The 121896-nt window shown below is 60.0% G+C and overlaps 1 protein-coding gene, 1 long non-coding RNA gene and 1 other non-coding gene across 9 annotated transcripts; 2 read left to right on the forward strand and 1 right to left on the reverse strand.

The window, feature by feature from the left end:
• Positions 1–9529: 9529 nt before the first annotated feature.
• Positions 9530–28811, forward strand: WDR5 (WD repeat domain 5). 7 transcript variants are annotated; one of them, XM_048223322.2, is made up of 16 exons: positions 9548–9628; positions 12237–12415; positions 12510–12697; positions 13347–13455; positions 13798–13871; positions 14249–14338; positions 14542–14631; positions 14818–14901; positions 18560–18615; positions 22016–22062; positions 24367–24442; positions 25171–25204; positions 25542–25616; positions 26117–26204; positions 26901–27095; positions 27185–28811. In XM_048223322.2, exons 3-16 carry the CDS (start codon positions 12617–12619, stop codon positions 27283–27285), a joined length of 1200 nt encoding a protein of 399 aa, XP_048079279.1. In that variant the 5' UTR covers positions 9548–9628; positions 12237–12415; positions 12510–12616; the 3' UTR covers positions 27286–28811. The 7 variants fall into 7 exon arrangements, with proteins under 7 accessions (XP_026370089.1, XP_026370092.1, XP_048079279.1 ...); XM_057313822.1 differs by lacking the exon at positions 9548–9628 and adding an exon at positions 10362–10449; XM_026514304.4 differs by lacking the exon at positions 12237–12415 and having other exon boundaries at positions 9530–9628.
• Positions 28812–30981: 2170 nt separating this feature from the next.
• On the reverse strand, positions 30982–31107 carry LOC113266650 (U6atac minor spliceosomal RNA). The gene has a single exon (XR_003320453.1). It is a non-coding gene; the product is annotated as a U6atac minor spliceosomal RNA (small nuclear RNA).
• An 8279-nt stretch (positions 31108–39386) lies between these two features.
• On the forward strand, positions 39387–119400 carry LOC130544060 (uncharacterized). Its single transcript, XR_008960006.1, has 3 exons — positions 39387–39631; positions 46928–47082; positions 119171–119400. It is a non-coding gene; the product is annotated as an uncharacterized LOC130544060 (long non-coding RNA).
• Positions 119401–121896: the final 2496 nt, after the last annotated feature.

A 121896-nucleotide genomic window follows, 5' to 3' on the forward strand; every position in this document is an offset into this window, starting at 1 on the left:
TAAAATTAGCAACACTAGTAACAGCAGGTGTTATGATGATGCAGAGAAAGGTAAACCCTCTTACACTGTCGGTGGGAATGCAAGCTGGTGCAGCCACTCTGGAAAACAGTATGGAGGGTCCTCAAAAAGTTAAAAATCGAGCTACCCTATGACCCAGCAATTGCACTACTAGGTATTTACCCAAAGGGTACAAAAATACAAAAAGGGATCCAAAGGGACACGTGCACCTCAATGTTCGTAGCAGCATTATCAGCAATAGCCAAGTTATGGAGAGAACCCAAGTGTCCACGGGCTGATGAATGGATAAAGAAGATGTGGGGTGTATATGTGCGTGCGTGTGTGTGCGTGTGTGTGTGCGTGCGTATATGCACACATACACACGCGCACACAATGGAATATTATGCAGCCATTAAAAGGAGGGAAATCTTGCCATTTGCGACGACATGGATGGAGCTGGAGTGTATTATGCTAAGTGCAATAAGTCAGTCAGAGAAAGACAAATACCATATCATTTCACTCATACAGAATTTAGGAAACAAAGCAGATGAACGTATGGGAAGGGAAAAAAGAGAGAGAGAGAAACAAACCATAAGAGAAACTGAGGAAAGAAAGAGAAAAGACACTGAGGGTTGATGGAGGGAGGTGGGTGGGGGAGGGGCTAGATGGGGGATGGGGATAAAGGAGGGCCCTTGTGATGAGCACTGGGTGTTGTATGTAGGCGATGAATCACTGAATTCTAGTCCTGCAAACAATATAACACTATACGTTAACCAAGTAGAATTTAAATAAAAAATTGGAAGAAAAAAATAAAATGCTATAACGTCTGTCAAAAAAAAATAAATGTAAACGGCTTCCCTATAGTCAGTAATAAAAGGCTTTACACTTACATGTTGGTTAAGAGGGTAGATATCATGTTAAGTGTTCTTTACACAATAAAATAAGACACGAATGGCCTAAACACACCAAAGAAAAAAGATAAATTGTCAAAATGGATTAAAATCCATGACCCAACAAGAGGCTGTCTATAACGAGCTTCAAATACGAGAGAGGTGGATTAAAAATCAAAGGGTAGAAACGGACACATAAATACCAGTCAAGGAGTCCAGAGCGCGGCCGGGTTGGTGTCACAGCAGATTCCAGAGCTAGGAAAACCAGCAGGGACAAAGAGGGACATGACATGGAGATGGAAGTGTCAACTCACCCCGAAGACATAACAATCCTAGATGTCTGCGCACCCAACGACAGACTTTTAAAGTACACGACGCAGAAGTTGCTGGGCCTTAACCCGTGCCTCACCCCTAATGCAAACGCTGACTCAGATCCGAATATATGATGCAAAACTTTGACTCTTTTGGAAGAAAATCTTGTGACCACAGATTGGGCAGAATGTTAGCTACGATGCTGTAGGGACATGGAACGGGCCGGTGACGGGGGAGGGGGGGAAGGGGAGGGTCTGACTGCCAAGGGGCAGCGGGAGGGATCTGGGGGTTTGGAAGGCGATAGTCCCGAAGCTGGTGCTGGTGACCCGTCTATTCTTGTGCACGACTCACACAACTGTGTAGAGCCCCCCCCCCTTCAATTTTATGACGTACTTCAAAAGGAATAAGAGAAGAGAAAGATTTGTGAACTGTACCTTCTGAGTGCTTACTAGGTTCCAGGCCTTGCACTGAGTGTCCCACATTATTGGTGTAAGCACCCTTAAAACACCAGACGAGTTGGTCTGACCATTCCCATTTTACAGATGAGAAAACTGAGCTGTAGGGAGGCGCCTGGGTGTGTCTGACTCCAGAACTCAGGCTTTTAGCCACTGCGCAGCTCAGAGCCTTGTAACCCTCCACCACCATGCTCGTGCCGTGGTTTCTAGTGTTGAGAGCTGGCTGTGGGCAGCAGGACTCACTTCACAGGGACTGAGATGTCTGTGGCCTCACCAGGGGCACTTGTGGACTCTGACACCCAACAGACCATCCGGGGCCAAACCCGGAGTGCAGGAGGAAGGAGAGACGTGCATCCCCGGACAGCCAGAGCCCTCTGGATGCTGGCCCGGACCAGCTGCTTCCCAGCCCCACTAGGCTACCACAGGCTCCCCCCACCCGCAGGGCAGAGAGGAGGGGAGTACTGACCAAAGCGGGCCTCCCGCAGCCTTGCCACTGGGCTGGGGATCTGGGAGCGCTGGAGAGAAGGAGGCTGAATGGAGTGGCAGGGGAGAGCCAGGCCGGCCAGCCTTAGAAGGAGCAGAAGCTAGGGGTGCAGGGGAGACCCCAGGCCTGGCTGAGGTCTCTGCCAATGGGTGAGACAGCAGGATGGAATCTCCAAGTGTCCCAGTCACATCAGGACTAGACACGGGACCCTACAGGTGGCCAGTTAGAATTGCAGCCCAGAGGCCCATGGGATTCTGCTGTGCCCCGAAATCTGAGACGCCCTTCGCCCAGTGAGGAGTCTGGCAGCCAAGGGCTCCAGTGGCCGCTTCGTGAGGGCATCCTCTGCACATCCTAGCTTCCCGCCACTCCTTCTCCCACCAGAGTCGGTCTGGGCCACGGGAGGACTGGATTCTGAGAGCCCCGGGCTACACAGACAGCAGACTCCTTGCTTAGGACCGGCTAAGGCTGCCCGATCCCCCAGGAGTAGGCCCACCTCCTTCCCCCAGCATTTCCTAAGGAGGGTTGGACTAAATGCCTCAGGCTCGTGGTGCCTTTGCCATCACACACAGCCCTAGCAGGCAGGTCTGTCCCCACGCCACCACCATTTTTCAGGGGAGGAAGCAGAGCCCACAGCGCCTGGGCCGCTCTGAGAGACCCAGCCAGTCTTGAGTACCGCAGTATGAGTCCGGAGCCCTGCTCTTGACCCCGTTTCTTCCGCTGCCCCAGAAGGTTGGTTTCCTTCGTCCCTGGGCAGTCACGACCTTCGGCAAGTTTGGCGCGATCCCCCACTGTGGGGTGCCGGGGGCTCGACCGCCTGCCCACTCTGCTGTCTCCAGGCCTCAGGGTACAGGGGGCTCTGAGCACCTCCGCCTCCCTGGTCGGCCTCTCTTGCTGCTGGCTGGTTGGGCTCCACTCCCGCCTCCAGGCCCAGCCTCCTGTTCCTCCAGCCTCCTCCCATTCGCTTCCCCCACACCATTGGCCTTTGTTTCTGTGGCTTGTTCGCTTCGGGAGCATTTCCGGTGCCTCTGGTCAAGCACCATCTGGGAAGGCCTCCTTGACTTTCCATCAACCCACCTGCCCGCTCTAGAAGCCAATTCTAGAACCTGGCACCATGCTCTGTGACCATTGGTGCATGGGTGTGGCTCCCCCAGACAGAGAGCTCCCCCAGGGTGGGGAGCACGTGGGGCCAGCTTCAGATCCATAGCTCCTGGCAGCCCCGGGCACAGAGGTTCTGTCCGGGGGTGCCGGTGGTGGAGTGAGGGCCGGGTAACGGGCTTGACAGGAGATAAGAGTATTTGCAAAGGCTTAGCTGAACCCAGCGCCCTTCTCCTTTTGTGGAAATGAACAAGACCCAGACTTAATTTCTCTAGTCACAAAAGCGGGGCATGGGTTGGACGGATAGGGGTGACATACAAGCGAAGTTGAAAGACGGTCCCCGCAGTCCCTTCCCCTGGGCGCCCGGTGACGGTTGACGCGCCCTCCAGAGCCTCTGCTCCCAGAGAGTCTTCCTTTCTCCGCACACAGAACGGTTTCACAGAAAGTGCAGCGCTCTGTGCGCGTTCTTCCATCACTTGCTTCTTCGCTCTCAAAATGCCACACTGCCCCTCCACGGCACAGCCCCCCCAGCCACCTGATCCGTTTGGGGGCTGCAGAATGTTCCAGCAGCAGATGGAGCACGGCCGACTCGCCTCTTGCCCCAGAGACAGACATTCGTGGTGCCCCCAGTGACTTCGTCCTTATAAATAATGTTGCCGCGAACGCCCTCGCAGCCTTGAGCGCCCGCAGCGGTTTCCGAGGGCAAGCTCCCCAGGAGGAATGGCCGCAGGGGCCGTAGGTTCGAAACGGGCCCGGAGGTCGGTCTCTCATTTCGGTTTTAGGGACCGCTATTTCTATTCTTTAAATGCCCCCTCCACCCTCGTAGTCCCTCCCCCGTTGGTCCCCGCCAGCTTTAACATGAGACCCCGCGATGGATAGGGCATCTAAGTCTGGGCCTGGAACTATCCAGAGCCATCCCTACTCTGCCTCCTCTGGCCCAGACAACCAAACGGCCCCAATGCCAAGCCTGCCCTCACTTCCCAAAGTAGAAGCACAGAGGGCAGCACCTGGCCCAGCTGCCCTGAGAGCCGTCTGAGAGCTCCGGGCTCTGGCAGTGAGGCCAGGCCTCCAATTCCGTCCCCCAAGGTGGGGCTCACACAGGAAGACAGCTGCATTAGCCCAGGCCTCCGGGCAGAGAAGACTGGTCTTCATTCCCTGCTGACACTCAGCCCTTAGCTTGGGAGAGGAGGGGGTGTCTATTTAAAGACCCTGGAGAGAAGGGGAGGGCAGAAAGAAGGGCCACCACCGAGGCTCCTTGGGGCAGCCAGGGATGGCGGGAGCCCGCTGCAGCTGGCAGGGAGAGCAGCTGGGCACAGCCCTCGGACTTTGGCCCCTGGTGTTTCCTGGTGTCAGCTTTTCTATTTTAGGCAACTGGCTCCTCCATTAGGGTATTCACGGCCAGCCTGGGAACCCAGAAAGGAGAGCGCTGGGTCCCTGGCTCCCGGGAGCCCTTCCTCACCCTGTGGGCTTCCAGGCCCAGGGGAGGGCTGTACCCCAATGTTCCTGCCTCGTGACCCAGTCGGGGCTCCTGGATCTTATCCCACAGAAATGTTCACAGTCACGAAGCCCCGGAGACAGCCCAAACGTGCCTCCAGGGTTCTCCGAGGCCAGGAGAACAGACTGGAAAGTGCTCATCAGTACTCATGGGGCAAGGAGCCACAGCCAGAAAGCTGCCAGGATTATGGGCATTCCGGGGAAGCAGCAGTCACCCAGGGAAAGGGCCCTGGGGGCCTGGTACAGGGGTACAGGGGTGGATTCTGGGGCCCGAAGAGCAGGGTCAAGCCCCAGCTCTGTCATTTCCTTGCTGGGTGGCCCAGGGCAAGGCAGGACGCCCTCCAAACCTTCATTTTCCTCATCTGTAAAAATCAGAGTAGCTTAGGAGCACTTTTGGGAATGCACAAGACCATGTTTGGAGTCCTCTGGCAAGAGAACGGCACATAGTAGGCACTCAGGAAGAACAGCTTGGGGGAGCGGCGGGGGGGGGGGTTAATAACTTGGACAAATGGAAACAGTTGGATGTGACAGGGCCACACAGGTGGAACTCTGGCAGCCACACTGACATTCCGGAGAAAGGACCCGGTTTATACCACCCCCTCCATCTACAGCCTCTTAAAACAACCCATGTTTCAGACCCTTGATTTCCATCAGGCCTGTCACGGGAGCTGAATCCTCCCCCTCGCTGGTCAGGACCCCTCTCTAACCAGGGGGATTAGCCCCGCCGAGGTGGGGAGGGGATTTGCAGACCGGAACAGGTGGGGCCTGGCATTGGAAGTCTGAGCCGCATTCCAGGGATTCCTGCTAGGCGACCCGCCCAGCCTGGCCTGGGGGCCGGACTGGTGCTCTGCACCCAGCACCACCTGGAGGGGGCCCTCCCGGGGAGACCTCCTGGCCCAGAGTAGGGTGGAAGCTGAGGGCAGACAGATTGAGTTGTGGGGGCTTTGAAGCAACGGGAGGTTAGACTTAAATCCAACGGGAAGTGAAAGCGAATATTCCAGGATTCATTCCTTAGAGGGTCTTTATTGGGTACCTACCGTTTGCCCCTCCCAGCAGGCACTGCGGCCCTAAAGGGTTGTCCCTGCTCCCATGAGCCCATAGTGAAGGCGGTGGGTGAGTGATTGGACCCTGAGGAGGGCCCAGGGCCGCAGTGCGGGCAGGGAAGGGGAGGGACAGGGTATGGGGGCAGTCTAGGGCTGAGCCTGGTGTCCTTGCAGAAGAAGACAGTGCCAGTGACTGGGGGCCTGCCAGGAATGGGGGCTTTCATTTCTAAAATGGGACGGCCAGGCAAACTGGGCTCTCCGTCCCCCTTGGGAGGGCGGCACCAGGAGGCGAGGTGATGCGGGGTAATGAGGCTGAAGTGCTTAGTAGTCTTCCAGGAGGGATGAGGGAGTGAGGGGAAGGGGCATGGGGGAGGTGCATGCTGGGCAAAGGCCGAAGGAGGAGGGAATTTGACATTAGGACGCAGTCTGACCTGCTCTCTCCGTACCTGGGAAACAGACTGGGGAGGGAGAGGATGGGAGCACAGCCAGGACGAGAAATGGTTTTCTGGATCCTGGGGTTGGGAGTGGCCATTCGGACTCAGGGTAGCTGAAGTCCCATTGGGACCCAGGGGATGCTGGGCAAAACACCTGTCCTGATGGACCACGGGCAGGGGCAGGGACAGCAGAGCCCACGGAGGGGAAACGGGGAAGGAGGGGAAACGGGGACGTAAGCCTCCCAAACCGGCTGCCCTGGCATAGTTACCGGGGGAAGAGGAATGAACACAAACCCCACCGACCTGGGCTGGCGGGAGCCTTGGCGACCCTGGGGAGTGTCAGCAGCACCCTGGAATGGTGGCCCAGCAGAGGTGGGCCCTCTAGTCTGGAAAGCTAGTGAACAGCTCCTGGAAGTCCTGGGCATCCCCTTGTCCCTCGCCTTCCACAACCCTCCCTCATTGACTGCCATCGGAATCCAAAGCTCTGGGCTTGGCCATTAAAGGACCAGTGCTTCCATCCCCTCCCACCAGGGAGCACACAGGGTTCTTGCCACCTCCCGCCAAGCCCTCCTGAGTTTGGCAGTGCACCATCCCTGCTGAAATCTTTATCACTGGTGACTAAATAGAGTTTTCCAAAAGCTTTGAGTCCTCTAAGAAAGTGATGTCGAGAGGTTCAGCTCCGCCTCCGTCCTCGACCCTTGCGGACCTGACTGCTGCCGTTGACACAGCTTGCTCTCCCTTCTTTTAAGACCCTCAGCCCATCCGTCTCACTCATTCACCCATCCATCCACCCACCCATCGTTTATCCATGTGTCCATCCAGCCTTCACCTGTCCATCCACCCACCACTGAGCGTGCATCATGAGTGTGGCGGTTGGGGGTGCCTGCTCTGCCTGGAGCCCGTACTGACTTCCATGCTTGTGCCTTCCTGAGGCTACTTGGGCAGCTTCTCAACCTCTCAGACTCAGCTCCCTCACTGGGAAAAGGAATAAAGGCACCCCTTCACAGGCTTGCTGTGAAGGTGCAGGAGAGAACACGACACAAACTTAGCAGAGAATGGAGCCCGCAGGTGTCCCTCCTTCTCCTCCCCTCTTCCGGTGCCACCTGCCATGAGTGCGGTGGCATGCCTGGTGCAGGGACCTGGGCGAGTGGGGCGGGTGCCCAGACAGGTCCAAACTCTCTGCTTGATGAGACAGCCTTGAGAAACGTTTGTCTTTATAAAAGCCGTTCATGGAAACAGGTTCACTTACCAATTAGCTCCCGTTGGCCAAAGCACAGTTAATGTTCTGGAAAAAACAAATCTCCAAAATGTTCTCCCCTTCTCTGCAGCTTTTATCCTCTCTTCCATTACTACCTGTGATTGTTCTGAGCCCGACCACATTTCGGAATGGATATAAAAGGATTTAAAACTTCGCCAATCGGGGCGCCTGGGTAGCGCAGTCGTTAAAGCGTCTGCCTTCGGCTCAGGGCGTGATCCTGGCGTACCGGGATCGAGTCCCACATCAGGCTCCTCCGCTAGGAGCCTGCTTCTTCCTCTCCCACTCCCCCTGCTGTGTTCCCTCTCTCACTGGCTGTCTCTCTGTCACATAAATAAATAAAATCTTAAAAAAAAAAAAAAAAAAAAAAAATAAAACTTCGCCAATAAAGCAAATCACCTGCTTTTGCTAAATTGCTTTACCTGCTGTGTTATTTGGTTGTAGTATTTTAGCTATGACTGCAAGGATGGGTTGCAAGAGCACTTAACAGGATTTCCTCATTTTCCCTGGAAGGCTCTGTCTCCTGGGGGGAGGGGAAGCAAGACCAATTTACATGGGAACCAGCTTTGAGTTCTGAGTTCTGGGGTATGGAACCTTAGCCAGCTCTGCCCGGAAGGTTGGAGGTATTTCTGATTTGGGGATGGAATCTGGGGTGCACAGATTGGGGTGTTGCTAGGCGGTGGGGGGGGGTGTCTGGTAAACTCCGCCAACAGATGTTGGATTTGGACATGATAGCAATGGGAAGCTGGCTCTGAGTCTTAGGTCAGGTGTGACAGAGCACAGAGTTGAGGGGTTCAGTTCTGACGGCGCTTCAGAAAGGTTTGGAAAAAGCCATTTGGAAGACAAAACCCAGAACAAGGATGGAGAGAAATGGATGGCTGAGGCAGCCAAGAGGTGATGGAGGGGTGTCCCTGATGGGCTCAGATTCTGGCCCAGGTGGAGGGAGATGTCCTTCTTCCCAAGGTGACTAGGCTCCCAGGGACACAGATCCACACAGAGCTGTGCCAGGGCCAGACAGATTTTGGGCTTCTGCATCCTGCCTGTCTCAGCTCCTGTGTCTGTGACAACCACACACCTTGTTCCCTTGGCATTTCCATTTCAAATGCTGTCCTTTTGTTTGCACGGGTTCCTGTGCCATTTGGTGTTTCCATCTTTAATTGGGAAACGAGACTGCAGGCTATGCTGCTTGGGTTGGGGCCACGGAGCTGGGGAGACCAAGACCACTTCCAAGACTGTGTAAGACCCACACGCGCAGCGGGAGTGGGGCAGAGGACGAGAATGCACAGGACTTGGGGGGCAGAACACGGGCGCCAGGTTCTCCGTTTGCCCGAGCCCTCCCCTTCCTCATCTGTAACTGGCGGTGACATACTGTCTGGGACCCCACCTTGCAGACAGCAGAGCAGCCTGCACGCGGTCACTGCAAGTACGGACTGTCCCTGACCAGGGCTCTCTGCGGGTGGACAGCCGGCCATGCGGGAGGGCTGGGGGGCCGGGAGGCGGAGTGCGGGGGCCGGTACCCCCAACCCTGAGGGCTCAGGGTCCTCCCGCTCGGGAGGGGGGTGGGATGGGTCCCTCTCAGCCGAGGTGCCAGGCATGCGTGGAGAGACCAGCCCGCGCTGGCTGCTGTGCACGCGTTGGCTGCCGCCGTCAGCTGCGTGCGCCAGGGAGAAGGGGGGCCGCGGTACCGGAGTGAGGGTCCCACGAGAAACGTCAGGGACCTGCCGCCCCTTGACTCCCAAGGGCGAGCCCTGCTGCTTCCTGGGGGCGCCGCTGCAGGCCGAGTTAAGGAGGTGAACTTTCGAGGGGCACGCTGGCACTTTCCTGGAGGTATCATCATACTTCCGTTTTTAGAAAGTACACGAGAAGGACCTACACCCGCCAACTGTGAGGTTACCTCTTTGCAGAGGAAAGCGCTCTCGGCGAGCCGTCTCTTTAAGGCGTTGGGCTTGCCCGAGGCATTCTGCACCTCGCCGCTCCCCGTAGTGACCCTCCGAGAGGACGGCTTTGTGCACTCGCCCCGCCCCGCCGCCGCCCCGCCCCTCGCGCACGCGCACGCGCACGCGCACTGCCGGCGCCCCCCCGCGCCGCCTCGTCCAGCTCGGCCCGGCTCCCGCCCAGGCGGCGGCGACGCGACGCCCTGAGCGCCCGCCCCGCCGCCGCGGCCGGCAGGTAAGCGGGGCCGCCAGCACGGGGACCGCACTTGGGGTGCGGGAAGGGGCCGACGCCGGCTGTCCCTCAGGGCCGCCCAGCCGCCGCACGTGTTCCGGCGGGCCAGGCCCAGGTCCCGGCCCAGACCCGCCGGGGCCCTCCCTGTGCAGGCGCCCCGCGCCCCCACCGCCTCCCTTCCGGGTGCCAGCTCTGCGCCCCTTGTCCGCGCCCAGCCCCCGGCGGCGGTCCCCTCCCCGTACTCGGGTCCCGGCCCCCCTCCCCAAACGCACCCCCACGACCGTCCAGCGGGTCCCGGGGACCCCCAGCGCCCACCCGTGCGGCCACTCCCCAGTTTCCCCTCCCCCAGCGGCCAGGTGACAAGCCCTTAGCCTGGGAACTGTGACTTATTTCAGCAGCCAGCGCGCGTCTCCCCTTGCTCTCCGCTGCTCCTCCAAAGAAAGACCCCAGACCCACCGACTGGTGCCTGGTTGTGGCGCGCAGACCCGTCTACTCTCCTCTTCTGCAGAAACGCCCCCTACCCCAACCTGCTGCTCGCCCTCAGCCCAGGCAGCCAGGCCCCCTCTCTCCCCTGAGAAGCCGGGCTGCCCAGGTGCGGGTCGCCCTCACGCAGCGAGAGACCTCGGCTCCTTCCAGAGCGCCTCCCACCACCTCCAGTCTAGTGTGCCAGAGCCATTTTGGGTGATGGCAGAGACGTTCCCTGCCAGCCTTCTCATGCCGGTTTCTACCCACCCAGGTCCGTTTACCAAGCCCTTCAGACACACTGGCAGGTGCTGTGCCAGACGCTGCCTCTGAGGTTGGCCCGGCCCCTAGAAGGCAGATAGGTAAACTAGGACGGAAGCCGGTTGCAGAACAGGTGGGGAGAGCGGCATTCCCGCCGCTCTTTTGGTCTGGCCACCTGCGAGTCATCAGGTTACCTCACCTGTGGGCCCACTCCCTGGGGTGGAGTCCAGGAATCTACACTTTACAAGCAGTGCAGGGGAGCACTCAGGCTTGGGAGGCTCAGCCCTGGGTGGTCAGGCTCACCTGGGTGGAAGAGCTGGGAGTGTTGAGAGGGAGCGCGTAGCATGTGCTCTGGAGGCCTTCCCCGCAGCACGGTTGCCTTCACCTTCTTGGACTTCTTGAGAAGCTAGTACCTCCCTGGCTGCCCAGTTGCTTCCCCAAATGCAAGGCTTTCCCCCCCTCTTAAGTGGAAACCAGGGGCGTTGAGTCAAGAAATTGTCTTCTTTGCGGTCCCCCTGATTTTTTGGGTGTTAATGTTTTGCTAGCCCGAGGGATTGGCGGATTGGGTTTGAGCTGGGAGGGGTTTGACGCCTTTTCTGTGAGATTGTTGTCGTCCCTGGTCCTCACCTGAGGGCAGGTAGTTCGCCAGGAGTCACACCCCACCTCCTGGTGGGTCTCAATTTTTATGTTAAAAGGAGCTGGGCTCCCAGAGCTGCCCTGTTTACCCCAGAGGAAGCCTGTTCTGTTCCCACTGCTGTTTCTCCCCCACACCTCTCTTGGCTCATGCCGATAACCTTCTTCAGATGCTAGGTTTTGTGAAACAGCCTTTCCAGCTGTCTTCCTTAGCTCCCCCCCCACCTCACTTGTCCAACCCACCTGGGGGATGGCAGCACTTGGGTTAATTGGCATGGCCAGGTTGCGCTAAATTTAATCACCAAGCAGCTAGCGTTTACTGAGCACCAGCTTTGCGCCAGCACTTTTGTCCCTGGGCACGATTATGCGCCCCTCCCCTCCCCCGCCCTGGTACTTGGGCTTTGGGTGCAGCAGGATCCATCCTTGGGTGGGAGTCCTTGCTCCAGGTAGCCAGCAGGGGCCACATCTGCTCTGCACGGCTGTGTTGTATTGTAATTTCTCTCCCCTCCTCTTGGAGAAAGAGTTTGAGATGTGTTCTTTTTTTGATGGCTTCCATTTTGCCTTGGTGTGAAAAGGAGTCGTGCAAGCTTTCAGTTTTAAGCGCCAAGCTAGAATTTACACTGTAAACTCGTTAGATGAACGGTGGTGCACGCTTCTGGAAATTGGATGGCCAGTGATGTCTGCGAGGATGCCCTGGTGGCTCCCCCCATTTCAGAGTCACCCGGTGTGCTTCTAGGAGACACATCCAGGTTCTGGAATCCTGTGCTACAGCAACCGAGTCGCTCGCAGTACAGTCTGGGTAGCTCCCATTGTCACGCTGAATCCTCACTGAGCTGCAGTCTCTCCCCTCCTGCAGCGTGAGCTTGCTTGCAGCCGATCTGTGTATGCTTCAGGCTTCTTCAGGCTTCGGCAGCAGGCAGCAGGCAGGGCTGGCCCTGGTTCGCGCTTCCCGACTGTGTCTTGTCGCCTCACCAGGGGCAGAGCACCTTCGGAGCTGCCAGGGCTCTGGAGGCAGCCTTGTGTCTGCACCCGGCCACAGGGAAGCCCCCGGGAGGCACGGACCACTGGGGATCTGCTCTTGTGTATTTTCAAACATGGCAGTTAAGCCCTGTTGCATCACTTGTGAGGATTTGGACGAGTTCCCAAATTTCTACACCCTGAAGCTCGGTCTCTGTAATTTGGGTTGGGTTTTTTTTTTTTTTTTCTCTTAACGTTTCAAGGGCTCTTTGAAGAAAATTGCATTTTGTTTGCCTAGACCGTGCTGCATTCCCACTGACAAGGATAACAGCAGGGAGCACCCTTGAAGGTGGGGCCTTGGATTACGTTGACAAAAGGGGCCGGGGCGGGCTGTCTCAGCATCTGAAGAGTGTTAGTGCTGAGTTAGGTCCACACATAGGACAAGTTCCTCATTTGGAACAGTGTGTCTGCAGCAAGGTGGGCAAAGGTTTTTCATCCTTTTTTCTGGGAATTAACTTTTTTTTTTTCCTGGGAATTAACTTTTAAAATACGGTTTGTTTATTGGCTTCAGTCCCCACTATAGGTTTCGTTTAGCAGACGGCTCTTTGCACTGGGAGTCTTCGCTCGGAGCAGTGATCTCCTCTGCCTGCGTCTCCCTGCCCGGTGGGCTTTAGAGCCATGGCAACGGAGGAGAAGAAGCCAGAGACGGAGGCCGCCAGAGCACAGCCCACCCCTTCCTCCTCAGCCACGCAGAGCAAGGCACGCACGTCCCTGAGGGCTCTGGGGGAACCGCCAGGGGCGCCTGGGCCGAGCACTCCTCCGAGATGCTTCTTCCTCAGACGTGGCGTTTTTATTCATGGACCACATACCCAGTCAGTGCTTGTTTACCGTGCGGAGGATGCTCAGACCTGTCCTCTGGGGAAGGGGCCTTATCCACAACATAGATCCCTGGTGCTGATCGTAAGATTCTCTGCAGTCCCAGAAAGCCTCTCATGAAGCCCCCTCCCTGGTTCCACACTTCTGGGGCCCATGCAGGTGTGCCAACCCCTTCGGTGGACACCAGGCAGCACACTCGGGCCTTTGAGCAGGGCTGCGGCCCTCAGGTTGTGCTCACCAGCCGTGGGGTCGCGGCCACGTCACATGGTGCTTCCGGCCGCATTGGGGGTGGGGTGGGGCCCTGCGAGGCCTCTGTGTTGAGCTGGCCTGGTGCAGCTGGGGCCCTGAGGAGGGGCCTGCAGGAGAAGCAGGGCTGTGGAGGGAAATAGCCCAGGTTGAAACCCGTCCAGTTTGAAAGGTGACTTCCAGAGGGTCTAGAAGGCACTTGGAATGTGGATTTGGAGCTCAGAAGGTGGGTCTGAGCTTGAAACCAGCACAGTGCTTTTGGTGACTGGTGCTGTCTCTTCAACAGCCTACCCCTGTTAAACCAAACTACGCTCTGAAATTCACCCTGGCTGGCCACACGAAAGCCGTGTCCTCCGTGAAATTCAGCCCGAATGGGGAGTGGCTGGCAAGTTCGTGTACGTATCACCGGGGCCTCAGCTCTTGCCAGAGGCCGTGTGAGCTGCACCAGAAGCCCAGGACAATGGGAGGGCTTGCTTTCTAATGTTGCTGCTGGGGCATTGCGGCAGGCCATGTGCCCCTCGCCCTGGCTGGGGCCCTTTGTCACTCTGGAAGTGACGGGCCTGGGGGAGAGGGGAAGGGTGCGTGCGGCAAGTGCCCGAGTGCTGGCTGTTCCCTGGGCATGGAGCGTGTTCACGTGGGTTCCCGGGGGATTCACACTGTTCCCACAGCTCTTGTGGGAAGCCTAGATTTTGCACTCGGGATGGCTGAAGCACACCAGTTCCTTGGTTTTCTTTCAGCTGCTGATAAGCTCATTAAAATTTGGGGAGCGTATGACGGAAAATTTGAGAAAACGATATCTGGCCACAAGCTGGTAGGTGTGAGCCCTGCATGCTGAGGTCGATGGTGGGCCGCTGTAGCTCCACCGGTCCAAGGGGGTGGGGCCCATCCCCAGGGCTCGTCAGGTTAAGATCCAAGGTACCCCCCGCCGCCCCGAGTTTTTCGATAGTTCTTTGCCTCTTGTTTTTTAAGCAAATACTTCTGACCTTCCCAGACAAGTTTCTGCCTGACTTTAGGAGAACATGCTTCTCCTTTGGGGACCGTGTGGTGTCCGTCTGTGTCGTCAGGAGTAGCTAGCGGGTTTGGATAGCGGAGCGATGTGCTTCTTGATCTTTAGATGGGTGTTCTGACCTTTGCTGGTAACTGTATTTTGTCCCGTCAAGGTGGTGACCGTGTGTTTTTGCTCCCCAGGGGATATCAGATGTGGCCTGGTCGTCAGATTCCAACCTCCTTGTTTCCGCCTCAGATGATAAAACCCTAAAGATCTGGGACGTGAGCTCGGTAAGCTGCTCTGGGCCCCCCTCCTGGCAGAGTCTGTGTGCGTAGACAAGGGGAGACTCCGCCGCGTGGGAGTCTAAGGGCAGTCTGGGGACCAGCTGGTCACGGGCGGCCCCGCTTGGTAGGAGATGTGTTGTCAGGCTGCTGTGGGCTCGGTGTTGAAATAACTGTTGGGAGTAACTTAGTCTCACGATACTTGGTTTTAGGGAAAGTGTCTGAAAACCCTGAAGGGGCACAGTAACTACGTCTTTTGCTGTAACTTCAACCCCCAGTCCAACCTCATCGTCTCGGGCTCTGTAAGTATGATGCCTCTGGGTGGCGGGGCGAGTGGTTCTTTGTAGCTGGGGCTTGGGGAGTTGAGCCGTGAGTCTTCTCTGCCGTGCCGGGGGACAAGGGGTAGTGGTGGCAGGTCTTGGGTTCCAGAGGACCGGTTATCTCCCCTCTCCCTACGGAACGGCCTTAACCTCTTCTTTTATCTTCAGTTTGACGAAAGCGTGAGGATATGGGACGTGAAAACAGGGAAGTGCCTCAAGACCCTGCCTGCACACTCGGACCCGGTCTCAGCTGTGAGTCCCACTGAACTCTGGACGCCGCGCAGCAGGACGGGGTGATGGCCAGGGAGGGGGCACTGGGGACCCCGCGGGGGGTCTTCCTGTCCTGGGTCCATGAAAGGACAGGTGGGCGAGGGGCTGGGTGTGGCGTCCCCCGAACCGAATCCTGTGGGACCGGTAGGGTGGCCAGGCCTGGAAGAGGGCTGTGCACTGGGAAGCGTGGCCCCGGAGAAGTGAGTTTGGAGTGGAGCGGCTTTGATCCTCGGGTGGTGGTGGAGGAGGTCGGGATGACCCACTGGGAGGGCGAGAGCCAGTGGGGAGTGGAGCCCCACGAGCACCCTCAGTGTGTGCTCCGTGTCCTGCCTTGTGCACACGCCAGCAGTGTGCAAGACGAGTGTGCGTGGTTAACGCGTCCATTGTATCACAAACCTCTCCGCTTGAAAGTGGCCAAGAGATTCCTTTGTCAGCAGAGAGCCTGGACTTGTTTCTTAGCCAAGTTTGCCTTTTTTTGGAAAGGGGAAGGAATCGTGTAAACAGTGTGCTTATTTTTACTGAGCAGATGGTCCTTTTCACTTTCTGAAATCGTGTAGGTGAGTGATTTTAAGCATTTTCAGCTTTGGAAGGGCGTTTTCACCCAGCCGAGACCATTTGCAGAGCCCGGATATGAAGAGGACACGTATAGTGCGCTGGTTGCAGTGGCCTCGAGGGGCCCTTGCCGCCCAGAGTCCCCGCCAGCGCCTGGGGCTCTGAGGAGGGCGGCGTGCTGTGGAGGCGGGGCCTGGCCCCACCGCGCTCTGGCCTCTGCCCTGGACTCCCAGTCGGAGGAGAGCAGGGCAGCGAATGTGGGAAGGCCCCGGGAAGCGAGCTGAGGGAAGGCTGGGAGTCGCAGGAGTGCGAGTTTGGGCGGGGGGGGCTGCTGCGGGTGGGACTCAGCCTGAGCAGTTGCAGGGTTTGTAAAGTTTTTGTTTCCCGTGGAAGTGACATGTACTCGTTTTAAGAAGGGCAGACAGATGTAGCGAGGAGAAAGACTCTCCTGGGCCCGCACCCTCCAGGACCGCTGCTGGTAGCTGGCCTCCCCTCGGAGCCGTTGGGGTGTTTAAATACGTGTCTTCCCCCGGGCCGTATCTCTCCATGCGAGTGGTGGGAGTGCGGCGTGGCTGCTGTTGTGCTGCTGTGCGTCCCGTGGGAGGGTTTGTCGGGCGTTGCTTGTAACTCGCACGTCACAGCCAGGGGTGTAGTGAGCACCTTCGTTGGACAGCTTTACCCCCCGCGTGACCGTTTCCGCGGGTGAACTTGAGGAGGTCATCATCGTGTGTAGGAGGCACGCGGCTTTCCAGCCCATCTGTCTGGGAGCTTCGAGCCTCACAACACGCCCTCCACTGGTGCCCTGTCCCCGCCCTTCCTCCCACCTGAGTCTGGCCCCCACATTCTCCTGCCGGGGTTCCTCTTGCGTTAGCTTCCTCGCTGAAAGGGCCCTCCTGTCTGTCTCATCCTGCAGCCCTTGCTGCAGCCACTTGGCCTGCGGATTTTCCTTGTACTGCCCGTTTCCTGCTTCGCTGCTTTTACATGAGCTCATCTGTCTGCCAGGTGTCCTCCCCTCCCCCGCCGCTCTGCAGAGAGCTTGGAGTGACTGTCATCTGAGCGCGGACTTGGCATCCCCCTTAGGGTCTGACTTGTTGTCTTACTCGTGTCTTCGTAGTGCTTACATTTACTCTGGGGATGTACAGGGCAGCCGTGTTGTTTCGCACCTGCGCGTTGGTGGGAAGGAGAGGCCAAGCTGCATCGGCCAGCGGGGAGGTCCACATGTGGTTGGGAGCAAGGCAAAGCACGGTTGGCACGGTAGCCCGTGGGGCCCCATGTCAGCTCGTTAGTGTCTCGTGCCATGGGCTGCGATAGACTATTTTGCAAATCCTAAGAAAGGGAAGAACGAGGTTGGACAGATGGCAGCGCATTAGAAAGACCGTTACCTTGAGGGGCTGACGAGCGGGTGGTCACGGTTAAGTAGCTGGCCTGCGAGCCCGTCCTGCCAAAACCACCGGTAGGCATAGAAGGACAACAGAAGAGCCCGTCGAGCGTCTTGTGGAGAGCTTGTGGGGCCCAGCGGTCCGGCACCGAGGCTGCCAGCCGTGCGCCGCGGGGCAGCCCCTTTAGTGCTGGGAGCCCGGATCCAGATGCCGTGAGCGCGAGGTGCACTGTGTGCGCTCGGCCTTCGACAGGCAGTGCGACGGAAGGGGGAGTGAGGCGTGTCGCGGGTGCCTTCAGCACCAGTCACGTGTTGGGGCAATACCGTAGAGACTCTGGGTTCAGTAAAGCCAAGTTCATCCCACCTGTTACCTTCCTGCCACAGCTACTAGAGAGTGTAAAATCGTCCTTGCGGCTGGCGGGGCCCCGAGAGTCTAGACCCCGGCTTCTCCATGTCTCGCAGCCCCACGTCGCCCGCGTCCACTGAGAATGTGGCAGTGGTGCGACTCGGGGGCCTGGCGCTCAGTGCAGCGAGCTCGCAGGTGCTCCCGGGTGCGTGACTCGGCCCCTGCGGATGTCCAGCAGTGTTGGAGACAGCCTGGCTGTCGTGGCCACGTGCTGCTGGCATCTGGTCGGTCGGGCAGGGTGCGGCCCTGCGGGCAGCCCCACGGCCGGGGGGTCCGGCCTTTGGGGTGGTGGCGCCGGAGTGGAGGCCCACTGACCAACAGGCAGCCCCGGCCCCACCCCCACCCCCGGTGCCGCTCGGTCTCACGTGGAAAACGTGTCACGGGTCGTAGGGAGCAAGACGGCTTCAGAAAGGTGCTAGTTGTTACAAAAAGGCTTATCCTGGATAAAGTCTGCCCAGGACTCAGAAATGATAGAAGTTGGCGATGGACTCATCTGCCACCGTGGCTCCTTTACTCCCACTGGGATTCCACTGGGAAAGCAGGAAAGAAACACAAAGATGGTTTAGTTGGGAGGCTGGGGCTCGTCGGGCTGTGGAGGTGTGCGTGGCCACGGGGGCTGAGGGGGCAGGGCATTCGGGTGACAGAGGTGCAGGGAGCAGAGGCCGGTTGCGCCCTGGGGACCGGCACATGGGGAATCACCCCCGACCTGAGGTGCGGGGTTCAGAGCGGCCTGGGTGCCTGAGATTCCCAGTCCTTGTGGCGGGCTGGGGGCCGTGCCCGAGCGCGTTCTTCCAGTGGTTACCCATCAAGTGAGTTTTTCTCTCCCGGTTTTTCTCTGTTCAATGTGAGGCCAGGGGAGGTGGTTTTCAGCCGGGTCCTGGTCAGGCTGCCTCGACAGCAGCGGCCGACGCACGCACGCGGGCATGCCCTGCTCCCCAGGCCCGGCCTCTTCTTGCTCAGGCTTGGTCGCGTTTGTTTCTTTTCAAGGATACATCTTACAGTAAGCGATTCAGCTTCTCAGGATGTGTCCGGGGTTGGTTTTCCTTCTGAGTTCAGTCATCCATCGTGAAACAAGGCCTGTTGCTCGAGACACCTGGTAAAACTCACTTTATTTGTGTCACTTGAGTGTCTCTCAGCGTCGGCAGGAAATCCGTCGAATTTGAAGCGCGTTACTTCCTCAGTGCTCAGCAAGACGGCGAGCGTTTAGGGAGGGCACTCGCGAGTAGGGGGGCCACTCAGATAGGACGCAGTCTGTGTTGACCACTTGGAAGTAAGTGTCTTTTTTCCGTTCACTTCGTTCTCAGGTTCATTTTAACCGGGACGGATCCTTGATAGTGTCAAGTAGCTACGACGGTCTCTGGTAAGTGGAGAAATTGACTGCATTTGCTCAGCACATGTTATTTAAGGGCAGTATTCTGGCCTCTGGGGGCCAGCGGTGAGAATGGGGCAGGTGGAAGTCTGTCCCCGCGAGGGGCTTCTGCTGTCGTGGGCTGCGGCGGACAGACTGACGCAGGGCCGGAGGGAGAGCTGCTGGTACGGGGAGGCGCTCCTGCTCCAGACTCCGCTCCTTGGCGCTGGAGTGTGCCCTTGACCAGCTCGTGGGCGTGGGGGGCGCGTGGGCTCAGGACCAGCCTCACGTCCCGTGGAGGATGTGGCGTGGAAATCCCAGGACGGAGGAGGTGAGGAGGAAGGGGGGACGTGGTTTCACGTGGAACGTTGTTTAGCCTGAACGAATAATGCTTGTACAGCTCAGAGTTTGTAACCTGAGTGTTGAGGATTCTGTCAGAGGCATGAGAGAAAATGTAGAAGTAAATGTCAGTCTGAGTCGGCAGATGCCCTGATGGGGGCACGCGGGCATGGAGCACCAGGCTGGGCCTGCAGGGTGCAGGGGACAGCCTCCTGCCCGTCCTGCATGGTCGCTGGGAGGAGGTCAGTAGGCAGTGGCCGCTGGCTGCATGATGACCCGTGAAGAGCTTTCCAATTACAAGGGAGAATGAAAGCATGGCTAGAAATTAGTCTATATTTAGCAAAAAGGAAACAAGAAAGAGGAAATGGGGTAACAAATCATCCAGTAAAAATGCCATGGAAGGAGGAAACGCGCCATGCTGGGCGTCCCGGTGGCCACTGGACCCCCTCGCTGCAGGCTGTCAGGTTGCACGAGAAACCTTTCTGACTCTTGTTTTCAAGAAACGGTTAAAACAGGGATGGTAAAGGTTTGACACTGAAGGGTGGGTGCACGGCGTCAGGCATAAAGCACAGAGCAGCGTCAATGTCACTGGTACTTACGGATGGAGTGTCCCCCCGAGGAGAGAGAGAAAGAGCGAGCCGTGCGTGGCCGGACAGGACCTAGGGCCGCAAGGACCGTGAGGCAGGACGCATGGCTTCTAGACGTCCGCAGGAGAGCGTCCGGGGCCTGCTGGACCTGAGCGACACCGCGGCTGTGGGTTTGCTGCGTCTGCAGCGTATGCGGTGTCCCGCAAGCCCAGAACAGTCTCGGGGTTGCCCGTGGGTGGGCTCTGAAAGCTTTCTAGAGAGGAGGGAGAAGTAAAGGAAAAATTAAAAATCTGTGTCTTACTGAGGCCGGCCTGGTAGGAGGAGCAGCCCCAGTACGGAGCCAGGGGGGATAAGCAGGGTGCAGGCATGCCACGCTCGGGGGGGGGGGGCGCATGCGGGGAGCTCCCGGTTGCTCAGTTGGCCAAGGAAGGTCTTCCCATGGTTGGGGGCCTGTGAGCTCCCGCTGGAGCTGGGCTGGATCCCAGACTTGCAAGGCAGGGAAGCTGTTCCGGCCACGGAACAAGGTGGGGGCCCCTGATCTGAAGCACCGATGGGGCCAGCGTGACCCTTCTCCCCAAGCTCCGTAGGGAGTCTGGGAAGAAAGCCATGGAGGATGCTTCGCTCGGGAATCGCGATGTCAGAATTCCAAGGGAACGTTCGCAAGCTGAGTCCAGCAGTGCCTTGAAAAATAGTAGTTCCCGACCACGTGGGTTTCTCGAACAGTGAAGGGGTTGTAACAGCGTGATCAACTTCAGGAAGTGTGTAGTCTGACGAATTGTGTCAACAAAGGCAGACCTCCCCGATGGGTCACTAGTAGAGGCCAGGCAGGCACCTGCAAGGACCCGGCAGCCACGCCCAGTGGAGACTAGCGAAGGAGACTGTTCACTAGAAGCTTTGTGACATTGATAACATGCAGTAACGCTAAATCCGTTTCTAGTTAAATCAGGAGCAAACCAGGCCTGTCTGCCCCTTATTCATGATGTTCGGAGCCGCTTGTTAATGGGATAGAGCTTTCTCTCTTCGTGGAGGGTCTGTTTCTCGAATTAGGAGCCAGGCACATGGCACTTGACCAGCGCCAACTCCAGCCTCACAGCGGCCCTGTCCCTGGCCTCCCCGTCCCCACTCGGAAGGAGGGGAGCAGAGGCAGGCTGAACACTTGCCGGTTGTCCGCCCCGCGTGCGTGGGTGGGTGGGTGGCAGCCAGGATCTGTGCCACACTGTGGGCTCCGGTGCCCAGGCTCGGAACCGCTGGGCCCTGCCGCTGTCAAGCCGTGACCGAGTGGGAGGGGGAGGGTTTGGAAACAGCCTTCCTTGGTACTGGCGTTAGCAGTTCACAGATGTTCAGGAGCGGCGGCAGAGATGTGAGGGAACTTAGGGTACGTCTAAGGGAAGAGGAGGACCGTGTGTAGAAGATGACAAAGTGTAACTAAGGGGACAGGAAGCAGCGAGCTGGGGGATGGGGACGGGGTGTGTGCACGTCCCCTGGTGTGGACCCGTGCCCCTGGCCTGGCAGACTGGGCAGTTCCACGGAGAGCCCCCCCATGGCCTTTCTGCAGCGAGAGGAAGTGGACTCAGGACCTGCAGGGAATGTAGTTGAGCTGGTGCCGGGAGGGCGAAGAGAACCTGGGGTGGGGGGCGGGCTGCTGGCTGGACAGCGACCCCAATGCTCGGTCACTGTAGCACCCAGCCCTGACGTGTGCCTGCCACAGGACGCGACACAGCACCCGCTGCCGGGGGGGCGTCCCTCCCAGAAGAGGGGCCTGATGGGGCCGGTCATGGGTGCAAGCTGGCCGCCCCCGCCCCTGTCGGTCAGGGAGTTAGCAGCACGGAAGCGTCCCTGCAGCCAGTGATGTCCCAGGCCAGGGTGTCCCCCCGGCGGGGGTTGGGAAGGTGGGAGAGGACGTTAGGAAAGTGAAGTGTTAACCCTGTGAGCCAGTGCCCCCGCTGCTGGGCATCCGTGCCTCCGAGGGATAGGCGCTAACGCACGCACGTCTGCTGCTGAAGATGTGTTTGCGTGGACGGGAGTCACAGACACGCTGGGACTGGCCCGTCCGTTCTGGGGCAGCAGCTCCTTGAATACGTTCTCTTGCTCCTGAACTGGAGGGACGTCCAGAAAATCCCATACGATACTCTAATTCTGTGGGAAGAAAGTCCCGAGCAGCCGCAGGCTTGGAATGTTTGTGCCAGAAAACAGGTTGGACTCCTGGTGCCCTCCTCTGTGGCCTCTGTTCCCCTCGTGACCGTGCCTCCCGTGGCAGAGCAAGTGACAACATGTGGGGCAGCGTGAGCGTGGCGTGTGTGCGGTGCCCGTTCTGGCCCCAGGCGTGAGGGGAGTCGCGGAAGCACGATGAAGTGGAACAGTGTGGATAATTGAAGTACGACTTAGTGTGCATTAGTCTCAAAATCGGTGTTTGCTTGGGAGCCAGAACACCTCGGGCCGCTCCTCCTCACTCGCTTTGTAAAACCCGCTGCTGTTTTGCGTTGCAGTCGGATCTGGGACACCGCCTCGGGCCAGTGCTTGAAGACGCTGATCGGTGAGTGCTGCTGGCGTGGGCTTTCCAGCGGGGCGTCCCTCCCAGTGGTGGTTGCCGTTCCCCGTCCTCCATCGTGTGTATTCTGGGAAGCCCCCTCTCCTCCGTCCTGGCAGCTCCTTCCTGCTGACCTCCAGTACCATGACGTACCCTCTCCAGGCTGGGCCCCCTGCTGTCTGCTGTCTGCTGTCAGCCCCTGCTCGGGACTGCCTGGCCGTGTCCTCCAAAAGCCCCGTGAGCCCCTCAGACCCTCTGCCTGCACTTGGCAGACCCTTGGTGGGGACTCTCCTTGGATCATTCCTTGAGCAGACGTGATTGAGCCCCGGCCCTGAAGTGCGTGCACCCTGTCTCTTGGTGTCACAGATGAGCTCAGGGACCAGGCACTGGGGTCTCTGCAGACGGCAGGTGTATGTGTGACCAGAAGGTGGTTGCTGGGCCCGTGTGGGGCCCTGAGCTCAGCCCTGAAGGCGATGGGGGGGCAGCCCTGGGAGGGTTTTGAGAAGGTGGGTCACCTCGGGTCAGCCTGGAGGGTCCCTGCGGTTTTAGGTTCAAGTGTGAAATAGGGCAGGTGGTCGAATTCTGTGCTGAGGGCGAGAACTGGCTGGTGGGCCGGGGAAGGGGGCTGGCCTCTGACCCGCCCGGGAGGTGCTGCCTCCAAAGCCCTGTACCCGACATAACACAGATTTATCCCCACATCCTGGACGCTGGCCTCCGAGATCCAGGCGTGGGCAGGCCCGGTTTCTTCTGCGGCCTCTCCTCGACCTTCCTGCCGTGTCTTCACTTGGTTGTCCTGTGTGTGTGTACGCCCCGGCATCCAGTTTTTCTCTTGTACAGACGCTGGTCAGATTGGAGTAGGGTCCCCTGTACCAGCCGCATTTTAACCAAGTCACCCCTTGCGAGGCCCCGTCCCCACATAGAGCCCCACGGTCTGAGATGCTGGGGTTAGGGCTCTGCTGTGAGAAGTCTGGGAGGGACGCGGTTCAGCCCATGATGGTGGCCTTTGTGCGGTTTTTGCTTTATGAGTCTGATGACGTGGCCCCATGCTGTGTCCACAGCGTCTGGCCCTAGAGGCCTGGCACAGCCACCTCCACCTGGCAGGAAAGTGCCATTGTTCGCGCCACTGCAGCGTCCTGGTGCTCGCCGTGTGTTAAGCGTCGCTGTTCCCACACATGATCCTCACGGCGCCCCACCCCACAGCCGGGCAGGGAACGGAGGCCTGGAAATGTCATGAACTAAGTCATGGCGGCAAGCAGGTCCAGCACCAGGGCTGGAGCCCCGCAGCGTCTGCCAGGAGGAAGGGGCGGTGCGTAGCCCCGTCCCCAGCCCGTTTCTAGTCAGGTCTAGGGGATTAGAACTTTTCGGACCCAGCGACGCTTTGGTCCCAGAGCTTGAGTCAGAAACACCGGCGCTACCTCGCCTTGTCTGAGTCAGGGGCCTGCCTTCCCGGTGTGGCCCCTGTGCCCCAAGGAGGGCCCTCCGGCCTCACGCCTTCTCATGTGCCTTTGCAGTGTCTGGGACGTGTCGGAGGGAGCAGCGGCCCCCGGCGTGCGGTGGCCAGGTCCCTCGAGGTGGTAATGCGGCTTGCCGCTCCCCCCGCTCCGGCACCAGGGTGCACGGCCCCGGTTCTGTCTTTCTCACCTGGGGGGAAACGCGCTCTCCCGATGTGAGGGTCACAGGGCTGTCACGCGGCTGCAAGTGCTGGCCTTGCCCTGGGCGGCCCCTGATGGTGGCTCTTACCCGAATTCCTGGGCCGCCCGGGTGAGCTTTCAGACCCGAGTGTAGCAGTGAGGATGCGGGTATCTTGCCAGCAGGGCTGTTGCTGGAGGGAATTTGTAGCCCTTTTGCTCTGATCAGGCGGCAGAAAACATCTGAGATGATTCACCCGAGTCCTTTTTTCCTTGGTGGTGATATTCTCAGTCTGGCGGGGCATTTGCAGACTGCTTCACGGAGGAACATAACTCTGGGTCCTCTTACAAACGCCATGTTGGCGGAAGGTCAGGCACCCCGAGTTTGATTGGCCACAGGCCCTTCGCTCCTAAAGCCCTTGTGGCAGATGGGGTGGTCGGGCCCCCGCTAGGGACCCGAGAAACATCGAGGAGAACCAGCCGTTGTGACCGGCGCCGGGGACGGGCGAAGGGAGGTGTGCTGGACTTCTCGGGGACCTGTTCTAGGTGGCGGTGTGGGCACCGGTGGCAGCGTCCCCACTCGGATGGCCCTGTGTGGTGATGGGGGGGCTGTTCTCCTTTCCCCCCATGGGCACTGGCCCGGCGCCCCTCCCGTCATCCTGTCTCCGCGTTTCCCATGCAGATGATGACAACCCTCCTGTGTCTTTTGTGAAGTTCTCCCCAAATGGCAAGTACATCTTGGCCGCGACCTTGGACAAGTAAGTGCCACCACCTCCCGTGGGCGGGCCGGGGACGTCCATCTCCTACCGGTGTTACCCTCGTAAAGATGGGAGACGTTTAAGCCCGGTAACGTGGCCCACGCGTCTGGTGGGCGTAGGGTTTCGGAATGCAGACGCGGCGCCGGTGTCAAGGGCCCCGCCTCTGCTGGGAGCCGGGTCTCCGGGCTGAAGAGGGATTCGGGCTCCAGGTTTCTCTGTGGTGCCCGTGTGGCCGGGGCAGCGCCTCCTTCAGGCCCCTGTCTACAGGACTAGGGGCCCGGCGCCTCTGAGCGGTCTCTGGCTCTGCCGGCAAGCACCTGGGTCTAACCCCTGCCAACTCCAGCGCAGGTTGGGCGACCCCCAAGCTCGCCGGAGGGCCACGCCGTTGGCGCTTGTCCTCAGCACCCTTGGGAAGAGTGAATTCCTGCCCAGGGGGGAGGGGGGATTGTTTGTTGCCACCGAAATCTGTTCTGGACATTTCCGGGAACCTCCCCACTTCCCTCTTGTAGCGGGAATGAGCCACCGACTGATTCTGGGAGCACCTAGCAGCCTCTGCTTAGTGGCAGGAACGTGGGGGGTTCACACACTGTGCTTTCGGGTGCCGTCAGACGATGGGCATGGGCCCACTGCTGGGCGCCCGTGCTTGCAGAGGGTGCGGGGACAGGCTCGTGGTGACGGCAGGGACTCCTGGGAACGCAGGTGACTCACCCCCCGCCTCTGCCTTCCAGCACGCTGAAGCTCTGGGACTATAGCAAAGGGAAGGTGAGTGCCGGCGGCAGGCTCGCTGGGCTGGGCGGTGCCGAGGGCCTGGGCTGTGGTTTCGCTGGTGGCAGAGCTGAGCCAGGGTCTGGAGCCAGAGGGGCTCACGGAGGCCGTCTACATGGGGTTGGCGTGGTGCACGTTTGTCACGCTCGGGATTGCAGATCGCTGGGCCGCAAGGGAAATCCTCAGTCGCGTGGCTTTGTGCTGTGGGTTCTCAGAGTGCTCTCAGGGCTCAGGGTTGTCGGCCGTGGAATGCCCGCACTCCAGACGTCGGGGATTGTCCACAGTGCGGGGCAGTTGTGACTCGATGGGCATACCGACGCTCTTGCCTTTGCAGTGCCTGAAGACGTACACTGGCCACAAGAATGAGAAATACTGCATTTTTGCCAATTTCTCAGTCACTGGCGGGAAGGTAAGTTTTCTCCCAGATGAGGAGCTTGTCGCTTTCCCGCTGTCCCTCCTGAGAGGTGGCCCCATCACAGGTTGGCCTGTATGCCTGCGGGCGTTCCTCTGTGCCCACAGAACGAAGTACCAGTGACTGGGACGGACGGCTTCTCCCTCGTGGAGGCAGAGGGTTCAGGGTGCGGGGCGCAGCGTTGTCTCTGAGGGCTCTGCTGCCCAGCCCGGGCCCCACTCATGCGCTCGCCCAGGTGGGACGGGACTCGAGTGGGTGGTGGCGTTCGGCAGACCCGGACGTGACCCTGAGAGAGTGGGGATTCGAGAAAACGTTTTAGGTCCCGGAGGGCTCCGATGGCGGAGCGTGGCCTTGCGTTTCTGTGTGGGCAGGGGCAGCGTGGGCAGAGCTGGGAGGGTGAGCGCCGCCCTGGGGCGGGCGTGGACGCACGGGGAGAGGGACTCCTGCGCACAAGCCAGCTCTGACCTGGGCTTTCTGGCTCGTCTTCCTGTTCCTAGTGGATCGTGTCCGGCTCCGAGGACAACCTGGTGTACGTCTGGAACCTGCAGACCAAGGAGATCGTGCAGAAATTACAGGGCCACACAGGTGAGCGCGCTGTGCCGGCCGCGGCTGGGTCCGGCCTCGACTTCTCTTCGTGGCCATCTTCCTGGCCGCCTGGCCTCAAAGTCCGTGCAGGCCCCGTGTGTGGTCGTGCCTTGTGTGTGTGTGTCCCGTCGAGACGAGCGTGGGGCAGGGGACATCCACTGTGGTCTAGAGGCTCTGGTTCCTCTTGGGACTCTGACCCGCTTTCTCCCCAGGGGCCTTGCGCCTCTGCACTCTGAGGGGCTGCCGCGCTGGCTCCTCTGCCCCTGGAGGCCCCCCTCTCCCCGCCTACACTTGGTGGAGAGCGATTGTCAGATCCTTCAGGGGTTCTTCTCTCATGCCTTAACGCCATCTCCACCTGCTGGGGACACGGCCTAGACCTGCAGGTCAGCTGCCTCTTTGTGTGGTCTGCCCACGTGGCTTAGCTCCTAGGGAGCAGCCCTGTGCCTCAGTTGCTTCTGGCCCCCTCACTGCTGCATGGGCGGGACACTCAGCCCCTTTGCAGGCTCGGGCGGTGGGAAGGTTCTGGGGTGTAGCCCCAGGTGCCAGCCCATGGGCTCTCACATCCCTGCTGGAGCTGGAGGGCTTCCTGACGGAGGCAAAGCCTGCAGGGTGTGCCTGGGCCCAGCGGCAGTGCCTGGGGGGGCAGTGGGAGCATGGGCTCTGGCCCCGGTGAGCGCAGGCACGTTGTCCACGCAGCGAGACCGGTGCCCCTCTGTACCTGCTGGAGCCACTCTGCTGGCCCGCGAGCCGCGAGCTCGTGCTGCCGACGTCGGGCTGACGCTGGTGCCCACGGAGTCCGCAGCGTCGTGCCGCCTGCCACCTTCCCACCCGCGTGGCTGCCTGCTGTGCTCCCGCTGCATGTCCCTGGCGTGGGCAACACAGTGCAGGGCTGTGAGCATTGGGGGTCGGTGGCGGGGGCCCTGGGGGTGGTGGGAGTGCAGCCCTGGGGCGGCAGACGTCGGGTCTGGTCTCTGTTTCAGACGTCGTGATCTCGACAGCCTGCCACCCGACAGAGAACATCATCGCCTCGGCCGCGCTGGAGAACGACAAGACCATCAAGCTCTGGAAGAGTGACTGCTAGGCGCTGTGGGCACCGCAGGGGGGACCGTCAGGAAGGTGGCCGGGCGGCGGGAGCGCGGTGTCTGGAAGGCGCCCCTCGGTCTGGGCCTGGGGATCGGGAGGGGCCTGGATTCAGCCGCCTCTGAGGACGACGGGCTGTGTCTACCACCAGAAAGCTGAAAAGTTGCTGGTGACATTTCTTGCCAATCTCTCTCTCACTGTCTGAGGAAGTTTCTAGTCTGTATTGTGTTCAAATGGAGTCAACAAAAATTTTTAATTTTTTATTACAGAAGGGTGAAGTTCAATTTATCATGAGTTGTGTTTTTTTCCAGTCAATGTTCTGTATCTTTGGTATCTAATTACCCAGTGCAGGCAGGGTGAGCCGCCGTGGCCTGTCCTGCCCGGCCCCCACGGCCAGCCCCCTCGTCTGTGCAGCACATGGTCTAGTGACACGGTCCGCGGTCACCGGTTCCTGCTGTAGTTGTGCCCAGTGTGTTTCAAAGTCTTTCTGGAAAACGCAGAACACTGTAAGATTTCCATGTAAAAACCCTTTGTGTGGGAGTTCGTGGTCCCTGTGCGGACAGTGTGGCGTCGCGCTCGTAGCTCCCTGCGTCTCCCCCCGTCCCCAGCACGCGCGGCTGCGAGCTGTGACACAAGGTAGGGGTCTGTGCGGCTGCCGTGCGGCCTTCTCCCGCCGAGCCTGTACGCGCTTGGCCCTTCAATGAAAAGTCTCCGAGGTGGCAGGAAGTTGATGCCCGCAGGAAGGACTCGGCTCCCCTGTGGTTCGGGAGTGCGTTAAGGGGGGCCGGGAACAATGGGGGCAAGTGTAGCTGGAGAGGAGCCGGCCGCCCGGCTGTGTCCCGTCGAGCGCTGCAGCGGCCAAGGCTGGGCTGCGGGAGGCCCTGGTCGGCAGGCCTGGGCTCAGGCTGGGCTTCGGCCCCCGCTGCCCACCTGGGGACCCACAGGCCTGCTGGGAGTCTTGAGGCCGGCACTGGGAGCCGCTGGCTCCGGCGGGCCTGCTAGTGTGCCTGGGAACCTCCAGTCCCGCGGTTGCCGGTCTGGGGCAGGGGGGAGAGCAGGGGTGGTGCTGGGATTCCCAGGCCGGGGGACCCACCCCATGTCCAAACGCCCTCTGCCAGCCCCGAGTCCTGGGAAGGGGGCTAGAGGGCTACCCTTGACGGTCTCCCGGGGCCCCCTCCAGTGGCCACTGGTGGTCGGGTGGCGCTGACCATTCTAGTGGAAGGCATGTGGAAACCGGCTTCCTTCTCTTTCCCTGGCCTCTCCTGGAGGAGGGCAGCGCGTGGGCCGACCGTGGTAGGGGACTGCGGCAGTGACATGCGGTCAGCTCGGGGGCTCAGGGGGTCTGCTTTGCCACATATTTTGATAGGAAGTGCGAAGGTGTCACAGCTCACCCCGGGGTGCAGAGGGGCGTGGACGCGGAGCGCTGTGCCCTTGGACATAGTTTATTTTTTCTACGTTTGAATTCTCTGTTGTAGATTTGTGTAAAAATACATTCTCTCTTTTAAAAATAAAAATTTTCATGTCTTGTAATTTTGTCCTGTAAGACTCTTCACCTTTCTCAATGTGCGGTAGTTTTCGGGGTGGGGGCTGGCAGCTCAGTGGCCCTTTTGCTGCTCGGGTGCCCGCTGTGGCGGAAAGCTCAGAGTTAGTAAAAAACACCTTTTCTTACTATGCAAGTTCCTGTTTGTGTTAATGATTGACAATGTAAAACGCAGGCAAGGATCATGAACCACCTGCATTCCTGCTACCACTAGCGTTTCGGGGGATTATCTTCTCGTATATCCATTAAAAATAATAAACTCTGTTGTGGACCATTTCAAGCATATATAAACCTAGAATCTTGCAGGCTTTATCGGTCAACTTTTTTTTAAGGTTTTTTTTTTTTTTTTTTTTTTTTTTTTAAGATTTATTTAGAGAAAGAGCGAGCACGCCCGCAGGCAGAGGGAGAGAGGGAATCCCAGGCAGATGCCCCACTGAGCACAGAGCCCGATGTGGGGCTTGATCCCACGACCCCAAGATCATGACCTGAGCCGAAATGAGCTGGCTGTTCAACCAACCGAGCCACCGAGGTGCCCCTGAAAGACTTCTAAGTAAGGTCTACACCCAACCTGGGGCTCGAACTCCCAACCCTGAGATCGAGAGCCACACGCTCTTACTGACCCCTCAGCTTCGACTGTTAACACATCTCATTTCATGTGTCCGTCCCGGTTTGTTTAGTAGAAATCCCAGACGCTTCACGACTGAAGCAGTGAATACACATGGTCTCTACAAGAGAATTTTCCAAAAGCTCTGGCCCTGAGCCATTGTCACATCTCAAATTCTTCAGTCAAGTATCTGATGCCCAGATTTCCACAGCTGTCACACCTTCGTGTATGTGTTCACGTGTGCACACACCCATGTTCATATGCACACAGCGTGCGCGATCACACGTGCACACATACGCATGTGCACACGTGCACACACCCGTGCTCCATGGCGCGTTGGTGTGAACCAGGTCGGTTGAGCTCTAGAATCTCCGGGCCCCCTCATTTGTTTCTTACCACGACTCGACACACCCGTTCGTCCCGTTGGCTCTCAGGTCTGGGTTTGCAAGTTGTATGAAGGGGTGCGGACCAACCTCTGACCCCGGTTCCCTGTAAGCTGGGCCGGGGCTGGAGACTGACCAGGTCCCCCAGCTTTTTCATAGTGAACGTGAGGTGGAGGGTGCCGCCTGCATTTTTAACCGTGGGTTTGTGGCTCACGCTGGTTTATATTCAACGTGACAAACACCTTCCTGGGTCCTTAATTGAGTCCTACAGGGTGGAGCTTACAGCAGCTTGTGCTCTGGACACAAAGTGGGGAGAATGCCCTGTGTGCTGCTCCGTCCCTGGGAACGTCAGTATGTCGCTCACAGGGCGCTTGCGCTGCGACCGGGCAGGTCCTGCTCTGAGCAGTGCAGCGTTGGCCACGTGGCTGTGATGCCTTTGCCTGGCACTGCGAAGGGCCATTAGGGGCTCAGGAAGAGCCCTGGCGCTGAGCCGCCAAGGACACCGGTGCTCTGCAGGGGGAAGGCAGGCACTGTTCCTGGAGGAAGGGCCGCTGGCGCTGGAGGCCCCGCAGCGCTTGCTGTCCACTCCTGCACCCTGGGCCAGGTGGGAGAGGGTGCGGCCAGGGGCTGCTTGGGCGCCAGGAGGAGACCCCAGCTCCACAGCCAGCCCGATTTGGGCTGGGGGCAGAAACAGCATGACTCTTACAAATGCACACTTGCCGAAGGTGTTATTTCACTCTGGGAGGAAGCCTGTAAGACGTTACAAGCAGTCCAGAGGAGAGCTGACCGCACTTGCACAGGAAACAGCACCGGCGAGGCCGGGACAGTCAGCGGGGCGCTGGGCAGGTGTGCATCTCTGTGCGCGAGGCGGTGCAGTCCGCTCCCTGCGCTGCCTGCCTTGCCAGGCGCCTCGGTCAGGGTCGTACCCTCACCCTCACAGCCAATGGCTCTGCCAGCAGGGAGGCGGGCAGGCTCTCAAAGGGCCTTTGCTGGGGGAGAACCGGCCAGCCGTCGGCGGCAAGGGCGCGGGGGTACGGAGGGCGTTGGGGGCCACGGGAGCAGCGCGGAGTAGCGCGGCCGGGAAGCACACCCCGGGTACCCCGCCCCGCCAATTCCCCTTCCCGGGGTCCCCCATTCGCTGGGCGGCCCTCCCGCCCTCAACCAGCCCCCCAAAAACGTTGGTTAGATGCCACGAAGTAGGTGGCAATGCCTTAACCGTATGCGTGTTGTCAGGCCCGAGGGCCTCTTCCATCCTTGTCAAGGGGAGTGCTAACCTTCTCTCCTTTCATACAACACAACTTACCCGCCGGCCGCCCGCTATTTATAGGCCTGCGCGCGCGCCGCCTTTTGCTTACGGCGACTTGGAGAGCGGGGGCACCCCGTACCGACACGGTACGCCGGGGCAGACGCCTTCCCGCAGCGCGAAGCCGCCACTTGCACACTATCGCCCAGATCCTCACACTCGCTGCCGGGTGTGGAAAAACTCGCTATTCCTTGCCCTAATGTATTCATAAAACCAGCCAATCAGAGGCTGCAAGGGACGTGCGGCAGTCCCGCGCGTCATTCAGAAAAGGAGATTCCCCCGGAAACAAAACAGGGCCGGCGCGCATTTCCTACAGCAACTCGCCTCGCGGACGGTCGAGCAGAGACTCGGAACTTCCTGCGGAAATGGAAGCGGTTTGGAGCGAATCAGAGGAGAGGAACGGTGATCCGCTCCACGGACTTCCGGACGCGGCCCTGCGCTTGGAACTGTGGGTGCTGGAGGCGAGGGGGCGCCGGGGCGCTGCCTGCGCATGCTCCGAGACCGCTTGGCACGGCTTAGCGCATGCTCTGTGACCGCAGGGCGCAGTCAGTGGGCCGCGGGTTCGAGCCCCGGAGCGGGTCTCCATGTCTCCTATCTGCTCTTTCCTCGGGGCTTGAAGAGTTAAGCCCGAAGCCGCCTGCCGCCCTGTCCCCCAGGGTTATAGCCCGGGCGCGCGTGCCGCGGAAGAGCGTGCGTGCGTACCTGTGCGGGGTGCGAGTGCACACGTGTGTGCGGTGAGTGCACACGTGTGTGCGGTGAGTGCACACGTGTGTGCGGTGAGTGCGTGTATATACAGGGACTGCACGTGGGTGGTGAGTGAACACGCGTGTGCGTGCACGCCTGCGTGCTCACTCCGCACGCATGTGGTCCTGTCCGTCCGCGCGCGTGTGCCCGTGCACGTGTGTGTCGCTGACAGGAGGGCACGCCGACCTGCAGGGGGGCTGACTAGGGGGCCGTGAGCAGCCCATGGCATTTCTCTGTGCTTGTCTGGATGCCCGCTTCCCAAACCGCATTAGAAAACTCAGAAAAGGTCTAAATGTTAATTAGAAAAAACAAAATTTGTTGGTTAAGGCAGTTCTTAAGTCCTTCCTGCGCCCTCAGTCCGGAGCCCTGGGGCAGCGGCGGCGAAGGGCTGGTGGGGCGTCGGCAGGTGAGGCGGGGCTGCGGGGTGGACCCTGCCTGCGGGAGGCCAGCTTGCCCGCACCTGCGGCCCATGAGAAGTTGGGGTGAGCCCTTTCGTTGCACATGGAGAGCCAGCCAGGGTGGGACGAAGGAGTCCGCCCACCCCTGCAGAGCACCTGCGGCGGGGGGGGGGGGGGGGGGGGGGGGAGAAGAGCGGGGGGAGGGGCCTCAGTCAGGGGCCCCTGTGAGCTGTGTGACCTGGGCACCAGCGCCCTCCAGCTCCCCAGCTCCCATGGGGAAGAGGCCATGGCACCCCCAGTTTACAGCTGAAGATGTAGAGGCCAGAGTGGTTGGGTGGTTTGGGCCGGTCACACTAGGTGTTCGCGGGAGGGAATCTGTGTTCCGTCTGTCTGCTTGTACCCGGCTCTGGTGCTCCACAGCTGGCCTCTGCACCCCAGCCTCTGCCTCGGCCCTGCGCGACCCTTCAGGTCTCGGCACACGGGAGGCTCCACCCGAGGCAGCTGGACCCCAGTGACGTCTCCTGCCCATCTCCAGGACACGTGGGGCCTCCTTCCCTTGCGTTTGCAGCTCCTGGTCCACGTGGGCTAGGAACCAAGGGGCAGGTGGCTCCTCGGGAACCCCAGGCCAGGATTTGCAAGCTTTAGAGTGAATCCGAACTACCTGGGGTCAAAATGCAGGCTCCTGGGACCACCTCCCAGAGTCAGAATCAAAGGACTGGGCAGGCCCAGGAATGTGCATTGACAAAGCATATCAGCCTCCCCCTTGGAGCAGCCTGTCTGCTCTGGGTGGACGGTGGGAGATGCCACGTCTTCCAGGGGACCCAGCAAGAGTGACAAGTGTGGGAAGGGTGAGAAGAATCAGGTCTTCCTGGGGTTGGGCAGGCCAGGAGGCAAGGACCCAGGAGGCAACATCTCCCTCTCAGGCTGCATTTACTGAGCCTGCTTTTCTGGGTGTCTGCTGCGGGGGCGTCCAGGACTCGAGGCCAGATGGCGCCTCCCGTCCCCTTCGCTGTGGAACTGGAGGGCATCCCGTAGTGTACGTGGAATAAACGTGTGGTCAGCCTTGGGGTTACTACAGCGAGACCCCTGCCTTCAGCCCTGGTCCTGGCATGTTCTCAGCGCCGCCCCACACAGCCAGTCACTGGCTGGGAGAGCCCTCCGGGCCTAGTGGGTTGCTCTGGGCCGGAGGAACAATTGGCCAACTGCCTCGTGTCCTGGGCGGGAGGCTGGATGGGCCAGCGGAGTTCTCACCTACAGGGGGGCAATTTGCTTGTTCACGCCCCCTGAGTTCACCAGGTACAGAACCCACTGGACCCTCCCCAGGGGCCATCCCCAAAGGCCCCCACATGAAATCAGGTGACACCCAGAGAAAGTTCCAGAAGTCAGAGAGGTGAGCTCACCTTGCTGACCTGTCCATTTTGCACATGCCGAAACGGAGGGAGGGGAGGCACTTGCCCGAGGGCACCCAGAGGGTTGTTGCTAATGTTTGGGGTGAGGACCCAGCCCCCGACCCCCAGATGGTGGAAGTGGGTAGGGGTGTGGGTTCCCTTCCAGCCCTGGTGAAGCCCCAGGCCTATGTAGACCCTTCTCCGAGTGTCCTGCGGAGTTGCTGGATAAAATACAGGATTTTATCAAACAGCAATGTTTCTGCGAAGGTATGTCCTGAATGTTTTATGGGATACACTTACGCTAAAAGTTATCCATTGTTCTTCTGAAATTCAAGCTTAGCTGAGGGTCCTGAAGCTTTATTTGCTCCGTCCTGCAACCCTGATAACAGGTGAGGGGACTTTAAATCCTTTGCCCACGAGGCATTTCCCACGGTGTCCTCCACGAGACCACTCAAGCTCTCCCTGTGGAGAAGAAGCTTGTTTGGGAAATCCTGCGTGAAACAAAATTGCATGACCCTCCCCTCCCCTTAAAGAAAGCGCCCGTTGGTGGGCCGTGGAGCTCATGAGAATGGGAGACTGAGGCCTGGGGCGCAGCGTCTTGGCTGATGGGCTGTGGGATGGGGTCTGTGCAGGAGGGAAAGAGGAGAGTGCAGGGGAGGGGGAAACAGGGAGAGGAGAAGTGAGGCCACGTGCACCTACAGAGGGGAGGAAGAAGGAGTAACTGAGATCTGCTGGGCTCACCCGAGAGCGTCTGCTGGCGGCAAGCACCAGGTTTGCAGGTGGGCACTTGGAGACCGGGGCTCTGCAGGCCCAGCCTGGGTCCGGTTGTCAGCTGGTCCCCAGAGCTCTCAGCATGCTTCAGGTGCTCCCCGTTATTTAGAGCAGAAAACCTGCCCGGCCCTGCCTACAATACTGTCCCGGCCCCAGTGGCTTTGGAGAGCTTGAATTTTCCCAACCTCGACCACGTCTCTGCGTCAGATCTGGAGAAGCCTGGACTCAGGTGGGAAATCTGCGGCCATTGGGGTCTCCCCACGTGGGCTTTTCCCTCCCTAGAAACCCAGCTGTGTGAATGGCCCAGGTCTGCAGTCTCTCACAGCTCGTAGTTCCTGGCCCCCTGAGGACAGGCGGGGCCGGAGATGGGAGCAGAGTGGAAACACCGGCCACCCCGCACAGTCCTGCAGGATTCGGGGTTCAGTGGTGGGATGAGAGCTACAGCTTGATTCAGGGAATTCCTCTTGGAGATACATCTTGTTGGCCGTGCCTGTGATCTGCGCGGGGTGGCGCTGGGGGAGCACGGCCCCCTGCCCCCCTCCCTTCCTCTGCCGACTGTCCAGGCGGCCCCAAAGGCCTTTCCAGGTTCCTGGGAGGCTTTCAGCTGGAGGGGAGAGCAGTGACATTCCCAGGAAGAGCGACAGGCCCTGAGGACTCATTGCCTTTTGGAACGGAAGGCCTTGGTGACCCAGGACCCAGCTGGGGCTGTCATGAGCCTTTTGGCCTGACTGCCGGGGCCCACAGGGTTGGCTTCAAGGCCACTGCTCACGGCCACCAAACAGACCAGGGGCCTTTGGAATCGGGCAGGTCTGTGGCCTGTGGATGCCCCCGTCCTCTGGCTCCTGTCCTGCTGGCCTAGGAGTGGCCGGTGGGCTGTCCCCAGGGTGCTGGGTTCCTGACCTCCGCCTGCAGTTTGCAGTGTGTGAGAGGGATGCCTCATTGGGCAGTTCCAGGAGCGTCCACCAGGGGGCGGGCCTGCACCTCTCAGCGCCCAGGCTGCAGGCACGGGTGAACCAGCCTGGGCGCCAGGCCCTGGGCCAGTGGCGGCCAACCTTCGCTAAGCCTCAGCCCCTGGAGCACAGCCGGCTTCCTTAGCGCACCGTGTGGCTCTCTGTAGCCCTGGGAAAGTCGCCTAACCGGCCCAGTGCCTCAGTTTCCTTCCCCGACAGGACCGGAGCTCAGGGCTTGGCTGCAGGGAAGGCTCAGGAGGGCTGGCTATTCTTGTCCCATTTTCCAGATAGAGAAACTGAGGCTCTCGGCATTGATGGGATGTCTGCAGGGGGTATACCAGAGGGGCAGGCAGTGGGGTCTGCAGTCCAGGCTCCTGAGCCCCCAGAGGCTCTGGGCGATGTTGGCCTGGGGCTGGTGGGTTTGTGGGATTCCTGGGATTGCCTGACCTGCAAATGGAACCTGACACTTCTGGGCATTAGTTCTTCCAGAAGTCCGTTTCCCTCCGCTATACAGCAATACCTGCTCATGGCGTGTGTATTTGAAACCACACCGAGCAAAACAGCCCCAACCCGACCACACAACCCGGTCGGTGGGCACCGTTTTTTGCATTTCTACAGACAAGAGTGATTTGCATTATTATCAGTTTCCTATTTCCTGTAAATGGCAGCGCTGTGATCGCTTTGAGCGTTGGTGGGCGGCGTCCTAGGCCACCCGTCAGGAGGTTTGCGTGCGGGGGAGGGGGCGCTCCAGATAAGGCCTTTTTGGTGAATAACTTTCCAGATTTTTCTCTGGGTATTAATGGGCCCCGATGGTTTTAAAACAGGGTATTCCTTGCGGTACAGATGCGGTTGCCCCGTCATCCCGCGGACGGGGCGCGTGGGTGCGTGGCTCCGTCCGTGTTCAAAGCGCGCTTCCTCTTTGCCCCCGAGAGCTGTTCAGGGCGGCTGCTGTGTCCTGCAATCGGTGGCCCAGAGAACACGCGATCTTTGAAACCTGCTTTGCTTTTCTCTCTCTGCACGTCTGTGGGGGCTCCAGGCAGGGTGGTGATGTCCCCCCCAACGCCGCCGGCACTCCCAGGGGCTCCCCGGCTCCCTCCCAGGGATGCCCCCAGGCCACTCGGCCATGCCTGCAGGGAGAGGCCTCTCCTCAGGGGCTGCTATTAATAAAGTGACCGCTGACCCCCGGACGTGGGGAGGGAGGAGGGGACGGAGTGTTCCCAGGGTTGGCGTTTGGCCGGAGGCCTTCCTTGCGTGACTGGGAGGCCTCCAGAGCGCTCTGGCCCTGCCCTGGCCCGTGGCCCCCTGGCCCGGAAGCTCTGCGGGGACCACGTGCGGGGGCTGCCCTTCCTCTGGGATATAAATATCCCAGCACCGGCCCCCTGCAGCCTCCGGGGAGGGCCGGGGAGGGAAGGAGGAGCCGCAGGCCTGTGACCCTGCGGGCCTGAGACCCAGGTCGTGGCCCTTGGGGAGCTGGCTGTGTGTGTGGGCCCCTGGGATAGCCTGGCAGCGGGGCCCTGCTTTACTTCTCTGCTAGCTTGGTCGTTGGTGGGTGCCGGCTGGGGCAGAAGGGGGGCCCTGCCCGTGGCTGGAGGGACGGGGAGGACATGAGAACGGAACAGTCTTCTCTACACCTCGTGGCTGGAGGGACGGGGAGGACATGAGAACGGAACAGTCTTCTCTACACCTGTGTGCACCCCTCTGGGGCCTCGGTCCTCAGGTTCCAGGAGGGGGACACAAGTGACCAAGTCCCGACAGGACGGCGTGGCCAGTGCTGTACTGGGTGCCTGCCTCCCATCCCTCACCTGTCCTCACACAGCCCGGGGAGGGCGGGGGGCCTGCATCTCGCAGGTGAGCCCCGGAGGCTCAGGCGGCCACTGCAGGCCACATGGTGGGTAAATCCCGCCACGGTTCCCTGGATGCTCCCGAAAGGCTTCGGGTTCTGGTCCCGCCAGCTGGAATCGGAAGAAACGTGCTGGAGGAGGGGCCGAGCTTTCCCAGCACTGCAGGGCCCAGGGCCTGGGGGGTGGGGGTGCAGACACAGCCCCTCCTAGTTCCTGGTCCTGGTGGGTCTAGCTTGACAGGGATGGTGGGGGACCATGACGAAGCACTGACAAATCACAGCAGCAAAACTCATCCTTAAACACGTACTGGAAAGGGTTTACTGGAAAAGATGCTGCCAGACAGGCATGGCTGACCCAGGAGGAAGGGGGAAGCCTGGGCTATGGGCTCTCTCCCAGTCTGGCCAAGCAGAGCCACCTCCACCCCTCCCCCTCCCCGGGGCTCTGCTGGAGCCGGGGGCTTACAAGAGTCCTTCTGCCCCTGCGACCTGGGCTCTCCTTTCTGCACATGACAGAGGAGAAAGCTGAGGTTCAGAGAGGACCCCCAGCTAGAAGGGAACAGAGAGGGATTTGAAGGCAGCTCTGGGTAACTGCAAAGCCCGGGCTAGCCCCACCTCCTCTGGGGGACTGAGACTTCCATCAGAAGCCACAGCCCCTTGCCCCCCACAGTGCCACGCACGGTCAAATACATTTGGGAAATTCTGCTTGCAGTTCTCCCGGAGGGCCAGTGTGCAGAGCAGCAAAGGCTCTGAGAAGTCCCGTATGGAAGAAGTCTGCTCCCCTCTGCTTACCCAAGTGCTTTCCAAGGTGGGGTAGGGCCCATCCCCAGGGGCGGGGGCAGGGCCTGATGGGGTACAGGCTGCTGTGAGCTGCTGTGGTCAGGTTGTCCAAAATGTCTCCCTTTGAATAAGCCACAGGGCCTGGGGCGAGTCGCTTTCTCTCTGCACTGTCTTCTCAAGTGAAAGGAGGGGAGAAACGAGAAACAAGGCCCTTTCTGCAGGGCTGGTGGGGGGCACGGAGGAAACCTTGCCGAGCACTAGTCCCTGACACTCTTCCTCCGGGGAACCTGTGCTTGTTGAAGACCTTCTGCATGTCTTGCCCTGCACCTGCTGGGGCAAGAAGACCGTCCCCAAAAGGCACATGGCCTACCCGCTTGGAGGAAAGCCGACAGTGGACAAAGGTTTCCTGACTTGGATTTTGAGTTCCAGGGGCTGAGGGAACTTGTCTAGGAGAGGGCTGGAAAGGACAGGCTGAGTTTGTCCGGGGAAAGTGGGGAGGACTCTGGGAAGAAGACTCAGCCTGTACAAAGGCCCTGGGGTAGGGAAAAGCAGGACCGACCCCCAGACTGGAAGAAGGGGAGAAGCTCAGGAAGGCCCAGAGGCCAGGAGGCTGGTGGGGCTCCCAGAGGCCGTACAGGTGAGCAGGGGCAGGGGCAGATGATAGGATCAGATGTCACGGGCCAAGGTGGGCAGCGTGGGGGAGGCAGCCCAGTGAGTCACTGTGGTTGCCAAGTGAGATGTAGGACTGGCTGGCTTGCCTCCTCAGTGCCTCTCCGGGCATCCAGCAGCCCCCGCCCTGCCTGCCCATCTTGTCCAGGGCCTTGGGTGCCGCACTGAGGGGGCTGCAGAGTGCTTTGCCCAAGCTTCTCCTGGGGGGGGGTGGTCAGCAGAGCCCTCTCCTGCTGACCGTATCGGCCCCCAGATGCAGGTGACGCAGCTTTGGAAGAGGCGAGAAGGGATTTGGGGAGGCCGTTCTGGATATGCACGCTGGCTGCCTCTGGCCCGGGCATGGACCGGCACAGTGCCAGGCTCCGAGGGACCTGGGGATGACCTGCAAGGAGGCACCGGGCCAAGGTGCATTTGGGGAGGGGGCGGGGGCATCTGCCCCCTTCTGCACCCCCTTCATCTGCTCCCTCCACCAGGACTGCACTCCCAGGGCTGCCTCTGTGCCAGCTCGGGCCTCCCTGGAGCCACAGGGCGGGGGGTGTGCTCCCATTCGTGGGTGAGGAAGCAAGCGCAGCAGGGTGGGGTCCCAGGGGACTGGGGCGGGGGGGGGGGGCATCTTTTGGGTCATGTGCCCGGGCCCAGTCCGGACTTTGTGGACACGGAGGACACAGCCCCAGAGGCAGGCCTGACTGGGAAGGTCCCACGGGGCGCAGGACAGAAGGGTGGGCCCAGGAGGAGGCCTGGATGCTGCGGGCCAGGCCCGGCCCATTCTTGGCTCCCCGAGTGTCCTGCCCCTGACCCCTTCCCCCCTGTGTTGCCCGTGGCCCCAGTAGCCCCTGCTATTTCCCGTCCCGCCGAGCCTGGGCCTGATCACGTCCCCAGCTCCCAGCAGGCTCCATGCCTGGCCTGCTGCCCGCCCAGACGGCAAGAACCGCAGCAGACGCCTGGGCATGCCGCAGACGACGTGGGTCCCGGGACCTCCCGTGAGCCGGGCATGGGCTGATGCTGGGGTGTGGTAGGAACCTGGGGTCGAGGCCGGAAGGAGCCCGCTCCCGCCCTGCTGGAGCTCTGGGTCCGGGGCGGGGCAGGGCTGTGTGCTGCTGGGACTCCGGGGTCTCTCCCGCATGGTCGAACCCCTGCTTGGTCTCCGCATGGGCTTCCTGTGGCTGCTGGAGCAAAGGACCACAGGCTGGGAGGCTGAACACAACAGAAACATATTCCTTCCCCGTTCTGGAGGCCCCAAGTCCCAAACCCAGGTATCACAGTCCTGTGTTTCCTCTGGGGGCTCTGGGGGAGGGTCCTTCCTGCCTCTCCCAGCCCTGTGGCCCCAGTGCTCCTGGGCTGTGGCCACCCCTCGAGTCTGCTCCGTCTTCACACAGCCTCTCCTTTTCTGTCTCGTGTAAGGACACTTGTCATTGGGTTGAGGGCCCACCCTAATCCAGGATGCCCTCATCTCGAGACTTCAACATAATTACATCTACAAAGACCTGTTCCCGATAAGGTCACAGTCACAAGCTCCAGGAGATGCGGCTCGAGAGCCCGCCATTCACCCCACCACACTGTCCGGGCCTCAGTTCCTGCATCTGTAGAATGGGGCTATCATGAAAACTGGATGGGTCTGGGCAGAATGAGCATCACTGTTTTTCCTGGGCCCACCTGCTCTTCTCCTTTATCTGTAGAGGGGTCGGCCCCTCCCAGGGGCAGCAGCCCTGTCCCAGGGTTCAGGACTGGGTTTTGGCCCCTGCTCTGTCACCAGCCCCTTCTCGACCTTGGAGACATTGCTCCTGCATCTGGGAAATGGGAAGATTTTTTTCCTGGGGAGGGGGTCATGGGGGGGTCTGGTTTCCGCTCCCCAGAAAAATGCATCTGTGTGCACACACCAATTCCAAGGGCTCAGACACACAATCAACCTTTCCATCAGGCCCAGAATGATAGGTTGAGGCCAGCCTCCCACCCCGTGCCTTCCCCCTCACGCTTCTCCCTCTGCCTGCACGCACCCCCCCCCACCCTGCCAGCGGCCTCTCTCCTTCCAGAATGCCCTTGAGCCCGGCGCCATTCCCTTGCAGGGAGCCCACACCGGGCGCTGCCCCGGCCTGCTGCAGGTGGTCCGCATGGTCTCCCCGTCTGCTGCACTCCTGGCCCCGGGGGCACAACCGGGGGCCTTGTGCCAAGTTCAGGAGCAAGGGATGGGGACAGTGGGCAAGGAGAAGGAGAGGGTCTCTAGGCAGCAGGGGCTGAGTCAAGAGAGGGAGGCCTGACCGGGCAGCCGTGGGGGTCCTAGAGCCCAGGAGTTGCCCGGCTGGGGGGCTCTGTGTCAGGACTGAGAGGGCAGGGGCGGCTCTGATGTCTCATGAGTGTGGTAAGCATCTCCTTCCTGAGCACCTGGCCTCCTGGGGGGACAGACTCCGGCCAGGCTCTAATCTTTGGGTCTCAGGACAGGACAGGAGGGCCTGTGGGCCAGGCAGCTGCTCTCCCCAGGGCGCCCCGGCTCGTGGTGCTGCAGGGGACCCTCCTCGTTAGCCCCCTCCAGCAGCCCCCCCAGTGCCACCCCAGGCTCCCTGCAGAGCTGGCTCAGGGACCGACAGATGTGGGGTGTCTTCCTGTCTCTTCCGCTCACTTCTCTTATTTATTTAGCCTGGAGTAACCCCCACTGTTGCCTCTGCTCAGTGGGGCGCCAGCATCCTCCACACTTGGCCCTGCGACCTTGGGATTCTGGCCTGCCAGCTCCCCCTCCCTTCCGGGCCCACGTCAAGGGTGGGCTCAAGGGACCCGTCCGCGCAGCCCGGTGCAGACTGCATCAGGCTGTGGGTGTGCGCCCAGCGAGGCTGGAGCTGTGAGGGGGCCAGGCCCCACCTGCTTCCCCACCCATTCGCCCACAGACCCCTCCACTTGAGCTGGGCTCCCATCCTAAGGTGGCTCGTGACCTCCGCGTGGCCGCGGCCACGGTGTGGACCCGATCCTCTGCCTGGACCATCACCACATCGCACAGCATCACCCTTGCTCCTCCTCACTCTTCCTTCCTCCCCCCTCCCGCCAGGACCCCGTCCCTTCTCCAGCCCCCGTCAGGTGTGGGGTGAGTGCTGGAAGACCCTGGTCACTTCTCCAGCTGTCTGCACTCCTTAGAGGCTTCTTCCAGGCCGGGCTTCTAGTTCCTTCTATGGGCTGACAACCCCACATCGCTGTCTGTGCAGTGCCGGTTTCCCCCCACATGTACCCCCTCAGACTGATGGGAGAAACGGGACGGGAAAGTGAGGGGAGCAGGCTCTCTGCAGGCAGGGGGCTTGGCTTCCATCTCAGCGAGCTGCTCTCTCCGGTGAAGCCTCTCCCGCTCTGGGGTCCCTGTCCCGGCGGCCCTGGGAGTGGGCTCCTCTCTGCAGCTGCCCCCGGACAGGTGCTCCCACGGGCAGGGGGGCGAGGTCCCGGCACGGGGTCCTGGGTTGAGTCTCAGTTCCGGCGGTGGGAGGGGTCAGCAGGTGGTTTCAGGGGCCAACGCAGTCCCAGCCGTGCTCCGGCGTGACCCTCAGAGACCCCGGGGCGGGTGGGTCAGGCGTCACTGCCCTTCCCAGGTAAGAGGCCTGGGAGGGAGCGTGCTGCTTTGCAGACGCGCCAGCCCAAGCCTTTGCAGGCCCCGTGCTGGGCTCCATGCGGAGCTTAGGAAAAGCGCTAAGTTCTAGTGGTTGTGGTCACGAGAAAGAGTCAAGCAGACTTGGGGGACACAGAGCAGAAGGGAGGGGGAAGCGACAAGGCAGAAATCAGTTCTAGCACGCCAAACCACCTGGGGCGGGATTTGGGTGCCCATCTTGCACTGTTTCCCGTGTGTGCGAGCACGCATGTGTGTGTGTGCACGCCTGCGCGTGGGTGTGTTCATGTGTGCAAGCCTGTGTGTACGTGTGCATGCAGGTGTGTGCACAGGTGCGTGTAGGCATGTGCGCACGTGTGCACGGGGGCATCACCGGGATCGCGCCTTACCGCTGCCTCTCTTACCCTTACGTGTGACGTCCCCGCGTGAGGTCCGTCTACCACATGACTTTCAGTGCCCACGCGGCATCGCGTCGTGTAAAAATTCGGCAGTTTATTTACTCCTCCCCCATGACCCGTTTTGACTACTTTTGCCGTCGCCAACACCAACCTCCGGATGTTCTTGCCCACGTCTCTGATGGGGAAAGTGAGATGTGAAGGGACAGGCCAGGGGGCATGAGTGTGTCCCTCTGTGTCTGTGGAAATGGCCCTTTTCCTTCCCCGACTGCAGGTGGTGAGCCCGAGTGCCTTTCCCTCCGTCTTACTAATTTCAGGTGTCAGCAGAGAACATCCCAGCCAAGTCCGTGCGGGCAGAGATGTCTGTGTTCTAACTTTTGAATTCTGTGATGCTAGACGTTTCGAAAGGCACCCTGTCTGTGTGAAACATAAAGCCTGTTTCAGCCTTATGTGCTACACCTGTTTTTCCAAAATCTGTGCTTTGTCTGGGGTTGGTTTTCCTCATGGAACATTAAGTTTGTTCTCCGTTCAGCTGGGTCGCCCCCCTCGGTCAGGGCGGTCTTGGCATGTGGTGGGTGGTGTTAGGGCGAGCCTGGGGGGTGCGGGGCGGGCAGACCTCGGTGGGCAGGAGGGTGGCTCTGGGGGCCGACTCGGCCCCCCCGGGGGGCTTTCTCCGGCGGGGTGGGGTTGGGGGGCCAGGCGCTCATGCCCTTGGCCTCTTCCTGGAAATGCATGTCGCGGCGGGACGGCTTGGGGTCGGCCCTTTTGGCTCTTCTCAACTAAACAGGATATTCCGAGCAGTAACCGAGATGACGCTGTTTGTTTGTAGGGAAATCGAAGATATGTGACTGTGTGCGCGAGCCTGTGTAGGAAATGGGGCAAGACTCACCCAATTAACAGAAAAAAACAAAAACAAACCTCGACTATCCTTACAAATCCATTTCCTTTCCAGTCCAGAGCAGTGGGGGGGGCCTGCCCCGAGCTCTCGGCGCCCCCAGGTCACGGGAGAGCCCCCTGGACGGAACCAGACACTGAGTGAGGATGAAGCATGAGGGCGCTGGCCCCGGGCAGTCCGAGGAAGACGGGATCTCAGGGCGTCCAGGCTAATGATCCCCTACCCCGCACCCAGAGGGCTCCCCCGAGGCCAGCGAGGATGGGGTCCTTGGGCTGTTTCCAGGGCATTCCATCCATGTTTGCTTTGAACGAGGCCTGCTTGGCGGACAGGCTTCCCAGCATGATGCCCTGGGTGGGGCTATGGCTGATGTCTGTCTTCAGACCCATTTGCAGATGAGGAAACTGAGGCCTGGTGCGTGGGAGGCCTCTGCGGGACTGGGGCCCTTCTCCTGCTCCTGCCTGGTCTTACCCCACCATCACCTGAGCACAGGGAAGGCAGAGACACTCGTGTGCCGCTCGGACGCCGGCCGTATCACGGCTCCAGGTCTTGCGGCCACAACACGGGGAAAAGGCTTCCAGGAAAGGGTCGTGATGGCAAGGATCGAATCCGAGCATGAGTGCGGGCATGAGGGGGAGCTCAGTCAGTGATGCTGACGGACGAGAGAGGGTTGGATTTGTGTTACTGTGACAGTTTTGCGTCGGTGATGCCCGTGAGGCTGCTGGCCTGGAGGGGAAGGGACGGTCTAGCGGCTCTCTTGAGGGGCCCTCCTGGTTGGTGCCCCTGCCTTCCAAATGTGTCAGGGTTCGGGAAGCGGTCAGACAGCCAGCCTCCCAGGGATGCCCCTCAGTGGGCCTGCTCACACGTCCCCACCACTGACCTGGGGGACGAGGGTGGCGTCTGGCCCCGGGTCGCTGGACTCCTGGGGACCAGGTGCCTCAGAGCAGAGCCCCGGCCCGGTCTTTCTCCAGCTGGAGCCTCTGCGTCCATGTCTGTAAAATGGGTCTGTCCGTCCCACCCCACTGGTGAGAACCCCCAGCAGGGTCAGTCTCTGTGTTGGCCCTACAAGCCTCACGTGGACCCAGAGTATTGCACTCTTTTCCCAGAGTGCCTGCCTGCCACTTGCTGGCCTTCCCAGGCCCTGGGATGGGTCAGCCGATGCTCCTTAAGCGTCTCCAGAGGCTGGGCCTCGGATTCCTGAATTGAGGAGGCACGCCGTCGGGGTTGACTGCCGGCCTGCCTCGGATAGCACGGACTGGCTCCAATATGAGGGTGCCAGTGCCCAGACTTTCCACCGATGGGGTGCGGGGCTCGGCCCTCCTCTGCGGCCCACGTCTCTGCCGGCCGTGGGGCCACGTGGGCTCCTGTCAGGATGGACGGCCTGGAGCTTCTGGAGGCAAGGGATCACCCAGGCGGGCCATGGGAGGGTGACGGCAGGGGCAGGGATGTTCCCACACAGAGGAGAGGCAGGCAGAGCTGACCCCGGAGCTCGGAGTCCGACCCCCAGCCAGTGCCAGACGCTGAGTGAGAATGAAGTTATGGGGCTCCAGAGCCCGGGGGCCCCCCCACACGTCGGGCTGTGCAGGGTGGGGGACAGGACCCCGGCCTGTCTCCGAAGCTTCCAGGAGCTTGGAGTGTTTGATCTCCTCTCCATCCCTCCCCGCTCGGAATCCAGTTAATCAATAGAAATCTCTCGTGTGGCACGTCTCCGAGCCCCGCAGGCTCCTACAAGATTGATTAACGCCAGCACCAATTCCTCGGGCTGCACGCCTCCGAAAACACGGCCCGTTCTCAGGTTGAATTGCTTCTGTGCGCCCGGTGTAAATAAAGGAGGGGGATAACGTGCGAGATTTGTGGCCGTGTTCGGTGGCTGTTGTTTCCTACTCGCTGGTGCCGGAGGGAGAGGGTGGGCAGGGGTGGGCGGGCGGGAGAGGTGGGCTGGCGGGCAGGCAGAGGAGGTCAGGGAGAGGAGAGAACTGGAGGGATGGAGGGAGGTGGTGGGGTCACAGGGGCTCGGGAGGGAGGGGCTAATTGGTTCTTTTTCTCTCTGGCCGTCTGGGGGAGGGTGACGGGCCGGGGTGGGCGCTTTGGGCCTTGCAGCGGCAGCCAGGAGGGCGGCCTGGCCCCGCTGTTCTTCCAGCCAGTGCAAAGCGAGGCCAGGAGGGCCAGAGCCCAGAGCAGGGAGCCGGGACTGAGCCCGGGGGTCACACCCCTTTGCTGGGTCCATGACCCTGCGTTTGGTGGCCTCCCAGGCAGGTCCCCATGTGCCGGTCCTCTCCCTTCCCAGCCCGGGCCCTCTGTCCCGTGTGAACGCACTCAGCCCCCGCAGGTGCTTGTGGTCTCCTCTCCTCCGTCCCTTGCAGCCGAGGCACCACGCGACCCCTGTGTGTGCGAGCCATAAACACAATTAAGCGTTTTCTAGTAGCCGCATTAAAAAAAGGAAAAGGAGCTGGTGAAATTAGTTTCAAGAATGTATTTTAGGTAACCAAACGTACTCTGCATACGATCATGGCAACGTGCCGTGAAGAGACAAGGATTCGTGCGGGTTTTTGTTTTGGGCTCGTCTTTGGGATCAGGAGTGTGTTTCATACGCGCGCCGTCTCAGTTTGGGCCAGCCGCGATGCAGGTGTTAGGTGGCCAGCGTGGCAAGGAGCCCGTGCTGGATGGGTGGCTCTGGACCTGCCTTGGCCTTGCCCTTGGCCTTCTGATTGCGGGCACCCCGTTTAGTCCTGGTGACAGCCTTGTCGGGGAGCTAGTGGGGGGCCTGACAGGTGGAGGGCCCCGGCGCTGCTGTGGAGGGAAGGGCGAAGGTTTGTGTGGAGAGAGAGCCATGTGATCAGGGCCACAGTCCCAGCTCCGTCACCTCCCGGCTACCCCTCCACCGCCCTCCCCACCTGCAGGGGCCCCGGGGCACCTCGGGCTGGGAGCAGGGGCTGCGGCCGGCTGCCGGGATGATGATGCCCGCCGGTGGTCATTATTGTGCGGTCCCCCGCCTGCTGGCGTCTAGCAGTGGTGGCTCAGCTTGGGCAAGACCGTCACCCCCTTTACCGGCTCACATCGGGTGGCCTGGGTCCTGGGAAAGCAGGGGGTGTGAGTGTGGCCTGCTCCTGTCCTGTCCTTGCAGTGGGAGGGCGTGGGGACTGTAGCTGGCCCCGAAGCTGCCTGTCCAACTGGACACTGACTGTCTATATAGCAAGAGGCAGGCAAAGCCTAGATGTCTGCGTGCCCTCTGCCCTGGGGGTGGGGGATGGAGGGATGGGGCGGTGGGTTTTCAGGAGAAGCAGCTACCTGGGCCATTGGCTCCGACCCGGCCCTCCCCTGCTTCAAGCCCTCCGTAGCTCCCCAGTGCCCTCAGACCCCAGGCTAACACCCAGCTCTGCCTCACCAAGGCTGTTCCTCCTTCCTTCACAAGGTCGATGTCTGCAGTCCACTGAGGACCTGGCTCCCTGTCACTTCAGCTTCGCCGAGCGTGGGCACCGAGCTGCCTGGATGGGAGCCTTAGCTGGGAACTCCTGAAGGTTGAGTGGACATCACCTGGGGGAGGAGACCAGGCACAGAAACTCACAGGTGAGGGGTAAGGGGGCTGGAGCTGCCGGCTGGCTGTGGGCGGGGGCCTGAAGGCCGAGGCGGGTGGGTGCCCGAGGCTGCAGGGCCCTGGGCCAGGGGGGCCAAGGAAGCAGAAGGCTGGGTTGGGGGGACGCTTGGAGCAAAGGGCAGGACCGTGGTGGGCCAAGTCAAGGAGGCTGGTGCCTCTTCTATCCTTTGGAGAATTTCCCTCATTTTTGGCTGTGGCATCGTACCAGAAATGGCTGGGGAAGGCAGGCCAGCAGAGGCTGGTGCGCCTCTGCTGTCTCCCCTGGCCTGTGGCGCCTCGAGGCCCCAGTGTGCTCCTAATTGAAGAGAAAGGCCAGGGATCAGGAACATTTGAGCCCTCAGCTACCCTTTCTGAGGGCCTTGGCGACCAATGCCGCCCCGTTTTCCATCACAGCCCAAGGTTGGCTGGTTCTTGAAGGTCCAGGTGGAGAGCCCAGCACTGCGGCAAATGCAGTCTGCTCTCAGCAGCGGGGTTTTGCGGGGCTTCCCGGAATTGGGGGGCTGAGGGCTCCAGGACTTGCGGGCCGCCAGGGACTCTCCCTTGATGTGCAAGGACACGCTTTGGCTGTAAGAGGCCGCGGTGAGGGAGGACAAGCTCCCGCTGCCACCGCATGGGCTCTGCCAGCCTGCCTCTCCCTTCCAAGCTCCGCCAGCCTCCTTTCCGCCTGCCCACCCGCGTGCGTCGCTGGGCCTTCCTCCTTCCTGGAGGCCCCGAGCCTCCTGCCCGGGGAAGTCCTGGCACGTCCCCAGAGCCCCAGCAGCCGCCTGGGAGCCTGCGTTCTGGGCCTGCCTCCCTGACTCCCTCTGACCCTGGCTACCCCTGGGGGGTGGGAATCGGGGGTGGGGTCTGAGGCAAGGAGTTACTTCTGTAGTGATGCCTTCGTGAGCGGAATTAGTGTTTTTACATAAAAACTATTTTTTTAAAATTAAGGTTGACTTATATACAGTCAAGTGCATAAATTTTAAGTATACAGGTCCGTGAGATTTTACATACATTTTGTGTATAATTTTTTAAATGTAACGAATCATAGGCTTTAGAAGAGTCTATCTGAATCACGCCTGCTGTGCTGGGGGGAAGGGAGATAGTGCCCCAGCGCAGCCTCCTTGGCTGGGTGCTTGGACCCATTCCAGCGTCCTCACCCCGACTTACTCTCTGGGGTCCACCGGTGGGCGAACGGGCTCATGGGAGGCAGAGGCGCAGGTGCGGGGACACCAAGCGGGACGCGACTCGGGCCTCTGGACTCTCGATCCAGTGCGCTCTGCATAGCTGCGCACTGTCTCGGGTCCTTCCCCAAGGAGCACCCTGAGGACGGCAGCCACCAGCCCCTGGGGCCGGAACACACAGAGCGCTGTCAGCACGCACACACACATTCTTGATTCGTCCACGCCCAGAGCCCGTGGTGGGGGCCAGGCACCGCGCCACATCCTTTACGTGCCGTGCTCTCTGGGGGGGGGGGGGGAATCAGTGTCCCCACCTTGTACATGCGGAAACTGGAGCCCGGCGGGGGAGAGGCTTGCTCGAGGTCACTCAGCCAGGGCGCGGTGAAGCGGGGGCCTGAAGTCTGGCGGGTCTCACACAAGAGCCTCCAAACCCGTTTTCTTCAACTCCCCCCCCCCCCGCCACCCGACCAGTGTCTTGGCCCCGACCAGAAAGCCTCTGCCGCTGCCCTCAGTGACGTCAGGGGTTCTCCGGGCGGCGGGGGGCAGCCCCTCTGCAGATTGGTCTTCGACAGGAGCCCCGGAGCGGTGTGTGGCGCCGGCGCGGGGCTCAGTGCGAGGCAGGCTGTGTGGACGCTTCCTGGAGCCCTTGCTGCTGGATCTCGTCTGCGATCTGTCTCCTCCTGGGCAGGTGGGCGCAGGGGGGGCACAGAGGCCTGGTTGACCCCCAGCCCCTGTTTAATGCGGGGGGAAGCCAGGCCCAGAGAGGGAGGCACACGGCCTCAGGTCACACAGCCACTCGGCCGAGCTGGGCCGGCGCCCAGTAATCACAGCCTGGTTATCACGGGGGCGGGTGAGCGCCGACGGCTCCCTGCTTGTGAACTTCGAGTGGCATCAAGCGAGTGAGTCAGGCCCGCTGTGGGCTCGGGCGCGTGGGCAGGCGGGCAGGCGGGCAGGCGGACAGGCGGCGGGCGGGCAGCGGGCAGGAGGCAGGCACTCGAGTTAAGTGTGGCTAATTTGGTAGAAGAACAGGGACGCCACTGGCAATTTCTGCTTCTGGGAGAAAACAGGGGACAGTATGAGGCCTGTTCTCGATTCAACGAGAAGGTGGGGCCGGGAGCGGAACGCTGTTCAAGAGGTCTGGTGTGCGGGGCGACAAAGGCCCGCCAGCCGCTCCCCCGCCAGGGCGCCGGGGCGGGGCACCGGCAGCCGTAGAAAAGGAAGCTCTTCCTTCCCCGGTCAGGGTGCCTGCCTGGGCCCCGTGAGCTGCCCCTGGGCCCCCGAGCTTGCCGCGGTGGGTGCCACATGCTCCCTGTGTCCATGTCTCGCTCGACCTCCTCCTGTGGGGATGGACAGGAGGGCCCGGGACAAGCATAGTGTGATCGGCCTGGCAGGGACCCCATGGAACGTGGGGGGCAGCCCCGTGCCCGGCCTGGGAGGGGCCGGCCCCCGGGATGGGAGTCCCAGCTGGCTGTGGGGTGAAGCTGCCGGCTCCGGACTTGGCATTTCTCCTCACAAACAGTCATGTCCTTGGTTCAGAAACACCGACAGCCACCTGGCTTCTAGAGTGGAAGGGAAGAACTAGGGGCCAGTGGGCAGGGCGATACCCATCCTGGCTCCCTGCTTCATTCTTCCCTGCGGCCGTACTCCCCGAGCACTCGGGGGGCCTCCGTGAGTCCCCTTCCCGGCCGCTTCTGCTCTGACGCAGGCCCCCACGGGCCCAGTGATCATGGGGAACACGGGAGAGGAACCAGAATACTCTCCACCCGAGAGGAGTGTGCAGGCGTGGGGGGTCCCCAAGGCAGTGCTGGCCCAAGGCTGCCCTCGTGCCCAGTGAGGGCTTCTCAACCGCGGTTGTCACGTGCGTGTGGACCGGTGCACATGGAGCAGAGGTGAAGGTCCCTCATCTTGGATCCTGGGGTAAGTGGTCCTCGGAGGCCACTGTTGCCAGAGGGTCAGGAAGGCCGAGGCCCTGATGCTGAGACACCCGGGGTGGCCGGTGAGCCCTGACTCACTCTCTCCTTCGAACAGCTCACTCTCTCCTTCGAACAGCTCGATTGGCCTGGGGCTGAGTGTCGTCTCTGCCAGGATACCGGACGTGGGGTCCCAGAGTCCCCGCCGGAGCTCCCCTGTGTCGGCGGTCCCCAGTCCTGGATGGTCGCAGCTCCCCAGGGCTGTGCAGCGAGTGTAGGGGAGAGGTTAGAGCATGGCAAATGACAAAATATTTGGAACCGACTGAAAATTAAAACACAGCGTATCAACTTTGTGTGATGCGAATAAAACAACATTTAAGGGAAAATTATAGCTTAACTTTGTGGAAGATTTGTAGGAAATTTATAAAGGAAAATTTACAGTTAAATACATTGAAAAAGAAAATCACAAACCAAAAAGATGAACAATTTGATTAAAAAATGGGCAGAGGACCTGCATAGACATTTTTCCAAAAAAGATATACAGATGCCCAACATCACTGATCATCAGGGGAATGCAAATTAAAAACCACAATGAGATACCACCTCACACTTGTCAGAATAACTAAAATCAAAAACACAAGAAACGAGTGTTGGCGAGGATGTGGAGAAAGAGGAACCCTTGGGCACGTTGGTGGGAATGCAAACTGGTGCAGCCACTGTGGAGGACAGTGTGGAGGTTCCCAAAAAATTAAAAGTAGAACTACCCTATGATCCAGTAATTCCACTGTTGGGTATATTCCTAGGGAGAAGACGGACTTGAAAAGATATCTGTACCCCTATGTCTATTGCGGCATTATTTATAATCGCCAAGACATGGAAGCAACTTGAGTGTCCATCGATAGACCAGTGGATAAAGAAGAGGTGGTATATAGACCATGAAATATTACTCAGCTGTCAACAAGGGTAAATGAGATCATGCCATTTGCGACCACATGGCTGGATTTAGAGGGTATAATGCTAAGTGAAATAAGTCAGATTGAGAAAGACAAATACCATATGATTCCAATCCTGAGTGGAATCTAAAAAAATGAATGAACAAAAAGCAGAATCAGAAGTATAAATACCAAGAACGAACTGATGGTTGCCAGAGGGCAAGGGGGCGGGGGATGGGCAAAATGGGGGGAGAGGGAGATACAGGCTTCTAGTAATGGAATGAGTAGGTCATAGGAACAAGGATCAGAGCATAAGGATTACAGTCAATGACGATGTAACAGTGATATAACGGGGTGACGGCCAGTTGCTGCACCTGTGGTGAAGTTAGTATAACGTGTAGACTTGTCCAGTCACCAAGTCGTACACCTGACACTAATGTAACACCTTGTGTCAACTATACTCCAGGGAAAAAAGGAAAAGAAAAGCAAAAGAAAATCAATGATCTAAGCTCCACCTTAAGGAACTAGAAAAAGAAGCAAATTAAATTCAAAGCAAACAGAAGGAAGGAAACAGTCATGAGCAGACATCAATGAGAGAGGAAAGACAAAGGTTACAGGAAAATACAATCAATGAAGCTGGAGTTGGCTGTGTGGAAAGACCGTATGTAATCGACAAATCTCTAGTCAGACTGACAAAGAGAGCAAGACAGAAGACACGGATCACCAATATCAGGATGAGAAAGGGGACATCACTACAGACTGTGTAGATAGTAAAATGTTAATACATATTATTACAGCTTTGTGCCCACAAATTCTACAATTTAGAGATGAAATAGACAAATTCCTTCGAAGACATAATCTACCAAAGCTCACTCAAGAAAAAAAAATAGATGATAGTCCCATATATATTAAACTCCCACAAATATTAGAGTTTGTTGTTTAAAACCTTCCAAAAACAATAAATTTCAGACTTAGGTGAGTTTTCCGGCAAATTCTACCAAACACTTAAGGAAGAAATAATACCAGGCACCTGGGTGGCTCAGTAGGTTAAGTGTCTGAATTTGGCTCAGGTCCAGATCTCAGGGTCCTGGGATTGAGCCCCATGTAGGGCTCCCTGCTGAGTCTGGGAGTCTGCTTGTCTCTCTGCCCCTCCCCCTGCCCATGCTCTCTCTCTCTCAAATAAAGAATAAAATATTTAAAAGAAAGTAAAAAAGAAAGAATATCAATCATGCACAACCTCTTCCAGGAAATGGAAGCATTACTCTGATACGAAAACCTGACAAAGACATTACAGGACACTTCATCAGAAGAATACATATGATTGCCAAATAAGCACATAAAAAGATGCTCAGTGTAATTAGTCATTATGTCATTGCAGAATGACGTACCTCTATACCCTGTAATCATGGCTTTTAAAAATTGACAACAGCGAGTGAGGGTGCAGAGCACCTGGAACACTCATACCTCACTGGTGGGAACACAACGACCCAGCCGCTCCGGAAACAGCCTGGCGGTTTCTTACAAAGTTAAACACACGCTCACAGTATGTCCCAGTGATTCCACTCCTGGGTATTTACCCAAGAAAATCACATAAAAATCTGTGCATGAATGTTTATAGCAGCTCAATTTATAATTGTTCCAAGCTGGAAGCAATTCACATATTTTTTCAAACTGTGGTACGTCCATCTAATGAAATACTTTTCAGCAATAAAAATGTGCTATGGATACAAGCAAGAACAGGGATGAATTTCAAATGAGTTATGCTCACTTAGCATAGTCAGACTCAAATTGTTGCATACTGTATGATTTCGTTTAAATTACATTCTAGAAAAGGCAAAACTATAGGGACAAACAATAGATCAGAGGTTGCTAGGCACTGGCGTGGGGTTGGGAGGTGACGGGTGTTCTCTCTGTTGGTTATGGTGGCCGTTACACAACTATTTAAGGTTGTCGAGATTTAGAGAACTGTCCACTAAATAAGGAAAGTTTTTACTATTGATCATTATACTTCAATGAACCCGACTTGAAAATAATCAATTTGGGAGAACGAATATCTTTATAATGTTGAGTTTCCTAAACCATAAACATGATCTGTGTCCCCTGTTTATTTAGGTCTTCCTGAATGTCTATTAATAAGATTACATAATTTTTTCTCTAGAGGTCTTGTGCATAGAACTAGATTTAGTTCCAGGTACCTGATCTCATTTCAGGTTGTTGCAGGTGGTATCATTTAAAAATTCTCATTTTCTATCTATTTATTCCATTCTATAGACATAAATCTGATTTTATGTGTTGATTTTACATCCAGCAACCTTGTTCAACTCTTAGGAGTTCAAATTACTGACCCTTCGGTCATTTTGGATACTCTGTGTACACAATCACGTTACTGGTGAAAAATGAGTTTTATTTCTCCTTTTCTAGACTTCTCGCCTTTCATTTATTTTTCTTGCCTTATTGCACTGGTGAGGGCTGCAATGTGGAACAGAAAGGGTGAGAGGAGAAATTCTTGCCTTGCTTCTAATTTCAGAAGGAAAGCGTTCAGTATTTCTCCACTAAGTGTGCTGACTTTGGCAGATACTCTAAAACGGCTTCAGGAAGTTCCCTTTTGTTCCTGGTTTGTAAGAGCTGTTCTAGTTTTAGTCACGAATGGATGTTGGATTTTTGCAAGTGTCTTTGCTACATGCAGTCAGGCTCTGTCTGGTTTGTCTTCCTTATGTGTCAGTGTGGCGAGTTATATGGATCCGTTCCCTGGTGGTCACCAAATCTGCATTTCTGACATAAATACAATTCCTTAATTAGGCATTATCCTTTTTATGACTGAATTCAATTTGCTAGTAGTTTTTTTTGTATTTTTGCATCTGTGTCTGTGAGCGATGGTCTGTGTTCAACCTTGGTGTGGGGGCTGCCCTGCTCTCTCTTGTCTCCTTCCACAGGACTGTGTCCCGCTCCCATCTAGGCTTAGGTTCCCCTTCCCTGCAGGGGGCGCCCACCACCCTCCACCTCTGTTCCTCATCTCTGGAGACGTTATTGTGCTTGCAGCCGATATGCTTGGGGTCGCCTTAGTTACGCTGGGTTTACCAGTTGGCCGGGAGAGAGTGTGCACTGCACGCACGAGCTAGTTTGGTTGGAAATCCCCTTTGATTTGGAGAACAATCGTCTGCCTTTGCCTGTCTCGGCCTCTCCAATCCAGAGTCGATGAGGTGCCTTCACCCTGAAAACCAGAGCCTTTCAGAATGTTTTCTGAAAAACAGCAGCTTTCCCCGCGATGAGTCGGCCTCACCGCCATGGAGTGAGATATGACTGTGGGTTTTTAAGTCACGGTTTTCTTCCCTCTGCGTCTCGGTCTCCCTCGGTATTTCTGTGTCCATGGCACATCAAGGTGGTGATAAGATCGGTGGCCTTCTTTCGGTTTCTCTGACTCGGAGTCTTGCCCACGCTCCCTGGCTGGGCCTCCCTCCTCCCTGCCTCCCCCTTGCAGCCGCCCGTCAACCTCAGTCCCTCTGAGGAGCCCCTGGCGCCCTGTCCTTTGCCTTCGTGGCACCTGATGCCCTCATGGCTCCACGTCGCCTGGACTGGTGGCCTGAGGGCGGTGGCCATTGTGCTGAGGGCTTGCCCCCGGGGCCAGGCCTGCAGAGAAGCCACTGCATCCGTCACACGAAGGACACACGAAGGACCCGGCGTTTCCCGCCCAAAGTCCCCAGGCCCCCGCACCATCGTGGGCGCACCTCCGCTGGGGAAGGACAGCGGAACACGGGACTCCTGGCCCCTTCCACCCGCGCCGGGCCTCTGCCTCCCTCCCGCTCTCCCGGGAAGGCCGGGCAGCTCGGCTCCGAATCCTGGAGGAGCCCGCGCCACTTCCTGTTTGAAGATCTTCTAAGTTTATGGAATTTGAGAAACACTGTGTTAATAAGGCAGAGGTGACCTCTGACCTCCCCTCCCCCTCACATCCTGCGACAGGAAGCCCCACCTACCAGAGGGGCAAGAACAACATCCCTGGGAGGAAGGCCTGTTGCCTTTTCACCCCATCCTCTCTCTGGAAAGTTCTGTGCCCTCTTCCCTGGGGGGAGGAGTACGACAGCTGTGCGCGCCCTCGTCCTGGGGGGGGTGTTACATAAGGGCCCGAGCTCCGCGGAGGCGCAGGGGCGCGGGGAGCCCGGGGAGCCCGAGGGGTGCCCTGCACCTGTCTGGGCCCGGCCCAGCCCCCCACCCGGGACCAGGCAGGGCTGGGGGAGGCCATCAGTCGGAGAGTTTTATTTACCTTGAACAGCTCAGCCGAGCAGACACATTATTTAGGGACTAGAATAAAAAGCCATTCACTTTACTTCAATTGACCATTTAGTTCAATTTGTGTGTTACTGCAGGTAATTACTCCGGTAATAACGTGCGGTAATCTACGCTGATTGGGGAGCTGGCCCAGGCTCCGTGTTAATGCCGCGTGCTGTATATACTAATTACCCGTGTGTTACCATGGTTATTTGCATGGATGCCGTGTTAACGGCACCCTGGAAACATAAAGCAATAGCGGGTTTTGAATTAAATCTTTGTGTTCTCTTAGAGCTAAAAGTGCATTTCACATAAAATAATCATGAATAAAATGAGACCATCTTGGTGGAGTTGCCAGGAAGCTGATTAACTGAGCTGCAGAAATGTGACTTTACCCTACCCAAGAATTAGAGCCTCCCAAACGTTGTCGGGGTTGCTAGGCAACCCCCACGATGACATCACTCACAGGACCGCACTGTCGGAGATGGCATCTCTCCATATTTATGGCGCCTCCGTGGGGAGGGTGTGCATTCTAGAAAGGACGTGATTTTCTCCCGGATGATGGGTATGGATGGGGGCGGGCCTCCGAGAAAGAATTTGGGAACACCTGTGTGACTCTCAGGTGACAGAGGCTTTCTTTCCACCGAGTTACACCGGGGCCCAGTGAAAAGGTGCGGGTCACGGGCCACGTCCGGGGGCTTGGTCAGCGGAGGTGCGGTCTTCTCACTGGTGAAGGGCAGCCGCTCGGGTGTCCGGGCCGCGGAGACGCAAGGCCCCCCGAGATGGGGAGCGCACACCCTACTCACGGCCATGACAGGCCAGCCCCCGGCTCTTGCCTGGAACCGACCCCAGAGCACGGACACAGCTGTCCTGACGGTGCTGAGCACCTCGTCGTAGGGGCATTCAAGGGAAGGCTGGGTGACTACAGCAGAGAGGCAAGAGAGGGGCGGGAGGTAGAAGGGTGCGTGGTTGGCCCGCTAACCACTGCAGTCTCTCCCAGCTGGCTCGTTCTGTGGTTCTGTGGCCGTGACTCAGTGCCCCCTCAGAACCAGGCTGGCCACACCACTGGGGCCTCTGGGAGTTCGAGGTCAAGGGGGTGGAGGTGAATGGACCTCAGTGAGGAGTGAGCCCCTGGGACAGGGGAGGACTGCCTGGCAGGGCTTTAGAGGGGAAAGGCCAGAGCTTGTCCTCTGGGCCGTGGGGAGGCCAGGCCTCTGCCCTGAGTGTGCTGGGGGGCCCGCGGACGTCAGCGGAGGAGGCCTGTGGCTCCGTGTTCCCCGAAAATCAGCTTCCTCTGGCTGTGGCGTGAAGGATGACTGGGGGTGGGGGTAGGAATCGGATCGCACCTGGTCTCTGGAGTGGGGGCCGAGACAGCTTCAAAGTCCTTCGGGCCTGGCCGTGGACCTCCTTCCACGCAGGCTCGTTCCTGGCAACCTCCGGCCAAACAGACCCCACGACCCCACACACCCCTCAGCCGCTCTCATTCCAAACTCCTCCTCACATCCCACAGAGCTCGTGCTGCCCCTCAGGAGCGCTCCAGGGTGTTCTTCGGCCAGCTGGGGGCCCTTGCTCCCTACTCTGCGTCCTCCTGTCCTCGTCCTTGAAATGCCAGGGCTCCGTCCCATCTATGCCCCTCCCCCTTGGCCTCCCGTGAACCCATCCTGTGAAGTGCCACCCACGTGGAGATGGCCCTGCAGGGATCTGTCCACCTCTGACCTCCGCCCTGAGTTCCATGCTTCTGTGTTATCTAACCGTCCACCCAACGCCTCGGCGTGATGACCTCTTACACCTTCAAGTTAAGATTACCTAGCAGCTCGGGGCGCCTGGGTAGCGCAGTCGTTAAGCGTCTGCCTTTGGCTCAGGGCGTGATCCCGGTGTTCTGGGATCGAGTCCCACATGGGGCTCCTCCACTGGGAGCCTGCTTCTTCCTCTCCCACTCCTCTGCTGTGTTCCCTCTCTCGCTGGCTGTCTCTCTACCACATAAATAAATAAAATCTTTAAAAAAAAAAAAAGATTAAAAAAAAAAAAAGATTACCTAGCAGCTCAAAATTGGCGTGTCTAAACCAGCGACCTGGTCTTCCCGGTGTCTGCCTCTCCCTTAGATGATGCCATCATTCTCCATCCGGCCCTGTTGACCCTGTGACTCTCCTGGACACGTTGTCCTCTGCATGCCCGCCGGCTAGCCACGTGGTTCATTGCCACCCCAGGGCCTTTGTACCTGCTCTTTCCCCAGATGTTTTTATGGCTCACTCCCTCACTTCGTGAGCTGTCAGGTCAGGGGTCCCATCCTTGGGGGGCTGCCCTGCCTCCCTCTCTGTACCCTCTCTGCCCCTGACCCTCCTCGTTTGCTCTGTAACATCCGGTACACTCAGCAGAAACAACATTCCTTATTTACTTACAAGTTGTCCATCTCTCTCCCTAGAGTGGAAATTCCATTAAAGCAGCGGGTTTTTCTGCCCTGTTCATGACTAGGTTGCACGTGGACTTGTTGAATTCATAACAAAGATAGGAGCTGGTGTTTTGGTGACAGGTGAGACTTCCAGGATGGCCCAGAACGTCCCGCTCGCGAGGGCTGGAGTCCCTCGGCTCCTAGACCAGACCGGGTCCAGAGAGCCATCTGGGGTCTGGCACAGAGCTGCTAACGTCTTCCTTTACTGAGTGAAGACATTCAAACAAACAGAACAAAACCCCACGGCCATTCGCTATCACCGTGATGAAAACAAAGGACCTCGAAGCGTCCACGGAGTGCGGGCCACATAAGCTCAGTGCAACGGTGCTCCTGTCACACCTCCTGGTCTTGTTTGTCCCCGACGGCCGGTCTGGGGACTGGACCTGGGCAGCCCTGGCTCAGACTCAGCCTCCGGAGGCGCTGGGGGTCGGGGCCGTCTGCCGTGGCAGTGGCCCTGCCGCTGTACGTGCCACGGTCCCCACGACTTCCCGCAGCTGTACGCACGCAGTTGCCAGGCCTTTGGCAGCCGGAGCGAGTGTCCTGGGGGAGCTGGAGCCCCAGCCTGGCGCCCTCCCCTGTTTCGTCATCTTGTGGCCCAGGAGCACATTGTGACTGATGTTCAGGCCCTGAAATGCTCTCCAGGGGCGAGAGCACGCCGGGCAAAAGCTGACTCTCTGCTTTCTTTTGTCTTCTTTACACGCTGCCGCTTGAACAGGCCCCGCCAACTCCCTCCTCAGAACCTGTTTGGCTGACAGTGTAGCAAGGATGAAGTTGGCGTCGTTCATCTCCAAGCAGGGCAGAGATCCTCAGGGTGCCTGGCTGTCTGTGGGCCCTGGGCCTCTGGTGCACTCGCCGTGGCCTCTGGCGTGGCCGGCTCCCCCTCCCAGGCCTTTGTGGGCTCTCACGGTCGCCGAGCCAAGTCGTCCTACTCCCAGGAGGTGTCGGTCCCTCCCTGGGCTCTGGCCCCATGTCCTTTCCACCACAAACCGGCCCGACCATGTGGGCAAACATGTGGCCAAGTAGGTCGTGGCTCCGCAGGGCCTCCCGTGCGGGGAGCCTCGTGGGCGGAAAGGGCAAGGACGGGGTCCCTGGGGACCAGAAGCCACCAGAGGAAGCCAGCTGTCGGCGGGCCTGGAAGGCTGGGGAGAAGTGGAGCCGGCTTGGCGAAGGAAGGAGACAGCTGGGAGGTTCTGGTTGGGGAAGCGAGGTGAGTGCCACTGAGCCTCAGGAAGGGAACACGGGTGGCTCTGGACGGGGCCATGTGGTGCTAGGCCCCAGTGATGACACTAATGACCATGACTTCTGGTCGGGGGGCATTGCCTGAGCCAGCCTCCGGATCTGCTCTGTGACATGTCTCACCTCACGGAAAACATACTAGGACCTTGTGGCACAAGTGCCCATTTTACAGCTGAGGAGACTGAGGCTCAGGGAGGTGCTGCCACTTGGTGCGGGTTGTTCGCAGGGTGTGGGCTCCAGGGTCCGACTCCCCAGGTGGGCTGGGGTGGGCTGCATCAGAGGTGACCTCAGAGGGACCTGGAGGGACAAGGGGATCCTTGTGGGGTTCAGGTGACTCCGGGCCAGAAGGTGGGCTGCTGTTCATGGTGCCCTGGAGTGGGAAGAAGGCTCTGGTGACAGTCCCTCCCTGCTTCGCTCCTCCACAGGGGTGTGGGAGGGTCCCCTCCAGCCCAGCCCTTCTGCCCTCACTGGCTTTAGAACCCGAGTCCACCTGGCCGGGGGTGGGGGAGCGCAAGTGGCCAGTGCAGAGAGGGTCAGCATCACGGCCCCGTGAGCAGCAGCAGTGACCCTGGCTCCCCCACCCATCTGGGGAGACGGCCAGGTCGTGTCCCCCCACCCCAGGAAGGTTGCTGCTGGAACGCGGTGGGCAGTGTCCGGGGCCCTTCGCCCTGAACTGAACACACAGCTGGTGGGTCCTGCCAGAGGCAGCCGTGGCCCAGACCCACTTTATAAATCACATCTGCGCTCCATGTGGGGGCTGATTAAAAACCCCACAGGGCTTTGAGCCGCTGCCATGCCAGGGCCAGCGTGGCTGGTGCCCTTGCAGGCTGGCCTTGGGCTTGGCTGCTGTGAGTGTGGGCTGTGTTTACAGTCGGAGCAGTCGGCGGGGGCTTTTTCCGTGGTCTCGTGGCTGATGACACCTACCACGTGCCAGGGATCGCGGTGTTAGTGCCAGGTGGTGCCAAGGGCCAGGTTCAAACTGCAGCCCTGCCTCTTGCAGGCTGGAGACCTTGGCCAAGTGGGTTCACCCAGTACGGCCTCATTTGCCCAACCTGTGAGCAGGGCCATGTGACCCAGAGGGGCCACGAGACTCTTACAGGCTATGTGGGGAGATGCAGATGGGGTGGCCGGCTCGGCTGGGCCGCGAGCACTCAGCACGGGATGTCTCCTCCACCCCCACCTTGGGCTCCTGGGGACCCGTGGGCACCTGGTCTCCGGCGCTACCGCGGGGTGTAGTCTCTCCGTGACTCCGAAGTCTGGAGTGAGTCAGCACTTCCGAGCACCTACTGCATGCTGTCCTCTGTACTGCGTGCCAGGACCAAGGAAGAGAGGGAAGGCAGTGGACCGGGGCGCCGTCCTGGGTTGGGGGTTGAACCATCCGAGGCATCCTGTGGAAGCGAGAGTGCACGTGGTGTTGCGGGCGGGGCCCTGAGGCTGCGGAGGGATGTGGGATGTGCGTAAGCCGGGAAGGCTCCCGCGAGGTCCCATTGGGAAAATGGATCGAGCACTCCAGGACTGTCTGAAAAGGCGTGAGACGTACAGAAAGACGAGGCGTGGGAGCACAGCAGTCAGTGTCACGGCCCGTGTGATGGTGGGGGCGGGGAGCCTGGAGCTCATCTCTTGCACCCTGGCCCCACCACCTGGGGGCTGCGTGAGCTTGGGAAAGTCGTTTTATGCCTCTGTGCTCTGATTTGAAAAGCGGGAATCAGGCTCGCCCCTGCCTTCTGAGGTTGCTGGGGGTTTTGTTTTTATTTTTTATTTTTTCAAGATTTTATTTATTTATTTGACGGAGAGAGAGAGAGAGGGCACACAAGCAGGGGGAGCAGCAGGCAGAGAGAGGAGCAGGATCCCCGCTGAACAGGGAGCCCAACACGGGACTCGATCCCGGGACCCTGGGATCATGACCTGAGCCGAAGGCAGACGCTTCACTGACTGAGCCCCCCAGGCGCCCCTGCTGTGGGTTTTAGAACGTGAACAGACATATGGCCCTTAGCGTGTGCCAGCCCCTGGGGAGGGCCCTGTACCTGTTTACTGTCACCACTGAGAGTTTGTTTTCTCTCTCTCATCTCAGAGCAGGGCTGATGTCCCCTAGGAAGCCACTCAGAGAGGGGGGCTGACCTGGGGTTCTGAGGGGGTCATGAGCCACCAGGAGAGGGGCCCTTCTGAGCCTGCCTGGACTGGCTGATGCCAATAAGGCGCCCACCTTCCTGAATCCCAGGAGAGGCCAAGGCCGAGAGAGAAGAGAGCGAAGACGCAGCAAGAGAGGGCCGGGGCCGAGGCCAAGGCCGAGGTTTCCGGTAAACTTCCTGCAGGCAGGTAGCCTGGTTATCAGTGGGTTAGCGCTGGGCTGCAGTGGGAAGGAGGAGCCCCAACAGAGAGGTGCGGTCTGGGGGGAGCCTTGCCCCGGGAAGCTGGCATCCTGGGTCTGGTGGGGGCATCCAATCTGAAACCCCTCCCCGACCCGAGTCCAGGGCCTCATTTTCCGGCTCTGCCCCGGGGTGATGTCTGTACCTCTAGGGACGGGAGGGAGGTGCAGGAAGCCTCCTCCCACCCCCAGCCCAGCCAGAGAGAGGGGGCCCCTTACAGTGGACCCTCCCCTGGCCCCCAACTCCATCAGCTCTGGCGGCCACTCGGGTGTATTTGTAAGGGGGTGGCCGCCTGGTGGGCCTTCCTTCCAGGCCCCTGGAGGGGAAGGGGAGCTGGGAGGCTCCCCAGCAGAGACACTTGGGGCCTGCCCCTCACTCTGGCATTTGAATTCCCTGTGGGCCTGGAGATGGCCGCAGAGAGCCAGGGTGGGTGCTCCCCTGCCTGATGTGCCCTTAGCCCAGAGCCGCCAGCAAGGGTGTGGGGGTGGGGGGGGGCAGGGCCTGGCTGGGGAGGGCCGGCCAGGTCTGGCCCCTAGAAAAGAGCTGGGAGAAACAGCCCAGGGTAGGTGCGGGGTCACCGGACATCACCTAGGCAGAGGGCCCGTACCCCAGCGGCTTGCCCTCCTTGGCTGCGTGACCTTGGGCAGTCAGTTCTGTTTCCTCCTCTGGAAATAGGGTGAATAGCAGCCCACGGTCACAGGGACACACTGTAGGCCTCCATCAAAGTTGTCGGTTCTTGCTGGGAGAGCTGGAGGGGGCCGTGCTATTTGAGACGGGGAAACCGAGGCCGGTGAGTGGAGCGGGTACGGAATGTCCTTTTGTCCTGGCGTGCTGGCTCTTCCCCTCCGCCTTGACAGCTGCTCCTCCATCCCTCCCCAGCCTCTCCCCAGCTCAGGTTGGTCCCAGCATTCCACGGGGTGGGGCTTTCTGTCTCTGCAGGGGTCCCCATCCCCTACGAGGGCCCAGCGTGGCCGATGGCCTGCGGTGGAGGGGCCTGCGGCCGGCGTGGACAGATGGACTGAGGGCAGCCGCATGGAGCCCTCCCCCTTCCTGCCCCCTCTAAGCCATAGCCATTCCCCAACTCCTGATTTTTCATTAAAACAGCAGCGGGCTCCGAGCCGCCCAAGGTCATGGCGGGGCTGCGAGGGGAGCTGAATGTGGGCCATTACGCGGGCCTCTAATGTCCCTGCGGCCGCGGCTGGCGCGGGCGCGATCAAGCACCGGGGACACTCCAATTTCCGCCTGTCCCGTGGCGATCGTATCAGCGCCTGAGTGATCTCCTTGCTGGAGGGCGGCGGGGACGCAAGGGGGCAGCGAGCCCGGCCACCCAGCGGCCCTCCCTCGGGGACAAAGGGACGCACCGCGTGGCCAGCAGGGCTGAGGAACTGCGTCCCCCTCGCCTGTGCTGAGTTTAAGCCCAGGGCATCTGGAAGGGCCGGGTGAGGGCAGGCATGGGGCTGGGGTGGGGCCGCGCTGGTGCACAGAGCGGGGGGCAGCCCCACCCTCAGGCACCCCTGGCCCCCAGGTTTACAAAAGGCCCTTGACTCTGGGTGGTTGGCAGTGGTCTGTGGCGACCCCGACCTGCCTGGGGAGGGTGTCTGATGACTGGGGTCCCCAAGCCTCACTGCTCCCCGGCAATTCTCACGTTGCCCAGATGTCCACACACAGCCGCCCATGTGCAAGGGGCTCTGTTGCAGACCTGGTGGCTGTGAAGCCTGTTCGGGGCTGAGAAACTGTTTTCTGGAACCTGGCTGAGTGGAAACCGGAAGCAGCCAGATGTCCTTCGACTGCGAGGTGGACGAGCAGCCCGTGCCCGTGCCTGCGTGGACAGCACTCGGCCCTAAAAGGCTGCGGCAGCACAGGGGAGCCTCGGGCGAGCCGGGCCGCCCTGCAGGCCACACGCCGCCGGGGTCCACGGCCAGGGCCGAACTGTGGGCCCCGAAAGTGCCATGGATGCTGCGGGGACTGGGGTGGGGACACAGGGGCACTGGGGGTGAGGAGACGAACGGTGGTTACGTGACTATCTGCGTGTGTCAGGACTCTCAGAGCTGAACGCGACAAAGCGTGGGCTTCACTGCGTGTAAACAGTCCCATAATAAAATACAGAAAAGGGTTCTCTTCCCTTGCGGCCGACACAGTGCACAGCCCGGGTCTGGGCCGGACACACCGCTCGGGAAGCAGTGATGATAAGAAAAGGGCCCGGACCTCCTGTCCCTCTGCCCTGTCTGGGCTCGCGGATGGTGGTCTGCCCCGTGGGGGGAGCCCACCCTGGCCCAGCTTCCCATCCCCCCTGGCCTGCCCGGGACTTTCACCAGACACCCAAATAAACCAGCCCCCAGAAGACGCTGTGTGGGGGTGGGGATGGGGGTGGAGGACGGAGCTGGAACCCCAGAGCCGCTCCACTTGCTTTCCCGTTCTGGTCGGACGGCTGCAAGATAATGTGCTAATTATGCCTGGGGGGCTCTCTCCCGAGGTGGGGGGCCTCCCATTTGCTCCTTCGTAACAGTACCTGGGATTGTAGGGAGGCTCCCGGGAGGGGGTCTGTCCCTCATTTCCCGCTGACCTGCCGCCTCTGCCTGCCCCCCCCGCCCCGCTCCAGAGCCACACGCAGGACCAGTGGTCTCTCCGTCACCCCGACAGCCCCCTGTGGGAACTGGGTGCCGGCGGGAGTAGCCAGTGCGGTGGGTGTCCCTCTGCGGAATCACGAGCCTTTGCCGGGGCCCTCAGAACTCACACGGGGCCTGTGTCTACAGACAGACCCCCCCCCCCCCGCCCCGGCCACCTGTCCCTGGGCTGTTCCCCGCAAAGGGAAGGGAGAGCCCCCCAGCCCCGCTTGAGGAGCTGGAGCCTCTCACCTCCTCGTGCGCCCCGGGAAGGCTCGTGCCGGCGGCACCCGTTTGATGAGGACCTACTGTGTGCCGGCTCCGCGCCCAGCGCCTAGGCTGTGCAAGTGGTGAGGCCGCCAGACAGACACACTCCCATGCGGTCCGGAGGCCGCGAAGCGGAGTGAGAGCAGCTGCCTTCCAGTGCCCGTGTGCCGGGCTCTGGGTACATCCGGAACGTTCTATGGTACAGATGAGGAAACGGAGGCCAGCAGAGCCGAGGTCACCCGCCCAGCTTGGGGTTGGCACCTGCAGGTCCCAATGGTGGCTATGCAGGAGAGTATCCCTCTGCCCCCTGCCCGCCCCCTCCCAGACCAGGCGTACCAGCATCCTGGCCCAGGCTCTGCATTCTCTAACACCCTCTAACATTGGCGGGGTCTGCACAGCAGAGGGGCCCTGCTTGCTGCTTACTGCCCCGACCAGGGTCATCTGATGACCCCAGAGGACACCGCCTGAATCTCCAGAATACTCCTTTGAAGGTGAAGCTTTTCACTGTTGTGATGTGGTCTGGGGGACATAAGGAGCCCGATCAGAAGACGTCTTCAGGGGCGCCTGGGTAGCGCAGTCGTTAAGCGTCTGCCTTCGGCTCAGGGCGTGATCCCGGCGTTCCGGGATCGAGTCCCACATCGGGCTCCTCCGCTGGGAGCCTGCTTCTTCCTCTCCCACTCCCCTGCTGTGTTCCCTCTCTTGCTGGCTATCTCTCTGTCAAATAAATAAATAAAATCTTAAAAAAAAAAAAAAACACAAAGTTGTTTATAAAAAAAAAAAAGACGTCTTCACCTGCTGGGGGGCCTGGCGGGTCGCCAGCATGACCGGCAGAGGGTCCAGAGGCCCAGAGAGCGGGCGGGGTGGCCCCAGGCGACAGAGCATGGGAGCCACAGGGCTGGAACAGGGGTGAGGAAAGCCAGGCCCTCCACCCAGCCTCCAGGAAACTGCTCGATCCAGAGAAATAATGCTTTACTGCAATATTTTTAAACATTAAAATTAATGCAAAATATCCACAATGAACAAATACCCCAAACACCCGATAAATACAGAGGGTCAGTATTCCTGACCTTCCCTTCCTCCTCCACGGGCGGGCTGCGGCTGGGGCGCTCGGCGCTGGAGAGCTCTCTCCCTGGCACAGGGCTTCGCTGGCTCCGTGTGGCCCTGCGGTGCATTTCCGTGATGTTCAGAGCATTCCAGACCCTTCGTGGCCACACGTCTGGGACTGGTCAAGGTGGGGCCTTACTTGGCTGCATTGTGGGACTCACGTGGGAGGCAGGAGGCCAGGGTGGTGGCCCGCTGGCTTCCACGCTCCGCCGAGACTTCCTGGAACACGCGGGCACTTGGGCCTTGTGGGGAGCTGTGAGGTCCCTCTGGGCAGTGTCACCTCACGCGAACGGCCACGTGGCTCTGGTGCTGTTATAGAACGGGGCCCATCTGGGGGGGGTTGTAGCCTCCTGGCCCCCTCAGGAGGGCACACAGGCAGGGGGCCCACTTGCTGGGCGCCCTGGGGAGCACAGGGGTCAAGTGGTCTGGGCCGGTGTCCTTGCTCATTGGCCATACAGGCCAGTAAAATCCATCTTTGGGCCCGGATGTGAATGTTCCCAGCCCTTCCCAGGAGGCTCAGCCAGGATCGAGAGCCAGTGGACCTCTGAGTCTGGGGGGGTAAATGATTCTGGAGCTGGTGTCAAGCTGCCCCCTGACCCTTTCCAGGTTGGGGGCGGGGCAGGCAGCGTGCAAAGGCCCAGCGACTTGTATCATATGCACATTGCTTTTGAAGCGCCTTCATTACCCTTCTCCCTCGGGGAGCTCCAGATTAACAAGACCGTGCCGTGGCACAGAGGCTGTGGGCGCGTTCTTGGGGCCCTCACCGTGTTCTAGAACTTCCCAGCCGTGCGTGTTCCCCGGCTCCCAGGGCAGCCCTGGCTGGGCGCCTGCTCTTGCAGACCTGGAAGCCAAGGGGCGGAGAAGCAGAGTCAGCGGCCCGGGGCCCCTCGTGGGTTGTGCACGCGAGTCCGGGCGGAAGTGGGGTCCCGGGCACCCGCCCCACCCAGGCTGTGACCCTCTCGATCTGGCGGGGTGAGACCTCTCTGTGCCCTTTCAATGTCACCCAGGGCCCGCGAGGGCAGCTTCTCGGAGGCGACGCTTGCTTAATCTGTCTGGCTGGCGCTGCCTCTCCTCTGTTATTGCGTTTCGCGCCGAGCGGCTCGGATTCTCTGTGTTATTGGCTCATTTTTCATCCTGTGTCTGTAGTAACCAGACCTGGAAACGAACAGCAGCGTGACGCCGCGCCGTGATGGAAGAGGGTGGACCCGGGGTCTGGAGCCTGGAAAGGGCTCTGAACAGGTGGCGGAGCTGGGAGCAGGCGGCTTCCGATGTGGCGGCCCAGGGCCGAGACTGGCGTGGCTCCGTGGCCAGGGCGCCGTGGCCGCGAGCCGCTGCCCTCTTCGCTGTGGAGTGGGAGTCAGGCTCACCTTGAGAGTCTTACGGCGCGTAGTAGGTGTTCAGTCAGTGTGGTACAACTAGGGCTCTGATGTGCTGTGACTTTAATGTAAGTTTTAGGAGTCCTAAAATAAGAGAGCTGTTTTAGTTGGGGGACCTCTTAGCATAAATGCGGGAAGGAACCGCGATATGGCCGGCTTGAGGATAGCTTCCTCCCGGATATTCAATTACCCTCCCCTTCCCTCTCGCCCTCCGCCTGCAATCTGACTATTTTGGCTCCCACAGTGCACTTGTGCCCGCACATCGCAGCCTCCCCGAGAGCGCCGGAGCCAAGCGGCAGCGCACACGACAGCCTCTCTCTTTGGGGGCGAGGGTGCCATCCAGCCCTCTCAGAACACGCTTTCATGCTTAAGATCCAGGGGCCGGCGGAGTGGTGGGGAGCGGCCGGCCTGCGGTCTCCATGACGTTCTCTCTGTTCCAAGGACGGGAGAGACCAAGTCACGGTCACCAGGCAAGTCAGCAGCGGGGCTGGCTTTCAAGTTTAGGTGTCCTAATCACAGAGCGTTCTCCGTTTCAACACCCAGGCATCATTCAACAAATATTTACCTGCCTCCGGGGCTCCGTGCTCAGGGAGGTCAGGAGGGGACCGCGTCAGGCCCCACAGAGGCTGAGGCAGAAAAGAAGGACGGATGAGGACACAGAGCAGAATGACTTAAATACAGCCACGGGCTTCGAGGGAAGGCCACGGGGGCTGCCTCGGTGGCCCAGGGGGAGGTGGCGTCCGTAGGTGTGGGGTCGGGAAGGCCTCGAGGAGTAGGAGGCAGAGATGAGGGGGATGGAGAGTGTCAGGTGCTGCTCTGGACAGAGGGGGCGGTGGAGGCTGGGGGGCCGGGGGGCCAGCCGGGGTGGCGAGCAGAGCCCTGTGCTGTTGCAGCCACGTGCAAGGGCTCCACGCGGGCTTGTGACGTGGACCTTGCCCTCTGCTTGAGCTGCGGACCCTCCTCAGGGGTGCGGGCAGCCTGGGGGACGAGAACTGCCCATCGGAGAACATAGCAAGCCCACCCCAAGGAAAGCCACATGCTGGGAAAATGACCCTCGTGTTCACGTGGGATTATTCTGAGCAGCGGGGCGTCCCCTGCACGTTTCCCTGATACCCGCCTGCCTCTCAAGGGTCACCATGCCCTGGGGGCGTTGATGAATTTGAAGATTTGCCGATTCCTTAGCAGGCACGTTTCTTGCCAGTCGAGTGAGGTTTTGAATCCCGGGAGGCTGCCCCAGCCTGGTCCCGGGCAGACCTGGGGCATGCGTGGCGGCATGGCCTCCCTGAGCCCCCGAATCCCACAGGGCAGTGGGGGCCTGTCCTGCCGTAACTAACCTGGCTGAACACTGGCTTGGTTCTCTGGGATCTGAGGTCTGTGTGACAGTGCTGTTGACTGTGTGTGAGGGCTCCACGTGGCAGGAGACAAAGGTCCTGTGGCCTCATTTTGTCCTTTTCCCTGTTGGGCAAAAGCCCAGGAGGCTGTCCAGGGAGCAGTGGGTCCATGGGAGAGCCCAGGACCCACCTCACAGGCGGCCACGTTTGGCCGGGCCTCCTCCGTGGCTGCTGGGGGGGGGGGGCAGGCCTTCTCTCTGCACAGAAAGCCTTTCACCGAGGGCCTGGCTGCCTTCGAGAAGGGCATGGCACAGCCCCTGCTCTGCTTCCTCTCCTGGATACGAATTAGGAACGGGAGATCTGGGAGGGATCCAGAGACGGCAGGAGAGGGGAGTGGTGGAGGGAGGTGGGGGGAGAAGCAGGTCCCAGGATGCTTGGGGCAGGTGGGGGCTCTGCCCTGACCCCTGTGGTTCCCCCAGCTGAGCATGTCCTCTGACCCGCGGGGGGCCCCCTTGGTGTGCCTGAGAGCTTGTCTTCCTTGCTGACCTGGGCTCTTCACGATGTGCTCTCCCATAAGTGAGCTCTGCTGTAACACAGCCCTTCCCACGATCACACTTCGTGGAGTAGCCAGCGTGCACCCTCGCTCCCGCCTGCCCGTCCTGGCCCCGTTGACCGGCCGCCGAGCTTCCGGGGTCCGACCTCTGCACAGGCTGGAGGGGTAAAGGAGGCACGGCGTCTGGGGTCTGTCCCTGGTGAGCGTCCCCTGTGTCACACTGTCAGTCTGAATTTCCTTCATTCAAAAAAAATTTGTTTCATGGAGATGAAATTCACATGCTGTCGAAGGAACCATCAAGTGCGCAGCTCGGCGGCACTGAGCCCGTTGGTGATGGTGTCACCCCCCACCTCCTCGGGTCTGGTCCGCAGACATGTTCACCGCCCCGAGAGGCGCCCCCTCCCGCCCCCCGGCCCCGGCGACTACCATGCACTTCCTGCCTTTAAAGGTTTGCCAGTTCCAGACGTTTCATGTAAAAGGAATCTGACACGGTGTCTGCCTCCTTTCAGGCCACGTGCCGCTTCTAAGGCTCCCCGTGCTGTGGCACACATCGCGACATCACTCCTGTCTGTGGCCGAGCAGGGGGCCCCCACCCCCGTGCTGGGCCGGCGCCGGTGTGAGCACGCGTGTGCGTGGACGCGGGGAGCCCCTGCCTGCCGCTGTCTCGTGCATGACGGGGAAGTGCGGTTGCTGGGTCCTCTAGTGATTCTCGGTTTGACTTTTTGAGGAACCTCACAGTTTTCCTGAATTTCCTTCTTCTTGATAACACATCTGAAGCCCCACTAATGGCCGGCACTCCGCATACTTGGTTCCCTTCTGTCCTCACTGGCCAGAGGGGTAGACATGGTGGGATCCCGTCCAAAAGACAAGGAAACCGAGGCTCCCAGGGGTCCAGTGACACGCTGCCAAGTGGCACAGCCAGGATTCGGGCACTTGGACCCAGCTCCCGTGTCTTGCCCACGCCCGGGGCCCCCAGCCCATGTCTGCCTCCTCCAGGAAGCCTTCAGAGGGTTGTCCCCTCTGGCCTGTCTGCTGGGCGTGGACCTCAGCTACGGCCTCAGCTTCTGGAGGTAAGTAAGCTCCTCACAGGCAGTGAGCTCCCAGGCCGTGCACACGGTGGGCGCTTCATAAATGACCAGGTTGTGACTCTCAGCGGGCCCCGCCAGGTTGCGGCCACCCCCAGGCGGTGGCCGTGGCCTGAGTAGCCCCACATCGGCAGTCCCTGCGGGGGCGCCGATGCTTGCTGGGTGTTGGGCCAGCTGTGGGTCAGCCGGTTTATAAGACCTCCTTCTGACTTAAAGGAAATCCATGTGTTTGGAAAATAGGATGTTGCCAGGAGAGCCCGAATGTCTTACCTCTCTTCTGGAAAAATAGATCATTGTTTTCCCTTCTTCCACCCCCCCCCCCCCATAGCAGAGCAGATGTTAACTTTCCAATAAACAGAGGGAAAAAAATAGATGAGGGACGTTTAGCGAACTATAGCTGTGCAGGCCAGAGTTATCACTCTGATTTCAACTGGGACTATAAAATTTTATGAGCTATTAAATTGTCCTAAAGCTCCTTTAACATACAAACTCGAGTGTCTGAGATTACCCATTAAGAAAAAGTGGGTTACATCAGGAGAACTTTTACTACTTACACTCAATTGTGTTCAATCAATAAAACTTTTAACTAGCCGTGTTGCTTTGGGCAGGTTACACGGGTCCTGCCGTGGACAGGCCAGCGGGACGCGCCCGGACATTGCTGGGCAGTGCGGCTCTCAGCCGTGGCGGGTCACTTGAGCCTTCCTGAAGGTTCTGCTTCCTGCCTGGGGTCTGTGATGGCGAGGTGGCTTGAGTCGGGAGATGGGGCCCAGAGCCTAGCGTGTCACAGAGGAGCCCATCAGGTGGAAGGGAGCCCACGGTAGCCCCTTGGTGTGGCCACAGCGCCCTGCAAGTTCCCGGCAGGGGTGTGGACTGCGGGCCAGGCAGCCTGCGGAGGGCGAGTGTGGGAAGGGCAGGGCTGGTGGGCCCAGGAAGCAGGGGAGAGGGAGCCCCCTGATAAGGACGAGGGGGCTGGCCTGCCGCGGGCTCAGCACATGTCCCAAACACGTGTCTTCCTGGCTGGCTCTCGAGGTGGGCACGGCACCCCTCCCGTTGTGCAGACGAGACCGAGCCTCTGGAAGGGTATCTGGGTCACTGGACCGGTGAGCCACACGCTTGACCCCTGGGTGCCAGGCTGGGTGTGTCCCTGGGGTGGGAGGCTGAGCCCCTGGATAGCAAGGCATCTCACCAGGGGAATGAAAGCAGAACGGGGGTTCCCTGACCCAGAAGACCGTGGGAAGGCAGCCATTGCTCCACAGATAGGACCCGCACGTCAAAAGAGGGACAAAGGCCCTCGGAGGCCCAGGCCACAGGGACTTGATCTGTCCCACAGGCCACACCCGGGATGTCTGCTGCTGCCTGGTCTGCTGTCCACCCAGAAACAAGAAGGAAACCCATGGCTCCAGGTGTGGTCTTGGCCACGTCCCTTCCCCTCCTCGGGCCTCGGCGTCCTCACCTGTAGAATGGGGTGGCAGCACCGGCTTCCTGGGGGGGCGGTGAGTGCAGGAAGGAGAGGGCGTCACACCCGTCTGCATGTGCAAGTGTGTGGTCAGTGTCTGCTGGACTGAAAAGAAATTAGTGTCTGTAGAGAAAAGGAGAGATTTAGGGTCTGACGGGTTGGCTTTGCCTTTGCCCTGGGAAGAAAAAGCCGTGACAGGCCCACAGTGGCCTGGCAGCCTGTGCATGACAGGAAGGGCGCGGCCTGGCCGCCTGCGTGGACCCCTCTGAGCTCAGGGGACCTCCGGAGGCCCGAGCTGCATCTGAGGGGCAGGGGGAAGGGCCCTCCTGCTGGTGAGTGGTCTGCTCCCCAGGGCCGGCGCTCTGCGGGCAAGGCCGGAGAGCCCCGCTGGAACAGGGTCCGTGGGGGCGCCGCCAGGCCTCACTCTCTTCTGTGCTTCCTAGGTGACATCCCAGGACTGTACCAGGAGGGTAAGGGTCAGCTCTGAGCCACCGTTGTCCCTGAGGCCCCATTCCTGCCCCATCACGTCCAGTCCATAGACAACAGGGCGTGGGGGCCCAGGGACATCTGACCTTTCCACCCTGCTTGGCAACCATCGTCCCCAGACCTTAGGTGCTCAGGGCAGCCGGGAGGCAGGGAGGCTGGGAGGTCTGGCCCTGGAATCCAAGCCCGTTGCGACAGACCCGTTGGGCAATTCCCGTGGGGCCGGGCTCTGCCCAGAGCTCGGTTTCCTCATCCCAGTGTCTGGATCAGCGAGGACGAGGTTCCCTATCACTGTTTATGTGGCTGGCTCTAATCTCCTGGGCCTCTGGAGCCCGTGTCTGTCTTGGGCTCGATTCCCTGCGATGTTCAAGCCCACAGGTCAGGGAGACATTCCTTCCAGGCCTGCAGCCCCGCCGCTGTGGTGCCTCAGGGCTCGGAGAGGGCCGGGGTCAGAGGCTCCCTGGGGTGGCCCCGGCAGGGCAGGCCTGGGTCAGTTTGGATTCTGGGGGGTGTTCTGGGGGTGGTGTCCGAGCACGGAGCGGGGTGGGAAAGCCAGGCCTGCCGCGGAGGAGTGTGCTCTGCCAGACGCCAATTAGCCTGGAATTTGGAGGCCTGTGGCCTCCCCGCCGGCCTGGTGACTGGGGCCATGGATCCACGCCCCCCAGACCAGTCCCGTGGGACCCTTCTCTGATTCCTGGAGTCCCACACCGGGGGACAGTTCGGGGGGTCAGAGGGCTCTCAGCCTCCTGCTCTCAGCTGGGTCTGGTGCAGGCCAGACCCCTGGGATCCCGACCCAGCCCTGCCACCGACTGGAGTTGAGGCCGGTCAAGTCACGGTCCTACTGTGGGCCTTGAGGAGGGAGGGGCAAGCGGAGCTTCGGGGTGGATTAGACGGCACCCCGCCTTGGGCCCAGGGTCTCTGCTCTGAAACCCCGTGCCTTTGGCTACAGGGTGACTTCTTTGTCAATAGTGATGTATTTCCAGAAAAAATTCACTCAGCAACCTACTTTTCAGCCATTTCCACTCTAGTACGAGTTAGCTCTTCAGCCGGCTTGTACACGGAGCACGGAGAGATGGGACAAGGTGCAGGCCATCTGTGGTGAGGGGAGTGGGGCAGACCCAGAGGTGCCCCTGGTGGAAGTGCACATCCTCAGGGTCCCCGGGAAGAGGGCCCAGGAGCTGGCGGTTCGACTTCTGGGCGGGGAGCTGGCGGCGAAAGGGAGATGAAGCCTGCGAGCGATGAGAGCTTCTATTCCAGGGTGACAGGCAGCCGAGGAGGGCTGGTTAGCAAGTGTGTGGTGGGCTGGCACCCGTATTTTGGGGAGCGGATGCTTCTGGCGAGTGTGTGGGGGACCGTGGGGGGAGGTTTGGGGGCAGGGCACTGAGCTCTTAAGTTTCCCTAAGCCCACTGAGACACGCCGAGCCGTGGAGGCTGAGGTGGGGGGACCTGGACTGCCACGGCCTGTTGAAGAGCTCACCAGCCTTGAGCTGAGGTGGCCACCTGACTTGGGGGCTCTGTTGCATGGCCCCCCCACCCAGACCTCAAGGCCCCTGCCCTCCGCTGGGGGGAGCGGGAAGGCACTTGGCTGCTCCTGGAACGCCAGCTCTGTGGCATGTTGGCAGTGTCCCCAGGGAAAGGGCTCTGGGCGTACAGAGGCCGCAGGAGCCCTGGGGCAGGTCCTGCTGCGGAGGACGGCGCCCCCCCCCCCCCAGCCCTCCCTGAAGGCCCGTGGTGGGAGACGGGAGAGGGAAGCCTGTTTCTGCCCCTCAGACTGTCAGCTTTCTTTCCGCTTTCCTTTCTGGCCTGGGTGCCCCTCTCCTCGGGCGGCTCCGGCTCGGAGATGCCCCCAGTGTCCCCAGAGGGCCATTCTGTGCCCCTCCCTTCTCCCTGTCCCTGCTCAGCCCGTTTCCCTCTCTCTCCACAGCAGCCCCCTGGGACTTTGCTTAGAGAATTTGCTCAGGGATCCAAGTGCCCCTGTGAGTTTTCACAGTCTCTGGCCTCAGAGCACCGCCCCCCCGGCCCCCACAGGTCCAGCCGCGGCCAGCTCCATTCCCCGCAAGGCAAGGGCTTTGCGGGGGACGGCAAGGCGCGTGGGAGTGTGGGAGTCTTGTGTCTGGGCGCCAGTCCCAAGGGGACCCCTCCGCCCGAGCACCTTCCCCATTCCTCCCAGAGATCGCAGAGGTCTGGACGGGGGGCGAGGACGCCGGGCACTGGGACAAGTCCTCCCCATGTATGGTGCGATGTCTGGGGCAGAGTCACCTGAGGGGCCTCCTGAGGCTGGACTGCTGTTTGCTGGGGTCACACAGATGCCAGAGCCTGGCGTAGGGCCTGGGCCGCCTCCCCGCTCCCCGACGGACCGATGGGCTGGGGGGTCCTCCTGCTGACCTTCCGCTGCCCTGACCCCAGTGCCAAGGACCCTATTCCAGCAGGCCCTCTCCTTTTTTTGTGATGGGGAAGGGAGGCCAGGGAGGGGCTGAGGGGCTCAGGGTCACCCAGCCAGTAGTGTTGGGCTGGGGCTGCTGTAACCTGTACCCTCCCCCACCCCGAAGCCTCTTACCTTCCCATCTTTCCACCCCCTGCACGCTCCCCCTCACCAGCCTCCCCCTGCATCCTCCCCACTCTTCACCCTCCTCCGAGTTATCCCACCCTGGCTTCTTCCTGCACACAGACAGGGAGGGGAGGCTCTGCCCTCCCCCGTCCCGCCCCAGGACAGCCCAGCACACCGAGCTCTCCCATGGCATACTCACTTGCTTTCTGGCCTTACCTCCCTACCCCCTCCCTGCCTGGTGGTGCTGGGGGGGGGTTTCCCCCTTCCTCCTTTCTTCCCTTTCTAAGGTGAGGTTTGGTGGCCAAGTGTTTGTGACCTAGCCATTCAGCCCTTGGGGACAGAGGCAGCCCTGGGTTCAAGGCCTGCCCCTCCACTGTGTGTGCCCCCGCACATGTTAGGCGAACTGCCGTAGCTTCACCTGGTGTGGTCCTGGCCACCCAGGTGCCAGATGGTGGCAACGTGAGGCCGTGCGCGCCCGGCCCGGCACAGAGGCCGCCCCCCTGCCCAGGGTCTGGTGCCTGCAGGACAGGGACAGCGGGTGCTGTGTGGACACTGGGGCCCAAGGAGGGGATACCCAGCCCGGCCCCCAGGAGGGAGCCCCCAGACTGTGGGAGGAACACTGCCGCAGCCCAGAGATTGGGCCTCTGTGAGACTGTCTTGATGGCCTGGCCGCATCATCCCGTCCTCACCCTGTTCCTCCCCGCCTGGGACACTCTGGGTGCCCCCGTCACTCTCCTGGGATTGGGGAGGGCATGGCAGGCATCGGCAGACCTCTCGGGGCCAGGACCAGCACCGGACAGACAAGAGGGTGTCCTGAACACACATCCCGGCCCCCACAGTCAGCCGGGGGCTGAGGCCGCGGGGGGACAGCTCAGGGCACGTTCCCCACCCCCTCCCACGGCGGCGCGGCCTTACACGTTACTGGGCGGGAGGCGCTGGAACCGAAACCGAGTGCCTCCCTCCCTCCCTGGGCACTTTAGAAAGTGGATTCATTTGGCCTGTGGTTTCTGAGTGGTTTTGGCTCGCAGGTACCCGGAGGCTGGGCCCTGCTGGGGAGTTCCCCCCAGCAGCCGCTGGGAGCCCAAGGGGTGGACGGCCTGGCAGCCCCCGCATTGGCTGGCAAGGGTGGCCCTCACGCCCCCACAGCTCCCCGCCACCCATTTCCTAAATGGGCCTCCTGGCTGGGACGTCTCCCGCCGCAGCCAGGCCAGGAGGACTCTCCTCCGCCTCCCGGGGGCCGCCCCGCGGGTTTGGGCAGGAATTCAGGGACTTGGCCGTCCCTGTGCTGCTGGGCTTGCCAGCCACACAGAGGACAGAGTAGGCTCCCGGGTAGGAGCCCTGTGCCTCGGGAGGCGTCTGCCACACAGGGAGGGGGGCAAGCTGTGGGTCCTCTCCCCCTCGCTTGGTGCGCAGGCGGGGGCCTCTCGGGCAGGGAGGGGCACCGCCTTGGGGCCAGGCAAATCGGGGACACCGTGACCTTAGAGGGACATCCCCCTGGGTTTCCGTTTTCTCCTGTCTCACAGGGACGAGCCACTGACTCAGCAGGCATTGATTGAGCATCTACTGTGTGCCTGGCGCTGCCCTGGCCGGTTCTCCTGCTCTGTCCACCCTCACTCTGCTCCCCCGTCCTGCAGGCTTCATGCATTATCTTCTCCCCGAAGCTTTGGCTCCCGCACCCCCGCCCCCTAGGCCAGGCTGATGCCCCGCTGTGGTCCCAAGGCCACACATGTGTCTCTCCCCCAGCTTGGCACCTCCCACGGCCCGAACCCGGGCTTGTGCTTGAGCCTCCAGCAGAGTGAGCTGGCCCGGGGAGTGTGCTGTCCCTTGGGTGCCCAGCCCCGAGTGGGGCAGACTGCCAGGTCTAGTGGCTCCCGAGTGTTGGGGAGCGACGGCGGGGATGAGCCAATTCCGGGGGGAGTGACACCCTCTGCCCCTCCGCGTCCTAACACGGTCATGGAGCAGGGCCGGGACCTGGCCGCACTCCTCCCCGCTGTGATGCCGAGGTGGGCGCTGGGGGCTGTGTTTCTCTGGTGCAGGCACCTTGTTTGGCCGAAGCTTGTCTCCTCCAAACCTCGTGACGGCCCCGGGAGGCAGATGGGGTTCTGCCCATCTTCCAGATGAGGCAAGTGAGCCTGAGTCCTTCACCACTTGCCCTGGGTCAATTGAGCTGGGAGGGGCTGGTTTTTGCCAGGAAGCCCGGGTTTTGGCATCTGTACCAGGCAGGGACCTGCCTCCCCTTGCACCTGGGGGAGCCCCATAGGAGCTCCTCTGCCCTCAGCCCCGTGATGACTCTCCTGGCTGGGCCCCAAGCATGCCTTCTCGCCTGACTCGCCTCGTCCTGCAGACACCAGGTTCCTTGTTCCGCGGGCCCTTAATGAGCTCCCTGCGGAGCGGGGCTCCCTGCTCCCCTCCAAGGGTGGCGCTAACCTGGGTCTCCTCCCGCTGGGTTCCCAGGAAGCGTGGGGGTGAGCCAGGGAGTTGTGTGCACCCACGTGCATGCATTCCATGTGTGTGCAAACACACCCGCCCCAGCTACACGTGCAGACACGGGGTGCCTGTGGGGGATGACATGTTCCCGGGCTCCTACCTGGGGACACAGGTCCCCATGCGCCTGGCCAGCTCACATACAGAACCCACATCTGCACACACAGGCCATGGCCGGGAGCCCAGGCACGCACGTGGTGACCTTCGAGGTGACCCACCGGGAGCTGGGGTGGCAAGCAGCCTGGATGCCCTCCCGCGCACACTCCTCCCCGCAGCTGGGCCTCCTTTTGCAATGCTAGCCTTTATTTCAGTCCTTTGTATCGGCAGACGCTTTCAAAGCACTTCAGGCTTGTTTACTGAGTTGAGCAAGAACATTTTGTCTCCTCTGCAAGCCAGCCTTCCAGAAGGATCAGGAACGTGCCCATCTCTGTGCTGGCTGATGGTGCGCTGTGCCAGCAGCAGCCCCCAGTTCCTTAAAGGGACAGCTGGGTGCACCCCAGAGCAGGATGTGTGGGCCTGGACACAGAGGGCTGCAGGGGTCCCGTCCCCCCACCACCCATCCCCCAGTTGCTGCTGATTTGGAGAATGACCCTGGTCTGGGTTTTCCCACATGGCCTCTTCCTGGACCCCCTTCCCCTGCCCCGTGTCCTACGCCAGCCCCACCGGTTTCCAGCCTCCATAGCTACAGCCCCTTGATATCCAGCAAGGCTCCTGAGCGACCCTGCAGAACCTCCCCCTTCACACCTTCTCGCTCCTGGACCTGGACCCAGGCCCCACTGCCTCCTGAGCTCAAGGGCCTTTTGGACATCAGGCTCATTGGTGGGTGGAGCTCCATTGCACGTGACTTCAAGCAAATGTGGGCTTAATCTACCTCTCTCCTCCAAGGTCAGAGGAGGTTTGCCAGGAACACATGCATTTCAAAGGAGACAGACAGATGGAATAGCAGAGCCAACTCCAGAGGGCATGGTTGGGTGGGGAAGCAAGCAGAGGGTGTCCTGAGTGCAGTGCTGAGCTTCCTGGCAGCCAGGGCAAAAAGGGACATATGACCAAAGAGAGGCTCTTCCTGTTGAAGAGAGAAGCCTTTTACGATATTATTTGGAGGATCTTTAATCCAGGCCTGGAAGGGCAAGTGGTTGGAAGAAGATGCAGCCTACGTTCCTCCTGGGGCTCTTGCTTGAAGCCCCTGTGAGAGGTGCGCCGAGAGCTCAAGGTGTGAGAACTTGCATTTCAGCAGGAGGAGCCTGGGGCCATGCCCCGGCCCAGGAGTGAGAGCAGTGGTGGGGCTCCAGGCTGAGTGGAGAATTGGGGGACAGGACACGTTGGAGGCAGATGGTACTTGGGGCCCCTGAGTCTACAGAGCCTAGGTGTGCAGAGACCTCGGACAACTCCCGCCCACCCTGGGCCTCTGGGTCCCCTACCCTTGGCCCACCCTGGGGAAACGGCCCCGCTGCCTGCCCTGCCGTGGGCCTGCTGCCCCACCCCTCCCCGGTTGGAGGGAGACTCGATTTCCCAGGGTTGCTTACACCGAGGGTGAGGGGCCCTAGTGCAGCCTCGCACACAGTAATGCCTAAGGAGCCATCTCTGAACTGGATGGAGCGTGGAAATTAAGCCCATGGGGCGGCCTCATTAGGGGCCCACTCCTCCTGCCTCCATTCCTCCCCCAGCACTGAGGAGGCTGGAGGTAGAGCCTGAGTGCTCAGCTGCTGTTGTTTTCTCCAGTGACCCTGGACTCAGTGGCTCCCCCACCCCTGCCTCCTGCTTCTCCCAGCCCTTCCCGCCGGGGGGACCCCCACAGCACTCTCGGCCGCCCACTGGCCTCAAGGCCACGTCTCTGACTTCCTCTCAGGGCTCCGCGGCACCCCGACGCCTCCCTCTTGGGCCTCCAAGGGTCCCGGACTCCAGCAAGTCCCTTCGTGCTCTCAGGGGTGCAGGGGGCCCCAGTCCACACTCGAGAAGGGCCCAGAATGCAGAGAAAGTTCTCTGTGAAATGCCCAGTGTCGCCGAGGGAGGCAGGGACAGCAGCAGCCCCTCTGTGCTGGTGCGGCTTCAACGTCTGTGTGGTGGTTCCAAGCGGGCCATTCGTGTGTGTGTGTGTGTGGCGGGGGCGCAGAGGCTGGGCGGGGGGGCCCTGGTGGGGAGTGAACTGTGCCAAAGAGCCGGGCCCGAGGCAGCGGCGAGCTTGATTAGACCGCAGACCAGAGGCATTTTGGTCAAGAGGAAGCTTGGCCCCTAATGAGGCCACCCCATGGGCTGATTTCCGCGCTCCGTCCACTTCGGAGATGGCTCCTTGGGCACTACCGTGTGCGAGGCTGGACTGGCCGGCATTTCCCAAGCGCACCATTCCAAGACGGCCCCCCTCGAGGGGGCCCAGGACGCAAGGAGTGGTGACCCTACAGGGGCCGTCTGACCTCACTCTGCTGTCCTGGGCCCCCTTTCGGAGGCAGAGGGACTGGAGCTGGAATGTCAGCAGAGACCCTGGCAAGTGCCTGACTCGCTGCTTAGCATCCTACCCGCGTTCTGATGTCGCATGGGCGTGCCCTGGTGAGGCGAGTGTTGCTGCAACACCCCAGAGGGGTGCAAGTCACGGCGCCCATGCAGGGCTGGCAGTCCCAGTGAGATCTCTGCACTGGAAAGGCCGGCCTCGAGCCAGCGCCCCAGGCCCCTGTTGGCGAGCAAGGACAGCGGCAGGAACAGCATTTGTGCGGGCGCGGTGAAAACCCTGGGGGCGCAGGCCAGTGTGACCTGGGTCCTCTGCGGGGCGCGGTGCTGGTGGGGCCCTTATACTTGGTACTTCACACATCACGTCTTGCTCAAATGTAGTATTTAGTTTTCACAGTGAGTATGTACTCCCTTTGTCATCAGCAAAGCTAGTTCTGTTGGGGACAGGACAGAGAAAGCCCCTGGCGTCCCCCTCGCTCTTGGACATGCCCTCTTCCCATCTCCTCCTGTAGGAGGAGGGTTTCAGAAGCCTGGCCCTAGAATTCCTGTTCTTCGGGGAAGCATGGGACCCAAGCAGAGCATTTTTGTCCTCCAGGCTTGCTGCCTGAACAGGCTCTCCCGAGCGTGACGCCAGGATGGGCGGGATTCCCGCAGGCCCATCCGAGAGGCGAAAAGCAACGTCCGCCTGGAGGAGTCGGCTCGTCCCCACCTGCACGCTGCTTTTAACTGTCTTGAGCGCTTTCAAGTTTTGCATTTCCCAGGCCATCAGATGTCCCAGTGGCCCATGGAGGTCAGGGTTAGGGCCCCCACTTAGGGGCCGAGCAGGGGTGGGTCCAACCAGGACAAGATGAGAAAGCACGCAGGCTGGGAAATGGGAGGACTGGCTTTTCCTCTCCACCCTGCCATAAACTCCCCGGGCAACCCGGGTGAGGATATCAGTGTTGAGGGGGCCTTAGCAGTCACGTAGTAATTAGCCAGGGGTCCACAAGGGCACCAGAACCCGTGTCAGGAGGCTCAGCAGAGAGAACTTGGTATGGAAACTGTCCAAAAGGTGCCAAAAAGGCCAGGTGGGAGGGTGGGCCCTGAAAGATGAGCACCTCTGGGGGCCGAGGGTGTTCCCGTGGAAGGAGGGGCTGCCTGGCCGGCAGGGGCTGAAGCACAGAGGAGGTCTCCATGACACATGGCCCACATCTCCACTTCAGGGCTGAGGTACCCGTCCTCCAAGCTGCTGGGAGTGTTGCCTGCAGACAGCACACAGCTAAGTACTTTCCTAGGAATTGCCTGGGTGGAAGGGGGCCGCCTCATCCAAGTGTAACCTGCATCCCTAGACTGGTGGGTGTGGGGCACAAAGGCTCAGTTCCCTCGTCTTACCTGGGGAAACTGCAAAGGGCTATCCCACCCGCAAAGCCTCCCGTGCGATCAGCTGAGGCCTCTGCTGTGAGCCTCCCTCTGGCCGGTCCTGTATCCCTCGCTCCCTTATGGGTGCTGCCTCTCGGTGAGCCTCCCGCTTGCAAATCTCCACTTCAGAGTCTGGGTCCTAGAGAATCTGACTGAAGGCAGTTGGTACTGGAAGTGCCCCAGGAAGCAAATTCTAAAATGGGATTTTGGAGCTGAGCGGCTGGTTGCAAATGAAGTAGTGACAGACCTGGTTTGTGGAAGTGGCGTGAGCGCGAAAACTTTATCCAGCGGTGGACTGGGATGGCATACCAGGAGGAGGGACTCGATATCTCAAGTGTCTGGTATCTGGGGGGAGAAGCAGTGGTCACAGAGACCGTGTATGGCCTTGGGTGGCTATTGCTGGGTGTTATCGGTGGATGGGGAAAACAGTGAAAGCCTGGCACGATTACTCAGCAATTTAAAGTTAAGCGTGGGGTGATGTCAGCGACAATGGCGGACTCTAAATTCTGCCCTTCTATAAAATAATGAAAAAGATGGGCAAAATCTTTTGGTATCTACTTTCCTTGCCCCGCCACTGCAGCCCTGCTGGAAATTAACCAAAGGCTTGCAGCCACCCAGGGAATACTTATTTAAGAAACGTGGCTGATTCTAGTAAGAACAGTGGGCATTTTAACTTACCCCAGTCCCATCCCCTGCTCTTCAGCTCAGTAGTAGCTGTGAAAATAAGAGCCCACATTCCCAGTACCAGAGAAGGCAGAACAGACCTCACTCACCAAGAGTCATAATGAATCATTTGTTCTGACTTGTCTTGTGCTCTCTGGAAGACCAGCTCAAAAGATAGTCCACCTAACTCAGAACTGGCCTAGTGCTGAAGGTGCATGCCCAGGGACATTTGTCAAAACCGTTTACTGGCTGCTGCTGGTAGTGATAGATAACAATGTGGACAAACAGTAGACCAATCAAAGTTTGGGAGGAAAGGCTGGGGACTGAGATGTCTGTAAGGGCTTTGGAAAGCTCTGAATTGTCCCTAGGCCAAGTGCATATCCGAGAGCGTATCCTCAGGAAAGACTGAGAGGGTCCTCAGCTCTCACCTCCTGCTGAGCTCCAGGCTTGAGAGGTGCAGGAAGTGAAGGCTAAGGCAGAGTTAGAGACCTCCTGGCTGAGGGTTGATGGTGTGCCGCAAACATACATAGAGCCTCTTGGCAAGGACTAGAAGGTTTCTTTTTGGCCTGAAGCCTTTAAGGAAGTCTCTGTCTAATCAGTAGCTGACCATAAGCTAATAAAATGGAAGCTTTGGGGCCACACATGACAAAAAATACAGACTTTACGGAATTAGTTAAGAGGAATCACTAAAAACAACAGCAACAGCAAATCCTGGAGAAGGGGGAGAATCTGGTCTCCAGGGTTGCCACATTTATACTATCCAAAATGTCCAGTTCCAGTGAAAAATTACAAGTCATGCAAAGAAATAAGAAAGTATGGCTCCTACACAATAAAAAGGGAAATCAGTAGAAACTGTCCCGAAATAACTCCAGACATTAGACTTCCTAGGAAAGGCTGTAAATCCGCTGCTGTAAATATGTTCAGTGAGTTAAAGGAAACGATGTCTCATAGTTTTAGTTCCTTAGAAATAACTAAATATCTCATCAAACTGAGAATATCAAGAGAGACACAGAAAATATTACAAAGAAACAGAAACTTTGCAATGGAAAAGCACGATAACTGAAATGGAAAAAAAAAGTCACTAGAGCAGTTCAACAGCAGATTTGAGGAAGTAGAAAGAGTCAGCAAACTTGAAGGTAGGTCAGTTAAGATTGTCCAGTCCGAAAAATAGAAGAGAAATGAGCAGAGCCTCAGAGACCTGTGGGATACCATCGGACATATCAAAATATGCATAATGGGAGTTCCAGAAGGAGAGAAGAGAAAGAAAAGGAAAGAAAGCATATTTGAGGGAAATAGTGGCCAGAAACTTCCCAAATTTGATAAGAAACATTGATTTACACATCAAGGAAGCTCAAAGAACTTAGAGATTCACACCTAGAAACATCCCAATCAAACCGTTTAACGCTGAAGACAAAGTGAGAATCTTGAAAGCAAGAGAGAAGCGACGTGTCGTGCGTAGGCGATCTTCAGTACAGTGAACAGATTCTGTGTTTTTAGTTTGTAACTGCTTTTAAAAAATACCCGATTTAAAAGATAATGCATTGAAACAAATAAAGGGGATTAAGAGGTACAAACTTCCAATTATAAAATAAATAAGTCATGGAGATGAAAGGCATGGCATAGGGAATATGGGGGCAGATGGTGGCTACGCTTGTTGCAGTGAGCACTGAGTACTGTACAGAATCGTTGCGTCAATGCATTGTACATCCGAAGCTAATATAACATTGTATGTTAATTATGCTTCAATAAAAAAATAACTACATAAAGTAATCATTATAAACGATTACTGCTGATGGGCACTCAGTCTATAAAGATGTAGTCGGATGACAACAATAGCATGATGGTAGGAGATGGAGATATACAAGGGCAAAGTTCTTATATACTAATGAAGTTAAATTGGTATCAATCTGAACTAGATTGTTATGAATTAGGATGTTAATTTCAATCCTTAGGCAACTGCAAGAAAATAATTTAAAAATATATAGTAAGGGAAATGACTCTGGTATTAAAACGGTACACTAGAAAATGTCTATTTGATACAAAAGTAGGCAGTAATGGAGGAATAGAGGAGGAAGAGAGCCATGTAGAAAGTAAATAGAAAAATGACAGTTCTTTCTTATAAATACTTATATTAAGTGTAAATAGACCAAACTCTCCATTTAAAGGGAAGAAATGAGCTGATTGGATAAAATAATTTGACCCAATGATATGCTGTTTACAATAGACTCAGTTTGTTTTATTTTTTAAAGATTTTTTAAAAAGTTTTTATTTATTCATTTGAAAGAGAGAGACAGATTGAGAGAGAGAAAGAGAACATGAGCAGGGGGGAGAGGCAGAGGGAGAAGCAGACTCCCTGCTGAGCTGGGAGCCAGATGTGGTGCTCAATCCCAGGACCTGGAGATCACGACCTGGGCCAAAGGCAGATGCTTAACCATCTGAGCCACCCAGGCGCTCCTAAGATCTTATTTTTAAGTAACCTTCAAACCCAATATGGGGCTCAAACTCACAACCCTGAGATCAACAGTTGCATGCTCTACCTTCCGTGCCAGCCGGGCACCCTTACCATAGACTTACTTTAGAACCAAAGACACAATAGGTTGAAAGTAAAAGAATGGAAAATGATATTACGTGCAAATCATATGCAAAAGAGAGCTGGCATGGCTCTAATGTCAGACAAAATAGACTTTAGTACAAAAATTATTATTAGATACAAAGGAGATTATAATGATAAAAGGGCCAATCCACCAACATCTAACAATTACAAACATATATGCACCTAATAACAGAGCCCAAAAATACATGAAGCAAAAAAGGGCAGAATCGAGAGAAGATCTAGACAATTCAACTCTAATAGTTGAAGACTTTGATACCCCACTTCCAGTAATGGATTATGACAGTTAGACAGAAAATCATCAAGGAAACCGAAAGCTTCAAACAAAACCACCAATGAGACCTAACAGGTATCTATAGAATGTTCCATCCAGTGGTAGCAGAACATGCATTCTTCTTTGGTGCTCAGGGAACATTCTCCAGGACGACTGCATGTTACAGCCTAAAACAAATCTCAGTACATTTAAAAACATTGAAATCGTACAAAATATGTTCTCTGACCACAATGGAATGAAATTGGAAGTTCATTCTAATTTGGACGGGAGTTTGGAAATTCACAAATATGGGAACTAAACACCACACTCCTATGGAACCAATGGGTCAAGACGATCACAAGGGAAACCAGAAAGCCCTTTGAGGAGGATGGAAGCACAAGGACCATGCTTGGAGCGGGACTTACGGCTGTCAGTGTGCACCTCAGGAAAGGAACCCCAAATCCGTAGCTTCACGGGCCACCTTGAGAAATGAAACAGGGGTGCCCAGGTGGCTCAGCTGGTTAAGCTTGAGACTCTTGATTTTGGCTCAGGTCATGATCTCAGGGTCATGAGATAGAGCCCTGCATCGGGCTCTGTGCTGGGGGTGGAGCCTGCTTGGGTTTCTCTCTCTCCCTCTGCCCCTCCTAAAAAAAAGAAAAGAAACTAGAAACAGGAGCACAAACATGACACCGGGGGAGGTACGGCAGCGGGCATCTGGCTGTCATCACGGCACGCGCAGGAGCTGCGGGCCTGAGGGAGGTTCGAGCAGCCCCAGGAACACCAGGCGTGGAGATACCACCCCTGACTACGTGGTGCTGTCCTCGCGGACGGAGGACGCTGCACCCCAGGGTCAGAGTCCTTGAGCTGGGAGCCAAGGTTGTGGTCCCGCTCACCATCATGCCCGGTGACGCGCTAGGGAAACTCGTGTTCTCCATCCCACGACTCTGGGCTCTGTGGTCTAGAGGTCCTGCCTCCCAGAAGGGGACGCTTCCACCAGGGGACACCGTTAGAACCCCATTAAACGTGCACTCATGCCTGTGCGCTGGTCACCTTAGGCTCCTTTTTGCCCAAAGACCACGCTGCAGGGGTAATTGGCCCGGAGCCCCGGGGGCAGCGGGTTGCCTCCTTCTAGTGCAGGGACAGACGCTTTCGGCTCCTGCTGGTACTGGAGGCCTTGCTTGGTGTTTCTGTGCCCCGTTCTCTCAGGGAGCAGACCGATGAGCAGCCACGGCCGGGGAAGGGCATAGCGACCAGGGGCTCCGAACCCTGGGGGGCGAGGGGCTGGACCAGCCCACCAGGTGAGCCTCCCAGACCAGCAGACGAAGGAGTCTAGAATGGAGGTGAGTGTCACCATCCCGCCTCAGTCCCAGCCGCAGTGACTGGGGCCTTAAAGGGGAAACACTGGTAAACCGTCTTCCTGCTCCCTGCCCTTAAATGGGTCACTGGCACATTCCGGGGGCGGGGGGGGGGGGTAGAGCGAAAACTGTACCCCGAGAGCCGAGAGCCGTGAGGCGCAGGCAGACCACTGCTGCCTCTCGATTCCGTCCTGGTGGGACATTCGGGCTCTCAGCTCAGCTGGGTGTGTCTGCAGACCTTCTTGGGTGGGGTCCTGCCTGCCCTGGGGGCACCCCCCCCCACTGCTGGGGGGCACCTGCTTGCAGACCGAGAAGTGCCCCGAGGCTCGGCTCCCTGGCCGGCAGCGGGTAGGTTCTGGATCTTCAGGGTTCATCACCGCAGTTCTGGGCTCCAGGGCCTTGCTGCGGAGGCCATGATCCGGATTTTTTCTAAGTCTGCAAGGAAAGCACAGATCCCAGTGGGCCACGGGCTTGGTATCTTCCAACAGCAAATAAATAAAGTGGTTAGAGTCGCAGCTCTCGGAGAGGCTGACGCAGATTCTGTCTGCACTGGGTGGAGGAGACTTCTCTGAATTTAATTATAATTTAAGTGTAAAATATGCCTCTTCGGGGGACTTTCCCGCCTTGTGCGTAATTACTCCCAGCCGCCCCCTCACGATGTCTGTGTGTGCCGTGAGCGATTAATTTATAGGCCGGTAATAGGCTAAAACAATATTTAAAGTCATTTTGCCCTATGTAGCTTTTAAGGAGGATTTGAGATAATAATTATTTCAAGGCCCATTTTATTACCAGCCGCTCCCCCCAGGCCCCCAGCCTCAGGAGCAGCCAGCCCCGCTCCCCACACCGCCCCCCATCCCATGCCCCCCGGGGCCCCTGTTTCTTGCCACCTGAATTCGGCAGGAACCCCCCAGACCCTGGTCAGGGTGGGCGTCTGCAGAGGACGGAAGCCGGCCCGCTGAGTCCCCACCGACTGAGTCAGGGCAGAATTTTGGTGGAATGCAGGGGGGTGGGCAAAGAGGGCGAGCCCTCTGCCCCGGGAGGTTTCTCTATTTCTGTGGCTCGGCCGTGGTGGGAAGAGAATGGTCCCTGTCGTCTCAGAGGCCCAGGAACAATCGCACAAAACCGTCCCACCTTGGGCAGGCCGCTGACTGCGCCCGGTCTCTTGATCTTCCCTGGGGCCGGTCCTGAAGCACAGAGAGGAGGGCATGACCAGTGCGGAGGGCTGGCCTGGGTGGTCTGGGAGCCTGTCAAGCCCCGGGGAGTTCAGGGAGGGGCCTCGCCCACAAAGTGGTTCCTGGAATCTGCACCCCCAGGGCGGACAGTGGGGCAGCAACACGCACGCACGTCGGGGCATCACGGCCACCTCTGCGGGGCGCAAAGGCTCCCGCCCTGCTCTGCTCTTCTTGAGGGCTGCGGTTTTATTCCTTTGATGTCATTATAAAATGCCTGGTTTGTCTTGTGTCCCGTTTGGCCCTCGCTTGGCATTCCTGGTGCCGGGGCTTGGTACCTACTTCAACAAGCAAATGAATTCTTAAGGGAACGAGCGAGGGAATCCTGGCATCACAACATGTGCTGGGCATTGTTCTTTGGAGACAACTGGACATCTGAGTTCTTGGCTTTTCTTGAACGAAGCGGTGGATGCCGGGAAGAGCGGGCGTGAGGGTGAGTGCCTGCTGCCTCCTAGGAGGCCGGCCCGGTGGGAGAGCAGGCGGGCTGCTGGGAGGCAGCACTCTGCTAGTAGATGGGAAGACCCGGTGCGAAGACAGCGGCTCCGTCCCGCTCCTGCCCCGGCCTTTGGCAGAACAGTGTGGTCCGTGTGCCCCAGAGATGGGGGACAAGTGACTCTGAGAAATTCTCTTCCCTTCCTGGGCCTCAATGTCCCCATCTCTAACTTGTCCCTAAATTGTCACATTGTACTTAAATCTGACATTCTAGGATCCTATCACTGGGCACGTAGCAGGTGCTCAGAAATGCTCGTGGGACCCAGGCTTCTCGGTGGGCGCTCGGCAGGGCTGTGGTGGGTGGGAGCCCAGGGGCCGGGGAAGCCCACAGCAGGGCCCCCACAGACCCTGAGGATTCCAGGAGAAATGAGGGTGGGGGATTAGAGGGTCTGAGTGGATGGGGGAGGGCCTCTGGTTGGGGAGAGCTCAGCAGGAACCCAGGGAGCAAGGCTCCGCAAATATTTTGGACCGTCCTGGGGGTGGTGAGCTCAGAGAAACAGCAGGTGGTCTCTGGACAAATGAGGAACCTCCCAGCCCGGGATGTTCTGTTCATGCCTGCTGGAGGACAGGGCAGGGAAGTGTCCCTTTCGCAGCCTTCCCCCCGCCCCCCACCCGGCTGCCTTCCGGCCACCAAGCCTCCCTTCCCCTTGGGGGCATTTTTGCAGCCCGGGCCTGGGAGGGGGCAGCGTCCACGAATGGTGGTGGGCCGCATCCATGTGTCTTCTGCAAAGAACCTCATAAAAGGGGCCCAGACTGGAAATCAATTCTTTAAAGCTGAAATCAATAACCATAAGTAATATTAACACTGATTATCCTTTCTTTATTGCCCTTTGCAGTGGGGATGAATTGTTTTTAAGGGGTAGCTTAGGGGGTTCCACAACGCAGCCCGGGCGGCTTTCCCGGGGATCCTAGGACGTGTGCTGGGCCTGGGGGAGCTGTGTGGCCAGCAGCCTGCGTCCCCTCCGTCCTGGGTGGAGCTCGTCACGGTCCCCACATGAGTGAGCTCCTCAACTGCATGGGTTTGGGAGAGGAGCCTGTGACCTTGGCCCGGGTGCTGTGAAGGGGCCTGGGGTGGGGACAGTGCCCCAGGCCTGTATCTCCTGGTGCTGGGTTTGCCTGTGGGGTGAAGGGCAGGCCCCAGCCTTCACTGAGCCCTGAGTGTGGAGGGGACAAGGAGGGGAATGGCCAGCGCGGCTCCCTCCCACCTCCCAGAGTGGGGCATCGGGCTCCAGCCTGCCCTTTGTGGGGTCCTCTCTGCGGCCAAAGTCTATAGGGTGGGAGCCCAGAGTCAGGAAAGTGATACCACCTGCCACAAGTGGTGAATCCTCTCTCCCCTCTGAGAGGAGCAGTCACTAACTCCCATCTTCCACGTGAACAACTGGGGCCAGGAGGAGACCCCTGAGCCTACATATTCACGGGGGCAAAGCAGGCCCCGGGCCTCTGTCTGCCAGGCCCCCATCCCACTCCTGCCCCCAGCAGCGTGCACAGGGCTCGCGGTGTGCAGTGAAAGCAGGGCGGCGGGCCTCGCGGGGATGGGGGACAGGCGTTAATATTTATAAGGTATGCTGGAAGGGGAGGCACGGAGTCGGGGTGGGTCTCCCGGGACGAGGTTCCGAATGAGGTCATGCCGCTTGGGTCCACCGATCTGTCATCATGGGAGGTTCTGGGCCTCAGTTTCTTCCTCTGTGACTGGAACAAGGGCAGCACCCACTTCCCAGGGTGGCCATGAGGGTCCACCACCCGCCCGTGTCCACACACCGCTGCCTGGCCCCGTGGGCACGGGGACGGCTGTAATTGTAGTTTCAACAGAGGGCAGTGTGGTCCGTCTTCCCTTTCTTGACCCAAAATAGAATTTGGACTCCCCAGCCTTCCCTCTCCCATCCCCACCCCTTCCTCCCCCGCCCCCGCCCCCGCCCCGGCATGGCATCCAGTTCTAGAGAAGCCGCTCAGCAGGGCCTCTGCCTTCCGTCCTCTGCTTACGCCACGTGGGCCTTCGCGATCGTGCTTCGTTCAGCCCAGCGCACCAGCAATGCACGCTTGTTCACACGCGGGGTGCGCACCCTTGTACCCTGAGGGTGTGGGGTACCCAGGAGAGAGGGGTGAGGGGAGGGCTTGGAAGACGGTGCACGCGCGTGTGCGTTGACCAGCGCTTCACACCGAGAGGTGTTTATTATACGATGTCAGGTGCTGGGGTATTACACAGTGAGACATTTTCTATGTCTAAGGTGGGACTCTTCTGACAAAAATACATCCTGAAACAGAACTGAAACACAGAAATCAAAGACAAAGCTCAGGAATAATCTAGAAGGAGAGGGGAAAGAGAATCACCTTGGGAACCAGAGAATGTGTTGCTGGTCATTTAACGTGAGCCCGAGCTTCCTGGCAGCCCGGGCAAGGACAGAAAGCGTGGCGAGTTTGCCGCCGTGACTATGCCAGAGAGCACTGACCGGGAGGACTGGCTTTCCGGAACAGAGCCCAGCATTGCTTTGTCAGATGTCTCCTTGGGAAAGAGGAAGAGGGTGGTTTTTTCCTCTCGTGGGTCCACACAGAAGCTGAGGCTTTTCTGAGGGGTGTGGATGTAGCCGAGCAGAGATGTCTCCACCTTCCGGTGACGGAATCCCATGTGGCCTCAGACCAGAGAGTAGCCTCCGGGGACAGGACCTTGCTCCCGCTGCATTCTTGGGGGGGCCAAGCTCATGGCCACACCTGTCAGGTGCTGGGTTAATGCCTGCCGGTGGGGGAATGGGCGTTCCCTTAGTCTCTCACAGGGAGGAGGGGGCTGGGGCCTCCAGGCAGGCCTGTGCCTGGCTCTGCTGGTCAAGGCGAGAGGATGGGGTTCCTGTTGGTCTGTGAGCCTAGGAGGGTGGACGGGGTGAGCTTGGTGGCTGTGTCAGCCCTGAGCTGACAGGTGAGCTGCAGGAGCTCGTGGTCGTTCGTTGTGTGAATGAGTACTGGGCGGGTGGGCGGGGTGGGCTTTGGCTATCTTGTGGGCCAGGCCTCCACCTCCCCTGTACCTGGAGATTCCACAGCCATCTTTGGTGGCCGGTGAGCCACGAGGGAGGGTGGGCCAGCCTCTCCTGGCTCAGTGGGAGTGGGAGAGGGTTTTCTCTCTGAGGCACTGGGTTTGTCCCTCTGCCACAAGCCACATCAATTCCTCTGCAATTAGAACCATTTGTGAGTCTGTGTGAATCCCCCCCACCCCCACCTCCCAGACCATGGTAGCCAGAGGGGCTGGCCTGGGTCTCGGTTCCCTCAGAAACTTCTGGAAGGTCTAGCATAGTGCCTAGCAGAGAGGATGTTCATGGCAGAACCGCTATGGTACTGAACCAAGTCTCCCTCCAGAGTTATTTGGGCAACAGCAAGACCTGGAGTTATAGGTGAAGTGGGGCCAGATCAGGGTGCAGAGGGAGGAGGCACCCCACCTCCCCAGGCCCTCAACCTCGGGGTTCCCTGCTTGCTGACGAAGCAGGAGACCTGCCTTCTGACCCTGGCCCTGCTTCTGATGGACAGTGAGGGGTACCAGTCCCTCACCGCCAGGCCCCAATGTTCCCATCTGTGGAATAGGTCCTGGGGGCAGGGTCCCCGGGGGACAGCCCTGGGGAGGCCCTCAAGAGTGGGGTTCTTTTGTTCCACCTGGGCCCTGGCCTCAGCTGGCCCCGGCTCTCACCTGGCTGTCCCCGCCGTCCCCCGGGGGGGGGCCACCTGCTGGGGCTGTCCATCTCCTTGGCTCAGGCAAACAGACTGGGGACAGACTGGAGGGGGAGGCGACGTGGCTCGCCTGTGGGTCAAAGGCGAAAGCACTGCCTCACGCACCTCCCAGAAGTTCAGGTATTGGCCCTGGACTTTGGTCTGCCCCGCAGTGGGACACAGAGGCCAAAACCACGAGGAGTTTTGGAAGCCGCTTTGTTGGTCCGGGAATCACGTGTGCTGCGCCGGGCGGCTGAGACACAGTGAAACACACAGATAAAACGGTGCCACCAACAGCGACCGCGTGCGCGCCGGGCACGGGGCCAGCCTTCCCTTGTGGGTCCCACGGCCACGTAGAATGAGTGTGTCCATTTCACAGCCGAAAGCCTGGGCAACTAAGCTGCCGGCCCTGGGCACACGGCTAGTAAACTGCCGGGACTGGGATTTCAATTCCCGTCGTTCTGACGCTGGGATCCGGCCTCTGTCGGAGAGCACGCTGTGTGTCGTCTCTGAGTCTGGAAGGCCTCGCGGCTGGCGGCTGGCAGGGCCCTGGCAGGTGGGCGGGAAGCATGTGGCTGCGGACGAAGGCTGAAGCAGGGGTGGGGCTCCTTGCGGAAGCCGCGGCGATTTAGCAAAGGGCAGGGCTGAAGCACGCATGGCAAGCACTGTACTTGGCCAGAGCCCCGCGGGGGCCAACATGCGTTCCTCTGCAGAGATGAGCCTAAAACAGTCTACAAGAACGGGCGTCGCCTTCCCCACGGTGGATGCTGGCTGGGGACACTCAGCTCGTGCTGGGCTGACACTGGCTACCTGCCTTCCCTTCTGACCGGGCACGGGCTCTGGAAGGGAACAGGATGGCCCCGCTGGCGTGCTCAGGGTGCTTCCCACCCCAGAACAGAACACATCCCGGAGACCCCTGTGGGGCCTGGGGCGGGGTCTGTGCCTGGATCGCCCCAGGCCACACACACCTGCCGAACTCCTCCCCTCCGTGGGTGTCCCTGGCCTGGCTGATCCTGCGGGAGCTCCATGACGCCCGAGGGGCTGAGGACCAGGTTCCTGCACCCTCGGCACCCATCCCCAGCAGCCCAACCCAGTGCGACTCTGAATGGGACGGCTGGGTCTACACCTTCTGCACCCCAGCTTCCGCACCCCTGCTCACTGACCTTCTCCGGGGGCTCTTAGGTGCTCTGGGCCAGGCGACACGGAGGCTTGGGGAGATGGGCGTCGCTCCAGAAATGATTCCCAGGGGCCGAGAGCCAGGAAGGGGAGAGAGGGCTGGTTTTTGCTCTGCGCGCTCGGTCCCACGGTGACACAGCAAAGGGGTGAACCGCGGGAACACCTCTGGGGGGCATTTCCTCTCCAGGAGCCTGGTCCGCAGGCAGGGCCCTGGGCTCCCTGTCTCCCTGCCAATTATTCCGAGCGTGCCTTCGGCCACCTCACCAGTGGAGTTTTCCATGAGGAAAAGCACTGGACTTTCTGTCCGAGACTCTCCAGAGAACCTGGTCAGCCTGGCCATCCTCAGGAATGTTCTCAGAGTTTCCATGTGGGTTTGTACCCGCATTCATCAGCCCCGAGCCCCCTCCCCCATTTGCTGACGGAAAGAGGGAAGGTTTCCATGTTGGCCGAGGTCCCCCTGCCGCGGAGGCAGAGCTGGCCATCCCAGGTCTCCTGCCCCCGCGGTGGCCTCCTTGGACACGGCTCAGGAGAAGGCGGCCGCCTTGGGTCTCTTCCCGACTCCGAGCTGTGAGGCCTGCGTACAGCCAAGCCTGTGTGGCTGGAGACTCAGGGAGTGTGGCCCACAAGGTCAGAGCACACTGAACAGCCAATGGTCCCCCAGTTCCACCACCCACTGGCCGTGCCACCAGGCAAGGCCTCGCAACCGGTCTGGGCTTCAGCGTCCTAATCTCTAAAACGGGGGTGGTCATGTCTCTTGGCGGAGCTCTCCCGAGTTAGCAGGGTGAACCCAGGAGTGGGGGCGGAAGGGCTCACAGCGCCCCGTCTGCCGGGGGTCCACTACGAATGGCAGTTGGGGGCTGTCCCCTTTCCTCGGTTGTGGGTGAGGCCTGCTGGAGGTGCCGAGGAGTTCATGCCACGAATGATCCTCAGCCAGGGTGTTGGTGGGTTGGGGTAGGTGCCCTCTGGAGGGGGTAGTTCTGGGGTTGCTCTGCAGTCTCCCAGAACCCCGCAGGGGACCCGCTGCACAACCTCCCTCGGGAGAGCACCTGTCTTGTCTTCCCGCCTTTCTCACCTCCCGTATGCACTGCCCAGCGTGTTCCTGGTAAGGGGCCTGCCCCTACATCCTCGTCTCCAGGTCTGCTTTAAGGGGGGCCTGGCTAAGAAAGTGGGGTTTATCCCCCAGACCCGCAGGAGAGCGAAGGGGACAGGTAGGTACCCAGGGACCATCTCAGCAAGTGCTGATCTGGTGGGGACCGGGAGGGGAGACACGCTTTGAGCAGAGTCTAGGAACAACTGGCAGAGGGGAAGTCAGAATGGGGCTCTGTGTCCTGAGATCCCCAACCCAGCACGGCCTTTTCCCACCAGCCCCTGGTCGGGGCAAGACGAGACCTCGAGGCCAGAGGGTGTGTGACGCCTGGGCTGGTGCCCAATGGATTCCCGGGTGGGCTCCTCTGAACGTTTTTATCTGTGCAAAGTCAATGTCAATAGCAGTTGAAAAATCTCTCAGGAAGTTAAACATTAAGCAGTGTGTGTGCTGGAAAACATGGTCGCTCGTGCCCAGGTTGATGGTCAAGGCTGTGGCCCTTGGTCTTGGCTTTGAGTTCTCCAACAGGCAGACTTTCTAATTGACCCTCCCTGAGAGGTGATAGCCCTGGAGCCCTATCTCTTGGGCTCTCTGACGGGCCCCAGATATGGGCCCATCCCCCAAAGAAACTCCCAACCGCCTCTCATGGGCAGGAACCTGGGGAGGGGAGCTGGCCGGGCACGGTTGGATTGGGGGCTTTCCATAGGCTCCTCAAATTCCAGAGGCTGAGCCTGGCAAACCCCCTTCCCAGGAAGGCTTAGCTCAGTGCCAACCTGGGGGACCAAGCTGGGAGTGAACAGGAGGACGTGGGGATGGGCTGGGCCTGGGCCTGGGGCAGCATAGGGCATCTTTCCCAAGGCTTAAGGGAATGGTCCTCAAGGCAGGCAGCAGGTCTCCTGAGTGGGTCCACAGAGGGGAGGGGAGGCAGCTCCCCAGACCTAGAAGGATAGGCAGCCTGGAGACTCTGACAGGTGGGTCAGGAAGGGGCTCTGGCCATTTCTCCTCCCCCACGCCCCCCATAAACACTTCTTGAGAGCATCGGCTCTTGCGTGGGCTCTGCCCAGATGAACAGAACCCAGTCTCTGTCCCTCCAGGGAGTCCCCGTCTAGAGGGGTGCAGACCAATTAGGCTGTTCGGGTGCAGCTTGGCAAGCGCCTGGGCAGGAGCACAGGAGCACGCAGGAAGATTTAGCTTTGAGCTGCACCTTGAGGACAGTAGGATGTGACTATTCAGACAAGAGGGAAGGGCGTTACCGCTAGAACTTGCAAAAGTAAGGCGGTAGAAGGCACCAGGTAGGGTGCAAAGAGGCTTTCAGCCGGAAGCTCCTGGTGAGACGGGGCAGGGACAGTGCACTGTCCCTTTAAGTAAGTTCCATTGATGGGGAATGCCCGTCCTCCTGGCTGTGTTTTATAAGTGTTTGTTTTTGTGTCTGTCTGTCCTCAATGGCAGGCACTGGGTGGGTGTATCTGTACCCTCTGGAACTAGTGGATAGTAAGACACATGGGGGGTGCAGAGTGAATTCTGAGTGGGTTAATGGGTAGATGGATAGACTGTTGGATGGATGGATGGATGGATGGATGAATGGATGGATGGATGGATGAGTGGGCAGTAGGGTAGGTGGGTGGATGGATGGATGATTGGACAGTGTGGTGACTGGCTGGCTGGCTGGCTGATGGATGAGTGGACAGTATGGTGGGTGGGCGGATGGATAGCTGGATGGATGAATGAGTGGATGGGTATGTGGTTGGTAGGTGGGTGGGTGGTAGGGTGGGTGGATGGAAGGATGAATGGACAGTGGGGTGGGTGAATGGATGGATGGATAGTAGATGGATGAGTGCATAGTAGGATGGATAGATGAGTGGACAATAGGTTGGATGCATAGACAGATGAGTGGACGGTAGGATGGATGGATGGATGGATGAGTGAGCAGTAGGATGGATGGATGGATGGATGAGTGAGCAGTAGGATGGATGGATGGATGGATGAGTGAGCAGTAGGATGGATGGATGGATGGATGGACAATAGGTTGGATGCATAGACAGATGAGTGGACAGGAGGATGGATGGATGGATGGATGGATGGATGGATGGATGAGTGGACAGTAGGATGGATGGATGGATGAGTGAGCAGTAGGATGGATGGATGGATGGATGGACAATAGGATGGATGCATAGACGGATGAGTGGACAGGAGAATGGATGGATGGATGGATGGATGGATGGATGGATGGATGGATGGATGCGTGGTTGGGTGAGTGGGTGGGCATATGGACGGCTGGATAGTTGGGTGGTAAGGCAGATGGACGGATGGATGCTTTTCATCTACCATTTTAGTTTAAGTAAGAAATTGCACATTTTCACAGAGAATCCTAAACACCCATCTCTTGAGCCACCTGTGGGGGTGGCGATGGCTGGCCTGTTAACAAGCTCCTTCTTGCCTTTGGTGATGCTGTCCAGGAGCTGAAGCTCTGGCTGCCGTGGAGGGTGATGCTCGCTGTGGGGGATGGAAGCGATTCCTGAGATCGGGTGTGTGAGGAGGGGGTGGGTACCCGGGAATGGCAGCACTTCGTCACTGCTCTTTCAATGGAGGGAGAACCCCCTAACCTCACCCCCCGCACCATGGTCTGACCTGAAACTTGGAGAGTGGGTGTGTAATCCCTCAGGCTTGGGAACTAAAGGCTGGGGGGTTCTCTGGGGCACCTGTCCCTTAGTACTCAGAGAGTCATGCATGCTCTTGTCACAAGAACCTTCTCAAATGTCAGAAGAGTGGCAGCCTTCAGGGAGCAGAGACACAGCGCTGGCCACCCAGGGGGAGGAGGACCTGCAGGAGGTATCAGCAGGTGTGGGGTCGGCCTGGGGCCATTCCTCCAGGGGCCCCTTCCAGGTATGAACCGTCAGTCTGTCTTCACAGAAGGCCCCGGATCTTGGGGGGTCATGGCTTTGTCCAGGCTGGCCATCCCCCAGGCTCCTCTGGTCCTGCTCTCTCGCACATGAGTCAGGATCACTGGACAAATGCTGTCACCACGGTCGAGGCCAGCAGGGTGGACGGAATCTTTCTGGAAGGACAGGATGGCTGTTTGGTAGCTGGGCCCCACCTGCCGTCCTCCTGTGGGTGCAGAGGTGACTGCCACTGAGATCCGAGGGGAGGGGATTCAAAGTGGGGTTGAGAGCAGAGGCTTTGGCGTCGGACCTGGGTCTGAATCCCGGCTCTGCCGCGGTGCGGTCCGGGTGTCGGGGCGGGGTCCGGCTGCACAGTCGCGGGCATGGGCACTGCCGGGTGAGGGCCAAGGGCAGCCCGCTCATCTTGACCGCAGCTACCGGCTCGTCATGCGGGTCTGAGTAATGGGATGGATGCTCTCCTGGCCTGACATGAGGGGGACCAGGAGGAGCGCCCCTGCAGGAGGCCCCATGGTTTCTGTCAGACGGGCCCCTGGTTGCCTCCTGTCCCCACTCCGGCCTCCAGGTCCTCGTGGGGACCTCTCGGGACCTCGCCAGGGTGGTGGGCCGCCTTCAGCGAGCGGCGGGGGTGCCGAGGGTGACAGTGCGTGCGGGGTGCGCATGAAACGGGAGCACGGGGCTGTGGAAGAGGCCGGCGGGACTGTTCATGAACGTACGGAAACGCTGTCTGCAAAGCTCACGCTGTCCCTGCAATGCTCGACATCACGTTTCCTGCCGCTCGGTTCTGCGCACCCAGAGATCAATGCCCACGCCCCGGTGCTGCCCATTCTAAGTTAACTGTGGCAGTGCCCCCCCGAGGACGCGCGGGGCCCCCCGGTCCTGGGTCCCAGTTGCAGCTGGGGAAGGGGCCCAGTGGCCTCAGCCGGCCTCTTTCTCCACCCTCCCCTGGTTGGGCTGCTCGTGTCGAGAGGCTGAGTTTTGGGTCAGGGTGCCGTGGAGCTGAGGTGGGAAGGCAGGCAGGAGGTCCCGCTGCTGTCAGAAAGCTCAGCTCAGCAGCGCACCTGTTCTCCCCAGCTGTGTGCTCCGGAGCCGAGGGCTCGGCCAGTCCACACGCTGCTCAGCCTGGGCCCGAGGGCCCTGCCTGCATAGGTCTGCGATGTGGAGGGGCTGGAGGAGAAAGCCCGTGAAGCCCTGGCGGCAGCCCCCAGGACCTTCCTCTGAACTGCTTAGCTCAGTGGCCCAGGAGCTGGGCTCCAAGACAGATTTGCAATTCAATTGTGAAATGGGATACAAATTAGACACCCCCTTTGGGCATCTCAATTTTCCTTTTTAAAGGTTCTGTTCCTCTTGGTGAATTTAGTTACTTCAGATCAGCTTTTATGTTGTGCTGACAGGCAAGAGGGTGGGGTGGGGGAAGTCTGCCAAATCTTCCTTCTTCACCCTTCGAGAAGCTCCAGTGAGGACCCAGTGGCCACAGGATCCCTCTTCGCTGTGACCTGGGCCGTGGGGCTGATGGTGAAGTAGTGCTGATCCGAATCCCAGCTTTGCTGTGCACTCGCTGTGGGGCCCCAGGCCCGTTACCAACATCTCTGTGCCCGTCTCCTAAGCAAGGTGCAAATGCACGATGCAGGTGCTGGGCTGTGGGGGAGCGGTGCCCAGAACAGACCCTGAAGCCGGGATTCCTCTGTGTGTGTGTGCGTGTGCGGCACCAGCATGCGTGTGTGTGCACTCCTGTGTCCGTGTCAGGGGTGTGCACGGGCATGTGTGGAGGGGGGTCCCGGCCACGCAGGGAGGGGGGAGAGATGTGGGACAGGGAGGAAAAGGAAGCGTGCGGTTTATGCTGTAGGAGAGAGAGGTGTCGAGCAAGTGGACAGAGGGGGCCGCACAGCAAGGGGAGGGGGGTGGGGAGGAGAGGCCTGGCTGTGAGCCAAGTCCCAAGACACAGGTAGGCAGTGGCTGCGTGGGGGGGGGGGCGCAGTGACCGGAGCAGAAGAGGGGGTGAGGGACGCCCACGGTTGGGCCCCCGGACGAGCACTGGAAGGTGTGTGGGGAGGGTGCTTTAGATGGTTATCGACTGGCCAGCAGATTATCTCCATGCACTTCCTCGGCCACTCCAGATGTCGTCACCAAGGAGGAGGGTGGGGGTCCTAGGAAGCCCCTCTACACGGGTTCACCCTCATGGGGCAGGAGGAGAGGGACAGCGGTGGGAGGGGGGCCACCTGCCCCGGAACTGTCACGCCTGCTTCCCGCTTTCCCGGTTTGGGGCTGGATGTGGGCTCAAGGGCAAGGCTGCCCATGAATGCCTCAATTTCCTTCCAATACATTTCCCACCAGAAGGACGTTCCAAAGCCCCGTCCCATGTCTGCGGGGCTCCGGTGCTGGTGAAGTGCTTTCCACTGTTTGTGCGGGTCCGGTGGAAGGGGAGGCGGTGGGCACGCGGGGAGGAGCCGGCGCTTGGCACCATTGCCGCCCCCTGGGCTGCAGGCCCCAGGACGCCTCGGCTTTGGTGTGGCCAGCCCGTCTCCAGCCAGGAGCGTCCTGGCCCTGACTCACCAACAATCACCACGGCCCCACCGAGCCGTGCCTGCTGGGGCCTGAAAGTCTCAGCGCCCTGGGCTGCAGACTGGTCGGCACGGTCTCCAGACGCCTGGCATCCTTGCCCGTGCGCGCCGGCGCCCTGCTCTCCTGGGGGTCTGGAGCGAGTCCTGCCCTGACACTGGATTTCATTTCCTTCTCTGCTCCCCCAGCCCTGTGTTCATTTGCTCATTTCCTGTCTCTGGGCCACGCAGCCCTGGAGGCAAAGCCCTGCTCGCTGCAGGCTACGGGGGCAGCATGACATCTGTAGCACGCAGCACTAAGCCTGGCTTGGGGAGGTGGCCACGGCCCTTGGGACAGAGTCCAAACTCCTTGCCCTGCGTGCACCTCCACTAGTCTGTGCTCTGGCCACACAGGCTTCCACCCGCCCCAGGATAGGATCCGCTCTTCCTACCAGCGCCCGGCATTCCCTCACCTCCTCCTCTTCCCCATCTGGACAGATTCTCCCGTCCTTGCTGTCTCAGCTTGGATGGGACTTCTTCCAGGCAGCCCTCCCTGATTCCCCCCAGTCTGGATTGGGCCCTCCAACATGCACACTCTGAGCTCAGCACGGCCAAGGCCCCACCGCGTGGTATCAAAGTTGTCCGTTGAGACCTGCAGACCTCAGGAGCCAGAAGGCGCTCATGCTTGCCATGGCCTCTCTGAGCCCAGCACAGGAGTAAAGGAAGGAATGAGGGAAGGAACAAAATGTCCCCACACTCACAGTGAGGCTTTGGGCTATCCAGGAGTCAAATTTTCTCGACTGACTGGCAGGACTGAGCGGCGGCCACAGGGCTTCCCTTGGGGCACTGCCGATGTGCCCCCGCTGGAGGGACTCCCTGCACGCCCGTGAGGCCCGCGCGGAGGGAAAAGGGCTGCTTGGTGCAGATGCTGGCCGGTCTGGGGAAGGACTCGGCCCCTCGCAGGCCCCACGAAGGAGCACCGGGGTGCTCATGCCTGACCTGCTGGGGCCCCGGTTCTCAACACAGCTAGGAGTGAGGCTGGCAGATGCCCCTGTGCCCAGCTCGAGGCTCAGGCCGGTGCCAGGGTCCAGATGGGCACTTCTGGGCCGGGGGAGGAGGCGGTGGTCCCTGAGGCCAGGCATCCCTCAGCCATCCTCACGGGGGACCCCTGAACGTGTCCCTTGGCGAGGGGGCAGGGCTGTGGCCTTGACCCAGCGGACTGGGTCTCACTCTGAGTTCAAACCCTGCCTCTGATGTGTACTTGCTGAGTAACCCTGGGCCAGTGGCTGAGCCTCTCTGAGTCTGTTTCCTCCGACTGTGCCCGAGGTGGGGGTTGCGTGGGGGGCAGGGGTAATGAGTACAAGTGCCCTGAGGTTTCCAGTTCAGAGAGTAGCTGAGCTTGCTCAGGCCACATGCTCCTTTCTCTGCAGGCCTCCTACAACCACATCCGAGGGACCCCAGATGTGGAGGAAGGCGAGGCCCCTCCCTGGGGAATCAGGAACACCGGGCGCTCCAGCCTGCAAGGGCTGCCCGGACACTGGCCCCTTCCTGTAGAGCCCACAGATCGGAGGGGCTGCCCAGCCCCGTGGACCCAGCTCTGCGCTGGGAGCAAGTTCACGCCTCTTGAATGTAAGACAAACCCGCGCAGGCTGAGCTTGGAAAGGCTGGACTGTGACCCATGTCCCCCTCCCGTCCCCCCAGAGGAGAACTCAGAGTTGGGATGTGTAGCCTCATCTCCAGCTTGCAGGGCCGGTGGGGAAGACCTCCCCAAGGAGGGGGCCATGTGGTCCCCTGCTAACCTCAGTCTCCCTGTCTGTAGAATGGGGTCGGCAGAAGCTGCCCCCCGCCTATTGTGAGGGGCCAGTGGGGGCCGTGCCTGGAAGGAAGGACCCAGCAGGTTCCCAAGCAACTGCTCCTGGAGCAGGACAGGCACAGACTGAGGGATCTCCTTTGGGCCCTGCCCTGACCCCGCCGCTTCCTGGGAGGCCCCAGAGCCCCAGGCTCCTCCCTGTGAGGTGGACACGGGCATTACCTCCATGGGCCCTGGGGGGATGGGAGGTGGGGCTACAAAAGAATTGGGAGGTGGGGAGCTAGATGGGGATCCCCGACTGAAGAGAACACCCCGCCTGGAAAGACTGGGGCCGAGAGGGCCAGGTTCGCCCCTCCGGCGCTTTCCTCAAACCCTTGCAAGGTCTGAGGGTAAATTCTGCCCAGAATGAAACCACCCCTCCCCCTCCCCCCCACGGTCCAGGGGCCCCCCTCCATGTCTCAGTGGGCCCTAGCTGCCAGGGGTCACAACACAGGCACAGAGGAGCGGGCGCTCCGGGCGGCCCCCGAGGGAGCCCGGGTCTGGGGCGCGCTGCAGGAGGCAGATCTGAAACCGCATGGGAGGCAGTTCCCTTTGGAAGGGTCCTCCCAGGATCAGCCTGCGCGGACGGGGAGTGAGCCCCTCGCCACCAGTGGTAACCAAGCTGAGATCAGCTGGCCATCCCTCAGTGGTGTCGCGGCAGATTGGAGGAGGCCAGGACAGGGTCAGGGATCCTGTGGCCTCGGTGTGGACCCTCGGCCGGGTGGACAGGCAGGCAGGCCCACCTAGACACCCGGCCGCCTCCCCGCTCCACCCCCAGGAGGGAAGCCTGACCCCGTGGCTGCCTGAAAGGACTTGGGTTTGATGTTTTGAAGAAGTGGCTTTTTATCAGAAAGCCCTCTGGGAGTCTGGACCGCAAAAAACGAAATGATATCTGTTGTTTCAGGAAGGGAGAAAATTTGGGGGGGCGGTCATTGAGATTTATGGCTTCCCCTGGGCCTGGTCACCTCGGGGGGGCTAAGGGGTGCCAAGACAGCAGGCAGAGGAGGCAGCCTGCTCCCTCTCCCCCTCCCCTCCCTCTCCTGTCTCCCCCGCCCATTCCCTTCTCTATCCCCTCCCTCCTCCTCCCTCCCTCTCTCTCCCCTCCTCTTCCCTTCTCCCCTCCCCCACCCTCTCTCTTCACTCTCCCCTCCTCTGCCCCCTTCCACCCTCCCTCTCTCTCCTCTCCCTCCACCCCTGTCTGTAGCACTGGGCTCTGTGTTGTGGGGCGGGGCACGGCATTCAGCAGGCGTTCAACACACACCGATGATCTGCCCCCTGGAGACAGAGGTGGGACCCAGGCGGGCTGCCGGCCTGAGCAGAGGGCGCTCCTGCCAGGACGTGGCATCCCTGCACCAGGGACTCCGTGGAGTGAAGCTCAGTGCACCCTGACCCCCTCCCAGCCCCCATTTAGAAGGTACTTAGAAGAGCTTGCCAAGTCCTCCTGGGCAGGTGGGCAGGGTCTGCTCCTCTGTGTCCTGAGCGCGGTGCGGGGCCCTGCACGTCCTGACGGTGTTCTTCCCAACGACCGTGAGGAAGGTGGGACCCTGGGTGGGGTGCCCAGCTCCTCCCGCCCTCTGCCAGGCTCCCCGCCGCGCCCTGGCCTCCGGGTGTTGGTGGAGGAACTTCCCTGCACTACCCCGTGGGGCCGGGCGGCAGGGCAGGCCTGGGCTGAGGGATCGCCAGTGGAGGTGAGTGTGCCTGGCCCTGCCCCGGTTCCGCAGCTGGGTCTCTTCTGCTCTGGTGACCTGCCCCCAGGAGTGTGCGGGGAGCCACTGGTTCAGGGAGGAGGAGGAGATGGAGGAGCAGACCCGAACCCAGCCTGCAGCCCGCCCCCCACAGCCATCTCGGACCCACAGACCCGCTGGCGAGGAAGCCACTATGGGTTCTTGTAACCAACTGAATTTGGGTGTTTGTTACACAGCAAGCACTGACTAGTACGTATAAATACAAAACATTTCTCTGCCCGACCCTGCTCAGATTGGCCCAGGACCCGGCCCTGTCCAGGACTGCCCCTGTCCCCGCAACATCATCCTGGCCTCCAGCTGGTGCCCCGGCCACTTCCAGCCTCTGCCCAGCCTCCTGCCCGGGGCCTCAGGATTCTGTCCTGACTCCTCACCTTGTCGTGGCGCACGAGGCCCAGCTGACCTGCCATGTGTGTCCCAGACACTCACTCACTCTAACACATGCTCACTCAGACTCACACCTGTGTTCACATGCACACTCACACCCACTCAGACTCATATCTGCACACTCAGACTCATCTGTGTTCACATACACTCACACTCACTCATATTCACACCGACAGCAGGCACACACTCCCTTCTACTCACACGCACACACACACGCATATACACACCCATTCTCTCACACACTCAGGCTCCAGCTCCAGCTTCTTGGCCCTTGTACAAGCACTTCATCTGTGGGAATACCCTGCCTGGACCCCCTCCTTCACCTTGGCGTGGCTGTGCTGCCTCCTCCAGGAAGTCTTCCGTCCCCACGCTCACCAGTCGTGCATGTCCATGTCTGTCATTGGCGGCAAGTACCATGCCCTGCACACAGCAGGCATTCACTGTGTGCTAACTGGATCGGTTTGCCACAGTGTGTGCTGGGAGGGTGGCTCGGGCCCTCACGCACCCAGCAGTGAGGAGGGGGCTCTTTCCGGGGACCCCCCGGCCCAGCTCCCGGGGCCCTCTGAGCTCTCCATCCCGAGGAAGCAGCTGCGACCACGTGGGATTTATCCTCAGGGGCTGCGGGCCTGCCACCCTGCCCCCACCTCCTCTCTCCCCAGGGGCAGCACCATCTAGGACATTCCATCCCCCGAGATCCAGAACCAGGGGAGCGGATGGAACTGGGAGCCCGAGCCCCCGCCAGCCCGTTGCCCACATTAACCCCTCAGCCCGCGTGTGTCAGCTTAGCCTCCAGGGGGCCTAGGTCTCCGAGAGGGGGGATGGCAGCAGCCCTCACTGAGGTCACAGGGACCTAGGAGGGGCCATCTTACAAGGGCTACCCATCCAAGGGCAGTTAGACTCCATGGCACCTGGAGGAGGGTGGAGGGGCATGCACCTGACCCCTCCTCCCCAGGGACATTGTCGAGCCTGCCCCTCCTGGCACCTGCACCGGGGGTCCAGCGAGGAATGGGTCCACGAGGAAGGGGCTGCTGGGAGCCCAGAGACCCCTCCCCTCCCCGCGGAGGTGTGAGTCAGCTCCTGTGTCAAGGTGTCTCGTGCTCTGGTGGGTGTGGATAGCAGGGCTCTGGTCTTCTGGGAGAGGGTGCAGGGGAGGGCCAAGGAGAGCCCTAGGGTTGGGCGGGCTGAGTTTCCTCAAAGCCTGAGTCACCAGTCTCTGAATCTTGGCTGACCCTCGACTCCCCTGCTGGGACTCCCTGCTTGGGGGCCAGCACCTTCCCAGCTGGAGAATCTGTGGGAATCCCTCAGGCGGGCTCAGCCTGCGACACGAGCTGGAGGGGCTGGGGCAGTAACTCCGGGCAGGACTACAGCTGGGCCCTGGTGCTGCAGCCGAGCCCCATAGGGGCTGGGGGAGCTTACGTGTTCCGCAAGGCCCTGCGAATTCGAGCCTTCCCCGAATGGCCTGCTGCACGGGACTTTGCCCCCAAACTTTTAGAAAGCATAGCTCCGCGGTTAGCCAGGAGAACGGATGCAGGCGCGAGACCACAGGCCAGGAGGGGCAAAACGTCCGGGAGGGAGGGGACGGGACTCAGGGGGCAGGAGAGACCCACCCAAGAAGCCGTGCCTTTCCTCAAGGAGGCTGGGAGTGAAGGACACGTGGAGGTTGCTGTCCACAGTGGCGGTGGGATCGCTAGCCAAGGACCCAGCAAGTCCCCTGCCAGGCACGTGCCCCATGGAGATGAGTGTCCAGGACCCTGGCAGGCACTGGGGGGGGGGGTACTGCAGCCTTGCCCGTGATGGCTCCAAGCTGTAGGGGTCCCAGGCATCCCTGGACAGCGGCATGCAAGATAAGTCCTTACGTCCCTGCACCTGCCGGCTGCCCAGGACTCTCCAGTGGGGACTGGGAACTGCCATTGTCCAAAGTTCCAACAGGCGAGAGTGGTCCCAGGTGTTAGGGGTTGGGGCGGGTCCAGGGGGTGCTGAGTGGCCGGGGCGCTGGGGGCTCTCAGGCCGTTTCTGGGGCTGGTAGAGTTCTAGTTCTCGCCTGGGTAGTGGCTATGCGGAGCGCTCCTCGTCTCAAGTCCCCTTCCTGTATGTCGGCTACACTTCGATTAAAAAAAAAAAAATCGAGGAGTTACATTTAAAGGGGGTGCGCCCAGGTGAGCCGCCCCGCAATTACCTGGAGGCCCAGCTCCCTCTGGGTTTTGAAAGTTGAGATTTCTATCGGTTGGGAGCCAGTGGCCTGTCACCCCGGAGGCTGGGCTCGGGGTCTCACTGGGCTGGGGGAGGCCTCCTCCACCCCCAGGCTGGGCTCGGGTAGGAAGGGGAAGGGGACGTGAAGCAGATGACGCGCCCTGTGTGAGCGGCCAGCAGGGGAAGGGGCCCCTGGAAGGGGAGTCGCTGCCTGGCTCGAGGACCGCCCTAGCAGCGGCAGGAGGAGAGCATCCTGAGGTTATCTGTGTCCTGGTCACCGTGGCAAACGTTGGGAAAAAGAAAAAATTCACTTGAACAGCCCCAGTCCCGGCACTGGACAGGAGAGCATGCACTCAGGTGAGGCTGGGCGCCTGTACCGGCCTGCGTGCATGCGTGTGTGTGTGCGTGTGTGCACGCGTGTCTATGCGTGCACGTGTGTGCATCCGTGTGCGGTTTCCACAATGCGCACAATTGCCTCTAAAGAAATGGACATGTTCTTTAGAAAGAGGATGCTTTTTTGAATTTCAATTGGCTGTCTTAACAATGTCTGTTTAATTAGTGTGTTTTGGAGGGGAAATGAAGGAAAATTATAATTCATCTGAGAAAACGGCTGTACGTGCTCAGCTCTTCTATCGGGTTTCAGAGGAGACGCCCGGGGTCCAGCAGAGCCGGAGCCCAGAGCCGACCAGGACAGAGGGGGGAGGGAAGAGCTGCTGCGGCCAGAGGTCTGAGGAACACAAGGACAGGCTGATGTGCCCCTCTGGGTGCCCGCAGAGTGCTGGACACGGGGGCACGACGGGGAGCAGGGCCAGGACCTCCCCCCACCACCACCACCGTGGGCTTCGTAATCCAGGGGCCATGGGTGGTGGCAGCAAGTTTCGGTAGAGAAGAAACAGGGAGGCCCCCTGGAGACCTGGGTTCGAATACTGAGTCCATCCATGTTCTTTGCCAGAACTCACCTAGACTCAGCTTCCCTATTTGTAAGATTTGCAAAAAGATGGTGCTGAGTGTGAACCAAATCAATCAATGACCAAGAAAGGGCTTCCCAAGTGTCAGGTCCTGGAGGAGCGTGGCCACAACGCACCTGGAAGGTTCCAGGGGCAGCTCTCTGTCTCCCAGAGGGCCAGGTCTCCGAGAGGCTCCTCTGCGCTCTACCCGGCCATCTGTGTCCTCCTGGCTCAGTGAGGCCGGCTTGGGGCCTGGCACTCGAGGCTGCATTGTGTAGTGCCGGATCCCCTGCAGTCTCGCTGGGCCCCGCTTCCCACAGCCGTGCACCCCCCTGAGGAGGTCCAGGGAGAGCCCTGCAGGCGTGTCCTATCCACCTGGCAGGCTCCCGAATCTCCCCACTGGCCCATGCCCTTCCCGAAGGGTCTCCAATCCCCCCGCCCCCCGCTGCCCTGGTGGTTTTGGCCTGGGCTGGGGGTGGGGAGTCCCGGGTTCCTCCTCCCCCCACCCGCCCCCTGCTCCTTGGGCGCCAGCCTGCACGAGTGCGCCAAAGGACTGCAGGCAACTCTTGCCCAACACGCTCAGGTGTCGGCTCCCATGGGAGGAGGTGGCTCAGGGGGAGAGGTGCGGGGGCCCCAAGTTCCAGAACAGTCTGCATAGCTGGAGTCTGTGAGGCGCGCCCTCCACAACACCCTTGCTGTCCAGTGAAGCAGCAGCTGCCCCTTCCTGGATGCCCACCGGCCGGACAAGGGGCGGGCCCTGTCCTCTGGTTTAACAGAACTGTCGCCACCCCTCGGGGAGGTGAGGGAGGCGGACGCGCTGGCCTCATGGGCACCACTGTTCATGACCAGCTGGCTCTAGTTCCCAAACGTGACTCCAGAGCCCCTTCCCTGCTCTGGGGGGTGCAGCCCGACACGGGGGCTTCCTGCAGGGCAGGGCCACAGGGTGACCCCAAGCGCTCTCCCCGCTGTGGGCTTCCTCTGCCTGCGCCCCCTGCCCCGCCAGCCTCGGGCAGCCGTGACGTGGTGGCCGGCATGCCCACCGGCCCGGTCTTGCCCTCTCCCTGCCTCTGCAGCTCGCTCGGCCAAGCGCTGGGAGCCTGCGGGGTCCGCACAGCTGCCCGCCAGGCGCTGGCTTCCCTGCTCCCCATTGTTGGGCACCTGGGACAGCTCCAGCTCTTCGTAGTATGAATAGCACTGCTAGGACCGTCTTGGCATAAGCCGCCTCTTCCCCTCCTGATCACGTTATTTCCCTCTTGCAAGGGTTTGGGTGCTTTCCCTGACACGTTCTCTTGTGCACCCAGCAGCTGGCGGGATGCCTCCCGAAGCTGGCGGCCACCCAGGCTGCTGAGCTCGGCCTCTCACAGCAGATGAGACCGCCCCAGGAGCCAGGGGCCTCTCCCTTCACTTTCAGGGCGTGTGTCCAGCTCTGTGCCCAGCCAGGACCCGCATCCCCGTTCCGTAGAGTCAGATGCTGAGGCTGAGAAGTTCAGCCCTCCCACCGAGGTGACCCAGGGTGGTCTGACGGGAGGCCAGAGCTAGTTCCCAAGACCCCATCTGGACCCTTCTGGACCCACAGTGTCCTGCGGCCATCCCCAGGTATCCACTCCAGTTTCTTTGTCTCACTGTCTGGGGAAGTGTGTCTGCACTCCCCTGCTCCCACCTGCTGTCCCATCTCCCAGACTCCTCACGGGGCTCATGGGCCCTTGCGGAGCCAGGAGGACCCTGACTGGGCCATCCTGGGCCTCTCTGACGGCTCCAGGGTGGTCCCTGAGGGCCAGGACCTAACTCCCTGGTGTGCGTGTGCTGTCTGCAGGCAGGCCGCGTGCGGAAGGCCGTGGCTCTCCCTCCAGCGTCTTTGTCCCCACGGGCCTTGGCTAGAGCTAGTTGGACAGGTGGGTAGTGCACAGTTGGTCAGATGGACAGGTGGGTGGTGGATGTACAGTGGGACATGTCACAGAAGTCTCTAGAAGGGAGACATGTGAGCTGTGTCCAAGGGGAGAGGAGAGCTGACCTGCGTCCCACGCCCTGGCTGCATGTCAGCAGGGTTGGGGGGGGGGGCCCTTTCTGTGATAGCTTACTGCCGGGAAGGACACAGCCAACTCCGGTCCCTCTCCTGAACCCGTGGCAGACATGACTAATCAAACGCGACTCCTTCTCCTGCTGAGCCTGGCTCCCAGCCCTCCTCCTGCAGCCAGGACCAGCTGATTGCAGTTGGCATGGAGGCCACCCTGGCCATCCCAGCCAGGGTGATTACTGAAGTTATTACTGAACCCAAATTCGACGGCCCCACCAGCCTGCAGGTACCGACAGAGTACTTGGAGGGGTACGGCTCCAACTCCTTCTCTGCTTGCCCCTCCCACCGGCCAGCCTGCTTCACTCACAAGACCCTCAGAGCTGGCTGGCCCCGAGGGGCTCGGTGCTGCACCCCAAAGGCTCCAGGCAGCCCAGCCGAGGCCCAGCCCCATGCAGGCATCATGCTGGGGGTGAGCCTGCTCACTGCTTTCCGGGCACCACGCAGGGGGCTGAAACCCCTGGCGTCTCAGCGAGCCCAGCTTCTAGGGCCCCATCTCCAGTGGTGTGTGCCAGTGGGTCTTCTGGCACGGGGCCTGGAAACCTTCATTTTTCACAAACAGGGCAGGGATCTAGGGCCACCCCTGGGAGAGCACAGCCCGACCCCTCCCACCCACCCCCTCCATGGGAGATATCTTCCCCAAGAGCAGGTCCCGCCTGGGGTAGAGCACCCCCACCCATAACCGTCACAGCTGTTGGGGTCTGCAAAGAGCCCTGGTGGGGGGGGTCTCACGTTTTGTTCCTCTGGATGGCCACACTGCTCTTCGCTTGGTGGGGACAGGCTGCTCCTCTCTAGACCCTCCCTCCCCTTTCTCCACCCCGCTCCAGTCCTCCCTGACCGGGCTGAGCCCCGCCTTGGTCTGGGCAGCTTCCCAGAGCCCGCATCATGGGCCTTGTCAGCCACACTTGGGGCCTAGTGTCTGTCCCCTGTCCCCAAATAGCTCTGAAGCGTGTGCTGGGTGCCAGGCTGGGGCCCAGACAGAACTCCTGCTTGGTTCACCAAGCCCTTGGCGCACCCTTGGGAGGCTGAGCGACCGGTTCTTGTCTGTCCACTCGGGTCTGCAACCCGGTTCTGTCCCTTGGAGCTGTGTGACTTTGGGCAATTACTCAGCCTCTCTGGGCCTCTTTTCCTTCCCTGGTGAAATGCGCAGTCATGCACCTGCCTAAGGCATTGGGAGAACCACGTGGAACCAAGAAAATCAGGTACAGAACAGGCCCTTTATGAGGACTGTGCAGCGGAAGCATGGGGACAGCCCTGCCTGGAGGCAGCCGTGTGCCTCCCTGGGCCCTAGCCCGGCCCCGGGGAGCTGCTATGAATGGTGGTGCCTCACCCGACAGCCCATTCTCCTCCACTGGGACGGCAGCCTGCGAGCTCTGGCGCCAGGACGCGCTCTGTGCTCCGAGCCGCCGCCCGGCCGCCTCCCAGGTGGGGCCCACCCGCCAGCCCGCTGTGGCTGCCCACACGCCGCCCCCACCCGCCCGGCTCTGGGCCACACACAGCCCATGCTCCCCCCACCGAAAGTCAACAGACCCATTTTAGCAAACGTGGAAACCACAGAAAAGCAGAAAGTTGTAAACAAAGTGCCCTGAGGCCCCCTCCCCACCCTAACCTCCAGGAGCCGGCTCCCCGTCTGTCATTCCTTGCTGGCTTCTTCCGCTCCTGGTGGTCATGAATGCCCGAGCCCTCGCTCTGGCCCCGGCCCCACACCCAGGGTCTCTACCCTCCTGACAACCCCGGCCCTGGTCTGATTGACACGTGTTTCTCAGAAGGGGAAACTGAGGCACAGGAGGCGCTATGGCCTGGCGTGGGGGTGGGGGCGGTGGTGCACCTGGTGGGCCTCGGCCCCCAGGCACGAACCAGGGTCTGCCTGACCCCCGCCCGGGGCTCCTAGCCACGTGGGCACTGAACCTGTGCGAGCAGTGTTTACGAAGAGGAGCGTTAAGGGGACCGTCCAGGTTCCCCCTGAGGCTCATGCTGGAGGGGAGCCCGAGGTGGGATTTCCAGAAACTTGGACTAGGTGCTGTCTGTCCCAGGGCGCTAGGCTGGAGCCTACCCCCACGCCGGAGGCCAGGTGGGCTCAGCTGCGGGGGGGGCTCGTGCGGCCCCGGGTTCTCTCCCTCCTGACGCAGCGGCTGCATCCGGCCGGGCAGGGGCAGCGGCTTGGCTCGGAGGGGCGCCCACATAAATCACCCCTGCGGCAGCAGGCCCGCAGCACCGACCCGCGGTCCTCCTCGCCCCCACCTTTCCCGCCGCCCTCCGCCCCCACCACTCCCCTGGGCCTGCCTTCCCAGCTCGATGAGCCGCTGGCTCGCAGAGGGCTCTCTTCCAGGTGAACGTTCCTTAGAAAAATGACTTCATCACCACCTTGGGCAGCTTGGAGTTGGGGGAGGGCGGCGTGGAAGCCACCTCCCGCGGCTCCTCCAGCAGCTGGGCCTGGGGTGGCAGGAAGGCCTGGAGCTCAGCGCAGAGACCCCCACCCAGCGGGCCTGACGGAGACAGATCTGTGGGCCCAGGGGCTGCACGGGAATATTACATTATGATAACAAATCACTTTGCTGATTGGAACTTAATTATGTCTCTTTTATCTTGGTGACAGTCACGCACCTGGGCTCGAGGCCGGCTGGGGCGGGGGACTCAGCCCCTGGGGATTAATGAACCTGAGCCCTCCCCCACCCAGAGGAAGCCACGCCGCCCCTCCCCCTCTGTGGGGCAGGGGAGACAAAGGGGGCTTCTCCTGCAGGAGAATCCCCAGTCACCAGGGTCTTGACGGGAAGGGTGGGCCAGGGCGGTTTGGGGTGACCAGGGGGCTCTCCCCCCTCCTGCCCAAGCAAACCCAGAGGGCAAACTGACCTCAGCCAGACTCCGGGCCCCGACCCCTCGAAGCGAGCTGCCGCAGGGTAGGCATCTCTCGGCGGCTGACCGCGGAGCAGCCCTGGGATGGATGGTGTCCTATTCCCGGGGTAGCGGGAGGCAAACGAGGCAGCCTGTCAGTGTCGGCCTTCCAGGTGGGGAGAGGGACACAGCCGGCTCCTCTGAGCCCCAGGGTGGGACAGAATGGGACAGCGGGGCCAGCCAGCTTGGGTGAGCTGGGGCGGGCAGCCGCCCCCCCCCCCCCCCGGGCACGGGCCGACGATGGCCAAGTCCTGTTCAGAGAGCGAAATCCGACGAATAATCACCTTTCTGGGGGCAAGCGTACCCTGTGGATTTTTCTGGAATGGCTTTGATTTGGGAAATATTGTCCCAGGAACCAATGAAATCCTGGTATTCTGAAGTTCAGGTTGTGGCCCTGGGGAGTTCAGATCCTGGACTGTATTAACCAGAGGGACTTTAGCCTGGCCTGGGTCCTCGGTGAATGGCAGGTCCTGGGCAAGTTGTGGGCCTTCCGGGGCCTTGATCCTCTAGCCTGGAGCACAGGGGGAAGACCGCGAGCTCCCAGGGCTGGCGCGAGGCGCCACTGGAGCGTGTGTGTTTTCAGTTACAAGACCAGCCCTGGGAGGCCCTCGCCCTGGCCGGGGTGCCGTGCCTTAGGATGCTATTGTAGACTCCTGCACTCGACCCTGCGAGGGTCCCGCTCTTGGCCCCTCTGGACAAGTGTGGAAACTGAGGCCCAGATTGGAGACGTCACCGATGCAAGGCCACGCAGCTGCCAAATGGCGAAGGCCGGCTTCGAGCCGGGGAGTCGGGCCCGGTTGTCTGCTCTTGAGGGAGGCTCTCTGCCTGCGCGTCTGGAGAAGCGCACGTGCCCCGCACAGGCAGACGCTGTCCGTCCTGTTGTTGTGTAGATGACGACGGGTCATTCAGCAGAAAGCTGGTCTTGTTGTGCCCAAGACATGCGATCATGTGGAAGGGGGCGTGCATTTGGGCTCGAGAATATGGTTCCCACGCCGGGCCCAGGACATACACTGATCGTTCCAGCATGACTCAGTCCCTGGGGGCTCCTTTGCCCCCCATTGGAGAAGCTGGGACTTGGAGGCACATCCCTTGGGGGGCTGCCTAGGGTCGTGGGCTGGAGGCCCGAGGGCCCGTCCCAGCACGGTCCCTCGCAGCGCCTGGCCGTGGGGTGTGCGTGGGGCCCGTGCTTCACCTTTGCCAAAGCGCTGCCGGGGGGGGGGGCGGGGGGCAGGAGTTTGCCTTCTGATAGACGCGCGGGCCGAGGCTGGCAGAAGGAACGGCGTTGCACAGACCGGCTGACGGCTGCTGAGTCACCGCACAGGGCCATCCGTCAGCCCGGCCGCTGATGGCAGGAGCCGAGGAAGATGTCATTGCTTTGGGGACGGGGAGAGAGGGTGGGGTGGGCCTGTCTTCCATCCAGTTCCCGGCAGGGGCTGGGCGTCGCTGCGTGGGGAGGGAGGGGCCGGGTAGGCAGTTCTGCTCCCTTGTGAGTGTGCACGGCTTACATGTGTGCGTCCGTGGGCGTGCGCTGCAGGCGTGAACATGCTTGGGGTGTACACGAGCCTGTGGGCTGCACGCATGCCTGTAGTCCCTGGGGTGTCTGGGGCACCCAGAGGCCCGTGCAAACGGCTGGTATCCATGCTGCGGTCCGCACATGTGTTCGCGTGTTTGCAGGCAAAGGACAGACCTTTGGGAGTTGGAGGCAAGACTGTGAGCTGGACGGGGAGCCCCAGATCTGCCGTTTGCTAGCAGCCAGATCTGAGCCCCGTCCCTCTCCCATGAAGACAGTGCTGATGGCAGAGCCAGCGTCACCGGCCCGCTGTGACTGTTAGCGGAGATTCCCAGAGTCCCCAGCGCCTGCCGCCACCTATGGCCACGCACAGAGCGCGTGTCCTGGGGGTGGTGTGTTAGTCAGTGTTCTCCTGAGAAGCAGAACCGATGTGTGTGTGAGTGTGCGCAGAGACAGAGGAGAGAGGTTTAGTGTAAGGCATTGGCTCATGCGATTGTGGAGGCTAAGAAGTTCTGTCATCTTCTGTCCACGAGCTAGGGCCCCAGAGCCTGTGGTGTAAATTGTAGCCCAGGTCCTAGGGCCCGAGAGCCGGGGCCGCCCACTTGGTGGGTAGGAGAGTGACTTCTTTGCTCGGCCTTTTCATTCTCTTCGGGCCCTCAATAGGTTGGGTGAGGCCCACCCACACTGGGGAGAGCAAGCCCTTTACCCCATCAGCTGATGGCAATGCTGATCTCATCCAGAAGCACCGTCCCAGACACACCCAGATATCTGCACACCCCGTGACCCAGTCACGTGGACGCAGGAAATGAACAACCACGCGGGCTTGCCGTACGTGGGTGTGCAGACGTGTGTGAGCACATCCACTCCCCTGGGGGTGGTGTTTGCACTTGACTGTAGCTGGGCGGATAAGTGTGTCCTGGGAGCCGTGTCTGCACACTTCTGTGCCCGTGGGCTCACCCTGCATAGGCAGGGGCTCACCTGTGGGCCCCCGTGTAGCCACGCCGCGTCTCTGGGGGACGGCTGGTGATTGGTGTGATTCCTGCTGCTTGGCTCTGGTGAGGCTCTGGTGGCCTGGCCATCTCTGGGTGGGCTCCATGACAGTGGGGCCGCGCTCAGGGTCAACCCAGCTTGACGGCCGTCCTGCCGCACCTGCCAGGATGCCGGCTCAGACGGGGCTTTGGCATGGCCTGGAGGCCCCAGGAGCCTCCCTCCCTGCCCTAGCCATCAGAGCAGTGGGGGCACAGACGCGAAGGACTCACGGGTGCCCAGGGACCTGGAGCCACATCCCTAGCCCCTCGAGGAGGGCTGGCAGCCCACGGCAATCCCCGGCGCCCATCCTGGCCCTTTGCCAAGGAGTGAACCAAGGCCCTGCCGGGGAGGGCAGTGGCCTATCTACCCACCAGCTCCCTGTGTTAAATTTGCTGCCGATGTGTGAGAGTGCTCAGTGCTGGGCTGAGGCTCCGAGCGTGTGGCCAGCAGTGCCTCCCAGCCAGCAGCCCTTCTTGGTATGGGGGTGGGACGGCACCCAGAACCGACCCTCTCCCACGGAGACACTGCCTCCCCATCCCGGTCAGAAGAGGCAGCAGCAGCGGTGAGCAAGTAGCCTTCCGGAGCTCCAGCGCCAGGATCAGACAAGCCCAGGTTTAAATCCGGGCCAGGGGGCTTTGGGCCGTTTGCTTCCCCGTTCTGTGCCTCAGTTTCCCATTCCTGCCTTGGGGCCTGGGAGAGGCATCGGTGAACAGGTGCTATGTGGTGTGAGCTCCGTATGGCCGCCAGGTGGAGGCTCTGGCTCCCTGCTGGCCCTGCCTCCTCCCAGCACCCGGGGCCGATCCAGATTGTTCCCCGGGCTCCAGACTGACCTGTCTTCCATCACATCTCAGTGAGATAGTCTTGTCCCTTCTGGGAGGGCAGGGCTCCTTGTCACCTGTCATGTGTCCACTCTCTCTAAAGAAGTACGTGCTGGGAGCCAGGCCTGGGGAGGTCACACAGTCCGACAAGGGGCACGGCGGGGAGGTGACCTGAGGCCGCAGGGCTCCCAGGCTGTGCTCGCCCCCAGCTGTGGCACCCGCTGTGCCCCGAGCCCCAGGTGTCATGGCACTAAGTAGGTGCTCACTTAGCGGGCTGCTCATGTGTGAGCGGCTGTGTTTGCACGGACATCGGAGGCCAAATCCGTTAGTTCATATCGCGGTGAGAATTTGTGGTAACATCGAGATTCTTCCGTCGTTTGTCAACAACCAGGTAGAAAATAAAAACTGCACGCGTACGTGTCAGGATCCGTACCGGAGACCTGCGTGGGAGGCCGGGGAGGGACTGGTCAGGTTGGGAGTGGCGCTCAAGTTGACTTTGGAAGGAATGGGGATTCCTCCAGCCCCCACCCCCAGCAAAGGGCACCCCCAGGGGAGGGATGCGGTGGTGCGGGGCAGGCGAGGTCAGAGGTGGAGCCAGGCCCCGGGGGTCCTCCCCTGCCCCAGGTAGGAGCAGAGCCGTGGGGCGCTGGGAGGAGGAGCCCTGGCCTTGGCGCCCTAACCAGCGCTGTTCCCGCTCATGTACTCCATCTCGGGTGGGTTTCTGTCTCCTGCTTCCATTCGGAACCTGCTGGCCCAGACGGCCCTGTTGCGCGGGGCTGTCCCCCAAATCCAAAGTGGAAACAGATGGGTGTGTTCACGCACAGGGAACCTCACACCAGCAGGTGGCCATGGGCCGCATTCACGTCCAAAGCCCCGTTTCTGGGGGAGAAGAATGCAAAGGACATCCCGGTCGGAAAGGGCAGCTTCAGGCCATCTTTGTGCCAGAGGTAAACTCACTGAAGGCTGGGGCTGTCTCCCCTTCATCTCCCAGCCCTGAGCAAATAGGACCCGAGTCGAAATGGGCCAAGCGGACGAGGGCAGCCTGACAAACACCCCCAATCTCCCAGAGGTGCTGAGAGGGAAAGGAGTTTATTCGATATGTCGTGTTCGTATCAGGCTCAGGGCGACCTCTGGAACCCTAGCCCTGGCTGGAAACAGAGCTTTGGGATGATTCTCTGGGGATAGTTTTCACAGACACCTGATCCCTGAGGACCTGACCCCGCGAGATGGAGGCGGGTGTCCTGGGTGGAGGCCTAGCTTCCACTCCTCATGCGGTGGCCGTCACCCAGAGGGAGACATGTCTGAGCTCTGAGCCATTGGTCCCAGCCAGCCCGGGGGGGGGGGGGGGTTGTGCTGTTACTCAGCGTTCTCCAGAGAGACAGAACCAGGCCGATGTGCAGAGAGGACTGGCACACAAGGTCATAGAGCCTGACAAGTCCTGATCCGCAGTGGGGAACAGCAGGTGGAGGCCCAGAAGAGCCAATGTGCAAATAAAGTGTGAAGGCAGCCACTGGAGAATTCACTCTTACTCAGGGAGGGCTAGCCTCTCTCACTTTCTCTCTCTAAACAAACCAACAACAACAAAGACATGCCTTCAACTGATTAGATGAGGCCCACCCACACCATTGTGAGCCGTCTGCTCTACTCAGTCCACAGATTCAAGTGTTAATCTCATCCAGAAACACCCTCACAGAAACAGCCAGAATACCGTTTGACCAGATATGTGGGCACCCATGGCTCAGTCAAGTGGGTCCTTGACATTAGCTGGCGCGTCGGTCTTGATGTGTCTGCCCGCACCTCCCTCCCCGGGGAAACAAAGGCCTCTTCCCGGGCCCTTCCTCCCCAGGGCTGGGTCCACACCACATACCGAGGGCTCCCCTGCCCGCCTCGCACAACCACACAAAGTGCTTTCTGATGAGGGCGACCCTGGACCTTTGGAGGCTGCCCACGCCCTGCCGTGAGTGCTTCTGCAGCCCCAGGGCCCGCGAAGACAGGAGCTCATGGGTCTCCCCCGGCGGCTACCTGGGCACGTGTAGACGGAAATCCCAAGCTCTCACAAGGTGCCGGCTGGGAGCTAGCCTGCTGGTGGGGGCGGGCGGGGGTGGCTGGCCCCTGGTTTGGGGCGGAGTCCTTCTGGAGAGCAGGCCAGGCAGACAGAGCCAGCTGCGAAGTGTTTCCACTGGTCCAGTCCACTTCTCCCCATGCCCACACCACTGCCTGGGCCCCAGGGGCTCCCCATGACTACGTCTTGGAGTCCTTGCGGGGCCCTGGCCGACACGCCTGCCCCCCACGTCTCCACCTGACAACCGGAGCATCGTTCCGAAGTTCACACCTCTTTCTCCAAAACGACCCTCCGCCCCTCCTCCAAAGCCTTCCATGGCTCCCCAGTGCTCTCAGATAAAACCCAGATTGTACATGTGACTGGCCAGGCACCATGGGACCTGGCCGTGCCCGGCACCCCCACTTGGCCGCCTAGCGGGGCAGAGCTGCTTGCTGCTCGCGGTGAGCCATGCCCTCTCCGCGCCTCCGCTCAGGCTGTTCCTGCGCCTGCTGCACCCTTCCCTGCTCCCCTGACCCACCCTGCTCATCCTTTAGGACTGGCACTTCCTCTGAGAAGCCTTCCCGGACTCCACAGGCCACTTAGGGCCCCTGCTCTGAACTCAGGCTGCCCCTAACACATCGCTGTGACCCCCATGTCCCTCCTCCCAGAGTGTGAACTCTGCTTGGGCAGGGCCTGCACCGTGGACCGTCCATCTCGGAGACAGCACATCACGGACGTGCGAGGGACCAGCCGGCGTGAGCCCCGCGCTCCGAGCGGAGCAGCTCACGCGGTGAGTGAGAGCAGGCACGGAGGCTTCTGTCATCGTGGGCCGTGGTCCCAGATCTGCTCATACCACACGTTCAAGACCCTCGGCTTTGGACCTGGAGGTGGCTGGTTTCCAGGCACCCAAGAAAGGACAGGACGCAGGAATTACGGACCGGCCTCTGGGCTTGTCAAATCTGGCTGCACAGGTGTGCCGGCTGAGTCACGGGCTGGCAGAGCCCTCTTGGTGCACCTGTAGAATGCACAACTGGATGGGGGTGGGGGGCCACACTCCCCTCCCCCCGCTGTGCAGACACCTTCTAAGGACATCCCGAGTTCTCTTCTAGAAGACGTGGCTGCCCCCCCCCCCGCCCGGTGGCCCAGGCCTCCCCAGGGGCCACATTCCGCGGGGCATGGTCTTGGGCCCCGCTGGGCTCTGTGTGGAGCACGGGGGTGGGCAGGGCTGTGGGGTGACAGGCCCGCGTGCAGACGTTGTCCGGGCAGTGCCAGCCTCGAAGCGTGGGGTCCTTGCTCAGGGATCGCTGTGTGACTGTCCTCAAACCCAGCAGCTTACCAACCACAGAAATGTTGCGTCTGCCAAGTCCGGAGGCCGGAATCTGCAATCAAGGTGCTGCAGGCTGTGTTCCTGGGGAGACCCGTTGCAGAGGACGCTTCCTGCCGCTCCCGGCTTCTGGGGGTGCCGGTGACGCCAGGCGCTCCTCGGCTGCGGCTGCACCCCGTCTCTGCCTCTGTGGGCACATGCCCTTCTCCCCGTGTGTCCCCGCGTGGCCATCGTCTTGGGAGGACTCCAGTCCTATCGGCTTGGGCCTTTGCTGTGTATGTCTGCCATGAATGACCTTATTTCCAAACCCGGCCACATGGGAGGTGTGTGGAGCCGGTGGTTAAGACCAACCTTATCTTTTTGGAGGAGGGATAGAATTCAACCCATAACAAGTGATTTTAAGGGTCAAAGATATCATGTTCGTAAAAGGCCTTGCCCCCGGCCTGGCTCACTGTCGGTGGCCCCCAGGAGGAATTAGAATCCCAAGTGTGGGCTCTGGCCCCTCAGCAGGCCATGTGGCTTTACCTCCTGATGGAGGGAGTGCCCGGCTTCTTCCGAGTGGCTTGGCCCTTGCCCCTTGCCCCGGCACCAGGACAAAGACCCTACTCTTGGGTCAGCTCCCAGAGCGCCATCTGGGGGGAGGCCCTGCCCATGGGCGGCTGTCCCCCGTGGACGCTTCAGGGCCCCAGCAGGAGCTGGGAAGCAGCTCTGGAGGCAGGAAAGTTCCAAAGCACCATCTTTGCAGGAGCAGTGCTGCCTGCAGTCTGGCCTGACCGACAGGCCGTGGAGGGGTGATGGGGTTTGAGGGTGACTGCTTCCCACAGAGTAAGCCCATTGAGCTAAGCCTTCCCCAGTCCAGAAGAACAAAGCCCAGGCCCCTTTTATCTTGGCTGCTGAAGTCCTGGAGGGGGGAGCACACAAAGGCTTCCTCCACCCCCTTCACCTCCTGGCCCACTCTTTTCTTCCCTTTATCATGCATTTTAATAGGGTCAGACCAAGATGGATGACCCCCACACCAGGAGAGGCCTAGGCCTGTCCTCCAGCTCCGGCACTCCTGCGGGCTGCCAGGAGGAAGCGACACACAGAGGGCTGAAGGCAACTTGCCCAGTCCCTGATGTGGGCACCCCCTGTGGGCACCAGGCGGCAGCCTCGACCTGAGTTCTAGCTGCCTTCTCCCCTCTCCCGTGGTCAGCGAGGCCACATGTGGGCTCCACTGTGATGTGGGAGGGGTGCAGGGGACCCCGCACCCCAGCTCCCACTCTGGCCGGAAGGGCAAGAGGTGGCCTCCACATTCACAGGTGAGCCTCCTCTCTGTCTTTCGCCCATCCGAGCGCTCATTTACCTTCATCACCCCCTCCTTTCCCTCGCGGCCCACCGATTCACTTCCTGTGCGCCGAAGCCACCGGCCACGCGGTGTATGTCCCCCCGGCGCGGGCTCACTGCCTTTCCAACAGCCCAAGGATGTGGACATCATCCTCCCATTTTCCAGAAGCAGAGACTGGGCTGCTGGGCCTCTGGGGGAGCGACAAGGTCGGGAGGGTCTTTGTCCCAGCAAGGGGCCCTCCCTGACCCCTGGCCCCCTGGAGCTCGCCCCCCCCCATGGGGGCACTGAGCCACAGCAGGCCCACTAGGGACCAGCTCCCTCCTTCGGGCCTCTGGGAAGCGGGGCTTGGAACTGGGCTCTCGAGTCCGCAGGTCCACTCCGCCTTTGCTCAGGTACAGAAAGTGTTTTGGAAAAGACGCGGTCTCCCTCCAGGGGGTCAATTCACAAATTAGCCTTAAAATATAAACGTGGGGCTTGACATTTCCCCTAACAAGAGGATTGCTGGTCAGCTGCTCTGGCCGGCTTTGCCTTCCTGGGGCAGCTCTGTTCACAACAGCCAAAGATGGGACCGGCCCAAAGCCCACCGGCCGATGGACGGCTAGCAGAAGGTGCGTGTCCACACCATGGAATATTGCTCAGCCTTAAGAAGGAGTGAAGCGCTGACCCCCGCGGCCGTGCGATGAACGTCAGGAGCGTTCTCGAAGCGAAATAAGCCAGAACCAGAAGGCCACCTATTGCGTGAGTCCGTGTACCTGAGATGTCCCTAACAAGCAAATCCACAGAGATGAAAAGCAGATGGGTGGTTGTGGGGGGGCTGGGGAGGGGGGACTGCAAATGGCACGGGGTTTCATTTTAGGGTGATGGCAATGTTCTGGAATTAGTGGTGGTGTTTGCACGGCTCTGCCGATACACTAAGAGCCACTGAGCTGTATTCTCTAAAAGCATGACGTTTATACATTCATTATACCTCAATTCAAAAGATACCTAAATAAATAAATAAATAAAGCCGTAGAGGGGAGCTGTGGTCAGCCAGGGACTAGTGGGAAAGCCAGAGTATTAATAATGGCTGTTTTTTCATGATGGGATTATTAGCATTTTTATTTTGTCTCTTATCCTTTACCTTTGTACAGTTTTTCAGACTTTCTCAAATGAATTACTCTTTTGTTGTTGTTCTTTAAAAAGGAAACAACTTAAAAATCAGTGCCACGGGGGCGCCTGGGTGGCTCAGTCGTGAAGCGTCTGCCTTCAGCTCAGGGCGTGATCCCAGGGTCCAGGGATTGAGCCCCGCATCGGGCTCCTCCACCATGAGCCTGCTTCTCCCTCTCCCACTCCCCCTGCTGTGTTCCCTCTCTCGCTGGCTGTCTCTCTCTCTCTGTCAAATAAATAAATAAATAAATAAATAAATAAATAAAAAAAATCTTTAAAAAACAAAAATCTGCACCACGTAGGATCAAATGGGTGTAGAGGGCCCCTCTCGGGCAGACGGCTTGACGAGTCGAGGACCATGTCTTACGAAAACGCACACATGTGCACTGCACTCTACAGTTGGCTGACACCTTTCCCTGGCATCGTAGCTGGCTCTGGCCTGCCTCTCTGTGTCACCTTGGGAGAACTCTCTAGGCTCGACCACCGTCCCCTCAGACTCAGCCGGGACGCGTCCCCAGCCGTGCACGCCGTAAATCCTGTCACCGGGCAAGGGGAGCCAAGGTCGGCAGGGCCCGACTACTCTGTGCTGAGCCGGCCCCTTGCAGGGGAGCCGGTGGGGACCCCAGCGGAGCTACAAGGCCCCAGGAAGCCTACACTTAGGAGCACCAAAAGTCATGGAAAGAGACACTGACAGGTCACCAAGAGCTGAGTCAGAGAAAGGGGATCAAGACTGGACACGCCGGGGTGACCGGGCGGCCTGAGGCTGGGGCCACCTGGGTCAACAGGGCCACAGACGGAATGCAGAGGACACAGATTCTTAAAGAGAAGCAGTAGGGGCACAATGATATGGGGGTTTGCCAGGAAGCCCCCGAAACTTGATGCCACATCCCTCACCTGCAAGGGCTGCTTCTCAGGCCCCGGACCTAACTCCGTAGTCGGGATTTTGTATTTATTTTCTTCGAGAGGCTTGCAAAGGGTGGATGCCCCTGCCTCGCAAAGCTTGGGCCTGCCCTGATGTGGACATCTGTCCGAGCCCCCGAGGGGGACTCCTGGCTGAGGGGGGCAGGGGCGGGCCGTGGGCAGGACCCCTGCAGCCCGCGGCTCACCCCCTGCCCCTCTCCCTGCAGCGGGACCCTGAGGCGCCCGGCCCGTTCCTGAGCCTCACTGGCCCCTCCTGGTCCCTGGGGCTCCATTCCTGCGGCTCCTTCAGCAGGAAACAAGCTTCCTCGGAGACTCCACTACCTTCCTTGAGAGCCCCCCCACCCCCGCCTTGGCCCCTGGCCTCCCGTTCACCATCTATCACTGTAAATACCAAACCAGAAACCCTGCAGGTAGGACACCTCTGCCCTGGTCACTGCCGTGTCCCCACTGTGCCACCGCATAGAAGTTCAACCACCTTTCTCTAAACAGACACCAGAGTCCAGGAACGAATAAAACCAGACCTTGCCCATCCACGTCACCCAAACGAGCCCCTGGTGTAGGTCTGAAGCCACAGGAGACCGAAGGGGCGCAGAGCCTCCTGCTGGCGGCGTCCTCATGCCCGAGCCTCCCCGGCCTCTGCGGTGAGCTTCGTGGCCCGAGCGCGGCGTGGGCCCTGCAGGAAGGCCCCATCCTGGCTCCGATTTCCTTCCCACGCTCAGCGGAGTCCCTGCCCTGCCCTCCTACCTGCCTCTCCCCCGCCCCACTGCCCATTTGGGGCACCCAGCTGGAGCCCATCGTGGGGCTGCAGGCCACCCCGGGCTTGGCAGAAGGGGTAACTGTCCCCCACTGGGCACCCCATCCCAGCCGAGCCCCACGGCCAGACAGGCCTGCTGCCTTACTTTTGACTTGTCATTGTCGATAACGCCCTATTAAAAGTTGAAAATACATTTTCTTCCTGCCGATCTTTTTCCTTTTCATTTAGCAAACATTGATTTTTCCCCTCCTGCAGATGGAATAGAAATGAAATCACACACGTCTCTTTGGGGTGATTTAGTTGTCAGAGCCGGAGGCAGTGGGCAGGCGCGAGACTCCTCCTGTCACCTCGTCCACGGTCAGTCCCCTGGTGACCTGGGACAGTCATTCAGCTGTTCTCCTCCATGCGAGCACC

This window comes from Ursus arctos, unplaced genomic scaffold (genome assembly GCF_023065955.2).
Source record: "Ursus arctos isolate Adak ecotype North America unplaced genomic scaffold, UrsArc2.0 scaffold_18, whole genome shotgun sequence".
Lineage (NCBI taxonomy): Eukaryota > Metazoa > Chordata > Mammalia > Carnivora > Ursidae > Ursus > Ursus arctos.

Coding starts and splice junctions, on each gene's coding strand:
- WDR5 (XM_026514304.4), top strand. CDS start 12,617: ATGGCAACGGAGGAGAAGAAGCCAGAGACGGAGGCCGCCAGAGCACAG. Junction 18,616..22,015: donor AGTAGCTACGACGGTCTCTG/GTAAGTGGAGAA, acceptor TTTGCGTTGCAG/TCGGATCTGGGACACCGCCT. Junction 24,443..25,170: donor TTGGCCGCGACCTTGGACAA/GTAAGTGCCACC, acceptor TCTGCCTTCCAG/CACGCTGAAGCTCTGGGACT.